This window comes from Astyanax mexicanus, chromosome 10, assembly GCF_023375975.1.
Source record: "Astyanax mexicanus isolate ESR-SI-001 chromosome 10, AstMex3_surface, whole genome shotgun sequence".
In the NCBI taxonomy this organism is placed as follows: domain Eukaryota; kingdom Metazoa; phylum Chordata; class Actinopteri; order Characiformes; family Acestrorhamphidae; genus Astyanax; species Astyanax mexicanus.
In genome coordinates this window covers 49,103,342-49,233,483 of record NC_064417.1, presented here as the reverse complement: position 1 = coordinate 49,233,483, position 130,142 = coordinate 49,103,342, and the positions used below count along the sequence as shown (strand labels likewise).

The following is a 130,142-nucleotide window of genomic DNA, read 5'->3' as shown; positions in this document are numbered from 1 at the left end:
GGCTCCCAACACAAAGCGCCCACTATACTCACCCACAATGCCCCTCTTTCTTACCTACGCAATTAGCGCTAATGTGTAAAAACAAATCGAACAGCTGGGTGATGGTGAGGCCCATGCCACCCCATACGCTTAAGTGCCTCAAAGACCCTCAAAGACCCTCAAAGACCCTCCTTTAAAACAACAGTTCAGCATGAAGTCTAATTTCCCCTTCAGCCCAGATGTAGCACTGTAGTTCATCATCCAAAACATGAATGAATGAAGTTAAACTAACAGAATATATAGTATATAATGCCTTTCTAGAAACCTTTAAAAGGATGCTTTACAATTTACACGTTTTACACATTTTACACATTTTACACACAACCATTCATACTTAGATTCTTAGATTCTGTACAGGAACTACCCAGCAGCCATTTAGCCAGAGGTGGAAAAAGTACTGAAAAATTGTAATTAAGTAAAAGTACCTTTACTTTGCTGAAATTCTACTCAAGTAAAAGTAAAAGTACCCATCTAAAAATCTACTCGAGTAAAAGAAAAAAAGTATTCAATTTAATATTTACTTTGAGTAAAAGTTACATAGTTACTTTAAATTATTTTATGTAAAAAAGTACAACAAATCATAAATTAAATCTTTTTAATGAACTATTATTCCAAATATTAATTTGGACCTTTCAGGCAGTATTTGTTCAGACCAGCCCATAAAACATTTTCAAAAACAAGTGGCATAGGTTTCTATGATCCATTTTATTTCTTTACTGTTAAATAGTTTTACAGTTATTGCTATGCTTTAACTGCCATTTACATGTTGTTTTTTACATTTAATCAGATTGTTTAATGTTTCCAATAAAAACTTAAGGAAATATCTTTAAAAACATAAAATCATACAAAAGAACTGTTTGTCGGCGCATGTGCAGTGCAGTAAAGAAGCACATATCGATGGGTAGCATAACTCGACAGAACACTGCTCGACAGAACATAATAAACACTGCTGGGAAAAGTTCAGCTGCGCTACCATGGAGAACAAAACTCTTTTTTTTTTATTTAGACAATTTGTTTTTTTTTCCCCAGCATTTAATTATTTACTCAGTAATGGGGAGTTTTCAAATGTAGTGAAGTAAATTACTTGTGTCAAAATGTACTTGAGTAAAAGTAAAATTACCTATTTTAAAAACTACTTAAAAAATTACAAATGACTCATAAAATCTACTCAATTACAGTAATTTGAGTAAATGTAATTCATTACTTTCCACCTCTGCATTCAGCAATACAATTACAACTAAATGAGATACCATAGCAACCATATATGTATACATATAGTTTCCAAGGCAACACTCCAGGGGAACTTCTGAATTTATTACGTAACCTTACTGGTGACCTAAAAATTCCTTATATATATATATATATAAATATATAAATAACTCAGGGATCTGCCCCTTTGTTTGAATGAACAGTCATCATCCCTGGAGACTGACTACACACTCATACACACCACTAACCCCCACCCCACCCTAACACACACACACACACTCGCTCACCACCCTGTTCATGACTCACGGCTGATATCACAGTCTGCTGCTCTACAAGTATTTCTCAGAGCTTTCTGCAAATCCAGGACAGAACTGAATTAGAATTCCAACAATCTTACTAAAATCCTGATAAACGCACATGGAGGACCTCTATATCTGTATTAAGAGAGTCAATAGACTTGGTTTTAACCTTTTCAGAGGAACGCCGGTGTAAAATGGACTTTTGTTGTAGTAAAACATGATAAAAAGTACTTACCTTTGATGAATAGCACACCTCAGCTCTCCCACAGCGTTCTGAGATCCAGAAATTTTAACAGTTTGTCCAAACACCCTTCAGACTGAGTTATCCGTTATCCAGCTCAAAGTAGCTCCACACCTCCTTGCTAGAATCCTGAGAGCCCTGATATTTAAAACGAGGCATTAATAACTTAAAAAGTGCAGAAGAAGCTTATTAAAAACCACTGTTTACATCCTATAACGCTAGCTTCAGCTCAGAGCGCCGCCATTACTGTACTGATAATGACATAAACACACATTTTTTATCATGCCCACTGCACTGGACAAAAAAAATAAATCATGTTGTGAGTTATTTTTTGATGTTTAGGGATGATTTGTGAAATAAACAAGTTAGGTAAAAGTTAAATAAAAAATAAATAACAAAGTTAAACAAATCTAATAATATATTGTCGCTATCCAGTGACATTTTTTTAGTTTACTACATAATTTGAACAAAAAAAAAAAAACTGTAATTTAAACTTCTAATTTCTTGATGAATGGACCAATAGAAACACTTCAAAATGACCTGAAATAAACTCTTTTTTCATTGACTTCCATTGAAAGTTTAGAAGGTTTTTTCTCTCTCTTTTAAAATTACTGTTTTGGAGATAGAAAACAGCATTCTTCTTATATGTTTCATAAATGGAACATAATATAGGTCTGAAAGGGTTAAGTATTTAATAATCCACAGTCACTTCATGAATGTGGTCACAGATTACACAATTGTCCCACAATGCAGTGTGAAAAAGACCAACAACAAGGGTGGAGCTACTCACATCTGGAATGTATAACAATCATGCATAACATTATGACCACCTCTTTGTTTCTACAGCTATATCTTCTTTTTTTCAGCGCTATTGAGAATATAGAACATTCTGTAGTTCTATTACAATTACAGACTGTAGTTCTGTATCAGTTTCTCTGTATTTTGCATGTAGGAGAGATAGGAGAGAAGGAGAGAAAAACATAGGAGAGAAAAACAGCACAGAGCAGCTATAATTATTATTAATATTATTATTATTATTATTATTATTATTATTATTATTATTTGGGTGGTGGGTCGTTTTTTTTTCTCAGCACTGCAGTGAGTAACTCTGAGTAGCATGGCGGTGGTTAATGAGGTGTTAAAACACCTCAGAGTCACTGCTGGACTGATGATGCTTCACTAATAACATCATGTTAGCAGCAGAATCCTGTGGTCACTGATGAAGGACTAGAGGATGAGCAACACCTGTGACCAAAAACTGTGCAGCAACAGATTCAGAGCTTCTGCCTCTGACTTTACTTTTTTTATCTACAAGGTGTTTCAGCTGTAGGTAGGAGTGTGTAATAGAGTGGAGGACAGTGAGTGATGTTTAACCCTTGTGTGGTGTTCGGGTCTGTGGGACCTATTTTAATTAGAAAAAAATATTTTTTCTAACTCAAACTCATTTTTTTTTTGTGAAAAACATATATCAAAACACATTTTTGATAAACACACACTGTACACCCCCCCCCCCCCCCCCTACACATTTATATTACATACAGTATGTTTGGCCAAGGGCTAATAAACATTGCTTCATTTGTAAATTTGAACTAAACAATTTTTCTACTCATATCTTGAGTTTAATTCATTTTCTTTTACATTTTATTAAAAAACTAATAAAAAGGAGTAGAACTTTTTTCAAAGAAATGTAACATAAGAAAGGTAAAGGACAAATATTAACCATCTAAGCTGTTTATATTGCTTGCAATTTAGGTGAAGCGAGCATGTGTAAAGCATTTTAATGTAAAATTGCTTAATTTTGCTGAATTAAATACAAGTAACAAAGTAAACGAGTAACAAACATATGAACACCACACAAGGGTTAAACACAGTGTTTAAAAACTCATGCAGCACTGCAGCACCTGATCCACTCACTGCACCACCAGCACAACACACACTAACACCTCATACACCACCACTGAGACTGAGCATAATAAGCTGAAAGGGGCGTGTCCCCTTCACATTTCATAATTATTTGATGGATAAGAGAATACACATATCACTGAAAATCCACTGCAGGTTTTCTAGGTTGCCACAACAACTTTAACAACCGCATGCAAGTGAAGTGAATGATCAGTGCAGTCAGTGTATAGACAGTAATGCTGCAGGCTGCTGGAAACTGGAGGAAGTCACGTCAGCCCCATTGCCATCTTACTGATTTTGTGTCCTACCCACTACTTGATGTCATGTAATGCCTGACCCTTGTGTGAAATTAATTTATATTACACAAACATTAATCTAATTATTTTAGGCATATTGGGTTTAAAAACAGGCTGATGAATATATAAACTAGTTGAATGAGGACTTGTGTGTTGAATTGTTGAATCTATCTCTAAAATAGTCCTTGAAATAAGTCACTTTTTTTAGGTAAAATTAGAGTCCCTATTTGAGCTCAAAACATGCAAAAGGCGTGTATGAATTATTTGAATTAATCATGAATGTGTTTTTGGCATGACATGAAATAAACCAATCAGTGTGCCAGTTGTCATTCCCTTTAACAAGCAGGTGAGCTCTGACTTTGGCGCATTCGTACCTTAACAGTGCAGCACTTTTTAGTGTCTCAGCATAGACAGATACTGACCTTCACTTTCACACAGTGAAGATACACCAGCAGCTCATTTAAGCAAACAGCAATGTTATTTTATTCTTTATTCTGTTTGTTGTTGATGTAAAAGTCAGGTTTGTGCTCTGCTGACTGTTGACTGTTGTCAGGGTTTTAATCAGTCAGTGGAGCACCCGTGTTTCCCACCACCAAGATAGAAACACGCCAGAAATTTACCTGAACACATCTTATTTTCAGACCACCATGCCCATCAGTGTAGATTTATTCCTAAACTCTATGCCATGGTGTTGCTCTGAGGCAACAAAACACTTTTTGGATTATTACACTTTCCCCTGTATTTTTTTATATGTAAAAAATATGTAAAGTATATTTGAAAGCCTTTAATTTTAAATGCCTGTTTTGGTCTATTTTGTTTTGTTTTAATTTATCTCCTAAAACAGGTATGTTTGATTTGTTGCCTCAGTGCAACATTATGCATATAGAAGGCAATCATGCTGAAGCAGTGGTTTTCATTTATTTGACAATAAGACCTGTTGTCAAATGGAATTGACATTTATTTGCCAATGAAACAGCAGCTTAGCCCGCCCACTGCATTGGACAAAATAAAAAAATAACTCATGTAGAGAGTTATTTTCTTAGTGTTTAGGGTGATTTGTGAAATAAACAAGTTATGTAAAAGTTATATAAAAAATAAATAACAATGTTAAACAAATCAATGCTGTCCAATGAAAAACAAGTATCACCATTTTTGTCTATTTTTAGTTTACGACATAATTTGAACACAAAAACTGTCCCTTAAACTAGGCCAAAATTTCTTGATGAACAGACCAATAGAAATACCTCAAAATGACTGTTTTGGAGATACTTGTTTTTCATTGGACATTCATTTAGGACTTATATAACTGGGACAAATACAAATATCATGCTATGGAGGATTTAAAATAACCCAAATATTAGTTATAATTTTTAATAATCTCCATTTAATTTCCCATCAGATACCAAACATGTTATAGTTGATCGACAGCAAATGGGATTTGTGATTAATTTTAAGATTTGATTTATTTATTTATTTATTTATTTATATATTACTCTCAGATCACAGATCAGAAGGACTGTACACTGTATTACTGCATGATTTTACATAGATGACTAAACCAGAAATGATGAAATCCTGCGCAGCCTGAGCAACAGACATAACTTTCATTTCTGCTTTAACAGAACAGGGGGATTTGCTGGGGATTTCAGAACTCAGAAACCAAACACAGCTCTGAATTCTCACTGCAGAACCAGCCTGTCCTCCGAGGGACGTACCGGCATGATAAATAAAACAGAAAGAGACAGATCTCCAGAACATCACAGCAGAAAACCCTCTCACTGTCCTCCCTGAGCTTCTCATGCTGGGGAATTTCCATCACCAGATGGAGGGTTGCAAAATAAAACCTCACGAATGGAAATGACTAACAAATCCTGGAAATGAAAAAAGGCTGCACTCGAGCCAGCACAGGAAACAGGCCAGGGCAGTGTTTTCTTCCAGCTTATACACACACTATACACGCTATACACACACACTACACACACTATACACACACACACTACACACACTATACACACACACACACTACACACACATGTTGACTGTGAAGTCCTGCTGTATACTCTGGTTTAAATCAGCCATAACAATAAACTCTTAGTCCTGTTTAATTTAGGTTTTTACACTTTAACCCTTTCCAGACTTATTTTAAGTTATTTTATACCAAAATGTAACTAAAAGTGTTTTTTTCCTCTGCAAATTTTGCTACTAAAGCAAAAAAAAAAGATGCAGACCAGAGTTTTCAGACCTTAAATAATGCAAAGAAAACAAGTTCATATTCATAAAGTTTTAAGAGTTCAGAAATCAATATTTGGTGGAATAACCCTGGTTTTTAATTACAGTTTTCATGCATCTTGGCATCATGTTCTCCTCCACCAGTCTTACACACTGCTTTTGGATAACTTTATGCTGCTTTACTCCTGGTGCAAAAATTCAAGCAGTTCAGTTTATAACAATAAACTCTTAGTCCTGTTTAAATTAGGTTTTTACATTTTAACCCTTTCCAGCAAGACTTAGTTTAAGTTATTTTAGACCAAAATGTGACTAAAAGTGTTTTTTCTGTGCAAATTTTGCTACTAAAGCAAAAACAAAAGTCCTGGGGGGGTTTGAATTAGGTGCCGTTATTTTTTTGTATACATGTGTATGTACCCTATTACACTAGTGCTAGGCAGCTGTACACACTGACAAATGCCAAGGACAAAAGTCATAGGACAACAGTAGGCTATATGTATGTAAGTTGACCATGAAGTTTAACACTACTCATATAAGTTGTGAGGTGCTATCTTGTAAGTTTGAATGAGGCCTGATAGTGTGTGCAGGTCGTTGAGACATTCCATTTGCACAGTGCAGCTACAGCTCTGGAAAAAAATAAGAGACCACTTAAAAATGAAGACTGACAAAAAAACTGAAAACCTCTGGAATATAATCAAGAGGAAGATGGATGATCACAAGCCATCAAACCACCAAACTGAACTGCTTGAAGTTTTGCGCCAGAAGTAAAGGCATGAAGTTATCCAAAAGCAGTGTGTAAGACTGGTGGAGGAGAACATGATGCCAAGATGCATGAAAACTGTGTTTAATAACCAGGGTTATTCCACCAAATATTACTAAAAAAATATATAATTTTATGAATATGAACTTGTTTTCTTTGCATTACTTGAGGTCTAAAAGCTCTGCATCTTTTTGTTATTTCAGCCATTTCTCATTTTCTGCAAATAAATGCTCTAAATGAGAATATTTTTATTTGGAATTTAGGAGAAATGTTGTCTGTAGTTTATAGAATAAAACAACAATGTTCATTTTACTCAAACATAAACCTATAAATAGCAAAATCTGATAAACTGATTTAGAAACGGAAGTTCTCTCTTCGTTTTTTTTTTTCAGAGCTGTATGTATTCATATAGTTCACTTCCTAGCATAATGGATGTTTTAAACCTTACTATAGGTATACAACAGCACATACAGTATCAGTAAAACTTTAAACACGTTAAAATTTTCAGTGTTTTTTAATATTACTATAAATGTTCTGCATTGTAGATTAATACTTAAGTCATCCAAACTATGAAGGAACACATATGGAATTATTTAGTAAACAAAAAGTGTTAAACAAACCAGAATATATTATATAAATATAATATATAATATAATTATATTTTAGGTTCTTCAAAGTAGCACCTCTTGCTTATATAGAGACAGTTTTGCACATCTCTGCTGGATTTTCTCAGTCAGCTTTATGAGGTAGAGTCACCTGGAATTCAGGCTTTCAGTTAACAGCTGTGCTGAACTCATCAAGAGTTAAATACTTGAATTTCTTGTCTCTTAATAAAGTGTTTGAGAGCATCAGTTAAAGTAAAGTAGTGAAGAGGTAGAGTTACAGGTATACAGTGAATAGTGAATATTTGAGTAATGTTCTAATCCAGATTATGAGAAGCAACAACTACTCAACTAAATAAAGACAAAACAATAATTTTAAGAACTTGAATGATGAATGATGAAACTGGCACTCATCAGGACTGCCCTCCAAGACAAAAAAGAGCAAGAGTTTCCACTGTTGAGTTAAGAGGACCTGAATGTTCCTTCATAGTCTGGATCACTTCTTGATTTAAGCTACAAAAATGTGTTCTGCAATCTCTTTGGAAAATTGGCTAAACTTTGAGATATTGCAGGGTGTGTGTGTGTGTGTGTGTGTGTGTAGGCCAGAGCGCAGGGCCTGAGAGAGTGTGAGTGTGTGTGTGTGTGTGTGTGTGTGTGAGGGTAGTTTAGGTTACTGAGTGGAGTAACAGAGCTTTATCAGCGCTCCCTCCGTAATCACACACTTCCTCCTCCGGACTGGCACGAAGGAAAAGCTGCTCCCACTCATACCAGTGAGTCCAGTGATCGGGAGGAATGCTGGGGGATTTAAACCGTACTGGCTTTCACTTAAAATCACCTCTGCTGTTTTCACTTAATTATCATCAGTGCTGACCTCACTGCAGCAGAGAGGATCCACCAGCGAGATCTTCCTCCTCATCCTCAGATCAGTATCTCGCTGACTCCTCCTCACATTCCACTTCACTTTACACGTCAACTTCATAGCAAAACTGACATATACATTAATAACGTTTGTGAACTGCTCATAATTTTTTTCAAAAGCAGCAAAGAACATCATACCTAAAACACTGGGGAATTTAGAAGTTCAGAATAATGCTTGTGTTTACAGTGCCTTGCAAAAGTATTCAGCCCCCTATTGTTTTTTTTTTTTTTTACTTTTTCAACTTGTCAGGCTTCAAACATAAAGTTTGCTAGTATTGACCCACGCCCTTGACTGGGCAGAGAAGAAGAAAGAGGGGGAGCAAACTCAAAGTATTTGGGATGGAGTTCGGGGCAGCTTCGCTGTAAAGCGTGAAGCCGAAACCCCCCCTCTCATGAAGAGAAACATGAGAAGAGAATAAAATTAAAGGAAAATAAAAAGGAGGAAGATGGGGAGGAGGTGGGTGCGAGGTTTGTTCAATGAGTAGGTAGAGAGGAAGTGACGGTTTAAATAGGGATGGAAGTGGGAGGAGTGAGGGCGTGGATCACTCCCAAAACTTAGTTATGACACATAACTCCACATATGAAGAGGAATGAAATTTACTTTTTTTAACTTTTAGAAACAAAATTTAGAAATTAAAAACTGAAAAGTGGGGCGTGCCATATTATTCGCCCCCCTTGCGTTAATACTTTGTAGCGCCACTTTTTCTGGGTCCCACTTTATAATAAGTGTCCCTAAGTACTATGTAGTGACATGGTAACAATCCATGTAACTACAGTGTAACTACTGATCAAGTACACATTGTTACAGATTAACTACAGAGGTACAGGTTATGTAATTACACATGTGTATTAAGGTTAATTTTGACTTGTGTAAGTACACATGTGTACTGGGGGAGTGTACTTACATATATGTAATGGTGTGTGTGATAAGTTGAGTATAAACTTTTCCAACAGCTATTGTCTAGTATGTAATTAGGGCTGATTGAGTACACACACGTTGTTACACATGTGTAAGTACACTTGCTCTATTACATGTGTAAGTACACTCCCCCTGGTACACGTGTACTTACACAAGTCAAAATTAACCTTAATACACATGGGTAATTACATAACCTGTACCTCTGTAGTTAATCTGTAACAATGTGTACTTCATCAGTAGTTACACTGTAGTTACATGGATTGTTACCATGTAACTACATAGTACTTAGGGACACTTATTATAAAGTGGGACCTCCCTCTGAGATTACAGCTGCAAGTCGCTCGGGGTACGTCTCTATCAGTTTTGCACATCGAGAGACTGATATTTTTGCCCATTCTTCCTTGAAAAACAGCTGGAGCTCAGTGAGGTAGGATGGAGGGCGTTTCTCAGAGCCTCTGCATTTATATAGAGACTTTATTACACACAGTTGTATTCTAGTTATCATCAAAAGTCATTTAGATCAACACTGGATCATTCAGAGATCCTCACTGAACTTCTGTAGTGAGTTTGCTGCACTGAAAGTAAAGGGGCTGAATAATAATTTTGCACACCCCACTTTTCAGCTTTTTATTTCTGATAATTTTTTTTTTTAAATATCCAATAAATTTCATTCCACTTCACGACTGTGTCCCACTTGTTGTTCATATCTTTATGTTTGAAGCCTGAAATGTAGCAAAAAGTAAAAAAAAGTTTAAGGGGGCCTAATACTTTTGCAAGGCACTGTTTTTGCTACTCAATTGGTTTCCCAGTGAGTGATTAAATCTAGTCCTGGCCTATACAGCTCTATGAATAGAGATTCTCCATTGAAAGAAACGGGTAATCTGTGCTTAATCTCTGTCTGAGAAACAGAGGTGTCAATTAAATAAATATTATATTAGAAATGTTGGTTTTCTATACTTTACTGGAGTAATTATTTTTACATTTTCACACAATAACTTTCACAGTGCATCAGAATGCATCATGAGTTTTTGCAATTTATTTTGTATCACTCTTCTAGACTTTAACCACCTTCAGACGGCTGCCACTGTTATAGTTGATTTTAGTTTTTTGCTCTGGACTCTGGAATCACACAAAAAAGACTCCAATTCCCAGCATGCACCCACACCTGACTTTCCTGACTCTAATAATCATGTGATGCTACGGCGTTCCCACTCCCCCAGCTTCTGATTGTCCACACCTGGTCTGCTTAGTATAAATACCTCTAAGTTTCCTTGGTTCATTGCAGAGTAATAAATCTAGTTTAGTAGCTCTTCTCTACAACACGTTTCCTTTGTTTTTGCCTTTGTTACTGACTCGTTTTTTTGTTTTGTGTTCTGTGTTCTGTATCGTTTGTATACCATTGACGACCCATTTTGTATTTTGAGTACTGCTTTGCCCTGACCTTTTTTGCTCCTGGATTACCTGTGCATGACCGCAGTTTGCCTGTAACACTCTGGTATGTTGTTAATTTTGCTGCCTTATTGTTACTGACCCTGCCTGTCCCTGATTACCCCTGTACGCCTAGCCCCTTGTTTATAAATTGTGTATATATATTTTTTTTCGTTATGGGCTTTTCTTATTATTTCAGCTGTAGTTGCATTTTTATCATTTATGATTCTTTCTAAATTATTTTTATCATATTATTTGTTTTCTCTCTCATTTTAAAAATCTTATTAAAATGCTGTTTTTTTTTATTTTTTCTTTGACAATCCCTTTTCTATATATTGGCTCAGCTTCATTGTAAAAAAAAAAAGATGTGATGTCTTTCTTAGCAACTAAACCATCAATAATTCACTGTAACTCATAGCTTATAGAGTTTTTGGGTCAATAAGAAAATCCAGCAGATCTGAAATGTTGCACAATTCAGTTCTGTTTTGAAACACTTTTCTGCAGGGAGGGTTTAAGTGATGTTTTAAGGGAATTTAAATGGTTGAGAGATTAAAGCTTGTGCCTTATCACTGACCCCCGTCTTCCATCACAACCAGAGGAAGCACTTATCTGTTCCCGCAGGCTGAGCTGAGACTGGGACTGGGAGAGTGAGACTGGGAACGGCTCGGAAAATCTTCTCTTTATCTCCGTAAACACGACCCCGCGCTGAGTCCATCTCCTTATCACACGCAGAGGAAAGAAAGTAACCCCAGTCTTTATTATTTCAGCTCTGTTTATCCCGCTGATTAGATCTGAGGGGCAGATTTCTGCAAGACTGTGTGAAAAGTTCACACTTTTTATCGGTTTGTTTTGTAACTTAATGATCTTTTAGAATAAAATGATCAATAATAGAAGCTGTACCTGTGCATTGTTTTAGTGTTTTTTTTTTGATTATTTGTATTATTTAAATTAATTAATAAATTATTTGTTCAAATGTTTGTAGACAACTTATTAATGGATGATTCCAACTATTTTAAGTTGCACCCATTACTGCAACTCAAGTTTACAAGTGTCATCTTTTCACTGGTATAGCTAATCATACAATGGGGTTCCAGGGGCAATGGCCATAGCTAAAATCTAATTGGCCCCCTGAAGTGACCATGTTTTGTCATAAATTTTGTCTATGTACAGTAAAATAACATGTAAAAGAATGGATTTCTTTTTGTGCCAAAGTTTTACACAAAAATATAAAATCTGCAATAAAAATGCCAGATTGTATACATATAGAAGAAATAAATAAATAGAATCATACGAAGATATTTCAGAAGTAAAAAAATTTAGCAGTAAAATCCACAAAAATCCACAGAAAAAATCCAAGAAATTAAAAATTATAAGCAAAGCATTTTTTTAAATAACTGCAAATAATAATATATATATTTGATTTATTCTATACATTTTTTTCTGTTTGGAATTTGCTACATATTTTGTTTTATTTTATTATTAAAATGTTGATTGTCAGATTTTTTGGTTGCACAAAATTAATTCCATAGATTTTATGAATTACATTCAAGTTTTTGAACATGGTGGGACTGTTAAAATAATATGGTGCCCATTTGATGCACCTTACTCTGAAAAATCCTAGATTATAAGGGTCCCATAACTTTTGTCCATATATTGTACCTCTTCTAAAGCATTATTCACTTTGGAAAAACCCAGCAGGACAATGTTTGTCCACATACTGTAAGACTGTAAAGAACTATGTGTTATCTAAGGGTACTCTTATCTGTGTTATCTCTTAGGTGCTGTTAATTTGTGGTGTCTGAGGCTGGTAACTCTGATTAACTTATCCACTTGCTTCTCCTCTCCGGGGATGGTCCTAATGAGTGCCAGTTTCATCATCATGACATTTTTGATGGTCTTTGCCGTGACTGCACTTAAGGATACTTTTTTTTAAGTTCTTAAAGTGTTTTGAATTGACTGACCTCTGTATTTTTTCTTAAAGTATTGCTTTTTCTTTGCTTATATGAGTAGTTCATGATTTTCGTAATATGAATTACATTACTCAAAAAATCACTATTCACTGTATACCTGTAACTCTACCTCTTCACTACTTTACAACTGATGCTCTCAAACCTTAACATTAAAAGGCAAGAAATTCAAGTAATTAACTCTTGATGTGTTCAGCACAGCTGTTAACTGACACCTGAATTCCAGGTGATTCTACCTCATAAAGCTGTGTCACGTCTGGTGCTGTAGGCGCTTCTGATTCTCCCACACACAGCTCTAACGGAGGTTCTCAGTTAGACAACTACACTACCCAGAACGCACCACCCGCTGACATCACACACACTCATTCACGTGACACCTCACCTGCTACCTTCAGGAAGCCCCGAATACTGATTACCTGCAGTATAAAAGGACACTGCACGCACACTCCTGTGCCGAGTATTGTTTGGTTTATCCACTTTTATAGGCGTTATTTTCTCTGTGATTGTTTTTCATGTATGACCTTGCTTTTTGTTTCTTCGATGCCGATTTCTGCCTGTACCTCTGATTGTGGATTTACTGTGTCTGACCTGGACTGTTTAACGTTTCCGATTTTTGGATTATCTCTGATGCTGGCTTTCTCTTGTATGAACTCTGGACTGTCTCCCGTTTGTGGTATGGTCTTGTCTTCGTGGCTGTTGTTTTCCGGTGCTCTACTGTTTCTGTTTACGACTACCCCTGTACCATCCAAGCCTGTAATAAACATCCGTTTTATCTGTATCTGCGAGTGTCTGTATTCCGTCCCCATTATGACATTATGATATCAGCTGACTGATAAATGTGAATGATTTCATATGTTTTTTTTTATAGTTAGTATTAATCTACAATGCAGAACATTTTAAAATAATGACATTTTGACCTCTCCTTTTTATATCAAGCTGTGTAAACCTCCTCGTTAACAAAATTGGCACACACTCTAAAGTGTGTCAGTCTGTGGACGGTCAGCTGTTTCAGTTTGTCTGAAAGAGAGTCTGTTCTTCTGTGGGTACAATAGCATCATTGACCGTTTATCTATTCTCCCTCAGTCAGTAGTGAGTAGAGGTCAGTGGACAGGCCAGATCACATTAACACCACAGCGTTATGAGTATCGCCCACTATGTCACCTCCATGCTGTTCTACCTGGACGTGGTTCTTCCTCTCCGTGCTGCTGGTGCTGCACCTGCAGCAGGCCTGCTGCGCTCCAGATTTCTCTGGTAAGTGTGTGTGTGTGTGTGTGTGTGTGTGTGAGTGTGTGTTTTGCGTGATTGTGCACTGGGTAAATAAGAGCAGCTCCTCCCGTACACTGTGAACCCATACATTGTTTAAACTCAAATGATTTAAGTCTGTTTTACATAAATTTGAATATTTCTAAACAATACTCAACTATTTTGAGTTAGTTGAACATTTGTGAGCACACATACTCAATATAAGATATTCAAACTGAGACCTTTGAGTTGAACCAACTTATAATAATTGAGTTTAGTCTGTTTTGCCATTAGCAGCTTCTTTTCCATTGGCTTCTGTCACAATCTATTTGCATACTGGGTGTGTCCAACAGTTTCTGACAAACACTCACCATCAGTGTGTAGTGATTCCCCCCTGGGTTGCCTTAACCCTTGTGTGGTGTTCGGGTCTGTAGGACCCGTTTTCATTTTTCATCAAATGATACTAAAAAAAAGATTTTTTCTAACTCAAACTCATTGGCATTGTCTCATTTTTTGTGAAAAACATATATCAAAACACATTTTCGATAAACACACACTGTACCCCCCCCCCCCCCCCCACAGACACACACATTTATATTACATACAGTATGTTTGGCCAAGGGCTAATAAACATTGCTTCATTTGTAAATTTGAAACTAAACAAATTTTCTACTCATATCTTGAGTTTAATTCATTTTCTTTTACATTTTATTAAAAAACTAATAAAAAAAAGAATAGCACTTTTTGAAAGAAATGTAACATAAGAAAGGTAAAGGGCAAATATTAACCATGTAAGCTGTTTATATTGCTTGCACTTTAGGTGAAGCGAGCATGTGTAAAGCATTTTAATGTAGAATTGCTTAATTTTGCTGAATTAAATACAAGTTACAAAGTAAACGAGTAACAAAAATATAAAAGGGTTAAAAAGAAATCAAATTCCCCTTTAGTTGTAATAACTTGATGTTTTAATTTATGCTTTAATTTAAGCTAAATTGTCATTCCTCATTGCTTAAAAAATTGAACAAACCGGCTGCTTTAAAAAAGTTAAGTAAACTAAACTTATCTTACAGTCTTACATTATAACAAAAATAAAAAAAGTTAAATCAGCTTCCCCTTTAGTTGGAATAACTTGATGTTCTAAGTTATGCTAACTCAAGTTTTCATTACCCATTACTTAACTTTTTAAGGCAAACGGTTTCCTCATTTTTTTTAAAGTAAATTCAACTTATCCAGGCTAACAGCGCAGGAGAGAGTGTTTTATGAGATTTATCTCTCCCGCATCCTGTAACAGCAGCTGGCCGGGGTCGGGGTTTTAAAGAGACGAGCGTCCGGGTCATCCCCCTCATTGTTTTTAGAACAAACCGTTTAGGAAGACACTGTTATCTATCTATGCTTCTCTAAACCCAAACCCTGCCAAGAGTTTTAATGCTGCGTCTCGTGATTAATGCCTGGCTGTGAACATGCTGAGAAAGAGCAGATTCTGTAATGATTCACTACATGTTTCAAGTGTTATATTAACACTAATAAACTAATAACAACATTGTAAGAATGTTGAAGCAATAATACACTCGAGGAGGTTCATGCTATAACGTGTAGTATTGGCACCCCTAGTGAAAATCAGTAGGTTAAAGGATACTAAGCATTATTATGTGTGTTTGTAGCCACATTATTAATCAGTATATTTAAAGAGTGCTAAAATGGAACAGCTTTTTTTTGTACTTATTATACTTTAATTGTAAAAAAATATATATATTCTTAAACAGTCTTACTTAAATTGTGCTAGGTGTACTTAACTGTACTAAAATTAATTATAAAACTATTTTAAATATACTTAAGTACTATTTAAACATATTACATACTTCATGTATGTACCCCCATATTTTAAATATAAATATGCTCACAGTGAAATGATTATACATGTAAAGAGTATATATATATATAAAACTGTATCACTATTTATTATACACCAGGTATATTAGAATTAGTACTAAGAAGTGATGTTAAATATATATGTGATCTATTTACATTAGAGTACAAATATATATAGAGTATACTTTGTTGAGTATAAAAATATATTTCAATATATAGTACTACAATTTTTAGTGTGTTACAAAATTACTTACTTACATTTTTGGACATTTTTATAAATGTGTTATTTAACACTATACCTTATAATTTACTTATATTTATATTTTCCGAATTATAATTACAGAGCATTGAAATATAAACACCTCACAACTAAAAATGTGGGCATTTCCAAGCTGTTGCCTGGGGTTACACTTTATATAATTATATTCAGCTATCCTATGACTTTTGGCATATCTAAATTATTTCAGGCATTTCACTTATTATATGCAACCAGTTGGGATGTATTTATGTATTTATTTTATTACAGATTTGTTGATAAACCTTTTTCCCAGTGTGGGTATATAGTATTGTTTGTGATCAGAGCTGTGTTGGCCTGAGTCATACACAATGAATTTCAGAGCAGTTATCAGCCAAGAATAGCACATTGTGTTTAGACTTTATTTACTGTGTGTGTGTGTGTGTGTGTGTGTGTGTGTGCCTGGCTCTCAGGCCTGTAAATCTGCCCTCTGATCTCATACAACATTGGCTCGGCCCAATCATGAGTATTAGTGCCATTAGTACTGTCCAACAAACAGAGTGAACACTAGTGTTAGAAATCTCACTCCAGTTAACATAAGCAGTGGTGTATTGCTATCTTGGCAGCAGACAACACAGGTACACCACTGACTGAATACAACCTAGACTAACTTCCACAGTCAGGTGTTCATTGCTATCTTGGCAGTAAATTCAACACAAGTCAACACAGACGCATGCCCAACACACATACACCCCCACTTATTACACACACATAGAGAGGCAGCAGTGCAAATAAAATGCCCTTTAAAAAGTATTCACTTTTCTAAATAATAAACATTTAGTTTGTCACCCGTGACATCATGTGACACTCACTCAGTTTTAAAGGGTAAGAAACATTTTTATTTCTTATTTTCTTACTTTTCACAATTTGGAAAGTAATTTTAAAATGATAAAAGATATGGTGGGATACAGTACAAAAGTACTAACGTCCAAACTTTTGACTTGTGCTGTACTTAATGTACGAACATTTTGGGAAACTAATTCAATCTTGTTTAGTTTACAGTTTAAACTGTACAATAAACAGGGAATTTTTCCTTTTTAGTTTTTAAAAAAATTAGCTTGTGACCAGTCTCCTTTTTCAGATTCCAGATCAAAATATATATTTTTGTGATATAAACACACTGTAACACAGCATATAGAGTGCAGGAAATTCATAACATAACACAATAAGATAATACAATACATTAATTAACAGACAAAATGCTTCAACTTTTTATTGACTTTTTTCAACAAAATTATTAATTAACACGGGTGAAAACATAACTAATCCATTTGTATAACATTTGTTGATAATGTTTTAATTCATTATTAGTTATAATTTTCTTAAGCACCAAAATTTTGTAAAGTTTATTAGTGTTTTAAACTAAGGTCAATTAATAATTACTTAACCATTACTTAATCACGCAACCACATTATTTATCCATTTAATTAAGTTTTTTGTCTATTGTAAATTCTGTTATTTGTGACCCTTATATTGTAAAGTGTTACCCGTAAACGCTCTACATTGTGTTTATATTGTGAGTTTTCTGCAGTTAGATAAGTGTGTATAGGTGTGCTCTGTTTAATAAATCACCTGCTGAACCACACCTGCACTGATTAGATAAGAGAGGGCGTCGGCCTCAGCACTGTCATATTACCGGCCATCAGCAACAATAGCTGCTCAGATTAAGCACACATTACTGCGGCTGCACAATGCGTCTGCGCTCGGCCTGCAGCTAATGCACTTTCAATGCCCTGCTTGTTTGCTGAGTGCTGACATCAGCCCGGCTCTGTGCATCATCTGCTCGGTTCTCTCTGTGTTCTAGATTTCCTCTACACCATCCTGAGGAACCACACGGCTCACGCCTGCGACGGGGAGGAGCTGAGCATCAGGTGCCCCTCCAAAACCTCACTGGCCATCCTGTCTGCCTTCTACGGGCGGCGGGTGCCCAGTCAGCACTTGTGCCCGACCACAAACCTGAACGCCACAGAGGAAAGCATAGACTGCATGTCCCCCATAGCTATTCAGGTACATCAGTGGACATCTGATTTTGCTATTTATAGGTTTATGTTTGAATAAAATGAACATTGTTGTTTTATTCTATAAACTACAGACAACATTTCTCCCAAATTCCAAATAAAAATATTGTCATTTAGAGCATTTATTTGCAGAAAATGTTGCAGAAATGGCTGAAATAAAAAAAAACTTCAGAGCTTTCAGAACTCAAATAATGCAAAGAAAACAAGTTCATATTCATAAAGTTTTAAGAGTTTAGAAATTATAATATTTGGTGGAATAACCCTGGTGGTTTTTAACCACAGTTTTCATGCATCTTGGCATCATGTTCTCCTCCACCAGTCTTACACACTGCTTTTGGATAACTTTATGCCAGTCTTGGTTTTCAATTTGGTAAAATGAAAGAAACTTTTCATTTTTAAGTGCTCTCTTTTTTTCCAGAGCTGTACATGTAGTGATTTATTACAGCTTCTCACAGAAAGTTTTAACAAATATTATTATGTTGTACAGCAGTAATTATTCTTTACAATAACCAGATATAATTTAAATGGTGTCTTGAGTTGCCAATAAAATACTGTAAAATTATGATTGAAATATACAGTAATGCATGCAATGTGTATTAATGTGTGGAACAATTGTGTCTCTTCACCCTAAGCTTTTACACAAACGCTAATAAAATATGTTCTTTAATATCATGGTGTGGTGCTCCAAAACCAAATGAAAACTTTTGATACACTTTCTAAAAATGAAAGTTGATTGGTAAGCGTCTCTGCTCTCCCATTTTGTGAGGAACCAAAAAGATCTGGGTGAAAATCTGCTCATTTGTTTGTTTCACATCCAGAGTGAAACACAAAATATATTGTTTATTTAATAAATATGTGATTTAGTTCCTTATAAGTGACCAAATACACTGACATGCCAAAATCCATAGCTCAGGAACTCGTATAATATATCCCGTGACCTTTGTCATGTCGCATGGAAGCTAACAAATGCTGCACTGACCTGTGGGATATGTGTGTGGGGTCTCCTGCATTAGACGTGAATGTGATTTATGGATTTCTCTTCACCACGGATACCATAGCAACACCTTACCAACCACCTGGCAACACCTTACCAACTACCTAGCTACACCTCAGCAACCACCTAGCAACCACTGCAGACACCATAGCAACCACCATGGACACCATAGCAACACCTTAGCAACCATCTATAAACACTTTCCAACCATATAGCAACCACTATAGAAACTACAAAGCAACCAACATTGATACCATAGCAACACTTTAGCAATATTGAAGACTATACAGTATTAAAGCTAAACAGGAACACATACAGAACTATTCTGTAAAAAAAAAAACATGTTAAACAAACCAGATATATATATGTGTATAAAATATATGTTTTATGCTTTAGATAATAATAATTAAAATAATTACAATTGACACTTTTTTGTATTTCTGTGTGAGCAGAAGGTGATGTCAGAGTGTCAGGACCGGAGGACGTGTCAGATTCCTGTGGTCAGCGCTGTATTTGGGCAGGACCCCTGCCCTGAAACCAGCAAGTACATCATCGTCTCTTACAAATGCCGGCCAGGTGAGAGCATACCTGTACAGCACACCTGTGCAGCACACCTGTACAGCACACCTGCACATCACAACTGTACAGCACACCTGTACAGCACACCTGTATAGCACACCCGTACAGCACACCTGCACAGCACACCTGTACAGCACACCTGTACAGCACACCTGCACAGCACACCTGTACAGCACAATTGTACAGCACAACTGTACCGCACACCTGCACAGCACACCTGTACAGCACACCTGTACAGCACAACTGTACAGCACAACTGTACTGCACACCTGTACAGCACACCTGTACAGCACAACTGTACTGCACACCTGTACAGCACACCTGTACAGCACACCTGCACAGCACACCTGTACAGCACACCTGCACAACACCTGTACTGCACAACTGTACAGCACACCTGTACAGCACAACTGTACTCCACACCTGTACAGCACACCTTGCACAGCACAACTGTACAGCAGAACTGTACAGCAGAACTGTACAGCAGAACTGTACAGCACACCTGTACTGCAAACCTGCACAGCACACCTGTACAGCACACCTGCACAGCACAACTGTACAGCACAACTGTACTGCACACCTGTACAGCACACCTGTACAGCACACCTGCACAGCACACCTGTACAGCACACCTGCACAGCACACCTGTACAGCACAACTGTACAGCACAACTGTACTCCACAACTGTACTGCACAACTGTACAGCACACCTGTACAGCACAACTGTACAGCACACCTGTACAACACAACTGTACAGCAGAACTGTACAGCAAACCTGTACTGCAAACCTGCACAGCACACCTGTACAGCACACCTGTACAGCACACCTGCACAGCACAACTGTACAGCACACCTGTACAACACAACTGTACAGCAGAACTGTACAGCAAACCTGTACTGCAAACCTGCACAGCACACCTGTACAGCACAGCTGTACAGCACACCTGTACAGCACAGCTTCACTGCTATACTGTGTCTATGTCTGTCTTGATGTGGTTGCTAAGATACCAGTCTGTGATGTGATCTCTGTGTGTGTTCCTCCTCTGTTTGAAGTGCATCATCGCTCGAGGACGGTGTGTGAGAACGAGAGGCTGAGACTGGCCTGTAAGAACGACACTGTTCTCGCCATCTACTCCGCCACGTTCGGACACCTGGAGCAGGACCACTACGAGTGTCCTCAGGGGGACAGCGCCAAGCCTGACATGGGTGTGGGTCTATTCTAAAACAACTCAGCTCTGCCATCTAGTGCACAGAGACTGCAGTAACAGCCTGTTTAGTCTGTAAAGTATTGTAAATATATCCTGAAGTCATCTAGACCAGTGTTTCTCAAACATTCTCAAAGCAATGTACCACCCATGACCATACCAAAACCTTAAAGTACTACCTGTTGGGGCTGCTTTATATGCCTTACCCACCTTGAAATCTGCAAATGCAGTATTCCTTGAAACATGTCGGAAATCTTGAGACAATCTTGAGGGAAATAACAAGAGTGTATGACAGTGTAGTGGACTACAGAGTCTATATGGCACCACCTTGAACTCTAAGCTTAAAACGATATTACTATTATTTCAGTACAGAAACTATTATGAATTGTGTGGAGTTCCACAGGGTTCAATTGTAGAGTCTATAAAAGTGTAAACAACATTTTACATTTCAGTCATTATTATTTTGTGCATGCATTCAATTTTCTGAGGTTGTCTGGTGTATCACCCTTAAATACTTTGTATACCACCAGTGGTACACCTACCACAGTTTTAGAACCAATAATCCAGACTATGAAGGAACACACAGTGAATCATGTAGTAACTTACAAGTGTTAAACAAACCTAAATACTCTGTGAAGAAGCATTTAGATACTCTTGCAGCGTCTAAGGCTGGTAACTCTGATGAACTTATTCTCTACAACAGAGGAAACTATTGCTCTTCCTTTCCTGGGGCAGTCCTGATGAGAGCCAGTTCCATCATAGCGTTTTTGATTGTCTTTGCGGTGACTGCAATTGAGGATACTTTCAAAGTTCTAATCATAAAACATATTCTGGTTTGTTTGAGACTGTTTGTGTACTGAATAATTCCATATGTGTTTCTTTATAGTTTGGATGACTTTAACATTTTAAAATAGTGAAAAAAACACTGAATTTAAGGTATCTAAACTTTTGACTGGTACTGTACATAAACACAACAGAATGTCCAAAATTCTATCCGAAAAATGGGACAGTATAAACAATTCTAATTATTTGTTTCCAGAATTGTCTTTGACTTTTTTGTTCAACTTATTTTTAATATGCATCCATTCCTGCATTGCATGCAATATATGTTGTCTTCAAGACCTCCATGCATCCATGCATCAACAAGACAATGCAAAACCACATGCTGGACACAGTAAATTTTTTATAATTAAATAAAAACATTTATTTTTCTATGCCTGCTTTTATCTATACGTGTTAATTTCATCACTATACAGGGTGTAAACAGTGGTGTAAACTTGTGAACCCGTCTGTAATGTAATGTAATCCTGATCTCTCTGTTTCAGAGTGTTTGTCTCCGTCAGCTCTGAGACGGGTGTCCCGGCGGTGTCACGGCCGGACAAACTGCTCAGTGCTGGCTGATATTCAGAACTTCGGTGACCCCTGCTTCCCCGGCACCAGGAAACATCTGCGGGTGTCGTTCACGTGTGGTGAGTGACGAGAGAGAGTTCAGCAAAACAAGAAATCCTTAACACGCAGTAGAGCAACATCCGCAAAACCAGCCATAATATAGTATTATACTATGTTTTGTGATAATAGTATTCATGGTGATATAAAAATTTTCTATAAATATTTTAATATTTTTTAAGATAATACACCTGCAACAATATAAATGCTATATGAAATATTAATATTGTTGCCAAAAATAATGTAATCTAATGTAATAAATAATGTAATGTAGCAAAAATACTAAAGCACAAAATATTACTAAAGTGCACGTACACTACAAAACCCCCATTTTTTTCTGTCTATTTTTGCTATTTAATCTCTTTAGGTCCAGTCAATAACCTGAAATGGTACAAAATCCAGTGAACTTAAATAATACAAAAGTTGAAAACAAGTTTTTTTTTAAAAGCAGACAGAAAGACAGAAAGACAGACAGACAGACAGATAGCACTTACACAAGAGAGCACAGTAATAAACGAATCAATGATGCATGGATGGATGTATGGATGGATGGATGGGTAGGTAGGTATAGGTAAGTATGCAGTAATAAAATTATTTATAAGATAAGAAAATAAAAAACAGAAAGACAGACAGATTGATCAATAGATTGATAAACGGATAGATTGATTGATAGGTTAATTGATTAATTGATAGTCGTTACACAATAAAGCACAGGTATGGATGGATGGATGGATGGATGGATGGATGGATGCGCTAGTAAGTACATAGATAGATTATAAGACAATAACTATAGATTATAATATATTCACTACAAATAGTACCAACCAAACACAGAAAAAATATTTCACTTAATACAAAGAATGCAACATATCTACAATGTACACATATCACTATAACCTATACATAAAAATGATGTAAAAATATGCATTAAACCCTGATATTACTGCATTACAATATATTGTGTACACCCATATTATGCAGTTCTGATACAGGATCCTGTTAAATCTCAGTTCATGCTTTTGCTTTGTGTTTTCTGAATCCAGTTCCCCGGTATCTGCTGGAAGACGTGGGACGAGGCGACACAGATCCTTTCCTGATCTCAGATTATACACACGGTAAGATATGCAGTAACTAAAGCCAGAGGACAGCCCTAACACTGGTGCATTTTACCATATATACCAAAGAGGAGAATACACTGACATGCCAAAAGTCATGGTACAGGAATGATCATCATTTCCTGTGACTTTTATCCCCATCCCGTGTCTCATGGAAGCTAAAAAGGAACGCTGCACTGAGCTGTGGCATATATGTGTGTGTAGGATCTTACATTGAATGTGGATGTAATTGATTTCTCACTGAATACAATGTAACAAGACAACACCTCACAACCTGTGTGGTGTTCCCAAGCCATCCCATGATATCCCATGACTTTTGGCACTGTGCTTGCACAGTAATTAACCTTGTGTGTAGCAGTTTATTAGTGTCTTTGAACCTGGCTGCCACAGAAAGCTTTATTATTTATTAATAAAGAGTCTATCATATTTATTTGCAACAGTTTTGTTTATTGGTTATTAATCATTATTCACTGAAATGAATACATAAATGATCTGCTAGATAGATAGATAGATAGATAGATAGATAGATAGATAGATAGATAGATAGATAGATAGATAGATAGATAGATAGATAGATAGATAGATAGATAGATAGATAGATAGATAACTTTAAATTATAATATATTCACAACAAATAATACCATTCAAGCATAGATACAAAAAATGCAATATATATATATATATATATATATATATATATATATATATATATATATATATATATATATATATATATATATATATATATATATATATATATATAGAAATAATGTATACAATAATGTTTTTTACCTTTAATCTTGAATTTCTTCAATTACTAAATGCACATTATTAATGTAAGTAGTTTTGGACAAAACGTCTGCTAAATGTAATGTAATGTAATATAATATAATAAAGATAACTTACGTACAATGATACATATATCACTATAGACAAAACATATGTAAAAAATGTGCATTTATTTGCTAATAAAGAGTTTATTTCCCCTGTCTATCATATTTTATTTGCATATTTATTAGTTTTGTTTATTGGTTATTATTTGTATTAAATAGTAATACATTTTTTTTCTCTAATAACAGCAAACTGATACATCATTATAGCACTGGAATAACTTTGTGTATCTTCTTTGAACAGTACTTAAACTTGTATGTTGCAGTTTATTAGTGTCTTTACACTAAGCTGTCGCATAAAGCTTTATTATTTATTAATAAAGAGTTTAATTTCTCTGTCTATCAAATTTAGTTATTTTATTTGGTTATTAATCATTGTAACACTGAAATAACTTGTGTATCTTTTGTATCTATAACTCAATATTTTGTATAACTCCTCCATAAATAATCTGCTCTTAGTTGGGCTCTTATATAATATATATTTGAATGGAAATCAGCTGAACTTTCTGCCTGAATCCAACACGTCTCAAACCAAGGAGACTAGACACCATTAAACATTCATAAAGGAAACTCTCCATCTTATTTTTTTATGGATAATTCATGGAAGCATTTTTCATATGGCAGCAGTGTGCAGTTCACTTCACGTTTTATACAGCAGGAATAAGAGTATGAATATATATCATCACTGCTAGAGATTTATGAGGAAGTGCTGATAAGCTGAGTGCTGAGGCTGCTCCGCTCTCCCCCCTGCAGGCGGCTGGTACACTGGGCCTGGAGTTTACAGGCCACAAAACATTTTCACCAACACTTTGGAAATCTTTTCCCAGGTGCAGGGTAGGTTAGCTAGTCTGGCATGTCTTTAATACAACATATAACTTTATTAGATTTTTGTGTTCCTTTATTTTTATGATTTACTGAGACCAGCAGACAGCAATGGACTTCCCTCTGTACTAATTGTGGTAACATTGACTTGTGTAATACTGAGAAGTAGTATTGGGACACTTTAGTTACTATTGGTTTCTTCTGCATTATATATTACTTTAAAAAGCCTAGTGTTGAGCTGAAATAATCAGTCCTAATATAAAATATATCTATACGATTCATTGTTTTAAATACCTATAAAAACATGAATCTGAGACAAAGATAATCCATGTGAACATTACACTCAGTAAAGGAACGATATTGAATGTAGTTGGTGTGGCAATATATATGGATCATACATTTTATTAATATTAATCTATATTTATATAGCATTAGAAAAAAATCAGAGCTTTTGAGAAAGCATTTGAAAAGGGCTTGAGTGCATTGTTCTGGTTAAAACAAATACAGGAGTGCAGTTCTCCTGATTCAATAAAATTGAATATATAGTTATATATTATATAGTTTAGTATATAGTTTATATATACAGCTACGGAGAACTACTTCAAAATTATCCGTTTCTATGATTTTACTATTTACAGGTTTATGTTTGAGTAAAATCAACAACTACAGACAACATTTCTCCCAAATTCCAAATAAAAATATTGCTATTTAGAGCATTTATTCGCAGAAAATCAGAAATAGTCCAAAAAGAAAAAAGATGCAGAGCTTGCAGACCTCAAATAATGCACAAAAAAAAAGTTCATATTTATAAAATTTTAAGAGTTCAGAAATCAATATTTGGTGGAATAACCCTGATTTTTAATCATGGCTTTCATGCATCTTGGCAACATGTTCTCCTCCACCAGTCTTACACACTGCTTTTGGGTAACTTTATGCCTTTACTCCTGGTGGTCGTCCACCTCCTTTTGATTATATTTAGAGGTTTTGAATGGGGTTCGGATCTGAAGATTGACCGTCAACTTATTTGAATCAGTCAGCAACAGCAGGATGACGTCAAGTGACCTACAAAAAGAATGGCAACAAAAATATTGTTGGTAGTATATAGAATTGAACAACTATATTCATTTTACTCAAACATACAGTATACCAATAAATAGACATTTAGAATAATTGATCATTTTATATAGTCTCTTTATGTTTTTTCTGGAGCTGTATATAAAGAGATTTATTTTAATGTTTTTTTATATTTTAGATTTTTGTTCCACACACACATTAACACATAAAGGCATAAACTAAACTGTATTCAGAAAGTGTCCCAAGACTACTTTTCAGCTCTGTGTGAAACAAATGAAAGCTCTGTGTACTGTGAAAGATAAATCATCATATAAGCTTAATTAAATTTATGTCACATTTCCAATTAGTCAAATGGAGCAGAGTCAAGATTTATAGACTTTTGCTATTAAAAGTGAATATAAATAAAAAAATTCTTCTTGTTTTTCTTGAGTGTGTCATCCTTCCACAATTCCACAAGTCTGATCATTCTTTATATGATGGATAGAGTGAATAAATCAGTCTGGAAATGTTCGATCTTTCTTCTTTCTTCTTCTTTTCTATTCTCTAAGGTCTCCCGGAGACGGTGGCTCTGTACTTCGTGTCGGGAATCTGCGCCGGCCTGGTGTTCCTGCTGTGTCTGTTCGGGCTGAAGTCCACTCTGGTGCGGGACGTGAAGGACCTGGTGTCTGAGCTGGAGGACGAGCTGAAGGCCGCCCGCAGGTCCCGCAGGGGACTGATCGAGGACTTTGATGACGATTATTCTTCTCTGGACTCCGGCTTTCGTCACCTCACTCGCTCCTACCGCGCCGCAGACATGCTCAGTCCAGAGATGGTCATGACTGTGGTGATGGAGGACAAAAGGACGGAGGAGGACAGGGACAGAGCAGAACTGCCGAACGGAGACCTCTGGCCGCACTGTAACTCCAGCCCTTACGCCTTCCACAAAACCACGGCTTCTTCTACCTGAGACTCAAATCTGAACAAAAAGCAACTTTACTAACAACAGACTAAATCTAATTATCTTATTCCTGCATTAATGAAGCAATGGAACAAACCTGAGTGAAGCCAAATGTCACAAACATTATGGTGCTCTGAAATGAATTAAAAAATGTAAAAAAAAGTGTAGGTCCATTCCACTGAACGGGTGCCATTTCTAGTTGTAACTCTTCCAAATTAAACTTTTTTTAAAAATATATATATATATATAATTTTCAACTCTAAATTGAATAATGCGTATTAAACTATTCAAAACATGTATTGGTCAAACTCAGGCAGCTTTACTTAAGTTTTACACGGTTTCTAATCTGAAGATAGTTACAAAACTCCTGTGACATATAAAAAGCTTGTTTACATTAGAAAAAAACACTTATTCCTTGAATTTTTCTTTAATGTCTTTATGTTAAAGAAATAGTTGCATGTTCAAATTATTGATATTTATGACAAAAGAATCATTCCTGGTAATGGCACTCATTTCTGTTACTGGCACTCACTTCTGTTACTGGCACTCACTCCTGTTACTGTCACTTAGTCCTGTTACTTTGTATGTTTTGAGTAACAGGAATGATTTTTTGGATAGAATTTGCAAAACCATGAAAAATATCTAAATGGGAATCTTTTCCCAGGTGCAGGGTAGGTTAGCTAGTCTGGCATTGTTAATACAACAAATAACGTTATTAGATGTTTGTGTTTCGTTTTTGTATGATTTACTGACACCAGAAGTTAGCAATGGACTTCCCTCTGTACTAATTATGGTAAGGTTGACTTGTATAATACTGAGAAGTAGTACTGGGATGCCCCAGTTATTATTGTTTTGTTAAATTATTTATTGAAGACTAGACTATTAGACTTTCACCACCATTCTGAATTCTATATTTCTTTAAGCCTAATGTTGAGCTGAAACAGAAATTAAAGTAACAGGAAATAGTTTATAGCATAGAATTTGCAAAAACATGAAAAATAGCTAAATAGTGGCTATGCTAATAGCACGAGGGAATTGAGCACATTCTAGTGATTTTCCAAAAATGTGTATTTTAAGAATAAACAAATAAAATCTAAAAATTAATTTAGGTAACAGGACTGAGTGTTGAGATTGAACTCTCAGTTATCGTTACAATAAGATCAAATATACAGAAAAACTAATGAGTGAAATTAATTTTGGTCTTCCTGTGATCTTCAGAAAAAACAGCTGATGTCACTTCCTGTTGTAGAATGTTCCAGACTCAGGACTGAGTGAAACCCAGAGACACAACTACTCTAAAATGTGTATTTTAACTTAAACATTATGAATTCATTATGAAAAAAAAAAAACATTTTAAAGCATAGGTGGGATTTGGATTCACACAACAATGCAAAAAAAAAAAACATCTCTGAGGGATTTTAATAATTATATTTCATGGTAAAGTTTATAGTTAGAGAGTGGGGACAGGTAACAAATGCTTTTTTTTCAGTGTTCTAAGTAGTTTTTATTAATGTTTTTAATTTCACATTTTACTTTTGCAATTAGGTCAATGTACAAGACGCTATTTTTAATAATAAAATGTATTTTAAAGCTATTTCGGGCGCACATTTATATATGTAATTTCCTAAGGACAGAAATGGCACCGATTCTGTGGAATGGCCCTGTAATTTAAACACAGTAAATAATAAGTAATGTATGCAAAATTATACTCTTAAATAAAAAAAAAATTGAATGTATATTTAATCATGTCTAATTAGTCAGATTTTTTTCAATGGAGCAGAGGAAAATGCCTTTATAACAAATATTATGGAGGTCAGTATATATATACTCATTAATATAAGGAGTTTCTCACATAAAGACAATTTGCTATGGTGTAATTGTATGCTATGGTTTTACTTTAACATTAATCTACAATACTCAACAAAAGCTACATGGTTATGCAATGTTCCATCAATTCAGCATCAATTCAAAAGTTTTTCTTATTATACAGGTTTTATTTCTAAGAGATGAAAGTCTAATGCGTTTCTTGTAATGTTTTTTTGTAAAATGTACAGACATAATAAATACATTTAAAACATGTAATATATGGCAGTATGTTTTTGTCAGAATATTTTGTGGTGTGTTTTGCAGACAGATTAATTTGCTTATTCTAAAATTGATCATATGATTTGTGTTTGGCCAGCAGAGGGAGGCTTCTCCATTTAACACAGACTGAACACTGTTCTATAGTAAACTGTACAGAACTGAAACTGAAACTTTTATTTGTCTATATATTTATAATCATAAAAAACATATAGGCGTGGTCTGAACTTGTTTGTACATCATTGAAAGTCATCATTAAATGGTTTCTATCTATCATTTATAAAGGCAGCATTTTAATCAGCTGACTAATATTTTAATTTTATTTATTGAATCATGGTCATTTGTTTTGTTACAGTGTGACAGTAATAACTGTCATTAATGATTCAAACTGTGAATCATTTCCATTTTTGCTGCAGTTTTTAGATGATCTTATCTTATATTTTTGCTACTGTTGTTTGAAAGAACCTGCTTACTAAGAATTTCTTACTGTCACAAGTTTATTACACCTTTGAATTACACTAAAATAATGGTAGTGGGGTGTGGGGGCTATTTTTAAGGTGAAAAGGAGATAATGAAGTTGTGGGGACGAATCCCCACCACTTAATTATCTGGTTCCCACACCTTAATAAGTCACCCCATGATTTAATTGTGGGGACAAGATAATTAAATTATGGCGACAACATATATGGTCAGGACTTAATGATCTCCTTCCCACGCCTTAATAAGTTCATCCATTTAATCAAGCCATTGAATGAGATAAATAATTTGGGACTTATTTAGATGGGTTAATAATTAATAATAATCTTGGGGATGACTTAAGGCATAAGGCATAGGAACGAGACAATTAAGTTTCCCCACACTTTAATAAGTCATCCCCACCACTTAATATTCTTGTTCCTACACCTTTATAAGTGACCACACGACTTAATTATGGGGGCAAGATCATTAAGTTGGGGGTTATTAAGGCAAAGTCGTGGGGATGACTCATTAAGGCGTGGGAACGAGATAATTAAGTTGCAGGATTATTTGGCCAGGATCTAATTATCTCATTCCCACACTTTTATAAGTTGTTCCCACACCTTAATAAATCATTCCCACCACTTAATTGAGGGAATGAGATAATAAGTCATGGGGCAACGTATTAAGTCAAGGGGATTACTTATTAGGTCGTTGGCCATATAAGTGGTCCCCACGACTAAATTATCCAGTTCCTATACGTTGATAAGCCATCCCCACAGCTTAATTATCTTGATGCCACACCTTAATAAGTTGTGGCCACGCATTATTAAGGCGTGGGAATTAGATAATTAAGTTCTGGCCATATAAGCCGTCCCCACAACTTAATGTCGTTTCCACGCCGTAATAATTCGTGGCCACGCATTGTTATTATTACTATTTTTATTTCTTTTTATTTTAATGTGACCTTAAGGGCTCAGTATGCGCACATTCTGCGCAGTGTGGTGTGTCCAGACGCTCCGCCCGCTTGGCCCTGCGGTTTTCTCACGCTGATGTGGAGCAGCGATGCTAAAGCTAAAGCTAATGCTAACGCTAACTAACATGCAGCGCTGAGGCTGCGGACAGCTGGCGGGGCGGCGGCGCGGACAGTCCGGCGCTGAGAGAGCCTGAGGACCGGGGCTACCGCTGTCCGGCTGGAGGGTTCTGGGGACGGTTCGGCTTGTTAAGCGGCGGTTTGAGAGTCGGGGTGAAGTCGTTAGTGTGTCTGTTTTTATACTAAAGCTGCGGGGAGTCGGTTCTCCGGTCTCTGAACTCGCGGGGGAACAGTTTTTTTATCGGGTTGACACGAAATTAGCTGAATTAACAACTAATCTTTGTGGTTTATTGAGGAGATTTGGGGAAGGAGAGGGTCGTGGCCCGGTGAGTTAGTTAGTTAGCATAGCTAGTTAGGCTAGCTAGCTCCGCGTACAGCGTCTAACAGCGTCTCGCTGAGCCGGTATCTCGGGCTGAAGGCCGGCCGACACGGGTGAACATTCTGGGGCGGGGACTGGAGGACTAACCGGAGGAATAACCGGAGGACTGGAGGAAAAACAGTGGGAGGAAAAGCTGCAGCTGCAGCAGCACAGCCTGCTAACCTGACCGGAGAAACAGGAGATTAATGGAGTAAAGCGAACTAAGTGACAACAGAGCTAAAGTATGGATTCTTCTCTGGATCTCTGCGAGGAGAAATGTCTGACTGTATCCTTTAAAATGGTTTAATTTCGGTTTAAAAAAAAGCTCTGACTCTGCTTACTGAGGCTAGTGTAGCTAACAAGCTGCATATAGATTTATAAACAATCCAACTAGCTAGCTAACAAGTTGGTTAAGTTAGTTAATTATGTAGGTTTAGGTTATTTTAACTGAATAGATCAATTTAGATCTGTTCAGTTATCTAGTTAGTTATCACGTCCTAGTTTTATCTATCTATCTATCTATCTATCTATCTATCTATCTATCTATCTATCTATCTATCTATCTATCTATCTATCTATCTATCTAGCCTATTATTGTTTAGCCATATGACAAAAACATTAAATAAAAATAATAACGTATATAAAGAATGCACTACTGCAACAAAATGAATATTTAAATGTATTATTGCATACAATATGATACAGCACACCCCTAACTGAGATATTTAAAAAAAAATACGAGTTTTATCAGATTTGCAACAGAAGTCAATGATCCAGAATGTCATGATACTAGTAATGCACTTCTCCAAATATCTCCATATATCCAGGATAAACACTACTGCACAGATATGATCTTTAGTACTCTCTAGTAGATATATAATGGGAAATGAGAACAGTGTGAATTTTATGTTTGCTAAGAACAGCAAACAAATAGTACCCTGATGTGATAAATAGGGGTGGGTGATATGGCACAGTATTTCAGGGTATAATATCGTTCACGATATTCAAAAATGTTGGTGATATTATTGCGTATGATGCGATATGGCACACCCTAAGTTTAGAGTACTAAGAAATACCAAGAGAGTGAAGTTAAAATGCTTTTATTATCATTACATCTGAAGACAGGTGCAAAATTATGTTCATCAGGAACCATGATGCAACATGGAACAACAATACAATAGACAACATCAGCTTCATCTCTCTGTGAGTTGAGGAGTCTGAATGCCTGGTGAAAGAAGCTGTTGCAACTCTGCTTGTTCACATTGCAGAGAACCTCACCTGGTCCCTCAACACCAGCTCCAAAACCAAGAAAGCCCAGTAGCGCCTCTACTTCCTATACTAAAGAGAGCATCTTGAGTGTCTGCGTTAATGTCTGGTTTGGGAACTGTAACATCTCGGATCACGAGACCCTACAGCGGATAGTGAAGACAGCTGAGAAGATCATTGGAGTCTCACTCCCCTCCATCACTGACATCTACACCACACGCTGCATCCGCAAAGCCTTCAGCATTGTGAATTTTCGCTCTGAAGATAACAGACCGTCCGAGCCTCCACCACTAGACTCTGGAACAGTTTCTTCCACCAGGCAGTCAGACTCTTCAACATACAGAGACACATACCAGCTCAGTCAATCCGAAACATTTCTTTTTTTTTTTGTGACCAATTTTTTTATTAGAATCCGAAACATTTTAAGATCTTTAAAAGTCTACTCGAGTGCAGTTATGATTGAACTGGCTCTCATCAGGGCCACCCCATGAAAGGAAGTGCAAGAATTAAGAGAGATAGTTCATCAGTGTTTCCAGCGCCAGAAATCGCAAGTTAACAGCACCCTGGATAAGAGCATCTAAAGTAGTTTAGTATTTATTTATTTATTTATTTATTTATTTTTTTAACACTTTTAAGTTACTACATGATTCCGTACGTGTTCCTTCATAGTCTGAATGACTTCAGTATCCAGTTGACACTGGCCCCACTACTTTAAAATACATTGATTTAATCCAATTTGTATGTATTTTTATTCATTTTAAAGTTAGAAAGTTTTACTGTGATGCCTAGTCTCTATGTAAGTTATAAATATGTAAAATTTTGGAAATGGGCCAAAAATATATTTTATATCAGTGGCCTAAAGTGTTTTTAAACTGTATAATAACATTGTTAATTACGTTAATTTCTACTGCAGAAATAAACAAACTAAGATGTATTATAAAAACAGACCTATTTCCAGTGTAATATTCCTTTAGGACCAGTCTAACCCTACTAGAGGAGCACTGATGATCAGTCAGGTGTTAAACATATCAGCTTTTCTGTAAATCTCCCCTCTACATTTTTCCTTTTATCTTCCACCGCATGCCTTTGACTCCTTAATTGCAATGCTTAGACGGTGAGGGGGCATGAGCTGAGGGCTGGCCAGCGAGAACCAAGACTCCTCTCGTTACTGGAGCGCTCGGGACAGTTTACGTGAGTATCTATCTGATTTAAATTGTCTTTCATTTTTCTTTCTCCTGATATTAAATGCAAAAAATCTCCAGCTCTGTGTAGAAACCTTTTATTGTGTATTATATGAGCAGCTATGAGTTTTTTTGTACATTTCTGTACAATTTGTATCTGTTTTGCTTGTGCGTGTTGTGTTGTGTTCTGTTCTGTATATTAATACTATTAAGCAGTCTGATAAGCATATTTTCTTTAGATTTGCTTTTAAAGTTCCCTATTTATGTATATAGCTATTTCTAAGTGGCTTATTACTTTCACACACTCTATTTTGGCCTTAAAACAAGTTTATCTCAAGCTGTGAAGGTTTTGCTTCAGTGTGGAAGTGTGGAACTAAGAAACTGATCACTATGGATGTGTTAAAACTCTTTGGACGATTGTGCACTGAGGCAGAGTGTGTTTACCAGTCATGTTTTCAGGGTTGTACAGGCTGTGTGTGAGAGAGTCTGAGAGAGGGAGAGTGGCGTTCCGGCCTGCCAGCATGCTGCCCATTATCCTGCATTCCACCCTGGTGTCCTAAAGCCTAATAAGCCTCACATGAGCACACAAACTCTCTAACTGCATTAAACGTGTCCACGCTGAGCCTGGCTCTGGGCTGAGGAACAGTGCCGTGAGGTGTAGAGGGCTGTGAATGCTGTGTGTGCTGTAGAATGAAGGCCTTGGGCAGTGAATGTGGTCACCAAACAATGGGCTCAGGGAACTGATACTAGTAAAGTGGCCTACTTACAAAAAAAAAACTCAACGGCATAAAAACCCAACGTTTTTGCCCATTTTGTTTAAGTAACACTGTTTGAAGATGGTTAAAGGCTTCCTTCACACGCAAGATTACAGTAGCTGGTTGTTTTACTGGAAAAACTGGAAGGCACAGTTCTAGATGATGGAAAATGTATGATGGAACTAAAATGAAGTTAAAAAAGTATAAGTTAAATAAAACAGGTAAAATGCCAAAAGTAAAACCAGTAATAAAACAAATAAAATGGTGAAATTAATAAAACAAATAAGCAAGGCTAAAAAGGAAAAACATTAAATTAGATAAATAAAAAGACTAAATAAATAAAATAAATAAAGTAAAAGAAAAAGTAAAAAAAAAACTCAACGTCTGTTCTATTAATTATATTTTTGTTTTATATAAAACCATGGCGTAAATCACAATATAGCAAAGTAACAAATCAAACTGTTTAAAAAAAAAAAAAGAAGCATAAGCAGATCTGGAGCTCATGCACTTTGCTCAGTGCTGTGTGTAGCTGTTCTTAATAAACATGTTTCTTAAATAATAGGTCTATGCTTCTTCAGTGTTGCAATGTTAATTAACATCATTTTCTTCAGACATCCTCAGTTTAAAACCAGCTCAGTTTTAACACTGTACTTACTTAAATAATGTGGGGTTAAATCAGGTGTGTTTGTGTGTGTTTGTGTGTGTTTGTGTTTGTGTGTGTTTGTGTGTGTTTGTGTGTGTGTGTGTGTTTGTGTGTGTGTGTGTGTGTGTGTGTGTGTGTGTGTGTGTGTGTGTGTGTGTGTGTGTGTGTGTGTGTGTGTGTGTGTGTGTGTGTGTGTTCCAAAATGAACATAAAATAGTGATCTTCTTATCACAGTACGCTACCACATGCTAAGTTAGTAACACTGCATATAAAGGATGTGGTTTGAGGTCAGGAGCTATCTACCTCACTGTGATAAATAAAATAGTGACCTCATAACTGCAGTAGTTGTGGCGGTACAGTCAGAAATTTACGTGATTTGTGAGGAGATCACTTAGAAAGCAGCACGCTGGCTAACTTTCCTACAGTAAACAGTATTACCACAAAGATGAAGCTAAAGTGTCCTGACTTTTATTTACAGCCAGTTGCTGTGGATTGGTCAGCATTGGTTGTGGGCACACGTTTTCAGAATTCATCTGAGTTTTAAATATCTCATTTTGTCAAATCATAAAAAGTCATTGAAATTAATGTAGTTCATAGTTCTAATATGAGTATGCCTTTAGTGCAGAGAGAGAATTAAAGAATTAAATTTAGTGCATTAAAGAATAAAAAAAACGAATTTAAACTGTATTTGGCACAGAAATGGGATTTTGAATACTGATTTTCATTGGGTCTTATGCAGCCTTCAAGTCCTTCACAGAAATACCTACTTCCAAAGTTGGAGGTCGTAATTACGACTTGACGTGTGTTCAAGTGGTTTTGGTCAGGTGGAAATGGACGCCATTAGGAAAATATTTTATTTATACTTTTGGTCTACTATCATAAAAAAAAACCGGTGGTTTATTATGCGAATAAGACACGCATTAGGTGAGTGATGTTTGTATCCCATAAAACCGTGAATTAATTTTACACTGCAGATGTTCTTTCAACAATATATATTGCGATATTAAACAATGCATGGTCTCGCGTCCAGCCTGATCAAGAGCTGAGTCAGCGCAGAGCTCTCAAAACCTGAGAAAAACTGCAAAACACCAGTAATCAGCCCTTTAATCAGGCATTTAAATGGGTTTTTAAAAGATAAATAAGAGCGTCTTTCTGGGATTATAAGCATGAATTTAACTGTAACTGGAAATACCGCCTCCCCCTGGCGCTTCTCAGGCAGCAGCAGCCTATCACTCACACAGACACAGAGACAGCACTGTGTATCTACTTCTTGTGTCAAGAATCAAAACATTGTAACATGACGTGTTTGATTTAATTGCCTTAAGTGACCTTGCACGTCCTGCGATGTGCACATCGAGATGACTATGCTTAAAAGATATATTGTGCACCCCTACTATATATTAGGGTTGTCACAATACCAAAATTTTGACTTCGATACCGATACCAACTGTAGTATCACGATTCTCGATACCAAAACGATACTTGGAAGAAAAAAAAAAAACAATAGAAATATCTGAACATAAAATGTTTATTTTTGACTGAACTGGATTGAACACTGAACAATAGGTGCAAACGTTTTTATTCTAAAATGAAACATTTGAACAAAAAACAAGTTTCGTTATTATAACCTTAACTATAACATAATTATCTACTTCCACTTCCTAAAAACTAAAACTAAAACCAGAGGTAATGGTAGCCTGACTATGTGAACCTGACGGGCGGGCAGAAGTTAAGTTCTGAATAAGGAAAATAAAGAGACAGAAGAACATTACAATGTTATGTTCATTTTAACACTCACTGCTCCGTTTTATTAATCAACCGTTTACCATTTTTAATAAGCCCATGTTCAGTGTAACGATCAAGCACGCTACGTGCCTGACCACAGATTTGCGATGGAAACGCGAAAACGTGAACATCTTGAGTTCATGTTTCACAGCCAATGGGATAATGGAGAAATAGAGAAAACCACGGGTCCAAAACAAAACTCCTGCACACTCCTCTCCGTGTTAATGTGATTTACTAGCAGTCGCTAGTAAATCTTAGTAAAGCTACAGACAGAGTGTATCTTGACTAACTCCACTAACCTGTCGACTTCTCAGCTCTTTGTAGAGATCAGGGTGCTTGTCTGCTAAATGAATGAGCGAAATATGATCAGAATTATGTTAAATAACACTGTAACATAGAAGCATAGAACTATTATTTAATTAAAATGATTTTTAAGAACAGCTAAACACAGTGCTGCAGGTCAAACGCGGAGGCGTTCACGTGCGAGAGAGACAGAGAGAGAGACAGAGAGAGACACAGAGAGAGAGAGAGAGAGAGAGAGACAGAGAAAGAGACACAGCGAGAGAGAGAGAGAGAGATTTGCGTGTTCTGATGTGAGCTACTCACAGGTAAAGGTTCTCTTTTATCTCCTCATGCTCATATTCTAGTCCCATACATAAGTCTGCAGCTCCCTCAGTGTTTTCTGTCGTATTTTGCAACTAACACCGCGGACCGCGAGGTGCCGCCGCGCTTGTGCCGAATCCGCTACTGAATCCGACTCCCGCTTCGCGGACAGAATCGGCACAACACCCCCCGCTGTACAACTGCGGGAGTGAAAACAGCGCTAATAAATAAAGTAGTTTAGTTTCACTTTCCGTTTTCGTTATTTTGTTTAAAAATAAAAATATCAATAAAAAACAGATGCCTACATCTCAGACTATTTTCCCACACTTCACTCCTCGCGCCCGTTTTGTCCACAAGTCGCGGACGAGAGACATCTGTTATTTTAGCCGTCGCCATTCTACACTCGCTGCTGCTCTGCTGGCTTGCGCGTGAATCGATTCATTTGTTCAGAACACTAAGTTTATCTGAATCCTGCCACACCGACTGCTGCGGTGTGAATCAGTTTTCTTATGAACTGAATCAAATCGCGCCTACTAATTTGACTCATTTGAAGCTAGTGACTGGGCTATATACAGTATCGAAAGCATCGAACGCTAAAGAACCGAATCGTTTGTGATGACGTAGTATCGAAAAAGAATCGAACCTTCGGTACACCGTGCAACTCTACTATATATTGTGAATCATATTAGACTTTTATATTTTATGTTTTTATGTTATAACACCCGGCAAGTGTTAAAGTGTAAGTGTAAGAAGTTAACAATATGAACTGTCTGCATCAGTTTATTGACCTCTTGTGAGGCCTGTCACGGTAGGAATGTTTTGTGGACGATATATTGTCCCATAAATTAATGCGATACACAATATTTTTGTAATTTTAAGACTATTAAATGCCACTGAACTAATGATTACAGAATAACATAAAAAAGCAATTATACACTTTTTAAAGACAGCAAAATTTTTATTAATCATTTATTATAATTAGTTTGGGAATTATATTCTTATTTCTTCACCTACTTTAGTCCACACTGTGTGTATGTTATGGAGCCATTGAACAGTTATTGACACATTACTGTCTAAAATACTGTTCACCGTTATATATGTGATCAATCATACAAATAAACTCAATAGACAATATCACGATTATCAAAATGATTGAGGTCCTGTTAATTTATTGTACTATAAATACATATTTCAGTTATTGTGACAGGCTTACCTCTTGTTACTGACACGCCCCTACTGGTAAATACGAATTTGTGATGGAGTTCATGTGCTCTTATCTCATAAATACGAGATTTCTGACACGACTTGAGGGCAGCATTATTCGTATTGCACTCAGTGGAACTGATTGACCTCCAGCTTGGGCAAATTAAAGCTACAGCAGAGAAGCATTTAGACAGAAATAGTCAGTGTGTACTAAAATGACTTTTCATTCCATCTAATTCCACATCCCACTGTGTGACGTCGGTAACTAACCATTTCATAATGAAAATCCCAGAACCATAATCACCCTGTAGTGTTTATTTTGATTGAGCTGGTGCTGTAGTTGTAGACAGTGTTTCTCGGAGGTCTGTATTTTGGGATGTTTTATTTGGGCAGTGGTTGGTGAGTTTGTAGTTTTGGCTCCAGTAGAAAAGGCTCAGTCAGGCAGATCTGATGAATTTTCTATAAACCCTCAGTAATCAGCTTTCCTGCTGAGAGAGAAGCAGAAATTTGTAAGTAAGTTTGTAAAAATAAGTTAAAGGCACAGTTACTTGTAAGAGACCAGTAATTAACCCAGCATGCATTCATTTATCCATCCAACTATAAGCATATATCTTCAGAATCGAGCTTCATGCTTTGGCAGTGTTCCTGCAAAGAGATTAGAAGCCTAGATGGAGAATTGGTGTATTGCAGGGGTCACTAATGGGTGGACCGCGGTCCGGGTCCGGACCCAAACGTTGTCCAATGCGGACCCAAACCTAATGAGAAGTATTTAATTGTATACGTGCTTTGCGGCGCAGTAAACTAACAGACCAATCACGTGTGGGGTAAGATCACCAAACACTCTCCTTTTTCAATCATATCTGTGCTGATGCGGTAAGAAAAAGACAGACAGACACTTTATTTATCCCTAAGGAAATTTAGGAATAAATAAATAAATAAATACACCACTCCTCACGCGGGGTCGAACCTGTGTTGTCAGGGTTGCGCTCCCGCTTCTCCAGCTATTGAATTAATGGACGCAGCCGAGAAAAAGGGCGGAAACTAAAGTCACGCCGAGCACGACACAGAGACAGGCGAGGAGTGTATACAAATATAGTTCAAACAACCTTACAGGATATAGCACTAAATCATAACACAAGTTAATTTCGGTCCGGACCTTGGCCTGTCGAAATTTTCTCTAACTGAACCATACTGAATTCTAATTAATTACCCCTGGTGTATTGCTTTAGAACAGCACAAAATGGACACATACTAGTAGAGGTGTGCCAAAAAATCGATTCACATAAGAATCTTGATTCTCATTTACTACGATTCAGAATCGATTTAAAATGTCCCAAAATCGATTCTGAGGGGCGGGTTTTAGACTGATTTTGGGCTGGGTATTTTTGTTGGACCTGGCAACCCTGGGGATAGCGCTTGTCCCTTTGGAGATCTTCCAGACACACACAGAGCGTAGGTGTTTGAGAATCACCGGTAAGATGGCAGAACAAGCACTATATTACCTTAGATTAACGTGTAGTTTCAATGTTTTATGGCAGAATGCTTCATAACAAGCATAAAAAAGATCGCTAGTAGTTAGTTTCAGTAACTGTTAGCTAGCTAACTAGCTAACTTTCCAGTTCCACCTTAAATAACGCTACAGGTGGCAGCGGGCTGCAGCATTTAAGGCGGAACGGAAAAATAACAATAAGCTAATCAGAGCTAATTTCAGCTCCTCATCACAGAGGAATTAAGGAATGGACAATATGAATTAATTTCTCCACCTCCTGCCCCCTTTCTGAAGAAATACAACCACCTTAAATTAACTAGTTAATCAGCAGCTGCTCCTGAACTTTAGCGCTCCACTGCTATCATCACATCAGCCCAGCAGCGTCACCTACACACCACCGCTAGTAGCCTGGTAATAAAGCAGTGTTATTTATTTATGTATTTATTGTTCATTAACGTCATTGTGATATCCCAGTGATTCCTCTGTCACTGAGGACCCACATTCCTGCACATTTTATTGTTTTTGTAACACATTACTTGCTCCAGGACCAGTGTATATTATGGAGGGTTTTTTTTCAATACGATTCATAAGCCAGAAGCAGAAATATTTATAATTCAAATCGTTTTGAATCAAAAATCGATTTTGAATCGAATCGTGGCCCCCAAAATCGGAATCGAATCGAATCGTGAGATAGTAATCGATTCCCACCCCTACATACTAGTGCATCTCAAAAATTAGAATATCATTGAAAAGTTACTTCATTTCAGTAATTCTGTTCAAAATGTGAAACTCATATTTTATATAGATGTATTAAACACACAGAGTGATCTATTTTAATAATTTATTTATTTTATTGTTGATGATTATGGTTTACAGCCAATGAAAACCCCCAAATCAGTGTCTCAGTGGTACTTTTTGTCGCAGTGTGGGCAGTGTGCCAAATCCTGCTGGAAAATGAAATCCACATCTCCATAAAAGTTGTCAGTAGCAGAGGGAAGCATGAAGTGCTGTTAGATTTTGCGGGAAAACTAAACTGCACTGACTTTAGACTTGATAATAAAACACAGTGGATCAACACCAGCAGATGACGTGTCTCTCCAAACCATCACTGATCACCAGTAAATTTTACATTTCATTTGGAAATCAAGGGAGCAGAGTCTGGAGGAAGAGTGGAGAGACACACAGTCCAAATTGCAAGGTATAAAAAGATTCAAATCTAGGCAGATTTTTATTTTATTGACCTGGGTTTGCCACTACACGTTAGTTCCTGTCCCATGGTATGTCGGTGTGTACATAAATGTCACATGAATGTGATCTAGAGGGAACAACTGCGAGATTACTCGTCTTACTCACAGTTCAGCCCCTGGAAATGTCTGTAAGTGACTGTTCAGAACACCAGTGCTGATGCAAAAAATAAAAATACAGCTAATTTGACATGTAGAAGAACGTGGATCAAAGATGTATTGTAAGTCTTATCTCTTGAAATGTCTGTCTAGATTAAATTTAAATAGTATAAATCTATAGTAAAGAATATGCATGTCACAATAAAATGAAGGTCAGTCAATCCAGATAGAAGAATATCAAAAAAAACTTTGAAAGTATCCTCAAGTTCAGTTCAGCTCACTGCAAAGACAATCAAAAACATTAGAATGATGAAACTGGCACTGATCAGGACTGCCTCAGGAAAGGAAGAGCAAGAGTTTCCTCTGTTGTACAGGATAAGTTCATCAGAGTTACCAGCCTCAGAAACCACAAATTAACAAACAACTCTCCAGATAAGAGCATCTAAATTCTTCACAGAGTATTTTGGATTGTTTGACACTATTATTATTAATCAGTATTAATTAATTTAATTGAATTTCAGGTGTGTCTAAACTTTTTATTGCATGTAATGTCATGTCAATAATTTTGATGATGTTAAAACCCTAATATAAATGTTAATTTTTTGATTTTGTAGGTTGGGTATTTTGGCCAATCCTGAGGCAGTGGTGTCCACCCCAGTCCCACAGCTGTCTATACCCATCAACAAGCACTTTCAGTTAGTACGAGGTGAGTACCATCTAGGGGTGTGACGAGATCTCGTGGCACAAGATCTCGCGAGAGTAAAACGGACGATATTACTCGTCAGGCTTAAACCTGTCTCGCGGGGCAAAAAAAACAGTTAAGTGTGGACTTTTTAAGAGGGATCTGGCAACCCAGTAGCGATAGCGATAGAGTATGATGGCTGAGCAGTGAGAGCAGCTCTCAGCAGAAGAGGAAAATTCAGGTATTTGCATAGAAGATACTTCTGCTACTTTTAAGTTGTATGTCTGGCTGCATTTTGGCTCCAGTGGAAACAATAAACAGTATCGGAGTGACCAACAAGATACGAACCATATATAAATACTGTAAGTAAATCCTACACGTGACTGTTTTATAGACAGCTGTACTAATCCCTTAGCTCTGTACTGTATTTAAAAACATGTTCTGTCTCTGTTTCACTTCAAGCATAGGCTTAATATGACTGGTTATGGTTCTCCATAGTTAAATTACAAGAGATTTAGGAGAAAAAACACAAACCATAGTCTTAATATGACTGGTTGTGGTTTGCACTTATTGTTTGCTCTATATAAGACCTAGAAAAGTTTTATTTTTATTTTTTAATTCTTATTCTTATTTCTATTTTTTTATAGAATCAATGTGTGAGAGAAACCAGTCTGTTAAGTTTGCGTTATATGGTTTTGTCAAATAAAACTATAGTTTTCAAGCCATTTTGCATTTTTGATGTTTTCTTTAAAATTTTATTTTAAAATCTCGTCTCGTCTCATTCTCGTGAACCCAATATCGTGTCTCGTCTCGTGATATTAGTGTCTCGTCACACCCCTAGTACCAGCTACACTGTCTTTACTGCAGTCTATACTGCAGGGCTTTTGTCTGCATGATCATTATAATTTTCATTTTAATAGATTTTTTTTTTTGGGATGTGTTGAGTGTAAATACCTGAGTCTGATCTCAAAAGCAGCAGCTTATCCACCTTAATCCTCTTATCCACTGACGCTGAAAGTGATCTCTTTGAATAAAGCAGTTTTTTTTAAGAGCCTGAAAGTCCCTGTTCCCTCCTCCTCGTAAATTTGAAGGTAAACATTTATTAGAGAGCCTGTAGGAGAGCTTTCAGCCGCAGTAGTCCGGCCCCTGGCAACCTTTGCTCAGTGGATTCAGAGCTGCTTTTAACGGCTGGTTGTGTTCCTTTCTTCAGAAGCTGAGGAGGCTCTTCTCATTGACATCTCAATAAGCAGTAAGTACAATCTTTTTGTCTTTTAACAGATTGTATAAATGCTGTGTTTGCATGGATTGAGAGCAGTGTTTGCTATTAAAACTGGAGTAGGTGGTTTTATTTTATTTTTTAAAAGCATTTAAAGCATTGTTGTGTTTCTTAAAATACTTCTGAAGTTGCAATAGCAATCAATTAATACAAATAAAAATAAAAAATCATAAATCATCAAAAGGGAGTGACTATTTGTACACAGAGAATGCAACACTAAATTCACCTCGTAATTTAAAGTTTTGCAGTAGAGTATACCAGTACCCTAACGGCTAAGAACATTTTATTTTATGGTATTTGCTGCTATAGTATTGACAATTGACAAGTTATAATAAGAATATTAATGATGCCTAATGATGATCACTGTACTGTGCATGAAAAGCATTTTGTTACTGTACTTTGTGTCATGAAAATCTCTTTTATATCATATAATATCATAATATACAGCTCTGGAAAAAATAAGAGAGCACTTAAAAATTATGAGTTTCTTTGATTTTACCAAATAAAAAAAATCACAAGCCATCAAACCAAACTGAACTGCTTGTATTTTTACAACAGCAGTGGCAAAAAATATCCAAAAGCAGTGTGTAAGACTGGTGGAGGAGAACCTTCCAAAATGCATAAAAACTGTGATTAAAAACCAGGGTTATTCCACCAAATATTGATTTCTGAATTCTTAAAACTTTATGAATATGAACTTGTTTTCTTTGCATTATTTGAGGTCTGAAAGCTCTGCATCTTTTTTTTTGTTTTTTTCAGCCATTTCTCATTTTCTACAAATAAATGCTCTAAATGACAATATTTTTATTTGGAATTTTGGAGAAATGTTGTCTGTAGTTTATAGAATAAAACAACAATGTTTATTTTACTCAAACATAAACCTATAAATAACAAAATCAGAGAAACTGAAGTGATCTTAATTTTTTCCAGAGCTGTGTATATTTTTACCATATCCCTCTACTCTGACAGTGAGACACTCACTCTGACAGCTTTTATACTGTTCATATCTATCACAATTAAGGAATATCTTGTAATGTACAGATATACAGTCTTTTAATGATATTTAAGATTGTAAATTTAATATTATAGGCTATATGAAAGCTATACAAGAACACACACACACACATATATATATTTATACTGTATTAAAAAAAACAGAATATGTTTTATACTTTAGATTTTTACATTTATCTATGAGGACAGATCTGCACTTCACTCTTGGTGAGATTTTAATCTCAGTATCTTCATGAGGGAGAGTCACCTGGAATAGTTTTCTCAGCGTCTTGAAGGAAGGAGTTCCTGGAGGTGCTGAACCAAAGTTGCTGCTTTTCCTTCACGCTGTGAAGCTCCAGCTCCTCCCAATTAAATCACCTCAAATCACCATCTCAGTTGATTCTTTACTGTTTACTATGTAATTTCATATGTCCCTTAATTGTTTTAGGTCTTTAATATTAATCTGCAATGTAGAAAATAAATTAAATTAAGAAACAACACAAAAAACACTAAACTTTTGGCTGTTACTGTATTTTTTTGGGCTCTTTTTTTTGTATCTTCCAGCCTTGTCTGTGTATACATGTACTGTACATGTGTATGTAGGTGCCGTTATTGATGTACTAGTCTGTGTTTGACAGGCTGATGGCCTCAATGATTGAGGGCATGTCCATATACTGTACAATAAGTCAATAATGTAATAATGGTTACAGCCCTTGTATATTTGATTTGTACTTGTTTAAAATACACTCACGCTTCCTCTTTTTCTTTTCTCTCTGCAGCGACGCTGAAGATTCGTATCCGAGGGGAGCGGCTTCCCGAGCTGTTGCTGGAGTTACAGGATGATGAGCGAACGCAGACATTTTTCCAGCAGGTGATGAAGGCTAAGCAGCAAGGTGAGAATAGTCTACTCTAACTCACTTGATTATTTAGCGACTCCCGCCTTCTCTCTCTCACTCAGGTCATTCACCTGAACAGAGGCATGAGCTTTCCAGTAAAGTCTGCTCGCTGGAGGAATTTGACCTCTATTTCATATGCTCTGGTTTTGAACATTACAGAGGCAGGTTGTTGTTGAGGTTTGCTTGTTTCAGGCTGGAGGAAAGAGCAGTGCTTTGGTGTTTTTGCAGTTATGCCCATATTAAGGTTGTAATTGTGGCTTTCTAAAATAGTGTTCTTATTTTATCCTGTTGTAATAGTAGTGTGGTAAGTGTGTGTTTCTTTAGAGCCTGAATGACTGAATGATTGACTGACCATCACTGACCTTCAGCTCATTAACCTTAAGCTAATTTTTCGACTTCTGTCCCACTATTCACCTTGGCCTCCTTTAGGCCCTTTCAAAAAGTTTTTGTTTTGAATTATATGTCCACTATTGCTAATGTTCATTACTATTTGTAAGTTGCTTCGGATAAAAGTGTCTGCTAAATGTAATATAATGTGCAAAAAAAAAAAATACATGTTCAGTGTTTGTTTTCGCCCTGCAACAGTGCTAGCCAACGTTTCTGAAGAAAATTGGATTGAAAGTACTGAGACTGACTTGAGTAAATTCCTCAGAGTTAGGAACACAAACTGCAACTAAGTGTATATATACATAATGGTTTGCTTATCGTAGTAAATATTTTCTATTCATCCAGTCACAGATTAACTGTGGTAACTGTGGTAGTTCTCTCACAGAACTCATACCGAGTTCACTTCGTATGACTTCTAGCCCTTCTTGAAATTCGAGTTAGACTCTCTGCTGTCCTGCCCCTTCCTCACAGTAAAGAATTTGATTGGTTCTGTCTCTAAGTTTGTTTTTTCCACAAAAAATGTATTGGTTCTGCTTCTGAATTTGCTTTGTCTCATTGATGTCTCACCTCTTTCTTCATAATTACGATTCGGATTGATTTCTGATTGATTCATTTTCAAGCCTTTCTGATGAAATGAAGCATCTGATTGGTTCTACTTCCTGTTCTGTCCCACCCCTCCCTTGCAATGATTATTCTGATTGGTTTTGACTGTGAATTTGTCATGCCTAAATCTGAAATAGCAATTTTGATTGGTTGTTATGCAAAAATTGCTCTTTCTCTCCCTGCTTGTTCCTATTAAAAATATATCTTCTTTAACAATCAGCACAAATTGCATTTGTATGGCGAGTTAAATCCATTAAGAGGTAAGCAGAGGTACACCATAAGTATTCTCTCACCCATCCAAATTATGCTTTAGCATAGCTAGAGATTTTGAACTCCCAGATTTTATGCTCCCAGCTTTGCAGGACAAAGCAAGAAGTAAGATCCATAAAGATATGGATAAGCAAGTTTGGTGTGGAAGATCTTGACTGGCCTGCACAGAGCCTTGACCTTAGCCTGATAGAACACTGATTGGATGAATGACTGAGAGCCAGCTCTTTTTCATCCAACGTCAGTGTTTGACCTCACAAATGCGCTTCTGGAAGAGTGGTCAAAAATTCCCATAAACACACTCCTAAACTTTGTGGAAAGCCTTTCCAAAAGAGTTGAAGCTGTTATAAATGCAAAGTGTGGAATGTCATCATATTTAACCCTATGGATTAAGAATGGGATGTCATTCAAGTTCATATGCATGTGAAGACAGAAGAATGAATACTTTTGGCAATATACAGCTCTGGAAAAAAAATAGACCATTTATAAATGATAAGTTTCTTGGATTTTACAGAATTGAAAAACTCTGGAATATAATAAAGAGGAAGATGGATGATCACAAACCATCAAACCAAACTGAACTGCTTGAAAGTTTGCACCAGGAGTAAAGCAGCATAAAGTTATCCAAAAGCAGTGTGTAAGACTGGTGGAGGAGAACATGATGCCAAGATGCATAAAAGCTGATTAAAAAACAGGATTATTTCCCCAAATATTGAATTCTGAACTGAATTCTTAAAACTTAATTATAAATATGAACTTGTTTTCTTTGCATTATTTGGGGTCTGAAAACTCAAACAGCCATTTCTCATTTTCTGCAAATAAATGCTCTAAATTATCATATTTTTTATTTTTTTGGAATTTGGGAGAAATGCTGTGGTGAAATAATTAGGAATTAATTTTCTAAATTTACAGAGCTGTATGGTACAGTTTGGTGATTTCCAGGTGTACCTACTAAACTGTTACCTGTATGCTCAGGTGAGTCAGTTGTGTTTGAACAGGAAAATGACCAAACGGTTGCTGCAGTAAAATTCTCCTGGACTGCAGAAGAACACACTTACACACGAACACAGATATTTGCACTTGTCATAACAGTGTATTATCTGTGTTCTGTATGTAAATATTGTTTTATGTTCATTTAACTTTTGAAAGCATTAGAAGATCCGGCAGCTTTTAAAGGCAGCTTTTAAAGGCTGTATAAAGTGCTAAACTGCAGGAACCGAAGCATGGTGGTCATTAATAGACACTAAAAGTGCTACTTTGTTGATGGTGTTAACAGCAGATGAGTCATTACACCACTGAGTGAGATTCAGCAATCGAAACTAGGAGCTTCGGCAGCACAGCTTTCTCAGAATAGACCCGTTCATCAGCGTGTGGTTAATAATCAGCGTGTCCTTAGTTCTTCAAGAAACCTGTCGGCCCCTCCGGTGTTTCAGTAACTTTTGAGGTCATTTTCAGCTAAATGTGAAAGATAATACCGTATGTAGGGATAAACTGAGACGAGGAAAGGTGGGATCCTTTTTTCTTTTGTTCCTTTTCTTTCTATATAAAGACTCTCACACACTCGTACGTGTTACAAAACCTGCTGTACTGGTTCCAGCATCCAGTAAATGCTTACTCGGTTGGTTAATCTGTTGGAAGCTCAGGCATTAATGAGGTCACCAGAAGCAGTGCAGAAGCAGTTCTTACGTCAGTGAGATATTCACCAGACTTCAGAGTGACTACAGCCTTTTGTACTATTATTTTTTAAACGGAATAATGGACAATGCACATCTTTACATATAAAATCTGCAGAGGGAATGTTAAAGTAATACATTACTTTAAAGGGTGTTTAAAAATGGCTGTTTGTTAATAATAAAAAAAGATCGGAATAAAGAATAGACCATTAGTTTCTCTGATTTTGCTATTTATAGGTTTATGTTTGAGTAAAATGAACATTGTTGTTTTATTCTATAAACTATAAAAAGTCATTTAGAGCATTTATTTGCAGGAAATGAGAAATGGCTGAAATAACCCAAAAAAAAGATGCAGAGCTTTCAGACCTCAAATAACGCAAAGAAAACAAGTTCATGTTCATAAAGTTTTAAGAGTTCAGAAATCAATATTTGATAGAAAAACCCTGTTTTTTAATCACAGTTTTCATGCATCTTGGCATCATGTTCTCCTCCACCAGTCTTACACACTGCTTTTGGATAACTTTATGCTGCTTTACTCCTGGTGCAAATATTCAAGCAGTTCAGCTTGGATTTATGGCTTGTGATTATCCAGGTTCCTCTTGATTAAATTCCACAGGTTTTCAATTTGGTAAAATCAAAGAAACTCATCACTTTTTTACAATATCGCCCAGCAGAATTATATTGTATTGGCTGAAATGAAGATATATATTGTGATATAATTTTTGTCTAAGAGTTCAAATTGTCACATTTCTTGAGCAGCTAAAACTTGCAAATTCATCAATAATACATAACATTTGTTATATAAAAATGAATAGAATTATTTTACACTGACATGCCAGATCTTCTGTCCCATGACTTATGCCACATCCCATTTAAAGCTAAAAAACACTAGGGGTGGGATAAAATAGTGATATTGCGTCAGATATGGATATTTCTATTGAAAATTAGGCAATGACCTGTGGGCTAAGTGGGTGGGGCTCCTGCATTGAAAGTGAATATAATTTCCTGGCCAGCGTTCAGCCTCACTCACCACACACCTAACCGCTTATTCAGGGGTAATTCTTCATGATTAATTTGCATACTGTGTTCTTATAACTTTTGGAATGTTGTGTATAATTATCATTCTTTAGGGTGTAATAGTCCTGTACTGTGGTTGCACGGAAAACAATCGTTAACGCTGTATTTTTTTTCTAGTCCAGTTTTTAGATGTTAAGTTATTTAGTGTGTCTATAAAATTTAAAGGGGAAATCTGGTGAGAAATGGACTTGGGTTGTGGTGAAACAATTTTAACAAATTATTGTTAAATAGCCCACCTCCAGCGTTCTGAAATAAAGCGCTTTTAGTTGATGCTCCCAACAGGCTTACAATGCAGCCGATTAGGGCTGCAGCTATCGATTATTTTAGTAATTGAGTAGTAATTGAGTCTGCTGAAAAAAAACAATTCAATTAATCAAGTAATCGGATAAAATGTATTTGTTTGCTTAAAGAGTAATAAAAAAAATAATTAAGTTAAATCATTTTTAAGAAGTATCAAAAATATAGGGAATTAATCAGTAAAAAAGGCATATGCATTTGCATGTTGTGCATCTTAGCTTCTGAACAGCAGAGATGTTGCCAGTTCATCTCACCAAGCCGGTGAAATGTATTTGTTTATAAATATATCTCCTCAGCGCTGTGTTCACTAACGTAAAGCCTTGTCTGTTTTTAACATAAAATTGTCTGTTTTTATAAACTAACCACACATTAGACAGTATTCCTAATAATCAGCACTCCACAGCGCTGTCGCTGTTATGTTATTAAGGTACATTAATGTTAATTTCATTGATTTATTATAAGTTAAATTAACCTTTTCTCGGCTCCTCCGCTAACGTCTCCTCGGCTGAGATGCTGCAGCATTAAAGACGTGCACCAAATACCCGCTGTCCAGCCTAACATGCTACTTTATTATTGCCCTTTTTCCTCTTAATTTGTTGTTCTTTTCCCTCACTGCTTCAAAATACCCTCTTCTCAACTAAAACCTCCGCTGCCTCCTCCTTCTTCCTGTACGCGGGTGACGTAATGCTAAGCATGTTGAGTTTTTTTAATGAAATAAACGATTACTTGAGTAATCTTTTCACCCCTACTGGTGATAAGTGCATAGCATTACCCATGTAAATAGTTTGCTATTTTTCCACCATTAACAAACCTAAAGTAGCTCTGCACTTCATTGGTAGAATTCTGAGAGCTCTAACATTATCAGTCAACTTATCTTGTGTTTATTATTTTTAATAAACTATCTCTGCTCTTTTAAAGTTCTAAGTCTCTCATTTTACATATTAATGCTCTCAGAAATCTACCAATGAAGTGTGGAGCTACTTTGAACTTGTTAATGGTGTAAAAATAGCAATTTCTTTGCATGAGCAACTCTATGCCCCTATTACTTGCATTGAAAGCATCAGTTGGAAGTGCTGTATTTGGGAATGCTGGGGGAGAACGGAGGTGGCATATTCACCAAAAGTTTGTACCTGTGATCATGTTTCACTACAACCCAAATCCATTTCTCACCAGACTTCTCCTTTAACTGATCATCTTTATCTTTTTCTCCCAGTTGAAGCTAAAAGTTCACTGCCCAGGAAGATGGAGCCGGTTGTTCCAGCACCAGTTAAAGCCCCTGTCCCAGTGCCCCCTCAGAGAGGAACCTCCAAACCAGCAAACGCCTCCAAGAACCTGGTGCAGGGCGGCACCACCAACAACAGCACCACAGGAAAGCATTTAGGTACCGGTAAGTGTCAAATGTGGGCAACACTTTACAATGAGGGTCACAAATAACAGGTCCTACATCATTATTAAACATTTTAACTGATTTTTACAGTATTTGACACTAGTTAAGGATCATTAAACATTACTACATTTTAATGATTACGTATGTTGTTAATAATAAAGTATTGGTTATTTACAACATAAAAAATATTGTAATGGGATTAAAAATGTCTTAACTAATGTTAATAATTTTTGAGGCTGTATTTAACCATGTAAAAATGTTTACTAATGTACCTTTGTTGTAAAGTGTTACCAAATTGTTTTTTAAAGAAGTAGGGGCGTGTCATATACTAAAAAAAATAAATATATATCCTTATTGTATGCAATAATATTGCCAAATACATTTTAATATTCATTAAAATATTATTTTAGGGCTGTGTCGCCCACCCCCTACTTAATATTATGAATCAGTTGAATTGATATTTTCTTTTTTTCTCTTATTATTAAGTGCATTTTTAATCTGTCATCTGCCAGTCTAGAAATTGCTGTACTTTTTCCCCCTCAGATTCTGCCAACCCCTCAGCCGGTGTCACACAGACAGATTTAAGTTTTGATCATATAAACCATGTTTCTAAAGTGGAGGAAAAGAAGAACCAGCAGAACCGTATCGTCGCCCAGAGGGAGCCTCCTCCCGTACCTCCTCTTCCTCCCAGGAAAGGCTCCTACACGCCCCCCTCTGCTCAAGTGGCCGGCCCACCACCCAAAGATAGACCACCTCCTGTGTCACAAGTCGCCACACCCATCAGACAAGAGTGAGTGTTAATAATCAGAGATAAACTGAAATTTAAATTTCATGCTAAACGTTTAGCTGAAGTCTGGATACCGCTGGAAGTCTGGATACTGAACATAGTATGTTTTTTACTCTTAAATAAATCAAAGCAATTACAGAACTAATAGACTGGCTAGAACTGGCGATTTTATAAAAAATATATATTCTCAATATTCTTCAAATATATGAGCAATGCTCGAATACGGTTAAATTTTTTGTAGTTCTAACTATTATTTCTTATTTGCTGATAGGAGCAAACATTTAGCCATTTAGAGCTATCAAAAGGATTTTATTTTCAATGGAGTAAAACATTAAACAATGAAATCAATATAAAAATTACAGTTTAATTGATCTTCTTTTTAAAGAACAGCAAGTGGCTCGCTTCAACCTTACAAGCAGCTGAACAAAGTGCAAATAATGCATACTGAACAAGATGCAGAAATATCCTCCTTACATCTGAAAAAAAATGTAAATCACTGCCACATAAAACCATTTTTTATAGGTTTCTGACAGAAGCAAATGTTTATATACTGAAATTCCCTCTGGCATCTTCTGTATGTAAATATCTTCTTGATTATCAATCTTGATGATCTCTTTTTGAATATTAATCAAATGAGCACTGCACTTGACATTTTTAATATGCCATAAGACAATATTTCAACAGTGCTATTCTAATCATGTTTTTGCTTCAGCAGTGCTCTTTTGGTCATACATTTACCTGAATTGTGAGTAATATTTAAGCAGAAAAAGACAGGCAGTTGGTTAACAAACGAAACGTTACTATCCTAGCCCTGTACAGCTTCTCATACATTTTTTGAATAGTTTGTGAAAAGATAGTAAGAAGTGATGCTAAACACTTTATTTCATTTAATTTATGCAAGTAGCGTGTAACAAATAACTTGAACCTTGCATTTGTCAGCTGCCTGTGTATTAAAAAATATGATTTAACATAGACATAAACATTTTTAGTGTAATTCTTTTTATTTTCTCACCATTTTTTAGACAAATAATTTTGGTTGCTTATTATTCGGAGCGTCCCTATTAGAAATATTCATCCATGTTTGAAGATGGGTCTTACTTTGTTAGTGGATTTATTATAATCAGTTCATTGTTCTGGTCCTACAGGTACAGTTCAGCTCCAGACCGCTCCAGCTCCTGGTCCGACAGCCCGACTACACAAAGCATGAGGCAGGCCATGTACAGCAGCCAGGCAGGCATGAGGGAGGGTCTGCTGAAATACCGCTTAGGAAAGAAGGAGAATGAGTACGTGGACATCCACAGCTTCAGGTTATTATTCATTTTCTGTATTCTTTTTAAAAATTACCATATGAAACTTAAGTATGTCATTTAGTTTACATTAACTTTGATTTTTTTTTTTTTTTATTTATTTATTTATTTTTAGATTCTTTGCAGGAACGTGGAATGTGAACGGTCAGTCTCCGGATAGCGTTTTAGATCCGTGGTTGTGTTCTGACCAGGAGCCTCCTGATATGTATGCACTGGGGTCAGTATTTAGAATCCTCACCCTTACTTTAATGATTTTGATAATCAATTAATCCGTTGATGATTTTTTTTTTAACAATTAATTGATTATTAGTCAGATAAATGGGAGATGCAAAATTGTATTATCAGCATTTTATGTTAATAAACCAAACTGTCTTTGTACTAATGTTGTAATTGTATAACAAACACACAACCTATCATTATTGCACATATTGCTGTTTCATGAAGAATTAACTCGAGATTTAAATCAGTTTTATTTTCATTATTATTTTATTGCAAAACAACAGTTTTATGGAATGTTAAAAAACAGCACTTCCATGCAACGTCAAAGTCAGAAAGATTTTGAAAAGTGCTTTAAATTTACAGTTAAAAAGGGGATTGATTTGGATGGATTTTTCTTTTAGTCTAAATGTAGCTGCCACCACATTTAAGGTGGAACTGAAAACTCACTAAACATGAGTGAGATATAAATATACAAAAAATGCGATGCATCTTGTTTAACTACTCTAGCAGCTCTATTTACATTACCGTTAGGTTAACTAAAACTATTGGTCGAGCTGCCACGTTTAAGATGGAAGTAAAATTTGGGGGAGGAGTAATGCTAATACTAACTTGTTTAATAAACAAGAGTGAGATATAAATTAAAGAAGAATGAGACAAATCTTGTTTAACTACTCTAGCAGGCTCTAGTAACTTTGATTAAGAGAAGAAACAGAATTAAGTTACTACTCTAAGTTACTGCTCCACATCAGGGCGTAGCAAATGTACTTATGCATATAATAAGGTAGACTCAACTAATCAATTATTAAATTAGTTGCCAACTATTTTAATAATCGATTGTAGTTGTTGCAGCCTTGCCTTTTACACAAAAGCTTGAGTAGCATTTGCTACATGTTGAATATGGTTGTATTTTAGGGTGTTTAGGGCGTTTTTACACCTGACACTTTTTAGACTAGTTAAAATCATCTAATTTCCGGGTTTGTTTTTTTATTCCTTGTGTTAGTGTGTGTGTGTGTGTCTGTTATTTTGTTTTTTGTTTTTAAATAGACTGGTATGAATACAATAATCACACCTACCAAGAGTGTGAGAGTAAGAACTAAAGCTGTGAAAATGCTCTTATTATTTGTATGTTTATTTATTTATCTCTTACTACACATTTTAAAATGAATTAAACTATATGTGGCTGCAATACTTTTGGTGTATTTTGGTGTAGTGTCTTTAAATGCTTTTGTAAGTGGATTATTGTAATTTTGGTAGATTTCAAGAACTGGATTTGAGCACTGAGGCCTTTTTCTACATGGACTCGTCCAAAGAGCAGCTGTGGGTGGATGCAGTGGAGCGATGCCTTCAAAACCACAAAGCCAAGTATAAACGGGTGAGGGATAGCAGTAGACATTACAGTTTTCTACCACATGTTTCGTTCTGACCAATATCATTTATTGTATTTTTGTCTTTTATTCAGTAGTAAAACCACAGCCAGTTTATGAAGAGTCTGCCCACTTCCCTAACTCACTAACTTGGTTTTGTGATAAAGTAAGAGCAAAATGCTAAAGTGAGCCAGTGGATCCTTAATACATAAATTCTCCTTGCAACCTTGCCATGCACACCATTTGCTGTTCATTGTTCTCTTAACCATGAACTGGTTGTTGTGGCTGTATGCCAATAAGGTACCACATCATGTGGGAGACTGGGGTTCAGTTCCTGATCTGGGTGACTATGCTGCTCTACACCAATAAGAGTCCTTGGGTAAGACTCGTAACACTACATTAACCCACCTCTGTAACAGGAATAACCTTCTAAGTCACTCTGGATAAGAGTCTCAGCTTAATGCTTTAAATGTAAATGTAATGTAAACTTTGATCATTAACATTATCCAATGTGACAGGGGCCTTCAGTTGCTTAGAAGTTACCCTGGGGTTCTTTGTGACCTGGGTAACAATGGAATTTCCTCCGTTTGTACATTGTAATCTGTCTGATTGTGGATTGGTGGAGTCCAAATGCTTTAGTGATGGTTTTTAACCTTTTTTTTTTACCATGATGAGCTTCAACATCTTTTTTTTATAGACTTTAATAATAGATTATTACTTTTATCAAGATCCACTTTTCACTGAAAATACCTGATTCTAATTTCACCTTCACCCAAACTGGCAAAAGTATGGGAACCTCTAGGTTTATCACTCTCATATAGATCCTTTTTCTCAATAAATCAATGCCCGAGTATAATATTTTTGTCTCATTTGTTTAACTGGGTTTTCCTTATCTGCTTTTAGGACTTGTGTGAAAATCTGATGATGTTTTAGCTCATGTTTATGCAGAAATATAGAAAATTCTAAAGGGTTCTCATACCTTCCAGCACCAGTGTATAAGATCTTTATCTTGTCCTCAGGTTCGCACTATTCGTCTGGTGGGGATGATGCTGGTGGTGTTTGTGAAAAAAGAGCACAAGAACCACATCAGGGATGTGGCTGCGGAGACTGTAGGAACCGGTCTGATGAATAAAATGGTAAGTGTGATGTTTGTACAGCAGGCTGTAGTTTATCGTGTCAGGAAGTCATGCTGTGTTTATATTTATTAGTGTTCTTTATTGTCATCATATAATTGAGTTAGAGAATGAAGCTGCTGATCTGTTTAGGGAAATAAAGGGGGCGTGGCAGTGCGGTTCGTGTTCCACAACACCAGCTTCTGCATCGTTAACTCTCACCTGGCGGCGCACGTGGAGGACTTCGAGCGGCGGAACCAGGACTACAAGGACATCTGCGCCCGAATGAGCTTCCACCTCATGGAGCACCCACCACTCAGTATCGTCAAACACGAGTGAGTCTCCTCCAGCCTCGTCTCTGTCTGTGTGTAAATGATGATACTTTTGATCAGGGTTATTTGGATGTTTTTGATTGTCTTTATGATTTAAAAAGAAAAAACAGTCGTTTGACAGTAAATGGCTTCACCCAACCGCTAACCATGAGTGGCGGGGGAGAAGTTTTTTTGTTATCATTCATGTTCTCTGAAAAAAGGCCAAGAAATCAAAAATTATACTTATACTTCACCCCAAATTGAAATAAGAGTCCGTGTCTCTTCTCTGCTCCAGTGTCTTTTAGAGTGCCTACACCCGCCATGCAAAACCTGATATCACGTGACAATGTGATTTCACGTGATCGAGAAAGCCAAAAAACTCACTGGTCCTCCTGTTTTTTCAATTATTATCACTGAGTAAAAGTGTGAAATATTTTTCACAGACGTCCCCTGAGAAGCTAATGCTGTCTGGATAGGGTTTAAAAAGAAATAAAGGTCAGTGAATCCGAAAAAATCCAAAAGTATCCTTAGTATACTGAAAGTATCCTCAAGTGCAGTCGCAAAGATCAATAAAAATGTGATGATGGAACTGGCTCTCACCTGGACCACTCCAAGAAAGGAAGACCAAGAGTACGCTCTGTTGCATAAGTTGGATAAGTTCATCAAGAGTACCACGTTACTATTATTTTGTAGTATTTTGGTTTGTTTTACACTTTTAAGTGACTACATAATTCCTTATGTGTTCCTTCATAGTCTGGATGATTTCAGTATTACCTGTTTAAAATATATAATCATTGAATGAGAAAGTGTTTCCAAATTTTGACTGGTACTTTAAATTCTCATAAATGACTTAACGTAGTAATAAGAAAGTGTGTGTGTGTTTCTCTGACATGTGCTCCGCTGTGTGTTCTCCTCAGTGTGGTGATTTGGCTGGGAGATCTGAACTACAGGCTGTTTGTTTATGATGCAGCTGAAGTGAAGAAACTGATAGCGGAGAACGAGCTGCGGAAGCTGCAGGAGTGTGATCAGGTGAGCGTGTTGTGTTTCAGTATAAATAGTTGTGTAAAAGAAGGGAAGTCTTTCTGAACGTAGTAAGAATAAAGCGTCTCAGTTCTGCATTCTGTCTGGGAACTCTTAGTTCAGTGGGCGAGTGGAATCCCTTCTTGTTGTTCCTGTTTCTTTTGATTATATTTGTACACCTCAGTCACTTCAGAGTCGTCTAAACTGAACAGAGATTTCCTATAAAGATAAAGTTCCACCTCAGTCATTTTTATTTTCAGCTTTATTTTCTCTTCTGTTTTTCTTTTAGCTGAACATCCAGAGACACACAAAGCGTGCCTTCACCGACTTCATGGAGGGGGAGATCCATTTCGTTCCTACTTATAAATATGATGCAAAATCAGACAGATGGGATTCAAGGTATTATTTTTATGTATATAAACGTATACTTTGAAATAAATCAAAACGAAGGATGCACTGACATGGCAAAAACTAAGCAAAATAAGTTATGTTGGCCAATTTTTCCCCATTTAATAAATTAAATATTTTAAAAAATATATTTAAAAAAATATATATTTTTTCCTAGTGTTGTAAAGAAAAAGTAATTACCATATTTTACGTACTTTAAGGTGCATCGAATTATAATGCACACTCAATCAATCAATGTCTATTCCTATACATAAATTGCATTGGATTAAAAGGCACACTGATGATTTTTGAGAAAATAAAGATTAGGATTTTAAGTGTGCCATATAGTGCAAAAAATGTGCTTCAAAAGTATTGGTTGAACTCTTCAGTTACATTTTCTCTACCCCAGCAGACATACCAACAAAGCACATTTCTGTATATTTACCTCAGCACTGCAGTTTTAATTATGGACTTACCTCAGTATTGCTGGTGTTTGCTGTGCAGTAAACATATATTTAACAACACAGTTCTTATCAGGTCACACGTGAGGGAAATTTTCACAGAGAAAGGAAGACAAACATATATATTAAAGCTAAGTTAGTTCAGGTAAAATTAGTATCCTAGTCCTGTACAGCCTGGAACCCACAAGATCAGTTTAATAAAGCCATTTCTGTAATTTTGGTTGAGAACCCCACACAGTACACAGCAGGATTAGCCAGCAGACTTCGTCTGAGGGAGGGATCTGTACCTACTGTTTGTGTCAACTGGAAAATAGCCAGTTTGTGAAGAGGTAGGAAACTGAAACAAAGCTAAAACCTGATGTTAAACACTTTATTTAACTTCATTTATGGCAGCAGTGTAGAAATGAACTTAAACCTGCAGTTGCTCTGTTTTGTCTGCTAAATTAAAATAGGCCTTTTTACCCGTTTTTGCCACTTTTTCGACGATTTATTTAAGTTGAAAGATATTCAGTGCAACCCTCTATTAAAAAAATAATTTCAGACCTGCTTCATTTAAAAGCCTAGTTTTCTGACCGTTTGATTTACTTTTTTGTTTTTTTTTTATTCTCTCTGTATTGTGGTGCAGTGGGAAGTGCCGGGTCCCTGCCTGGTGCGACCGTATTCTGTGGAGAGGAAATAACGTCAAGCAGTTGCACTACCGCAGTCATATGGAGCTGAAGACCAGCGATCACAAACCCGTCAGCGCTCTCTTCAGCATCGGGGTGAGGTTCAGTCTGCCAAGATTACGCTTTTTCCCCTTTAAATTCCTTTAATCTCTGTCAGTGATGTGCACGACACATTTTCAATCCAAGGGATTAACACTCAGCAGCAGTCTTGTAACATCTTCCTGGAACTCCTGTTTATATACAGTACCAGTCAAAAGTTATTAAACATCGTAAATGAATAGTAAAGTGATCCAGTCTATGAAAAATAACATAAGGAATCATATAGTAACTTAAAAAGTGTTAAACAAATCAAAATACTGATGCTCTTAAAATCATTAAGAAGCAAAAAATTCAAGTATCGTATTTTTCACACTGTAAGGTGCACTGGATTTTTTTTCAAACATAAGGAATCCTCACCGGATTAGAAGGCACATTATGCAACACCAGTAAGGAACAGGGGTGTCGCCATGTTTCCCTTCTAATTCAGCAGGTCTCGCCGCTGGATGGTGGTGGTGGGGAGGTAATTAACTAAGTTAAACTAAGCTTAGCTAAGCTAAGTAAACAAAACTGCAATTCTAAAAAAAATATATATTTTATTTTAAGGTCAAACAAGCACTGGATGTTAATCTTCACAGATTTCTCTCCTGAAAACCCTTTATTTTGGCGAGTAAAGAGTAAAGCGCTTCCGTTTATTTACAGTAAGCTTAGATTTCCAGATTTCTAATAAGGCTGAGTGCAGAAACATTAGCATTAGAGGCTAGTAAATGCCGCTGGACAGCGCTACTCTGATTAACCCTGAGTGTTCCGCTAAGCCAGGGTGCTATCAGCTAGCGGTTCGTCCTATGTAGCTAGTATTAACACGCTAAACACAACGCAAACTACAGTCTAATATACTCACCTCGGAACAGCGAAAGAGCTAGCGCTTAGCGTGGTTGGCGGCTAATGCTAATACTGCTGCACCCAGCCTTAGTGCTGGAGAAACTTCACTGTAAACTCACCTTTATACCACTGTACTCCAGCGGAGTGGCTTTACTGCTCCTTAATACCTGACTGGTAGAATTCATACATAAGGAGCACTGGATTATAAAAGATTTATTAAAGGGTTTTAAGTGCACCTTATAGTCCAAAAATATACGGTAATTAACTCTTGATGAGTTCAGCACAGCTGTTAACTGAAAGCCTGAATTCCAGGTGACTCTACCTCATAAATCTAACTGAGAAAATCCAGCAGAGATGTGCAAAACTGTCTCTATCTAAGCAAGAGGTGCTACTTTGAAGATAATAAAATATTAAACATATTCTGGTTTGTTTAACACTTTTTTTGGTTTTCTGAATAATTCCATATATTCATAGTTTGGATGACTTCAGTATTAATCTACAAAGCAGAACATTTAGAAATAATGAAAAAACACTGAATGTATGTATATGTGTGTATGTATATATGTGTTCATACGGTCATGAAGAACCTGGAAAAGTCATGGCATTTGAAAATAGCAATTTCCAGGCATGGATAAGTTTTGGAAAAATAAAAATACAGAGAAAATTTTGAAAAAGTCATGGAAATTCGAAAATGAAAAAAAAAAAAGCTATATATAGTATATAAATACATCAGCTCAGAGTTTATGCAGTAATATAACACAATGGAGCTCGCAGGATCTGATACACATTATATTATTAAAGATTGTGTGTCAAAATGTTTATCAGATTCATTTTAGATTTTTGATACATTTTTATCAATTTTAATTATAGTTTTAGTTGATTTTTGATTTTATTGTCCATGTCTGCACTGATGTTTTAAAAATCGTATGGACATGAAAGTTTGCCTTGAAGGCATAAAAAAGTCATGAAAAAATCACGTAAATGTATTGGTTGAAAAGTATATGAACCCGGTGTGTGTTGCAGGTGAAAATGGTGAACGAACTGCGCTATAAGAAGGTGTTTGAGGAGATCGTTCGTGATATGGACAGGATGGAGAATGATTTCCTGCCCTCTCTGTTATTGACTCGAAGAGAGGTGAGTGATGAGATCAGCAGACAGGAGCACACATCCTCATACACACATCTCACACTTCATCCATCCAGCGTACGTGATACCTCTGTATATCAGTATTAGATCAATAAGAGTCTCATCCTGCAAGATTCTGTCTGTACTGAAACCCTTCATCTTCTCACTCTTCATCTTCATCATTAGTATCGTATCATAGAGAAGCTAGGAGATGCATTTAAGTGAAAGTGAAGTTCAGTTTCAGAGTTAAGATGTATTCTTCTGTATATAAATAAATATATTTATTTATAGTGTATTTTACATTTCATTATGTAACCTTGAGCATAATATACACAGTAATAGTACATAACTCATCTCCAGATGATCCAGAATGCAGCAGCACGTCTGGTCTTCAACCAGCCAAAACGGGCACATGTCACTCCGCTGCTCATTGAGCTCCACTGGCTACCAGTTGATGCTCGCATCAAATTCAAAACTCTTACAATCGCCTACAAGGTGATGACAGAACAGGCTCCTTCCTACCTGCACTCGCTCCTGAAGGCTTACGCTACCTCCCGGCCGCTGCGCTCCTCCAATGAACGTCGCCTCGCTTTGCCAAACACTCACACAAAGCAATCCAGACTGTTCTCATACAGAGTTCCCCAATGGTGGAACAAACTACCCTCCACTACCAGATCAGGAGAATCTCTCACTATCTTTATTAAACTCCTGAAGACAGAGCTCTTCAAAGAGCACTTACTCTCCTAACACCTCTAACACACTAACTACTTCTAACCTCATTTCCTTCTTCCTCTCCTTCACTCCTCTATCCTATTATTCCCCTTTGTCCTCCTTTTATCCCTATCCAAAGATGTTTTTCCTTTAAACTTATTTTACATTGTACTTGACTATTGTAAGTCGCTTTGGACAAAAGCGTCTGCCAAATGTAATGTAATGTAATGTAATGTAATGTAATGTAATGTAACTATGTTAATATAAAAAGATTTTTTTGTACAGGGCTGTGCCATATCATATATGTAATAATGTAATAATATATATTGTTTTACACAATAGACATCTCCATACTGTGACAGTATGATTTTAATGTTTTGTTTTTTACTGCATTTGCTTTTAATTGTTTGTTTGCAGTTTATATGCATACACTAAATATTCTGCATTGGATTTTTGGTGTTACACTATTATTATTATTTCATACAATATCTTAGATGAAGTCTTGGAAAGTTTATGAAATACAAAAAACATATGAACTAATGAAACTAATGTAGGAAACTCTTATATGTATATGACTTAAAACTCTAATATGTATTTTGTTGCAGTAGTTTATTCTTAAAATTAATTTAAAATGAAAAAAATAAAAATAAAAAAAGGTTTTGTCATATCATCAGGAATATTGTTGTTAAAAAAAATACCCAAAATATTCTTTTATCATTTATCAGCAGTTGTGTATCTGTATCTGTTTGGAACTGAAAATATGTAAATCAGCATTGAATTTAGACAGTGTGCATTTATTAAGTGCATTTATACAAATGTATTATTAACAGTTTAGATTAAAACAGGGAAAAAATATATCAGATTGGGATCTGTATCGATAACAGACAAAAAAAGATGTATCGTGACCCCCAATGGTAAGAACCTGTCTTGTGTTTGATTGATTTTTCTTTCGTCTGACCCGTGTTCTGGCTCCTCCTCTCTCCTGTGCAGTTCACCTTTGAGAATGTGAAGTTTCGTCAGCTGCAGAGACAGAGTTTCCTCATCACTAATGATGGACAGGTTCCCTGTACTTTCGCCTTCATCCCCAAACTCACCGACTCTCAGTACTGCAAACCCTGGCTGAGAGCTGAACCCAGTGACGGTCTCCTCGACCCTAGTGAGTAATGATCTCACCAATTACAGATCTGAACTGCTTGAATTTTTGTGTCAGGAGTGGCAAAAGTTCACTCAAAAGCAGTGTGTAAGACTGGTGGGGGAGAGCATGATGCCAAGATTCATGAAAACTGTGATTAAAAAGTCAGGGTTATTTAAACAAATATTCATTTCTGAACTCTTCCTGAGTTAAAACATTTAGTATTTCTGTTTCTAAATGAATATTATCTTGTTTTCTTTGCATTATTTGAGGTCTGGAGCACTGCACTTTTTTATTATTTTGACCTTATTCTCATTTTCTGTAAATAAGTGCTCTAAATGACAATTTTTATTTGCAATTTGGAAGAAATTATGTCATTAAATCAATGTATCAATCAACTTTTATTTTAACTTTGAGTACATTGAGGGTGGCCCTCATGTACAGGGTAGGCAAGTCAATACATAGGGAAAAGACCAAGAAAAATAATACATAAATAAAAAATCCAGCTTTTTAATAGAATATGTAAGATATTGTAAAATAAGACATAAAACAAATATGAATTTGAGAAAAGCAAAGATAGTAAAAATAAGAGTACAGATGAATAAGAATACAGATGAACTAAGCACATAAAGGTGTAAAAAAAAAAAAAACAATGTTATATAAATTGATCTCTTGGTCTCTTATTTAATTTATGGAGTTGTATATTGGGATAGAAATTGTTTTGAAATTTGTGAACACATTTCCAGTATTTTAGTATACGTACTTTGGTACCACTTTAAAATATGACTACCTTTATAAAGGGTTTATAAATGGTTTAAAATAGTTTATTAATGGTTACTAATTAGGTTGTAAATGCCTTAAAATTCATTAATAATCAGTTATAACACATAATTAGAAAGGACAACAATGACCTGTTGTTTGCCAAATAGTGAACCCACAGCCATCTATATTGTTGCCTGTTCTATGTATGTGTTATAACTGATTATTAATGATTTTTAAGGCATTTACAACCTAATTAGTAACCATTAATTAACTAATTGTAAACCCTTTATAAAGGTAGTCTTATTTTAAAGTGGTACCCATACTTTTATAGCAGCTGTCACTGATTGATCATTACATAATGGGCAAAATAGTTTCTCAAGTTTATAGTTTCAGAAATTATTTGCATATTTTCAGTTGTTTGTATCAATATTGCAATTATATTATATTGACCAAAATAAAAAAATATTGTATATTTTTATGTTTTGATGTGATTTAGTCCAACCCTTACTTTTTCCAATAGCAAGTTTAAGAACAATCTTAAAGGGAATTTATTGGAAAATTGTAAAAAAAAATGCTGTAAAATATCTGCTGTTGTTCAGTATGTTTAACTGTTTCTGTCTTTTGCAGACGAGACCATGGAGATCATGCTGGAGGTTTATGTGAGTAAAGACTCAGTAACTTTACTGAACTCTGGAGAGGATAAAATCGAGGACATCCTGGTGCTGCACCTGGACCGAGGGAAGGACTACTTTATCACTGTGTCCGGAAACTACCTGCCCTGCTGTTTCGGAACTTCATTAGAGACTCTGTGCCGAATGAAGAAACCCATCAGGGAAATCCCAATTACCAAACTCATCGACTTGGTGAGAGACAGATCACAGCTACGTACTTTAATACTGCATTTATAGGACTCACAAATCAGTGCGTTTCAGGATAAGATTACTATCCATCTATTCCTGTCTAATGCCCTGCAATTTCAGTCATAGCGAGAAAACGAACAGAGTTGTGGTACTGAGGCATAAATGGAATTCAGAAACAGTATAAGCCAAATTTTTGGGGAAAAAAAGTGTTAAACAAACTAGAATATGTTTTATATTATACATTCTTCGAAGTAGACAGTTTTGCGCATCTCTATTGGATTTTCTCAGTCAGTTTTATGAGGTAGAGTCACACGGAATTCATGCTTTCAGTTAACAGCTGTGCTGAACTCATCAAGAGTTAATTACTTAAATTTCTTGTCTTTTAATGTTAAAGTGTTTGAGAGCATCAGTTGTAAAGTAGTGAAGAGGTAGAGTTACAGGTATACAGTAAATAGTGAATATTTGAGTAATGTTCTAATCCATTTTATAAAAAGCAAGAACTATTCAACTAAGTAAAGAATAAAATGACTTTAAGATGAAATGAAGTTAGTCAATCCAAAAAGAAGAATTTCAGTAACTTCCAGTAATGTCCAGTCACCTCAAAGATCATCAAAAACGTTACAGTGATGGAACTGGCACTCACCAGGATCACCCCAAGAGCAAGAGTCAGTATGGTGGCACTAGTCAAAATATTGGAAAAGTAAGCTTACTGTAAATAAACAGAAGCGCTTTACTCACCCAAATAAACAGGTTTTTGGAGATAAATGTGTGTAAATTAACACCCAGGACTCGTTTTACTCTAAAAGAAAAAGTTTTTTAAGCACTGATTTACAACATTGGTAATGATTTAAATACTTAAATACTTGTTTTATGATGTGATTTTAGAACTGGCCGATTTTAAAAGATAGCACTTCCTCTGTTGTACAGGATAAGTACAACAGAGTTTTTCAGAGTTTCCAGCCTCAGAAACCACAAGCTAACAGCTCCTCAGATAAGAGCACCTAAATGCTAAAACCTTACAGAGTATTTTGGTTTGTTTAACACTTTTAAGTTACTACATGATTCCTTACGTGCTCATGTTTAGCAGAGGATAACGTGTGATCCGATCAATCCACCTTAAAAAAAGCTTAAATACATAAATAAATAAACCTAAACAGCAATACAAAAATGAGAACAAATATAAAACATATTCATAAGGTCCTCTTTCTTTATAATGGATTGTAGGGGTGGGTGATATGGTATTTTTGCGAAAGCGGTACTCTTGGCGATATGACAAAACATTTAAAAAAAAAATATATTTCAAAAATACCCTATACACTGCAAGAAAACAAAAAAATATATATTTTTTACTACATACAATATAATACTGATACAAGAATTGTATCAGATTTGTAACAGAAGTCAATGATCCATAATGTCATGATAATAATAATAATGTGCTTCAAATATCTTCATATATCCAGGGTTAAAGTAAAGTAAATGATACTGAACTGATAAAAACTGTCTCTAGTAGATATACAATGGGAATGGGATGGGTGATATGCAGTGATGGTATAGTTACTTTGAAAAAGTAATCTGATTACTGATTACTCCTTTAAAAAGTAACTTAGTTACTTTATGGATTACTTGATTTTAAAAGTAACTAAGTTACTGTACAAGTTACTGTATTAGTTACTTTCAGCAGCTGCAGACACCACCTCCCGCCGCCTTAACATAAACATTATAACCAGTTTTGCCAATACTCCCTTTATTGGAAAATGCATTTTTAACAGCAACAATTTATCTCTAGACATTTAAAGTTTAACTATTTCCTGAAAAAAAACGTTTTTTAAAATAAAAATAAAAGACAATTTCTCTTGAATTAACTTAACATAAATTATTTTTACTTTCTTGATCTCACTTAACATAATTACTTGTTTTTATAAAAAAGAAAAATAAAGAAAGTCTTTCTTGACCTGAAATATTTAACACTGTAAATCTTAACATTGAACCTGTTGTTCTCTGCAGGGCAGCAAGGAGTGGTTTTATAAAACAGAACCGTGTATATGGTCTAGACCAGGGATCACATATATGCGGACTGCGGTCCGGACCCAGACGTTGTCCAGTGCGGACCCAAATCAGTAAACTATTGAAAAGTATTTAATTTTGACAGCGTTCATTTAAAGAGTCAGAACTTTTCTTGTCTTTAGGGTATGTGCGCTCTGCGGCACAAAATCTTCAAACGCTCTTCTCTGCCAATCAGATCTGTGCAGACCGCTGCCCTGGCTAGTGAATTGGGACGCGGCCGGGAAAAAACGCCTTTATAAAGAGATAGGGAGCCCGAGAACTGGCGGAAAAATGAGAACAGGCGGAAACTAAAGACACGCCGAGCGCGAGAGAGAGACAGGGGAGGATTGTAAAGGTGACGGGAAAGGGAGCGGTGTGTGTGTGTGTGTGTGTGTGTGTGTGTGAGGTGGAGAGAGAGAGAGAGTAACGCACAGTGACTTGGATAAGTAACTTTAATCTGATTACTGGATTGGAAATAGTAACGCGTTAGATTACTCGTTACTGAAAAAAAGGGTCAGATTAGAGTAACGCGTTACTAAGTAACGTGATATGGCACGATATTTTAGGGTATAATATCGTACACAATATTAAAAAAAATTGACAATATTATTGTGTACGATACAATATGGCACACCCCTAATGGATTGTAATAGTTTTGTTTTAAAGCTGCAGGAATCCACAGCGCAGGCTGTAGTCAGCTTTATAGATTTCTGCTTTATACATAAAAAAAAATGCTTGGATGATCAATTTTAAATATAGGTTTCCCACAATTGTAGAAATGAATGTGCTTGTTTCAGGATTTGGTCGTGAGTAGTACAGCCCTGCAGCCATGGAGAAAATGAGGAAGCAGCATATTTTTTATTTTTTTTCTCCAAAACGCTTTGTCCTTTACTTTCTCATCATCATTCAGCACATTCTCTCTGATCTATACATCACTGTCTGCATTTATTATCATGCCGTTTTTCTCTGCACATCAAGGTCTGCCTCAGGTTGCTGTAAATCATCTTATAGAACTAGTTTCTTTGGTTTCTGCTGATCTGCTTCTCTGACTTCTCTCTGATGGTGAGGGGAAAGTGCTTACCGTATCTTATGCAACACTTCTGACTGGTTATGCAATTTCTCTCTTCTCTTTCCTTCCTTTCCTCTTCTCCTCCTCCTCCTCCTCTCTCTGCACTGACCACCCCTTTCCATTCACTGACTCTTGGGACTGCTTGGTACTCAGGGGGAGGATAGCTACATGGAAAAGGTAAAGATCTGTAAGCACTGCTGGTGTGTTTTATCCCCTGCAGCCCCCGTACAGGAGTCTGCACTGTTGTCTGGTGTCCGTATGTGGCTACATGTGACTGCTTTGTGTTTTGCATGCATTTATGTTGTGTTTTTTTTTTTAGCAGTGGTGTCAATGCCTTTTTAAAAAATGTTAATCCTATTAATTTCAACACTATCCTGTGATTAACTGCCATTAATCGCGCTTGTTCTTCTTAAGAAGCTTAAGATGTTTTTATAGTGGATATTTTATAGTGGAATGAGTGTAAAAAAAAAAAAAAAAAAAAAATGTAAAATGCAATTATACTTATATCATTGGTGTTAATTAAAATACTAGTATATACTCTGTTGTAGGGGTGGCCGATATGGCCCTAAAATAATATCACGATATTTCATGGTAATATCGCGATAACGATACTCTTGACGATATGACGAAATACTGAATTAAAAAAAAATATTTCAAGAATACACTACTGCGACAAAATAAATATTACATTTTCTTATTGCATATGATATGATATATGGCACACCCCTAAATGAGATATTACAAAATACAAGAATTTTATCAGATTTGTAACAGAAGTCAATGATCCAGAATGTCATGATACTAATAATAATGCACTCCAAATATCTCCATATATCCAGAATTAAAGTACAATAAATTATACTGGACAGATATAATCTGACTCTAGTAGATATATAATGGGAAATGAGAACAGTGTGATTTTTTTCTTTTGATAAAAACAGCAAAAAAGTAGCACCCTGATGTGATAATTATGGGTGGGTGATATGGCACCATATTTCAGGGTATAATATCGTTCACGATATAATTTTTTTTTTTGCCGATATTATCGTGTACGATATGATATGGCACACCCCTACTCTGTTGTATGTTTAAGGGGAGATAAAGCCAACGTGTGGCGCTCGAATAAAGAATGCATGATCAGATAAATAGAGGAAACTTTTTTACTTTATTTTAAACATCTCAGCTTGATTGTAAGTATTTCTGAATTAGAGCTTAATTTGCTGAATATAAAAGAGTGTTTTAATACAGAATGCTGAAAATTTGCTGCTGCGCTTTTAAACACAGTGTTTTTTTTTTTATGGGAGGAGCAGCGCAAATGTGAGCAGTGAACACCGCACAAACTGCGCTCTTAGTGTGTAAACAGCATGGAGCAGCAGAGACAAATGAACTGCTCCAGAAAACAAATCTGCACATTGAGCGGGGCAGATTACTACAGTAGTATCTGTGCGTGTTATTGCTTTAATGTTGATAGATTTTAGTTTTTAGGCTTTGATACTGGCCTACATCCAGTATCTCAGCTTTTAGCTAACACATTGCAGTTATAACAGGTCAATACAGTCTTTAATCAGTATCCTGATTTTATCAGTGTGTAAATGATAAAATAAAATGTATGTAGCTTATTCTCTTTTCTAGAGTACAAAAAAGCTTGAGTTTTATTATGTATCAAAACAAAGATTTAAGAACTACGGGTTAACCTTTGATGTAAAATACTAGTCAAAAGTTTGCGCACACCTTAAATTCAGTGTTTTTTTCATTATTTAAAAGTGTTTTAAAAACGTGTTCTGCTTTGTAGTTTAATACTACTCAAAAACCTAAACTTAAAACTAAACAAAAAAAGGGTTAAACAAACCAGTATATGTTTTATATTTTAGATTATTCAAAGTAGCACCTCTTTCTTAGATAGAGACAGTTTTGCAAATCTCTGCTGGATTTTCTCAGTCAGCTTTATGATGTAGAATCACCTGGAATTCAGGCTTTCAGTTAACAGCTGTGCTGAACTCATCAAGAGTTAATTACTTAAATTTCTTGTCTCTTAATAAAGAGTTACAGGTATACAGTGAATAGTGAATATTTGAGGAATGTTCTAATCCAGATTATGAGAAGCAACAACTACTCAACTAAATAAAGGAAAACATTTTTGGTCCGTAAACCAAGAATTTTGAAAAGGAAGAGCAGGAGTTTCCTCTGTTGTACAGGATAAGTTTATCTGAGTTACCAGCCTCAGAAACCACAAGTTAAGAGCTCCCCAGATAAGAGATACTCAATAACAAATATATATAAACATTGAATAAGAATGTGTGTCCAAATGTTTGGCTGGTACTTTATAAAATCCCCCTTTGAATCATGTCTTAACTCTAAAGTTAACTCTAAAGTAATTATTACATCATGAGTTTTTTTTTTTTTTTTTTTTTTTTTTTTTTTATACGTGTTTTTTTTTTTTCCAGGAAAAGACCAGGATGAACTTCCTGTTGGAGAGCACCAACACAGAAGACAAACCCTTAAAAATCCCCAAGGAGATCTGGCTGCTGGTTAACCATCTCTTCACCAAGGCGTGTCAACAGGTGAATATTTTACCAGCGATTGATGAATAAATGAATCCTTTTGAGTTATTTTCTTTTGAAACATCGGATTAATTGATATTTGTTTGTAGGAGGAGCTTTTCCAGACCCCTGGGCTGCAGGACGAGCTGCAGAATATCATCGACTGCTTGGACACGAGCATTCCCGACTCTATCCGTATCCTTTTCCCATATAAATCAATACTATACTACACTATAGTGTTACCAAGCTGCTGTGAGCCTGATATTAATATGAGGAGGATGTTTAGTGCTATTATTGAGTGTGTAGTGTAATGTGTAGTAAGGGGAGGAACGTTTTCCTGTAGATCATGTGATCTTGGACTGTACGTTAAGCTGCAGGCAACAGCATTAGTTGTGATTGAAGTTGTGATTGATTTGCATTGCCTCATCCTCTGAGAACAGGGACTGTGTAACAAACAGCACATCACACTAAACAAATAGTGCTTTAAAAATATTGCATTTTCATTAGAAGTACACTTATTAATGTAGTAAGTAGGTAGTGATGGCCTGACACTAAATACTAAATGGGTTTTTGTTGTTGTTGCAGATTTTCATTTATTTTCACAATTTTCTTTTTTAATTGCAAAAATTAAATGGCTTACATGTTCTTTTGCCTTGCTTTAAAATTAAATGACAAAACTATGGTTTAGGAATATTTTTTGAACACTGAATATTTTTAACATCCAAGAAGATGTAATATACCAATAAAAACAATATTCCTAGTAGGGGTGGGCGATATGGCTCTAAAATAATATCGCAATATTTCATATTATTTCTGTGTTAATGATGCTCTGGGCGATATGACAAAAAATGAATAAAACAAAAATATATGCAATAATACACTACTGCAACAAAATGAAAATGTAATTTTATTACTGCATACAATATGATATTGTACACCCCTAACTGAGATATTAAAATATACAAGAATTTTATCAGATTTGTATTAGAGGTCAATAATCCAGAATGTCATGATACTAAAAAATTAATAATGCACTCCAAATAACTCCATATATCCACGATTAAAGTAAAATAAATGATACTGGGCAGATATAATCTGTCTCTGGTAAATATATAATAAGAAATGAGAACAGTGTGAATTTTTCTTTTTCTAAAAACAGCAAAAAAAAAAAAAAAAAAGTAGTACCCTGATGTGATAATTAGGGAGGGTTGATATGGTACGATATTTCAGGGTATAATTTTGTTCACAATATTCAAAAATGTTGGTAATATTATTGTGTGTGATATGATATGGCACACCCCTAGGTTTCATTAATTCTCACCATTTTTTCCACCATTACTTAATTTAAATTAAATGGAGGCCCCCAATCTTTCCCTTCCAAAGCGTGACCCGAGATGCGAGTTACCAAACGCAAGAAGAACCATTTGTGTGAAGCTGTCCATTGACTTTCAATTCGTTTAGAAGTTTCGGGGTCATTTCTGGTTTATTGGAACCAGTAAAAAAAAGTGTTTTACAGATGTTTTCAGTAATGACATGGCCCGTGATTACTTCTACAGTAAGAGCTCTTTCCGTCTTTTCATCCACAAGTTTAAAAATCTCTTTTTAGCTTAGAAATGAACGATTATGCACCACTAAAAATGATGTGATAAACCTGCTGAACAAAACACTGAGCTGTAATGTTTAAAGAAGAAACTCCTTATAATCCAAAATCAAAGAGCTGATTTAGCCAGTGCTGCTCAGAACCGTCTGACAGATTAGTGCCAATAAAGCGATTTTTTTATTTGTGGTAAAAATGACTAATAATTTATTTTGGAAAAACAATTAATCATATGTTTTTTTTTATGTATAAGAAAAATAATTAATTATGAGCATTCCGCAAAAAAAAAAAAAAAAAAAAGACCTTTAGAAAATAAGGATTATTATTAATATTATTATCAATGGACTGGGATTTAAATAAGAGTTAATATCTGGTTCAAAAAAACCTATTAAATGTAGTGAGAATGAAGAATTCATATTTTTATTATTGTTGTGAAATTATGTTTATTGATAAGAAGGTTACGCATTAAATTGCCTATGGAATAACTGGTTAATTAGACATTAGACTAAAATAATCCTGAGAATAACCTAGAAACAATACTCATTAGGTGCAGCGTGTAGAAATACGATGCCGGTCTCTGCCAGCGTTACTGAATGGGAATGAGTTTGTTCATTCTAAGTGCTCTCTGTCTGAGACGCTCTCTCCCACGTAATTCAGCTCAGCGCTCTGTAACCTGGCTCCTCTCAGACTGAGGTGAATTTGGCAGGAAGCCTCACAGCTCTCTGAGTTTTACTGTAAGAGGGCTCGAACCCGTCCCCTCGCTCCCCGTCTCTAAACATTAGCTTGGGTGTCCTCTCCGTCCAATTTGTCCTGCATTCCTGGTTTGTGTAAAGTGTCTCCATGGTGGGTCGTTAGCTGTCAGGCTGCAGTGTATAAATGCTCCTTAACTGTGTGTGTGTATCAGCTGGCTGTAATCACTCAGTGGCTGAGGCGCTGCTGATCTTCCTGGAGGCTCTGCCTGAGCCGGTGGTGTGTTACGAGCTCTATCAGAAGTGTCTCGAATGCTCGCATGACAGCCGCCTCTGTAAACAGGTATTTATATATATATATATATATATATATATACAGCTTTAGAAATTAAAAATGATGAGTTTCTTTGATTTTACCAAACTGAAAACCTCTGAATTATAATCAAGAGGAAGATGGATGATCACAAGCCATCAAACCAAGCTGAACTGCTTGAATTTGTGCACCAGGAGTAAAGCAGCATAAAGTTATCCAAAAGCAGTGTGTAAGACTGGTGGAGGAGAACATGATGCCAAGATGCATGAAAACTGTGATGGAAAAAACAGAGTTATTCCACCCAATATTGATTTTTGAACTCCTAAAAATCTATGAATATAAACTTGTTTTCTTTGCATTATTTAAGGTCTGAAATAAGCCATTTCTCATTTTCTGCAAATAAATGCTCTAACTTACAAAATTTTTATTTGGAATTTAGGAAAAATGGTGTCCGTACTTTATAGAATAAAACAATGTCTAAAGTCAGTGCAGTTTTGTTTTCCCACAAAATCTTACAGCACTTCATGCTTCCCTTTGCTGAAAACTTTTATGGAGATGCAAATTTCATTTTCCAGCAGGACTTGGCACACTGCCCACACTGCCAAAAAGTACCAATTGTATTTGTATTTTATTTAATATTTTAATTTTCTGAGACACTGATTTTTGGGTTTTCATTGGCTGTAAGCTTCATAATCATCAACAATAAAAGAAATAAAGGCTTAAAATAGATCACTCTGTGTGTAATACATCTATATAATATATGAATTTCACATTTTCAGCTGAATTACTGAAATAAAATGAAATATAAATAGAGGAATTAATGTGTAGCTAAAGTGGAACTCAACGCTGCCAGGAAGTTGGTAAGCTGTTGCAGCTATGTTGTGGCTATGATGTTCTTAACCACACCCAATCATATATAGTAAAGTGTGGCTATTACGTAAAAGTATGTGAAATGTTTCTGTTTGTTTGTTTTTTTTAACAGTTAATATCTCAGCTCCCTCGAGCTCATCGCAACGTGTTCCGCTACCTGATGGCTTTCCTGAGAGAACTGCTGAAGCACTCTATCGACAACAATCTTACTGCCAACCTGCTAGGTCAGTCTCTCTCACTATCTGGCCTACCTACACTGCTATCTGCTCATTACATTACATTACATTACATTTGGCAGATGCTTTTGTCCAAAGCGACTTACAATATAGATGTGTACATATAGTAATAGGAGTTTAAGGTAAAAAACATTTTTAGACAGGGCCTAAAGGAGTTCAAAGGGAAATAATGGGATCGATTGATAAATTGGGTCAGAAGTAGTTAGTTAGAGGTGTTGGGAGAGTAAGTGCTCTTTGAAGAGCTCTGTCTTCAGGAGTTTATTAAAGATAGTGAGGGATTCTCCTGATCTGGTAGTAGAAGGTAGTTAGTTAGAGGTGTTAGGAGAGTACGAGCTCTTTGAAGAGCTCTGTCTTCAGGAGTTTATTAAAGATAGTGAGGGATTCTCCTGATCTGGTAGTAGAAGGTAGTTAGTTAGAGGTGTTAGGAGAGTAAGTGCTCTTTGAAGAGCTCTGTCTTCAGGAGTTTATTAAAGATAGTGAGAGATTCTCCTGATCTGGTAGTAGAAGGTAGTTAGTTAGAGGTGTTAGGAGAGTAAGAGCTCTTTGAAGAGCTCTGTCTTCAGGAGTTTATTAAAGATAGTGAGAGATTCTCCTGATCTGGTAGTGGAAGTTAGTTTGTTCCACCATTGGGGAACTCCTGTATGAGAACAGTCTGGATTGCTTTGTGTGAATGTTTGTTTGGTAAAGTGAGGCGACATTCATTGGAGGAGCGCAGCGGCCGGGAGGTAGCGTAAGCCTTCAGGAGTGATCAGTGCAGGTAGGAAGGAGCTGTTCTGTCATCACCTTGTAGGCGATTGTAAGAGCTTTGAATTTCATGCGAGCATCAACTGGTAGCCAATGGAGCTCAATGAGCAGTCGGGTGACATGTATTCATTGGTTTTGGCTGGTTGAAGACCAGACTTGTTGCTGAATTCTGGATCATTTAAGTGGTTAGTAGGGCATTGCAGTAGTCGAGGCGTGAGAAGACGGCTGCTTGTACCAGGAGTTGGGTGGCCTGTTGCATCAGAACGGTAGAATTTTTCTGATGTTATAAAGGGCAAAGCGGCAGGATTGAGCAACTGAGGCCACATGGTGCATGAAGGAGAGCTGGTCATCAACCAGAACACCCAGGTTCCTAGCCACCTTTGTCGGGGAGAGAGAGAAAGAGAGAGAGTCTATGGTTATGGCACTGCTGTTATACAGGTGTTGGACAATGAAACTGGAACACCTGTCATTTTAATGTGGGAAGTTTCGTTGCACCAGTAAGAGCAGAGTGTGAAGGTTCAGTTAGCAGGGTAAGAGCACAGTTTTGCTCAAAATATTGCAATGCACACAACATTATGGGGGACATACCAGAGTTTGGAAGAGGACACATTGTTGGTGCACGTCTTGCTGGAGCATCTGTGACCAAGACAGCAAGTCTTTGTGATGCATCAAGAGCCACGGTATCCAGGGTAATGTCAGCATACCACCAAGAAGGACCAACCACATCCAACAGGATTAACTGTGGATGCTGTAAGAGGAGGCTGTCTGAAAGAGATGTTCGGGTGCTAACCCGGATTGTATCCAAAAAAACATGAAACCACGGCTGATCAAATCACAACAGAATTCAATGTGCACCTCAACTCTCCTGTTTCCACCAGAACTGTCCGTCACCACAATACATTATTGTGGTCTAAAACCAGGTGTTTCAGTTTCATTGTCCAACCCCTGTAGTTTGTTTTGTAATATTTATATTTTTCTTTTTGTTCAGCTACCCTCTTCGCAAGCCTTCTGATCCGGCCACCACCGAACCTCACCGGCAGACAGACCCCCAACGACCGGCAGAGAGCCAACGACTTCATCCTGGGCTTTCTGATGGGCAGTGATGAGGACTGAGGAGCCACTCGGAGATGATGGGTCATACATCCCTTAATTAATCCATCCGATGGTGACCTGGTGTGTGTGTGTAAGTGTGTGTATGTGTATGTGTGTTTGTGTGTGTGAGTGAGCGGCATAACCTACTAGACATCATTGGACCGACCCCACACTATGATGGCTGATGGAATGGCCTGATGAACAGCATGGAATTAAGACTGATGCTCCTTTCAAGCCTCTTTTTGAGCCCCTACAGACTCTACTCATTGGCTCTGGTGTGCTGTTCCTCTGTTTTGGAGCTGTTTCTGATTGGACGCGTGGACCGGTGTGGCTCTGGGAGCTTTAAAGGCTCGGTCCTTGCTTTGGCCTTGAGGCATTTAATGTTTTCCTGCACTTTTTGACCTCTGGTGGGATGTTCTGATGCCAAAACCAAAAACTCTTCACCTGGTTTGTGCGTGCGTGTGTCTTGTGTGTGAGCTTGTGAGTGTGTGTGTGTGTGTGTGTAAATATATATTTGCGTGTGTGTTTACATATATGTTGTGTACATATATGTATACACACTCCTATAAATATAAAAAAATATATATATATGTGTGTGTGTGTGTGTGTGTGTTTGTGTGTCTTCACATCTGTACACAGAGAATGACCTGTACACTAAATAATAAGGGAGCGGTAAAAACTGGTTGGAGCGCTCAGCATTCCTTTTGAATGCGTTCTCCAGCTGAACAGTCGTGGCTCGAGGCACCTTTCATTCATTCTCTACGTCTAGCAGCGTGAGGGATGATCCTGTAACTGCAGAGAGACTGTCCTGGTTAAGCTCTATTCGGATAGGATTAGGTTTTATATGCGAAGATTGGGGGTAAAGTAGATATTACTGGAGTTTTTCAGTGTTTTTATTTGTGTGAGAATGCACAGTCATGTCAATTTTTCCTGGTCTGTGCACTGCTTTTTACTCCAGGTTAATTCTGAGCTTTTCTCAAGGATGGCGGCTCCTACTAGACTAACCTCATTTTGTCTTTTTTTGGCTCAAAATGCATCAAGATCTTTGTTTGTTTGGCGCAGACAAAAACATAATGTAACTAAAAACATAGTATGCCTTACTTTCGCCTATAAAAACAAAACAAAAACTTGTGAACATATAATTTTGTGGCTTTTCTTAAGTATTGGAGGCTCTTGAGTATGGAGGCTCCTACTGGACTAACTTAATTTTTCCGGACTAACTTAATGTCTCCAAATTCTTGCCCAAATCCATCTCATAAATTGCTCAAAAATTCACCCAAATCTTTATTTGTTTGGCTCAGACAAATTAATGTGATTTAAAACATGGTATGTCTTACTTTAGTCTATAAAAAAAAAAAAAAAAAAAAAAAAAAAAAAAATACTTGTAAAAGTTTAATTTTGTGTCTCTTTTCGAGTATGGAGACTCTCGAGTATAGAGGCTCCTACTGGACTAACCTCATCTCATCTTATCTCTATAAATTTATTTCCAAATCCATCTTACAAATGGCTCAAAATTGCGTCAGATCTTCATTTGTTTGGTGCAGACAAATAAATGTGGTTTAAAACATGGTATGCCCTACTTTAGTGTATTAAAACCAACTAAAAACTTGTTAAAATATAATTTTATAGCTTTTCTCGAGTATAGATCCTCTTCAGTATGGAGGCTACTACAGAACTAACCTCATATAATCTTATCTCTCTAAATTCATGCCCAAATCCATCTCATAAATGGCTCAAAATTGCATCCAGATCTTCATTCGTTTGTCGCAGACAAAATCACGTGATTTAAAACATGGTACGCCCTACTTTCGTCTATAAAAACAAACTAAAAACTTGTTTTTATAGTTAACAAAACAAAAACTTGTGAACATATAATTTTGTGGCTTTTCGAGAGTGAGGAGGCTCCCGCTGGACTAACCTTATCTTATCTTATATTATTTCTATACATTTATGCCCAAATACATCTCATAAATTGCTCAAAAATTCGTCCAGAGCTTCATTTGTTTGGCACAGACAAAAAATGTGATTTAAAACATGGTATGCCCTACTTTAGTCTATAAAAACAAACCAAATACTTGTAAAAATATAATTTTGTTTCTTTTCTCGAGTATAGAGACTCTTGAGTATGGAGGCTTCCACTAGACTAACCTCATCTCATCTTATCTCTATAAATTTCTGCCCAAATCCATCTTATAAATGGCTCAAAATTGCGTCCAGGTCTAGTCTGTAAAACAAACCAAAAATCTAACCTCATCTCATCTTATCTCTGTAAATACATAGTGTAGACGAAAATATAATGTGATTTAAAACATGGTACGTCCTACTTTAATCTATAGAAACAAAACAAAAACTTGTAAACTTATGAACAAATTTTTCTTGAGTATGGAGGATCCTACTGGACTAACCTTATCTTATCTTATATTATTTCTGTAAGTTCATGCCCAAATCCATCTTATAAATGGCTCAAAATTGCATCCAGATCTTCATTCGTTTGTCACAGACATGGTATGTCTTACTTTTGTCTATAAAAACAAACAAAAACTTGTAATCGTAATTTTGTGGCTTTTCTCGAGTATAGAGGCTCTTAAATATGGAAGCTCCTACTGGATTAACCTCATATTATCTTATCTCTCTAAATTCATGCCCAAATCCGTCTCTTAAATGGCTCAAAAATGTGCCTTGATTGTTATACCTTTTGCGCAGACAAATTTATGTGATTTATTACATGATGTCCTACTATAGTCTATAAAAACAAAACAAAAACATGTAAATATCATTCTCTCAAATGTGGAGGCTCCTTATGGAGGCTCTTGCATATAAAGGCTCTTTTTATATTAAGCTTTTTAGTTCTGTGTCAAAACTCCAAATCCAAAACATGAGTCAAAGGACTCCGTAGAGGTGCCACACTCCTCCCAGTCTCATCAGTTATTGTGTAGTGTAGCCTATAGCCAACATATACTGTACATGTTTTGAACATGAATCTTCTAATTGTTGAAATTTCTAAAAAACGTAATTTAATTATTGCTATAATGAATCTGTGAAGTCCATGGTATTGTTTTATTGCACTGCAGTGCGTAAATCAAGTAGTTACTCCCATCCCAGTCGTTTATGCTGATATTTCTTTTGATATTTTTCCCGATTTAAAACTGATCCCGTCCGAATAGGGTGGAACCTAAGTGGAGCCCCAGTGGTTGAGGTGCTGTTTTGATTCTTGAAAGGTGACCTAGACAATCGCTTATCTTTCGGAGGCTTGCTTTCTGTGACTGTGTACCTGAATGATGGTAGTGTCTATTGTGGTGTAAAAAAAACTGTTATTTATATATTTTTTGTTCTCTTTCATCTGTCATTTTTCTGTTTTTGTGCTGGGCTCTCCTCAGAGCTCAGAAAGATCTTTTTTTTTCTCCTCTATAGAATGCATTGAATTGAATTTGCTTTCAGATGCCAGCTATTAAGGTGACTCTATTAAGGTGGACGTTTGTCTTGATTTAGTTTTTTTTTAAGTTTAGTTCAAGCTGTAGCTGTTCTATAATACACACTGCGGCATGCCAAAAGTCATGGGACAGGTACTTGTCTGGTACATTTTTTTTCCAGTATCGTGCAGCCCTAGTCAAACCTAGACCCATTCCTTGAGCTAACGCTTCACAATCAGTTTACATACTGCTATCCCGCTATCCCATGACTTTTGGCATGTCTTTGTACTTCAAGCATTATCACAGTGAGCCTTTACAGAATCTTTACAGTTCAAATCACTGTGGGCGTGTCCTTCACAGTGATCTAAGCTCATCATGTTTCCAGTGGTTTACTTCCAGTGACCTCCTTTAACCTGTCTGGTTTCAGGAAGGGTCGTACCTCACTCCTCTCTTTCCTGATGTAAATGTGTCGTCCTGTACCTGTCTTGTGTAATAATGTTGACGCTGAACGTGTCCTCTGTCCTCTGTTGTGAGCACTGCGAGCTCTGGTGTGCAGTTGTGTAACTGGGGAATTCCAGATTATTTTGGCTCTTTTGTGGCCTAAAGAAAAAGTTCAAAGGCTGAAAATCAGATTAGTGTGATTTATCTCTTATCTCTTATCTCTGATCTTGTATCCTGGATCCCGTTGATCAGTATAGTATTTGTATCTTTAGTTCTGAACAGGAGGCTTATTTTCACTAACAATTACAGGACTTACAGTACAAGTCTGCTGGCATTTAAAAGAAGAACTCTGGTGTAAAATTGATTTTTGGTGTAGTAAAACATGATAAAGCGTGCTAACCTTTGATTAATAGCCCACCTCTGCTCTCCTACAGCTTTCTGAGATCCAGAAATTTTATTCAGTTTGTCCAAACACCCTTTAGACTGGATGATATGGGGCATATTATAGCTCCTGCAGATAAATTGCTGTCTTTTTTACACTGTAATCCAGCTCAAAGTAGCTCCACACCTCCTTGCGAGAATCCGGAGAGCCCTGAAATTTAAAACAAAGCATTAAAAACTTAAAAATTGCATAAGAAATTTATTAAAAATCTCTGGACGCTGCCATCTTAAAGTAAAGTCATCAATCATCAGTACAGTGATGGCGGCAACTAGAGATTAGGTTACACTACTGGTTGTAAGCAGTGCTTTTTAACAAGCTTCTTGTGCACTTTTAAAGTTCGTAATGCCTTGTTTTAAATGTCAGAGCTCTCTACCAATGAGGCGTGAGCCTGGATAACGGTGTAAAAAAGCGATTTATCTGCAGGGACAAAATATGTCCCGTATCATCCATTCTGAAGGTTTTTTCCCCCAATAATTAATTCGCTGTGGTCCAGTTTAAAGCTTAATAATACGATATAGCATTATTTAATGCAATTGTAGTAATAAGTATGAATATATAATTTTAATTTCAAGTTAACCACAGTGCCTTTGCTAAACATTTTTATTTCTTAAAGGAGAAATCCAATGTGAAATGGACTTGTGCTCTAGGGTTGCCAGTGCAAAGAAATTGCTACTAATGAAGTGTGGAGCTACTCTGATCTTGTTAATTGTGTAAAAGTAGTGATTTTTTTTTTGCATGGGTAACACTATGCATCAGCTAAAAGTGCTGTATTTGAGAATGCTGGGGGAGATAGGAGGTGGGCTTTTTGACAAAAGTTCATACTTGTTATGATGTTTCACTACAACTCAAATCAATTTCACACCAGATTTCTCCTTTAAGTAATTAAAATCCAAATACCAGAAACGTTTTCTTTTTATCCAATTGGAAAAATGGGATCTAAAGAGTAAAACTCTGATATCTAGTGTGCAGAGTTTAAGTACAACACTAAAGGAACCACTTCTGACACCAATTTAAACTCATAATTAAAAATCTATACTGTTTAAAATTATTATATTGTTACACCCCATTTTACGCAAACATTTGGACTTTGCAGTGTAGAGTGAACAATAATCAATCATTAATAGTAGAATCAAATAGTCTAATCTAATAAGATCTACATACTGAGTACAAATTATAGCTGTTAGGATCCTGAATGGAGCTGGAAAGTTGGAATTCCTCTTTATACATGATTGTCCAGCTTTTATGGGTCACTGCTTCAGTCAGTACTTACTATAAATTCTTAATTTTATTAGTTTTTTTGTTGATTTTCTTTCTTTCCTCTTCCTCGCTATATGGTGTCATGTATTATGGGATGTCACAGAGCTTCTGTGCTCTGATAACCATCGAATGTCGACGTGTAGTAAAACCAGTTCCAGGTTTAATCGGATTGCGTCCGTCAGTAATAGTGGCGTAAGTTGGGAGTATTTGGACAGGGTACAGATGAGCTCTGGAAAAGTGCTGCTGATGTTTTCAGAACAAGCTGCTGAACTCTGCCGCTGACAGGCTGCCACAAATTCTTAAAACAACACGTTAGTTTTGGCAGACGAGCTGAAAATAGTCTGGAAAAAGATGAGTAAAGGAAATCCTCAGCACATCCTCTTCCCCAGTTCAGGATCAGGATGTGTTGCTTCTCGCTCTGAGACTCGGCCTGTCTCCATAACTATATTTATTTCGGTGATTTACTGTCCCAAACATTATTGTGACAAACGATATTATTGATGTTTTAATTATTGACCAAATTATGCCAGTGATCTAATGAGGATAAAATAATAGCATAATAATGCAATTACACAGTTTTTTAAGCAATAAGCTGTTAATTGTTTAAAAAATTCCATTTGAAAAAATAACTGATTATTAATTTTATATTATATCGTAATGTTATAAAATATCCAAAATTCATAAAACAAAATTAAATGTAAAAAGTACTGCGTATTAGTAAGAACTTGCCAATTCGATATGCATCACAATTAAAGGGGTTCCAATTCAACATCAATTACAATTATTAGAAAGTAAGGAATAGTGTATTTTTTTTTTTTTACACGATCAGTTTTTTCCTAAATAGTATCACATTTATATGTTTTTTTTCCAAATTGAACCATTGGATCTAATTATCTAATGGGTTTTTAAAACACAGCGTACATTACTTTATTAATTGACACTAATTAAGACATTTTTAATACTGTGTTTTTGAGAATCAACACAGTATTACAAAACAAACTTTAGTTATACTTCAATAAACAGCTCTGGAAAAAAGTAAGAGACCACTTCAAGAATTATGAGTTTCTTTTACCAATTTTTCCAAATTGAAAACCTCTGGAATATAATCAAGAGAAATATGTAAGATCAAAAGCCATCAAACCAGGCTGAACTGCCTGAATTTTTGCACCAGGAGTAAAGCAGCATAAAGTTATCCAAAAGCAGTGTGTAAGACTGGTGGAGGAGGAGAACATGATGCCAAGATGCATGAAAAAAACTGTGAATAAAAAGCAGGGTTATTCCACCAAATATTGATTTCTGAACTCTTAAAACTTTATGATCATTTTTTTGCAAATAAATGCTCTAAATATTTTTATTTGGATTTGGGAGAAATGTTGTCCGTAGTTTATAGAATAAAACAACAATGTTCATTTTAATCATCAAAGAAAATAATTCAGAAACTGATGTGGTCTCTTTTTCAGAGCTGTATATAGGTTTTCTATGAATATCTGAGATCACAATTATTTAGGTACGGGTCTACTGAAGACTCAGCATGACGTGCTGTTAGTGGAGAACCACATCCCGCTCTCTAAACCCACTTTAAAACTGCCTCCAGATCAGTCTGCTGATTTCTGCTCTGCCTGTTCACTGATCCACGTCTGGCGTTTTTTCCAGGCCCGTGTCTGTGGCCGGGTTTAGTCACTCGCCTGCTGGTTTTGTAACTTCCTCCCAGGCCGAGGCTGTTAGTAGATGAATTCCTGAGAAGGGCCTGGCAGTACTCCTCTCCTCTGAGCTGAAATCCTGCGCTCAGCATTGCCTGTACATGACGTCTCTGCCAGGAATGAGCGTCATTCTTCTTCATTCTTCTTCATTCTTCTTAATTGTTCTTTATTGTTCTTCATTGTTCTTCATTGTTCGAGAATCAGTGGAGCTGAGATTCCAGATGAATTTCTTATTCTTGTTCTGCGAGGATACCGTTCCCTCTCAGTCCCACTCGGTCTCTGGGAGATTTGAACTGAAGCATTACTCTCACCTGTACCTTATTTTTCTGTGTTTTTCTATGTTTTTGGTGTTTTTATATTTTAATGTTCTGGTCTGGTTCTTGCAGTCTTGCAGTAATGGTACAATATGCAACTGAATTCTTGCACATCTGTCATTTTTCTCTCGTTTTTGGTACTTTTAACTTATTTAATGGAAATAAAACTTTAAAGTCCTTTTCTTTGGGTTTGGGAATTTATTTGCGTCACTCTAATAAAGATGCTGGTTTAGCCATTTTTCTATAAAAACTCATCAACAAGTCTATTTTATCACCCCAGGTTTGTCTTTTTTGGGTGTGTAACTATATTTATTTGGATGATTTTGTCCGAGACATTATTGCAGCAAAAAATATTATTCATATTTTAAGATCAAAACTATGCCAGTGATCTAATAAGGATAAAATAATAGCATAATAATGCAATTACACAGTTTTAATAAAAAAATAAGAAATAAAAAATGTAAAAAAATATATGTATATATTTATATATTTATTTCTATATATATATATTAAACAATATTATAAAATATCCTAAATCTTTAAAACATAATTACATTTAAAAATAACTTCGTATTAGTAAGAACTTGCCAATACGATATGCATCACAATTACAGAGGTTGCACATGGGCGTGGCCAGGTAGCACAGAGGCTAATCTAGCAGGCTACCTACTGAGCCATTAGCTGCGTTCATTCATGCTTTGTTTTTCTTCAAACTACCCCAGTAAACATACATCATACTATTGCATCTCAAAAAAATTTGAATATAATTGAAAAGTGATTTAATTTCAGTAATTCAGTTCAAAATGCGAAATGAATACATTATATAGATGTATTAAACACAGAGTGATCTATTTTAAGCGTTTATTTATTTTATTTTTGATAATTATGTCTTACAGCTAATTAAAACCCAAAAAATCAGTATCTCAGCAAATTAGAATCAGAATATTATATAAGACCAATTGGTACTTTTGAATTGGTAGTGTGGGCAGTGTCCTGCTGGAAAATGAAATCCACATTTCCGTAAAAAACAAAACTGCACTGACTTGGTATAACACTCGCGACTTTTCATGGTAGACTATATTTTTAAAACCAGACATGTTGCAGCACTGTTCACAGTACAACACTTAATTTCTGTGCGTAGCTCATACAATGTCATATATATCATATAATGTCATATAATATGAACAACTATAGCTTATAATCAGTCGTGGCCTGTATGTGTAAAAATTATTTTTTCCTTTTTGAAATTAGTAAATGTGGCTTACATTCAGGTGCGCTCAATAGCCCGGAAATTACAGTATATGAGGGCTGCTACTAATTATTTTGGTAGTCGACTAATATGATGATTTTTTTTTTTTGATTAGTCAATGATTATTTCTGCCATCTCTAAAAAGGATAGAAACAGTTAAAGATGAGATTTAAAAAGGCATTTAAATATTTAGATGTTGTTTAAATGTGGAAAGTACCAGTGTTGGGCATGTTACTTTGAAAAAGTAATTAGTTATAGTTACTTTTACTGGTAACTGAGTTTCTAACTGAGTTACTCCACTATAAAAGTAACTAGTTACCGGTAAAAGTAACTATTGCATTACTTTTACATTACTTTTGCATTACTCGCTCCCGTTACAAACAACCCCCCACCCCCCACCTTCTCAGAGCTTGTTTCAAAAGCCAGATGAGTAGAGTGCACCAGAGCAAAACAAGCACCTGCATAGAGGTTTGTCCATGACCAATTTTTCATTCTGGGACTGTGAACTTTGACCTCAGTGAGTTTGAAATAGTGTCGATATTTCCATCTGGAAAAGACTGTTTTACACTGGAGTCCTCCTCACTCTCCATCTCTCACTATGCGCTGTAAAACCCACCCACCTCTTTTCTCTGATTGGCTGAAGATGTAATCTTACTATACCTTAGCCAATCATTGCTTAGGCAGTTATCTCATCCTCCCCTCCCTTGTGACACACACACACTCTTGTGCCTTTGTCTGTAGGCGCGAAGTAAAAAGTAAAATTTAATTAAGCGGCTAAACTAACGTGCAGTAACGGGGTGTTGGAAATGGTAACGGTGTTATAGTTACAGTCAGAGTAATTAGTTAGATTACTCCTTACTGAAAAAAGTAACAGCGTTATTCTCATCACTGGAAAGTACTGATATTCAGTGAGTTAATACGTAACCTGTTGGAGACACAATATAAGTTGAGAGTAATCTGTGTGAGTGAGACATGAACCCATCTCCCATTGCTCTTCTGTCCCCAGCACTTTGTGTAATTCGGTACTGTTATACATTTTACGATTAGTCGACAATGAAATTTGTAATAATACACATATTCGGTTATATCGACTAATCAATGCAGCCCTTGAGGTGCAGTGGAAGGTCCTCCCATAGCCCTAACACTCCAGTACACTGTGTGCATGATTAGAACAGTAGATTTACACATACCTGTCAAGTCTCCCGTTTTGGCCGGGAAACTACCGTATTTTACTCCTCTTTCCCGCCGTCCTCCCGTATTAGTATTTTCCCGTAAATTTCCCGTATTATATTAAAATTAAAAATATATATTATTGAGGAGACAGGGCACTGACCGCTCTGTGTCTCTTAACCAATCGTGGAGGCGGTTCAAGGAGAAAGTCCCGCCTTTCAGGAGAAACAGCCAATCAGCTTGAAAAGGGGGGTCAGTGTGGGGAAGCCCCCTGTCGCTGTGAGTTCAGGCAGCTAGTTGGAGCAGCTGATGTTAAAACATATCTGGATATACAGAGATTTTTTCTAAAAGAAAGGGAACGGTAGGCTAATCATGTAAACTGTGATGAGATTTTTCTTATAGCGGCTTAAAAATACTCGTCTCCGAATAAAAACACACAGATTAAACCTTTTAAAATAAAAAAAATACAGCTTGTGACTCAGTTTAACTAGAAATGTGGAGAGGACCGACATTAACTGAACTGATCAGGGGAGGAGTGATCAAAAGAAAGAAGTATTAATTAAAAATTATTAATTGTGTAGACCCCTTAGGACTAATTTTTACTGATGTAATATATGTGGTCCATGTCCTTTTAGTAAAAGCTCATAATACTATTTTTAGGATTTTTAATTTGGCTGTAAAGAATGACATATGTAGGAATGTCCACAAAATTTCAGATCCTGATAATCTAATTGTAGTGTGTAAGTGGTTCACATGTGGTTATTTTAGATTTTTTTAAACCTGTCTTAAAATGTAAGGGATACTGAACCTTCGTTGGGCTGGTGGGACGACTTTAAGCGGACTGAGGAAAATATCCCTTATTTTTAAATCTAAAACTTGACAGGTATGGATTTACACTGTGTACATTATTAGCCCATCTCTTTTCAGTATTGTAATTGCAGTATTTGGTTTGAGCGTGTTGTTTCTGATGTGTGTGAAACGTTCCAGTGCTGACACCGGTCCTATAGTTAGTGTATCCAGGGCTCAGTGAGAGATCCTGCGAGTGTGTGTGAAATTCTCAGTCCTGCAGGGTATAAAGGTCCCGGGCTGATGCTGCAGGCACTCTTTTGGCTGCTGTGTGAGGGTTCTGGAGCAGACATGGCGATGCTGAGGGTATCATCGTACCGCAGGCTGTTTGAGGAGCAGCAGTGGGGCCAGGCTGCAGGAGGCAGTCAGCGCTGTGGTGCTCATCTTCTAAAATCTTCTGCCAGGTCAGTGTCTATGGGATGCTGTGTGATGTGTTTCAATGTTACATTCACTATAATAGTGAGACACAAGGAAATTGATGTTCAGTCATCAAAGCAAATGGTTTTCAAATGATGTCAATTTAATCATTTTCTAATCACTATTTGTGCAAATTGATATTTGCACAAATTCAAAATGCTCCTTAAAGGAGAACTCTGGTGTAAAATGAAATTTTGGTGTAGTTAAACATGATAAAAAGTTCTTAGCTTTGATGAATGGCACACCTTTGTTCTCCCACAGTGTTCTGAGATACAGAAATGTTAACAGTTTTTTTCAAAAACACCCTTCAGACTGGGTGAAACAGGGCATAATTTGCCCCGATAAATCACTTTTTACACCGTTATCCAGCTCAACTTAGCTCCACACCTCCTTACTAGAATCCGGAGAGCCCTGACATTTAAAACGAGGCATTAATAACTTAAAAAGTGCACAAGAAGCTTATTAAAAAAACACTGTTTACATCCTATAATGCTACTAGCTTCAACTCAGAGCACCGCCATTACTGTACTGATAATAACATAGACATATATACACAGACAGTTTCTCTGATTTTGCTATTTATAGGTTTACGTTTGAGTAAAATGAACATTGTTGTTTTATTCTATAAACTACAGACAACATTTCTCCCAAATTCCAAATAAAAATATTGTCATTTAGAGCATTTATTTGTGGAAAATGAGAAATGGCTGAAATAACAAAAAAAAAAAGATGCAGAGCTTTCAGATCTCAAATAATGCAAAGAAAACAAGTTCATATTCATAAAGTTTTAAGAGTTCAGAAATCAATATTTGGTGGAATAAACCTTTTTTTTTTATCACAGTTTTTATCATGCATCTTGGCATCATGTTCTCCTCCACCAGTCTTACACACTGCTTTTGGATAACTTTATGCTGCCTTACTCCTGGTGCAAAAAGTCAATCAGTTCAGTTTGGTTTGATGGCTTGTGATCATCCATCTTCCTCTTGATTATATTCTTGAGGTTTTAAATTTGGTAAAATCAAAGAAACTCATCATTTTTAAGTGGTCTCTTATTTTTCTAATTCTAATTCTAAAGCTATTATATAAGCCAATATACTTTATTAATAAGAAGTAAACTTAAAATCTCATCACTGATCACCGATTGTGGATGAGCTCTGAATGGTGGAGATTAGTTCAGTAAATGTAGTCTACTTTTAGAAAGCTACTGAAATATTATAAAAATCACATTTTATGTTGATTAGGAATAATAAAGTAGCTTAAGTCACACTCTTGACGTGGGCTATTATCCTAAAAGGGTAAAATAATCAATTAATCTGATCAGCTTCAATAGTAGGATCTCATTGGTGTCTCTTATTTACCTGGTAAATAAATGTATTTGTCAGTAAGTGTGTTAGATGGTCAGATTAGCTGCATGGTTGGACTCCTTCACTGTGCAGGTGCTTTCATGCTCACTCTAAAGCTTTATTTGCCTGTGGTTTTGGAAGTAAACAGTTCAGGGCTTTTATAACCTGCTGTCTGTGTGTTCAGCAGGGGTGGGGTGTCGATGGCGGACTGTCCTGACCCGGACTTCCCTGCAGCTCATGCCCTGAACCGGGCGGGCGTGGTGAGATTCACCCAGGAACGCTCCATAATGGCCGCCCTCAACGACCGCCTGGCCGTCCTTATCGATGTGGTGAGAGTGGGAGCGGCTGGCGTTTGAGGCTGGGTGCAGAATAGCTTACTCACGTATGAAATGCTGCTGCTTCACACTTAACACAGCCATGTGAGCTTACTGTGCAGATATGAACATGGAGACTTATTAGGGTCATCATAGCAGACATCCCAAGTTGCAAAAGTTAATTTCAGGGAGGTTAACCATCCCCCCCCCCCCCCCCCCCTCTTGCACACACACCAATGGATAACAAAACTTTACTTTTATATTAATTAATTTTACTTTAATTTTTAATTAATGCGTTTTATCGTTTTTCTTTTTGGAAGGCCCTGCCTCTGCTTTCCTTTTTTTTTTTTTTTTTTTTTTTGGGAAAAAATGCCTTTATTTGAGAAAAATTGACAGTTACAATATCACAAAAAAATGCACAACATCAAAAACATTTCATATCATATTCCAATAATTATTAATATAGCCTCCGCCATGATCTGCTTTCTCTCACTCACTGAACAAATCCCGTCCGGGAAGGGGGGAAAAACACTGCCCACCCACACTAAAAATGATTGGCTGTCTCACAGACTCTTTGCAGAGAACAGACCAATCAGAACCCTCTCTGTTTTCTCTCTCTCCGCCTGTGTGCAGTGCGTTTGGGGCACTCGTTCTGAATTCCGGGAGATTATATGTGACTTGCGGGCATCAGGGAGCCACTACCGAAATGCGGGAGACTCCCACAACTTCAGGGAGACTTGGTTTGTCTGTCATAGGAGTAGTACTAGTGCATCTCAAAATGTGAAACGTACGTATTATATAGATGTATTAAACACAGAGTGATCTATTTTAAGCGTTTATTTATTTTATTGTTGATGATTATGAAGCTTACAGACAATTAAAACTCAACAGTCAGTGTCTCAGAAAAATCTAAATATTATATAAGCTAATTGGTACTTTTGGCAGTGTGGGCAGTGTGCCAAATCCTGCTGGAAAATGAAATCTGCATCTCCATAAAAGTTGTCAGTAGAGGGAAGCTGTAAGATATGAAGTGCTGTAAGATTTTGTGGGAAAACAAAACTGCACTGACTTTAGACTTGATAATAAAACACAGTGGATCAACACCAGCAGATGACATGTCTCTCCAAACCATCACTGATCATCAGTAAATTTTACATTTCATTTGGAAATGAAGGGAGCAGAGTCTGGAGGAAAAGTGGAGACTTCTTACATTTAAAAAAGGTAGTGCACTACCTAAAATACTTTAACTTCTACATAAGTATTTTCACACCTTTCACACATTTTTAGCAATACATTGTGATCCTGCAATAAATAATATATTAGCATAGTAAAAAAAAAGATGTGCATTAAGTGTAAGAAAAGAAAAGCTTTATTTTGCATTCAGTGAGAACAGTGGGATGGACAGTACTGAAAACAGTACAACACTGCTCTCTAGTGGCCAGGCTGACATCTGACACTATCTGACACCTTTTTATGTAAACATTTCAATAAAAGTATTTTAAAACTGTGTTTGAGAATTAATACAGTATGTTAAAACATAATATTGTATTGTAAAAAAAATAAAATGATGATTTCATGATTCTGTGAGGACTGTAGAATGTAATCACTCATTAAGATTCAATCTGATTTTGCTATTTATACGTTTATGTTTAAGTAAAATTAACATTGTTGTTTTATTCTATAAACTACAGACAACATTCCTCCAAAATTCCAAATAAACATATTGTCATTTAGAGCATTTATTTGCATTTAAATGAGAAATGGCTGAAATAACGAAAAAGATGCAGAGCTTTCAGATCTCAAATCATGCAAAGAAAACAAATTTATATTCATAAAGTTTTAAGAGTTCAGAAATCAGAACCCTGGTTTTTAATCACAGTTTTCATGCATCTTGGCATCATGTTCTCCTCCACCAGTCTTACACACTGCTTTTGGATAACTTTATGCTGCTTTACTCCTAACTCATCATTTTTAAGTGCTCTCTTGTTTTTTTTTTTTTCCCCGATCTGTATATGATTTAATGCTGGATAACTCTCAGAAGATCATTCTGCCTCCTGTACTGATACAGCTCCTCTGTGTGTGTGTGTGTGTGTGTGTCAGGCTCGCTGTCTGGAGGAAGAGAACGAGTCTCTGGAGCTTCAGATTATTGAACTGGAGGAGAGGCTGGGAGTGAAGCCGAGCTCCTCCACCTCCCTCAGCATCGCGAGTCCCTCAGACTACAGTTTGGAGGCCGTCATAGAGAGACTGCGCAGAGAGAAGGTACAGCAATCACACTGCAGACTATTATTATTATGAGCAGGATAATAAACAGGACCAATCAAAAGTTTGGAAAGACCTTAAATTTTGTTTGTTTCATTATTTTATGTTCTTAGTAAGAGTGTGTTCTTAGCAGTAGTGAAGAGGTAGAGTTACAATTTGAGTAATATTCTAATTAGGGGTGTGCCATATCGTTTCGGACGCAATAATATCGTGAACGATATTATACCCTGAAATATGGTGCCAAATCACCCACCCCCAATTATCACATCAGGGTACTACTTTTTTACTGTTTGAAGCAAAAAAGAAAATTCTCACAGTTCTCATTATATGTCCCATTATATATCTACTAGAGACAGATTATATCTGCTGTCCAGTATCATTTATTTTACTTTAAAAATACTGCATATATGGAGATATTTGGAGTGCATTATTATTAATATCATGACATTCTGGATCATTGACTTCTGTTACAAATCTGATAAAATGTCTTGTATTTTTTAATATCTCAGGTAGGGGTGTGCCATATCAAATCACATGCAATAATAAAATGTAATTTTCACTTTGTTGCAGTAGTGTATTCTTGAAAAAAATATACAAAAAATTATTTTGTCATATTGCCAAGAGTATCGTTATTGCAGGAATACGATGAAATATCGTACACATATTTATATTACATACAGTATGTTTGGCCAAGTGCTAATAAACATTGCTTCTTTTGTAAATTTGAAACTAAACAATTTTTCTACTCATATCTTGAGTTTAATTCATTTTCTTTTACATTTTATAAAAAAAAAGAAAAAAAAGAAAGTAGCACTTTTTCAAAGAAATGTAACATAAGAAAGGTAAAGGGCAAATATTAACCATGTAAGCTGTTTATATTGCTTGCACTTTAGGTGAAGCAAGCATGTGTAAAGCATTTTAATGTAAAATTGCTTAATTTTGCTGAATTAAATACAAGTAACAAAGTAAACGAGTAACAAAAATATGAACATCACACAAGGTTTAAGAAATGAAGGGCAGTCAATCTGAAATATTTAAAAAAATTTGAAAGTATCCTCAAGTACAGGTCTCCGCAATGAGCATCGAGATGTTTTGATGAAACTGGCACTCATCAGGACCGTTCCAAGAAGAGTTAATAAAAAAAAGATAAATAAAATAAAATCCACATTGAGTGCAGAAACCACAAACTTATATTCCACAGCTCAGTGCAGCAGTCTTTAGCTTCCATGGGACATGCCAAAAGTCATGGGATACGATACCAATTTTTGTCCCATGATAACATGCGACATGGCAGTGTAAACAGTATGCCTCAGTATATAGTAAATTAATGCAAAAATTAAATGGTTGTGTAAAAATGAGCAACTTTTAACCATTTTTGGACATAAAGCTGTTCAGTGGTTGTAAAATACAAGAGAAATATTGGATATTTCCCTTTTAATCTGTGTTCAGCTAATATATACAAGTCATATACACATTCTGCATCATTGAAATGTCTTTTTGCCTTCTCAGATCCATTAACTCTAACTGTCCCACAATGCCACTGTGCACAAAGTGGACATTAATGTCAGCTACACCTCTGATAAAAAGCCATCAGTGTTTTTCTCCCATGAGCTTTCTCCCATGCAGAGCCGCAGATGGTACTGTATGTATATATGAACGTGTCTCCAGTGCTGTACTGCAGAAATTGATGCCTCCAGGCACACTGTTCTCAGGGCAGCACACTGAGCTTGAGAAGATGCCTGGCTGGATTTTATCTGATGTACTTTTTCTCCATTATTTCCTTTAGGAGGATATTTTATGTGAGACAGAAGCGCTGAAGACGGAGCTGCAGTCTCTGCAGATGAAGTATGATGAGGTGGTGGAGCAGCGGACCCTGGTTCAGCTGGAGCGTGAGGACGTTGCTGTGGTAATGCTTTAAAGGCTCAGGCCTCCTTCTCTACATCTACTAAGTGTTAATATGGGTCTTTCAGAATTCAGAGAGCAGGCAAATATTAATACTCAGGGTTCATACGGTCATGAAAAACCTGAAAAATCATGGAATTTGAAAATAGCAATTTCCAGGCCTGGATAAGTTTTGGAAAAATAAAAATACTCAGAAAGATTTGGAAAAGTCATTAAAATTTGGTCTACAAATATTTGTTGCCTTGTCTAGTCTATGTTTTGTAATTAGTCTTAGCATTGCTTTTGCTTGGCATTGTGTCAATGCTTTACGGTAAAAGTCACGGGTGGGCCAGTCTACTTTGCTCCATAAACCTAGCATATTTAGCTGGAAATGTATTAAACTCTCATTATTCAGTTATGATGAGTTTTAAATAGGGTGCTTAAGCAATAGAACACGAGAGGGAGTGTGTTATCACGAATAACATCACGGCTGTGATCCGGTCACAGATCATCACAGCCGTGATGTTAATCGTAATAACACACTCCCTCTCGTGTTCTATTGCTTTTATACAACAGTTTCTTTTTACAAAATGAATAAAGAAAATAAATCAAAGAACTTTAAGATTGAATATGCTTTAATATGGACTGTGCCTTCCGCCAAAAAGTAGTTCCACCACAACTGTAACAGAACTGAAACTTAACTTCGAAACAGTGTATGGTTCATACAGAATAACACCCCACGAAAGTTAGCTTGAAAGTAAAATTGGGAATAAGTGAAGATGTTAACATTAGGAGCGTGAAATAACGCTAATACTCTCCTCTCCTGCTCCGTGGAGTCGTCTCTTCAGGTGAACGCTGCTCATTTTTGAGCATTTCTGCTTGTTTTGCTGGGTGGTGTTGGTTTTAGCTAGCCGGCTGGACTGTGGTTAGGTTAGCGTAGCTTGCTTTTTAGCTTAGCATTAACTTAGCTTAGCCTAGCCTTGCTGGTTAGCGTTCTGGTTGCAGACGGCAGTAACTGAGCGATTTTCTTACCCTTTTTTCCACGAAAGACGAGTCAGCGCTGCGGGCTGAGCTCTAGCCTGTGCTAAGCTAACGCTGCTGCGGGTGTCCTGTGTATATACGCCGTTACTCTGCAACGCATCGGCGGAGTGATACAGGTTTAGTGTGAGAAGGCCCTGATGTTATCACGAATATCATCACGGCTAGATCACTTCTCAACCAATCAGATTGTGAGGTCGGAACTAACTGTTGTATAAAACTAAAGTAATTCTTGAGGCAAAACTCACCTTTATATAATTTCCCATGTTTTAATTTGTTTAGTTTGGGTATGAGGCTAATTTAACTAAAGCAATTTAATAAACTCTTATGGTGATCAGTTTAAATTAATGAATTAAGGTATTATTATTATTATTGTTATTGTTATTATTATTATTTTAAAACGATCTTAATAATGAATTAATACCTACATATCACTGCTGGTATATCACATTAAAAACAATTCACTGCGTGTCATAAGCAATTTTCTAATAATTCTAATTCGATGTCCAATATAATGGATAAGCATCCATTAAATTTCTACTTTGTCACATTTGCATCATACCAAAACAAATTAAAACATGGGGAAATTATATGAAGGTGAATTTTGCCTGAAGAATCACTTAAATAGTACCTCATTTAAATTTTTGCATTACTGAATAATGAGAGTTTAATACATTTCGAGCTAAATCTGCTAGGCTTATGGAAAAATGGCCTCCCGTGTTTTTTTTGTTTTTTTTTTTCCGAAAAGCCTGACAATGAGACAATGCTAAGACTAATTACAAAACATAGACTAGACTACGCTAGATGCGAAGTGGTCCCTGTGAGCTGTTGCAGTGCCGAAAAATAACCTATTATAAAAGCAGTACACCCACCCCCCTCGTAATCCTGCTATAGAAGCAAAAAGCAGTGCTTTTTTTTCTTAGGCTAGTAAACGTGCATTTTTATTTTTTTAATCAACCCAACCAAGCCTCTTCATCACACCGAGTGAATAGCATTTCACTTAACTATTGTTAGCATTATCTCAGGTTAGCATTGTTATGGATGTCTCTTAACGACACATAATAATAACATACGTAATAATAATGATAATATAATAATACTTTTTATTTGGGTGATCCATTATAGATGCCTCATAGAGGCTCAACTAACATTCAGCTAACATTTAACTTATTGTCTATTAAATGTTACTCAACTCTTAGTGGAATGTAAATGATTCTCTATACGACCTAACCCTACACCCAACCTTAAGCTTAACCTTAATCTAAGCCTTAAATGTAACACAAAAGCTAGTCCTAAAATGTTAAGATTAGCGTTTGGGTTACATTTAACAGAGAATCGCTTACTTTTATGCTACAGTTCAGTTGCATTTAATGGACATAAAGTTGAATGTAAGTTAAGCGTCTATAAAGCACCTATAATGGACCATCCAAATAAAGTGATACTGGTTTATGGTGTGGAAAATATTGTGTAAATTGGATATTTAGACAAGACCACTTTGCCATGCCCAGCCAGTGCACTCCACCTATCAGTAGATGGCAGTGTTAGCCTGTGCACTGGGCTCAGAGTGTGTGTGTGTGTGTGAGCACTGACACTGCCTCGCCTGTGGCCTCCAGTAGAGAAGACTGCCTGCCTGCTCCAGGAGTGGCTCAGCACAGCTGCTGTTTCCAGATCTGTTCTGGAAGATGTTGATTAGCAGCCCCACGCTGACTCTGGGCCAGCGGCCACGCTGAAACACGAGCCGCCGCCCGCATAAAGCAGCCTGTCACTCCACACATGTCGGCGCACATCTCCCTCAGTAAAAGAGCAGATGTGGGAAAGCTGTTACTATGACTCGTAATTCACTCATTCAGCCTCTCGTATCTCACTGCCAGATGCGGCGCGGTGCCGGGCCCAGCTCTGAATGGAGCTGAGCTGGAGAGAGAGAGAGAGAGAGAGAGAGAGAGAGAGAGAGAGAGAGAGAGGCTGCTATAAAATATAAAGAGAAAATGAAAGACATGAGGGAGAATCTGAGCTGCGGAGAACATGCTGTGTGTTTATACACCACTTATACACCTTTTATATACTAGTTAAACTGAGCACACACTTATATTACATATAATGTATTAAATATACACTTGTTGGGAATTGTTGTGTGACTATAACTCTGAAAAAAATTAAGAGAGCACTTCAGTTTCTGAATCAGTTTCTCTGATTTTGCTATTTATAGGTTTATGTTTGAGTAAAATGAACATTGTTGTTTTATTCTATAAACTACGAACAACGTTTCCCCCAAATTCCAAATTAATTATTGCCATTAAGAGCATTTATTTGCATAAAATAAGAAATGGCTAAAAAAAAAACACCTCAAATAATCCCAAAAAAAGTTCATATTTATAAAATTTTAAGAGTTTAGAAATCAATATTTGGTGGAATAACCCTGGTTTTTAATCACATGCAGTTTTAAACATGCATCTTGGCATCATTTTCTCCTCCACCAGTCTTACACACTGCTTTTGGATAACTTTACTGCTTTACTCCTGGTGCAAAAATTCAAGCAGTTCAGTTTGGTGGTTTGATGGTTTGTGATCATCCATCTTCCTCTTGATTATATTCCAGAGGTTTTCAATTTGGTCAAATCAAAGAAACTCATCGTTTTTAAGTGGTTTCTTATTTTTTCCAGAGCTACACATGTTTATTGAGCTCCACATGCAGTAGTTGTAATTAATGCATGTTTAAAAATGCAACATGCAAGATGATAATCAAATAATCCAATGGATGGTTGCAGGAGATGCCAATTATTGTGGAGACAACAGTGGCAAGGAAAAAGTCCCTTAGATTAAGAGGTAGAAATAAGAATCGGTCCCTCTCAGTACAAACAAATAATGAACAAATAACAGAACAAAACAACATTACAGCTATAACATTACATTAGCTATAGCTAATGTAACAGGTGCTAATTTATGAATGTAAAAAAATCTAAAATATAGAGATTGGTGGAGAATCAGGGCTGTGGAAAACAGGCTGCAATTAGTATGCAGTTTGTCTTTGCAAGTTGAATAACATTTTTAATCCTGTATTTCTTAATTTCACAAATTTCTTCGCAGCCAAAAACATGGCCGCAGGCGCCCGCCTGCAACGCGTTCTGGTCGCTCACACAAGAGCAGCGGCGAATCGTAGACCCTCAGCAGCGGCGAACAGACAGACCAATCATACGGCCCTCAGTCCCAGTGCTGGAACCGCGTGTCTAGACTCTCCCCAGTACCAGGCTTGTGTTGGGATTGAGATAACGGTGAAGAAGCGCCCCCTGTGCCAGCTCTGGGCTTTGGGATGGGAGGGGGTGGCGCGCTGCCTCCACACTGGCACATTCACATGCAAATGCTGTTCACTCGGAGTAATTGAATTCATTGCCAATTAATCAGGCACTTAAGAAGCCCAGATGAGCTAAATAAAAACGCTGCTGTCTCAAATAGGAGGAGGACTGTGTGTGTGTGTGTGTTTTTGTGTGTGTGTGTGTCTGTGTGTGTGTGTGTGTGTGTGTGTGTGTGTGTGTGTGTGTGTGTGGATCCTGGCCATGCGTCCGCAGCTCCTCCTGCTCGAGCTGCCTGCATTGCAGTGTGTAACAGCAGGTGGTGGAGAGGTGGCAGCTCAGCACTACAGACAGAGTGCTGGTGAATCTGCCGAGTGTATGTGTCTGTGTGTGTGTGTGTGTGTTTGTTTGTGTGTGTGTGTGTGTGTGTGTGTGTGTGTGTGTGTGTGTGTGTGTGTGTGTGTGTGTGTGTGTGTGTGTGTTTGAAGCCACTCGTCTGCTAATCTCTGCTGCCCCCTGCAGGAGGTGGATGCCGACACTGCCGACTGCCTGGCACTCAGAGATCAAGTGGGCATCTATGAAGAGCAGCTGGCTGAAATGGAGCGGCAGCATGAGCTGGTAAACTGTGGCACTGAACACTTAGGGGTGGCCACGATACGGCCTTAAAATAATATCGCAATATTTCAGGGCAATATTTTTGAGATAACTATATTCTTAACATTTTTATATTACCACAAAAAAGGTCACATACTCTAATATCTTTGATTGCTGCACACACTCACTGTGGCATTATTTCAATAATCTTCTGCAATGTCACAAGATTTATTTCAATCCAGTGTTGCTGGATTAATTTTTCACCAAGATCTTGCAGCAGCATTGATGATGGTAGAGTCTGAACACTGCACAAAGCAGCTCTTCTCCATCCAGCACATCCCAAAGATTCTCAATGAGGTTAAGATCTGGACTCTGTGGTGAACTCTCTCTCAATCCATGTGTGAAAATGATGATCTCCTGCTCCCTGAACCCTGAACTCTTTCACAATTCCAGCACCATAAATCCTGACATTATCATCTAGGAATATGAAGAAAAAATCCATTGATGGAATAACCTGGTCTATAATAAGTATATTCAGGTAGTCAGTTGCTGAGACTTTTTTTTTTTTGGCCAGGCAGTGTTTTTTACTATAGCTTACTATAAATATAACACTTTTTCTATGTTCAGTACTTAACAAAACCCTGATTTTGTCTTAAAATAATAATGTAACAAAAATATAGTAAAACGATACAAAACTAAAGTAATGAATATTTAGTGCTACATATAAATTGCAAACAATTAAAAGTATATATATATATACTGTATAATTCAGGCCTTCCACACTTGATGCATGCTTAAATATATGAAGGTGCCATAAAAGAAACATTATTGAAAACTTTGACATTCTATCACAAGTCATTATCCCCCTACTATGTCCACATAATGTGAGTCTTGGAAGGAGCATGTAGTTGCAAAATTAATGCTTCAGAATGGCTTGGAATAAAATCGTTTTGCATTGGCTTCCATTGAAAATCATAGCTATTCCCCACTTCTTGAAAAGTTGTGGTTATGCCACCACAAAATCACCCACTGACTACATCTGGGAATGCAAACACACCAGACAGTTATGGGAGTATATTTCAAAGCCTTATAGTGTATAGTGTAGCAGAAACACCAAAAGTAGACTGACCCGAAGATTTTTTCATTTGCTTATATTTTATTTATAAAAGTAAATGTTGAATGGACTAATAGAAATATTCCTTAATGACAAACAAAATGGCAATAAAGCCTTTATACATTGACTTCCACTGGTAATTAAGAAGTGTTTTGCTCCTATAAAGATGACCTATAAAAGTTTTTGCATGACAGTAACGACATCCAGGAGAACCAATTACAGCACAGGTCCTGAAGGTAATGTCCAGATAAAGGCTGCTGGGGTCAGCGGCTGCTCTCCCCTCAGCTCTGAGCAGCTCCATTACAGCGTGAGATGAGAAGAAGGGAGGGAACGAGGGAGCAGATAGCAGCTGAGGTGATAGAGCTTCAGCCCACATCAGAGAATACAGCCTCCGAAAGAATAACTCCTCTCTCTATCTGTCTCTCTCTCTCTCTCTCTTTCCTTATCTCTGCCCTGCTTTTATACCTTTCCCCCACTGCACCCTCACTGTTCTATCTTTCTGTTTCTGTCTCTCTGAGGTTTTCTCTCTCGCCCTCTCGCTCATCATCCTTATCTCTACCCTGCTTTCTGCACCTCTATTTTTCTTTTTTGCATCCATTTTCTTTTTCTCCCACTCTCTCTCTCTCTATCTCTCTCGCTCGCTCCCTTACTCTCTCTCTCTAAACCTCTTTACCTCTATACCCCTCTCTATCTGTCTGACAGTCCACCTCTCCCTCTCTGTCTACCTATTTCTACCCCTTTCTCTATCTTTCTTTCTCTCCCTCTACTTATCTCTCTCTACCACTCTACCCCACACTCTACCTCTTTATCTCTCTCATTCTCTGTCTGTATATCTCTTTTTTTGTCTCTATACCTCTCTATATCTCTCTTTTTGTGTCTTTATACCTCTCTACCTCTCTCTATATCTTTCTTTCTGTCTCTATATCTCTCTACCTCTCTCCATATCTCTTTTTCTGTCTCTATCTCTCTTCCTCTCTATATCTCTCGTTTTCTGTCTCTCTACCTCTCTCTATATATCTCTTTCTGTCTCTATACCTTTCTACCTTTCTCTATATCTTTCTTTCTGTCTCTATATCGATCTATCGCTCTCTATATCTCTCTCTCTGTCTCTATACCCCTCTACCTCTCTCTATATCTCTTTTTCTGTTTCTATATCTCTCTAACACTTTCTTTATCTCCCCTTTTCTGTATCTATATTGCTCTACCTTTCTCTATATCTCCTTTTCTGTCTCTATATCTCTATCTCTCTTTTTCTGTCTGTATATCTCTCTACTTCTCTCTATATCTTTTTCAGTCTCTATATCTCTTTTTCTGTCTCTATACCTCTCTACATGTCTACATCTCTTTTTCTTTCTCTCTATACCTCTCTGTCTCTCTCTATATCTCTCGTTCTTTTTACCTCTCTACCCCACTCACTACCTCTCTCTCTCTCTCTCTCTCTCTGTCTCTCGATGTCTCTCACTATGTCTTTCTAAACTCCCTCTACCCCTCTCCCTACCTCTCTTTCTCTCTGTCTCTACCTCTGTCTATCTCTTTGCTCATTGTCTCTATACCTCTTAACCTCTCTGTCTACCTCTCTATCTATCTCTCTCTACCCCTTTCTCTCTTGCTCCATCTTTCTCTACCTCTCTCTACCTCTCTCTTTCTTTCTCTCTACCTCTCGTTCACTCTGTATCTTTTTACCCCTCTCTCTACCTCTTTTCCTCTCACAACACTGCCTCAGATTGTCGTGGCATCCCTCAGTCCCACATTATACATTATACTCCCTCAGCGTCACACTCTATAACTCTGCACTCAGAACCCAGAACTGCTCTGAAACATGAAATTAAAACAGATGCTCGCTTTTGAAAAAATAAGATTTATTTATTTATTTATTCATCTTATTGACAGATACCATTACACACATATTCCCAAACACCTCATTCATCCCCGGTGCCTCTTCCGTATGCCTGTTTTGTAATGTTTAGGGGTCCATGCTGACTGTGGGTTTGCATGTTCAGGCTGGATTAATCAACAGTAATGAACGTTTCATGCGTTTTTGAGGACCGTGTGAAGACAGCCATGTGACGTCTTAATGTTCTGTGGTTCCACAGAGGGTTGAGTCTCTAACTGAACCTGAGACTGGAGATGAAGGAGCAGCTCCTCCTGTGGCTTTGCAGTTCCCGCAAATCGACATCACTCCAGCCATCATGGATATTAAGGAGTATTACTGCCAGCTGGCTGAGAGCCTTCAGGTACAGTATGGAAGCGTTTACAGTCTGTTCTAATCTGATATTAAGCCTTCAACACCTTCTTTATAGGTGTTTTGTGCTTTGGTATAACTGCTAACAGTGCAGGGGTGCAATCATATTGGATCTCATAGTGAATAGAACCCCTCCTAACAGATATATTGCTTCACGGGCTGTGTGTGGGTGAGCATTATCCTGCTGAAAAATGCAATTTGGAAGCACTGCCAAGAAAGGCAACACATGTGGCTCCCAGATGAACTGCATATACAGTATCTGTGAGCTGTCAGTGTCCCTCGTTTCACTACTAGGGTGGTCGCCTATTGTGTATGAGTGTATGGACCCCCAGCCCTGCTTCTAGACTGCTTCTCTTGGGGGTAAAACATAATGGGGTGTGCATGTTGATAATCATACTTTTAAAGCCAGAGCTAATGCAGAAAACAGAAAACAATGCATTATAGGATTTCCTATAGTGTTTACTGTATTTATTGAATGAAACAATATTTATAAAATACATGCAGCGGATTATTAAGTTAAATCCATGTTAGGAGAGATTAGCTGCGACCAACCAAGTTAATTAAAGAGAATTAAAGTAATTAAAAAAATTGTTGTTGCTCGCATAAACGGGGGGGGGGGGGGGGGGTGGGGGCTGGGGGTGGGGGGGGCTGGGGGGGGGGGGGGGGGGCTGGGGGGGTTGGGGGCTGGGCAACCGGCCTAATAATATGATTAGACCCCTTATACGAACATCTAAACAGCATTAAACATATGAGGTTTGGATAGCTACTATATAATATTGTAAGTTATCATTTATAACAATATATAACCAAATAGAGTACCAGTCAGATGTCTGCACATACATTACATTCAGTGTTTTTTAATTGATATTATTTAAAATGATCTGCATTGTATATTTATACAATATATATTTATTGTAAAATGCATCCAATCTATGAAGAAAAACATATGTAATTAATAAGTAAACCAAAAAGTGTTAAAAAAAAAAAACCTGAATATTTATGAGAGTCTCTATGGTAGAGTCACCTCAGGCTTTCAGTTAACAGCTGCACTCTAAAAAACAGAGGTACGATATGAGTACTTTTTTGTACTCGAAGGTACATTCTTTATAATTGTACCCTCGAAGGTACAATATTGGTCTTTACAGGGTCAGATTTGTTCCCTCTGAAGTACAAAGTCATTTCTAACAGCAATAAGTACAGATTTGTACCATTTAACCAGCCAAAAGGTACATTCAGTATTCTGTACCACTGTACTAATGAACAGTATATATTTAAATTGCAAATTTTTTATTTGAAAGCCAGACAATTTTGTATCATCAAGTTTTTGAGCCATTTTTAGTTGATGACAATGTTTATAATCTTTATAATCTATACTGGCACAAAAACCATGGGTACAAAAAAGTACTTTCACTGAAAGGTACTTTTTTGTGCCTCAATATAAGGTACAGCCCCAGCGACAAGCTTTGTACTCTTTTAAGTACAAATCTGTACTTATATTTCTTAGAGTGTGTGCTGAACTCATCAAGAGTTAATTACTTGAATTTCTTGTCTCTTAATAAAGTGTTTGAGAGCATCAGTTGTAAAGTAGTGAAGAGGTAGAGTTACAGGTATACAGTGAATAGTGAATATTTGAGTAATGTTCTAATCCAGATGATAAGAAGCAACAACTACTCAACTAAGTAAAGACCAAAAAAAAGAATTTGTAAGTAATTACAGTCGCAAAGACCATTAAAAACCTTATGATGAAACTGGCACTCATCAGAACCACCCCAGGAAAGTAAGAGCAAGAGTTTCCTCTGTTGTACAGGATAAGTTCATCAGAGTCATCAGCCTCAGAAGCTGCAAGTTAACAGCTCCCAAGATAAGAGCACCTAAATGCTTCTTCATAGAGTATTCTGGTTTGTTTAACACTTTTAAGTTACTACATGATTCCTTATGTGTTCCTTTTTGGGGGATGAGTATAGGGAGTGGAGGGGGGGTGCAGGCATTTTGTTTTACAAGCTTAGAGCTTTTGCTTTCACACACTGCAAACACACACACACACACACACACACACACTTTCCCTAAACTCACTCTAGAGACGCTCTATCCGCTGCTCATTTCCAGCGCAGTCATTGTGTGCTCAGTGGCTTATGAGTAGAGAGGGCTCCTCAGGGGTCATCCTCTAGCACCGTGACCTCTGACCCTGCCTGCCCTGTGAATGGCAGCAGTCCACCAGGGTCACAGCCAGTAATCAAGGGCTCTGGCCTCCTTCCCAGACGCCTCAGCGGCACTGGCCTGGAGACAGGGGGAGATGCTGCTTAGAGCTTTTAGAGTGTGCTTGTGTATTGGCCATGTATTTACCCAGATGTTCTCAGGGTGATAATGAAACATACATGGAATACACTTGAATGTCTTGTGTAAATGTGTGTGTCTTTATACATATATGTATGTTCATTTGACTATTACTGTTAAGAGGGAACATATCATACCTCTTTCTTTTTACGCGTTATTCATATTAATGACATGGAATATTAAAGACAAGCTCAATTCTTACCGGTTTTAGTCCCATTCAGAATGAGCTATTTAAGGGCTCTGTCACTTTTATGCAAATAAGCTGTTGCTGGCCACACCCCATGATTTTGCTGAGCGTTTACCACAAATTAGTGTTAGCTTGGGCTAAATAGCAAAACACAAACAAGCTAGTTCATGCTTAACTGCGACAGAAGCACAAAACTCAATATTTGAAAATTCTTATATCTCCTTCATCTGCTGATTTGCTTCAGACAGTAGGTATAGATCCCTCCCTCAGACGATGTCTGCAGGCTAATCATGCTGTGTACTGTCTAAGGTTCTCAACCAAAATTGTGACGTCAGAGTAAGGGACCGTCCAAACGACTCATAGAAGCAAATGATTTCTGACACCAAAGGCTTTTAGCTAATTCACAGAAAACAGAGATTATAGAGGCAGTCGAGACGCAAGTGGAGTTTTCCATAATGTGTACCCTTTAATGTTTTCATATTTTGCGAGCCCTGTATTATTTGTATTTGCCAATAAATGCCCGGGCTTGCTATTGGAACCTGAGGAAGCCTAGAGTGTTAAGTTAGTCTCGATGCCAGGCTCAGCAGAGACTGACTCGTGATGCTAACTTACAGCAGCTGGCATTAGCAGAGTGTTAGAGAGTTAATCCCAATGCTAAATGTTTTCTGAGCTGGATTACTTGCTGGTAGTTTATGACAGGTCACTGGCATAACTACTGGCATGTAGTTACATGGCACAGCTTGTTTATATAAATGATGCATTATTCTATATTTATTATTCATTTTGTTTGTTCTTATTTGTCCGAACGCTGACATTGAGGAAATTAGTTATTTATTTATTAATTGTTCCTACTATAAAGCTTTTTATTGTATATGTGGGTAATTACTGTTTACTGTTGTCTGAAACAGTTGTCCCATGAGGAAAACTATGATTTACTCTTATCTGTATTTAAACTGGCATTTATTGTTTTATTTATTATTTATTATTTGTATTTATTTAAGTTGGCAAAAGATTAGCATACATTTTTTAGTGGTTTCAAAGAAAATTAGATTGTTAAGTTAGGGGTAGCTCATACATTGGCAATTTTACATGGAGGAATCTTGTGCACATGTGTGTACGTGTGTGTGTGAGCATGTGTGTGCCTGTATCTGAGAGAGACATTAACAATAATGTAAATGAATTTCCCTGCTGAACAGTAACCGTGTACTGTTTCCAAATTCCTCTTTCTCTTGTTTTTTGTTCTCCTCTTTCTCTTTGTGGAGTGCCAGCTGGATCCCGAGCCTGAGTCTGGATCTGGGCCTCATTATCATCACACAAGGTGCAGTTGTCTCAGTCACACAAGTGATAGTGATTGAGTCTTGGACTGATGATAATTACAGGCTGATTTGGGCTCATCACACCGGCTTACCTGATGGGCCTTCATTTGCTTTCCTTTCACTGCTATTTATGTTTGTGCTAATTGGGAAAGAGAGTGAGCTAACGTTAGAGCAGATGAATGATCCCGTTAGATCTGTTCCTGCAGAGTTCTCCGTCTGCGTCCCGGTCACTCTGTGTAGATGTGGGTCTGAGCGATGGGTGCTGATTCAGTACTCTTGTTTTAACAGTTCGAGTCCAGAGCCCGGGCTGTCGGCGCCATCACTGCCGGAGGAGATGAGCAGCAGAATCGCCTGGAAAAGCTGACCGGAGGGAAAGTGAAGGATCCCTCTGAAGTCACAGACGTGAACGTGCTGAAGGACTTGGTAAGTGATCCCTCCAATCCTGAGCCAGCGGATCTGCTGAGCTGATCGTTTTCACATTCAGATTGAATCCAAGTGCAAATTTGAAGATTTTATGACTTGAAAAGGCTTTACAACCCAATTTTTGACATAATTTAATATTTCCAATATTAAATAACTAACATTTTACTGTAAAGTCAGCCACACAATGGATAGGCCATCGTGCAACACCGCCCCTCACATTTAAGCTAAATTAAAAGTCCTATAATGGATAATTTATTTATATTAAAAACATTAAGGTGAAACAGGCTGACTACTTTTTATGAGAATATTCATTTTATAGAATATTATCTAATAAGTGGTTAATCACAGATTTTCTCATCCGTTCCTCAAATAGGAGGTTTATGTCAAAAAGGTGACATTTGTTGATTGAATATGAATTTAATTTTAAAACTTGGGATCTGAGTGTCAAAATTGGGGAGCTTAAATGTTGAGATTCTGAACCTGAGTGACAAGACTTGGAACTAAAGTCTTGATACTCAATTCCTTAGTTGAGACTTGACAAGAGAATTGAGTGTCAAGGCTCTGGACTTGAGTTTCAAGACTTAGGACTTGACTAAGCACTTAGGTGTCAAGACTTGGAACTTGAGTGGGGACTTTAGTGTCAAGACTGAGGACTTGACAAATTAATTGAGTGTCAAATCTTGGGACTTAAGTAGGGACTTAAGTGTCAAGATTTGGGACTTGAGTGTGAAGACTTGGAGCTTGACTAAGTATTTGAATGTCAAGACTTGGGACTTGAGTGTCATGATGGGACTTGAGTATCAAGACTTGGGCCTTGACTAAGTACTTAAGTATCAAGACTTGGGACTTGACTGGGGTCTTGAGTGTCAAGACTTGGGACTTGACTAAATTCTTGTGTCAATATTTGGGATTTGACTAAGGACCTGAGTGACAAGAATTAAGACTTAAGTATCAAGATTTGGGACTTGACTAAGGACTTGAGTCTCAAGAATTGGGACTCGAGTGACAAGAATTGGGACTTGACCATGTACTTAAGTGACTAGACTTTGGTCTTAACTAAGGACTTAAGTATCAAGACTTGGGACTTGATGAATGAAGTGAGTGTCAGTACTTGGGACTTGAGTGTCAAGACTCGGGACTTTAGTGTCAAGACTGGGGACTTGATGAATTAATTGAGTGTCAGATCTTTGAACTTGAGTAGGGACTTAAGTGTCAAGACTTGGGATTTTACTAAATTCTTGAGTGTCAATACTTGGGACTTGACTAAGGACTTGAGTGATAAGAATTGGGACTTGAGTAAGAACTTAAGTATCAAAACCTGGGACTTGACGGAAGAATTGAGTGTCAAGGCTCAGGACTTAAGTGATAAGACTCAGGACTTGAGAGTTGGAACTTGAGTGGGGACTTGAGTGTCAAGACTGGTGACTTAACTAAGGAACTCTGTATCAAGACTTGAGGTTTGATGGGGAATCGAGTCTCAAGACTCTGGACTTGAGTTTTAAGACTTGATACTTGACTAAGCACTTAGAAGTGACAAGTGACAAGACTTGGGATTTACTTCTTACTTGCAAAGTAGTGAATCGCTCCCACCTCTGCATATCATTCCCCTGATCCGGAGCCCACCTCGGCTTGTGCCGGTGCAGCACCGGATATCCGTCTCCGTCTCGGGTGGTTAGGAGGCGTGATGGTAGAGGAGGGGTTACTGTGGCTGAGCCGTCAGTGAGAGTGACAGACGGGGAATAAGGCGGGAGGGATCCTGCTGACTGAAGTGTTTACACTGAGAGATAGCAGTGGGAGATGTGAAGACTGCAGTGTTTATATCTCTCACTTTCCTCCATTATGAACAATACATTTCATAGTCTGCCAGCACGCCCTTCCTCCCCCCCAGTAAACTTCATAAACTTCACACATTCCAGGAGGGTCTCAGGAGAGGAGCGGTAATAAAACCTCACCTGTCAACCGCACTTTTTCACTGAGACGGGTGCGTTTTTTTGTTTTTTGTTTTTTTGTTTTAAGGGAAAGAGGAAAAAGTGCTTCACTCTGTAAGAGCTTGTTTAAGGTGCCGTTCAGAGGGATTGCACACTATTACTCACAGTAATGTGGTGTAAATGCTGCGTTTCTTGGAAAATATGTTGTAACAAAAATGACATTATTTAGAATTATGCTATTACTAACCATCCAAGTAGAGATAAGCAATATAAGGATATTGTATCATATTGGGATTTTCCTATTGTATCGCAAATGTACTTTTTTGAGCATTTTGAGAATACCATCACTTTCCTAAAGAACACTGAACAACTGCACATTCCATTACACAGAGTGTGATATACATATATATTCAGTGATCACCTACAGAATAAGACATGAAACATGTATTCAAACCTCCCTGGCTCCATGTGAAAATGCATTTGCCCCCTAAACCTATACCTCCTGGATGAGTTGTCCATGCCCTTTTGAAGTAATTTAGGTAGGCCGGTCACTCCTGGGAAGGTTCACCACTGTTCCATTTTTTCTACATTTGTGAATAATTCCTTTTTTTTTTTTTACATAGGGCCAGGTTGGTTTGGATTGCCTATTTTACCTTAATAAATGAAATCATCACTTAAAAACAGCTTTTTATTGATTTATTTAGGTTGTCTTTGTCTTTTATTAGAGTTTGTTTGAAAATCTAAAAAAATTAAGTATGGCTAAACAAAAGAAAACAAGAAATCTTAAAGGGGCAAATACTTTTTTACTTTTTATTATTTTTCTTCTTTTTTTTTTAATCTATTTTAGCTTGTGAAACTAACCTTAATAATTATGAAACTATAGTTATAAAAGTGAAAATAAACAGTGAAAGTCTAACCCATACACGATTAAATAATTTTTAATTGATTTCAATCAATTTCTTAATATTTATATGAATATTAGTGCATTCAGCAAATTCACTGAGGTCATCTGGTGTTCCTCCATGAGGTTCTTCACATACCAGCAGTTGTGCACGTCCCACAGTTTGAGCACTACTGTTGGCTTTAGATAGTGACATCATCTGGTTGCACTGGAATCGACCCTTTACTGTAAATGATTACGAAAGTCTTGGTTAGTCAATCACTTCTGCTGCTTCTAAGCTAAACCAGAAGAGAGTATGAGCCACGTACTGAACGTAGAGGAGGGCTTTTCTCAGATAAATCTCACCAGAGACACGTTGTGAAGAGCTGCACTGTAGAGACACTGACACTGACTAAATCATCTTCAGCCATGTGGTTCTGTTTCCTGTAAGCCAGCAGTAGACTGTTGTAGGCTTGTACACGGGCATGCCACATGTCATGGGACAGGAACTAGCATTGTATTCCATGACTTTTGGCATGTCCCATGGAAGCTAAAGAACTCTGCAGTTATGTGTGGAGTAGGATGTGTGTGTGTGTGTGTGGGGGGGGGGGGGTCTTCTGCACTGAATATGGATTATCTGTTCATGTGGACAGATATAGCCAGACACTGCCGGTCACTGGCCAGTGTTCAACATCACTCACAAGATAACACCTTACAACTTGCAGGTGCATCTCAAAAAAAATTATAACATTGAAAAGTTACATTATTTCAGTAATTCAGTTCAGAATGTGAAACTCATATATTATTATATAGATGTATTACACAAAGAGTGATCTATTTTTTAAGAGTTTATTTCTTTTATTGTTGATTGGTTGATGATTTTGGCTTACAGCTAATGAAAACACATAAAAATCAAGTTTCTCAGAAAGTTAGAATATTATATAAATAAGACCGGTGCTTTTGGCAGTGTGGGCAGTGTGCCATGTCCTGCTAGAAAATGAAAGCCGCATCTCCATAAAAGTTATCAGCAGAGGGAAGCATGAAGTGCTGTAAGATTTTATGGGAAAACAAAACTGCACTGACTTTAGACTTGATAATAAAACACAGTGGATCAACACCAGCAGATGACATGTCTCTCCAAACCATCACTGATCATCAGTACATTTTACGTTTCATTTGTAAATCAAGGGAGCAGAGTCTGGAGGAAGAGTGGAGAGACACACAGTCCAAACTGCTCGAGGTCTAGTGTGAAGTTTCCACCAATCAGTGATGGTGACAACGTTTATGGAGATGCGGATTTCATTGTCCAGCAGGACTTGGCACACTGCCCACACTGCCAAAAATATCAGTTGGTCTTATATAATATTCACATTTTCTGAGACACTGATTTTTGGGTTTTCATTGGCTGTAATCCACTCAGTGTTTAATACATCTATATAATATATGAGTTTCACATTTGAACTGAATTACTGAAATAAAGTAACTGTTTTAAGTGTCTTTATGCCAGCTGGATGGGACATTTCAAGTTGTGCAGGCATTTAACATTCCATGGTCACACTTCATGTGTACCACAAATGTAGCACAGGTCATTCTCACTAATATTTCTTCTTTATTTATATTATTAACTACATTGTAGATTCATATAAAATATTTAAAAACTACGAAAAGCACATATGCATTTTGGTAGTAGACACACAAAAAAAAAATGTCCTTCAGAAACACCTGATATAAAAAAAAAACTCAGCCCAGGTGGTTTGGGGCGAGTTGGAGCGCAGTTAACATTTGTTGTATGAAACATCATTTGAATGCAGTTATTTCTATATATATATATATAATCAGTTCATTTATAGCCATTTATGAAACATTGGTTGATATTAGAAGCAGCAAAGTTTGAGAGACAGGAGCAGAATATTATAGCTGGATTAGTCGCTTAATCAAATAATAGCTCATAGTTTAACTGATTATATAAATAATCATTATAAGAGTTTGTGGCTCTACAGAGAAGAGCTCTCTGAGAGTGATCTTACCGTGACATGATTAGGATCCATTCATCCTCCACAGTTTACGTTCTAGAGGGCAGGAAAATCATCAGTTGGTCACAGCTGACACCTTTTCATTTACAACAATAAACACGGCGGTTTGGATGTGATTATGGCGGCTGTGGTGGAACTCCACTCTGAAAATAAACGCTTCCTCAAAACCTGCCCTGCCTGCGCTCATAATACACTGTGTTCTTCACTAATCTGCAACATGTGAAGCGGCCTGATGGACAGCCTGCTCTGCTCTGCTTCCTCCAGTCCCTCACTTTCTTACTTTCTAGAGAAGAATGAAAATATCAAAAAATGGGCAAAATGAAAAAATGTGGCTAATGAACATAGTTTTTGTAAGATTTTCACTTTTTTCACTGAATAAATTATATTTCTTTACTGTGTTTTAGTCTTGGTTTTTAAAACAAAAGCTATTACAAAACTACAAACTCAAAATATTTGTTAAACATTGTATATATTTAATATCCCAGCAGACGTACTGAGGAAGCACAATACATTTACCTCAGCAGTGCTATTCTTTAACAGCGATGCTATGATATTTTTATATATTTCAGCAGAACTTTTAAAGAAGAATATACATTTCAGCATCGCTGTTAGCCATACCTTTAGTTATCTAGCTATCTACATCAGCAGTGCTGTTCTGATCATACATTTACTTCAGCCTAGTGGTGTCCTAGTCACACATTAGCTAGCTACATAACTAACTAACTACCCCAGCAAGGCTATTTTAATCATAAATATATCTCAGTCATTCAATTCTAGTCAAACATCTGGCTAAGTAATTTTATTCATAATATTAGTTCAGCAGTGCTGTTTTAATCAGTCAAAAACATCATCTCAACTGTGCTGTTTGAGTCACATGTTAAGCTAGAGACCTCAGCAGTGTTATTTTCATAATATATTTACCACAGCAGTGCTGCTCAAGTCATATAGGCAGATAGCTTATTTGGAATTTACTCAGAGAAAGACAGTCAGTCTTTTGATAAACAGTTAGCTAGCAAGCTAGCTAGCTGACGTAGCTATGTTCCGTTATTTTAGTAACACAGCTAGTTTGTGAAGAGGTAGTAAACCTGTGATACAGAGAGTGTGATGCCAATTACTTTAGATCATTTAGTTTGTAAAAGTAGAGCTTAAACTGCAAAAATGAACTTAAACCTGCTGTTTTCCGGCTCCGTCTGCTGGCTCTCTTCCTCAGTCCCTGCTCTGTAAAAGTCTTGTATAGATTATTTGGTCAGACGAAAACCTTTTTTTTTTTTTTTTTTTTTAACTATTTCTGGTTGCCAAATATTTATTTTTGATGCATCCCAACTACTTTCTCTTTTTCTCTCTCTACCTGTCATGCATCTTTCTTATCTCTACCACACTTTCAGGATTTCTCCACCTCTTTGCCCTCTCTCTCTCTCTCTCTCTCTCTCTGATGTGCTGTGGTCAGTGATGGATGTCTGCAGGCTGGCTAAACAAACAGCTGATGGTGAAATCAGGCTCTGCTCTGCTCTGCTTGATCTGCTCCTGCTGCACATGTTATAAAAGAGGAATCCTCGGGTTTCTCCTGCCCGTTCAGACAGCGGGCAGAGAGCCAGCCCTCGCCAATCACACCGAACCCCCGAGCAGAGCGCCAGCCACCTCCGCCGGGCGGCTCACCAGCCCGGTAATAAGGCAGCTCTGAGGCTCCTGTGATCTACCTGAAAGAGAAACAGGGCCCACGCTCACCATCCATCTCTGCCAGCTGACTGTTTAGTTTACCTGATTACAGTAATTACTCACAGCGAGGGATTTTGCCCGAGGAGGGGCAGACGGCTCTCTGCGTTCTGTTTGTTGTAAAGGAGGACAGGCAACCTAAAAATTCCAGCAAGCTTTATGTGTACATGCATACTTTCTGTAATGATGGAATGGGCATCAATCAGTGACAGACAAGCAGAAATGTCAGCATGATATTCTTACCACCCCATGTGGCAACTCCTAATGACATGCGTGACTAGGGTGAGGAAATACGGAAAAAATGTCTTTATAGACTATTGCCCATATCAATATACTGCTTTGAAAAAAAAAGCACTTCAGTTTCTGAATTAGTTTCACTGATTTTGCTATTTATAGGTTTATGTTTGAGTGAAAGGAACATTTGTGTTTTATTCTATAAACTACAGACAACATTTTTCCCAAAGTCCAGATAAAAAGTTTAAAGTCTAGAGTTCAGAAATCAATATTTGGTGGAATAACCCTGGTTTTTAATCACAGTTTTTGTTCATGCATCTTGGCATCATGTTCTCCTCCACCAGTCTTACACACTGCTTTTGGATAATATGCCACTTCTGGTGCAAAGATTCAAGCAGTTCAGTTTGGTTTGATGATTTGTGATCATCCATCTTCCTCTTGAGTATATTCCAGAGGTTTTCAATTTGGTAAAATCAAAGTATCTCTTATTTTTTTCCAGAGCAGTATATTAATATTAATCTGTTGCTCTTATTATTACAGCTTCTCTCATTATTTTTTAACTATAAGGTGCACCAGATTATAAGGTGCACTATCAATAAACATCTGTTTCAAGAGCTTCTATTTATTTACAGGAAGCTTAGATTTCCAATATTTTGTCTAAGGTTGAGTTTAATAAAGTTTCTCCAGCACTAAGGCTGGGTGCAGCAGCATTAGCATTGGTTGCTAACTGCAGCGCTAGCGGGACGTAAATGCCACCCGACAGTGCAACACTGTGAAACCCTGAGTGTTCGAGTAACCCAGGGCGCTATCAGCTACCAGTTAATCCCACGTATCTTGTTTTAACTCAGTAAACACGCAGACTGCAGCCCAATATACTCACCTCTGAGTAGCAAAAGAGCCAGCGCTAAGTTTAGCGACTAATGCTAATGCTGCTGCACCCAGCCTTAGTTCTGGAGAAACTACACTGAAAACTCACCCTCCTTAATACTAAAAAAATACTGTTCCTTAAAACGTGACTGGATGAATTCATACGTAAGGTGCACCGGATTATAAGACACTAACGATTTATGGAAAAAGGATTTTAAGTTCACCTTATAGTCTGAAAAATACTAAATGAAAAAATGTGTACCCAGCTAACAATGGGCCTCATTTGTCAAGCAACTTGGAGGAAAAGTACTAATCTAAGATCAGCTCTCATCATCTGAGCTTGAACTGATCCTGGATCAGGACTCTTTATTTTGAGATGTTGGATAAATATGGGCCAATGTTTGTTCAGTAGGACCTTTTCTGAATGTTTAATCTGTCAAGTTTTCTGGATGTTCTTAGAACGTTTTTATTTCTTCTTACTATTAACTATTAACTATTGGTTGCTTGGTCGATTGTATGATTATTGCTTTGTTGGTTGGTTGGTTAATTGGTTGTTTGGTTGATTGGTTGTTTGGTTGATTGGTTGTTTGGTTGATTGGTTGCTTGGTTGGTTACTTTGTTGCTTGATAGGTTGGATGCTTGCTTAATTGGTTAGTTGGTTAATTAGTTGGTTGGTTGCTTGATTAACTGGTTAATTGTTTGGTTACTGGTTGATTGAATGGTTGGTTTGTTTATTTACTTGCTTAATAAGTTTGTTAATTAGTTGCTTGGTTAGTTGATTGGTTGGTTGGTTGCAATGTTAATTGGTTGTTTGATTGATTAGTTGGTTTCTTGGTTGCTTGATTGTATGATTATTGCTTTGTTGGTTGGCTAATTGGTTGCTTGGTTGCTTACTTAGTCACTTGGTTGCTTGGTATGGGTAAAACAGTATTAAAAGGATTATGAGAAGTGTCTGCAGACTAAATCAAGTCTGATTGTGCCTTTTTTTTTTTTTAGACATTTTAGTACTTGGTAGTAAAGAGACATTTCTTTCGGTGACTTTTTAGTATTGAATTTTGATACCCAGCCCTACTCAACAGGACAATTGACCTGATCTCCATGTTTTTTGGACTATGGGAGGAAACCCATGCAGACACAAGGAGAACATGATAACTCCACCCAGATAGGGACTTGAACCCAAGACCCCAGTGCTGGGAGGTAGACTTGCTAACCACTAAGCCACCATGCCAACAAAATGAGTTTACAGGAACCTAGATGGACTACAAAACAAATATCCTCAACTGTATACACATTAAAATGTTTGATTTAAACATTATTGTTATGCTTTTAGTTCTTCATCCGATTCATATCCATTTGTGTTGCATGTTCATCCAGGTTGCAGAGCTGCAGAAGGAAGTAGCTGAGCTGGAGAAGTACGGCGAGGATCTGGAGGCTGAGATTGAAGCTAAAAGAGAGGCTCATCTGCTAAAGATAGAGGAGCTGGAAGTAAGAACTCTGATCATTACACTGATATCTTCCATACCGGTCTCTCTAACAGGATCCAGCTGCTCACGCTCTGCTCACTCTGTCTGTTTAGACCCACATCAGCCAGCTGGAGGAAGACGAGGCTGACCTGCAGGAGCAGATAAAGGAGCAGACAGGCGACTACGAGGAGCTGCTCAGCCAGAAGATGACTCTGGATATAGAAATCGCTGCTTACAGGTAAGGTTCAGTATGATCAGAGCCGGTGTGAGCGATATAAAAAGTGATTTAGCAATCCGTAAGGCTTGTAAATGATCGATGAGAAGTGTATTTATTTGCAAGTTCATAATCAGGCCCAGTACACACAAATTTGGATATTTTTTCTCAGTTTTTAAAAAATATCTTCGTCTACACAGAAACGCCATACCACTCAAAAACGCTGAAATGAACAGGGATTCTCTAGGCATTCTGATGTTTTCTTGCAACTCCTCAGCAACAATTAATCATTTTCAAAATCTTCCATCCAGGCCTGGTCCAGAATCTCCGTTTGCGATAAGGTTCGTAGGTTACCTGCATGCAGTGCATTTTGGTGCCTCCGCTGTGTTAGGTAATGTGATATTAAATTAAGCTTAAATTAAGCTGTAAACATTTTAATAATACGCTAATAACAAAGAGAACATTACCGATCGAGGTGCTGATGAACGAGGTGTTCATGTTTCTGGATCATTCTAAACAGGTTAAGCTAAGTTTTCAGAAAGCTCTGTTTGGTTTTTAAAAATCTCCACAAGGCATTTTCAGTGACAAAAAATGCCATTTTCATGTGGACAGGAGGCCAAAACGGAGGAGACAAAAACTCCAGATTCGTGTGGACGGCGCCTCAGATTATTGCTGATATCTTATTATTCAGGTACCTTATTTTTCGGAATATATGAAGCCCTGTCCAGACAGGATTAGTTTCTCAGAGGGGCATCTGTGAAAAATATCCCACATTTTTACTCAGTGATAAAACCCTTGCATCTGGACTGCAATTGAAAAAACAGGAGGACCAGTACGTTTTTAGGCTCTCTCGGTCACGTGACATCGCAGCGTTCAGTAGCTCCTCCATTTCCACTCGCTGGTGTTTTTACATGGATCTCCATGAACACATGCGCCCAAAGTGTAATTATGGTGCGCGGCAGTGGACAAAAAGCTATTTTATTAAACGCGAGGAGACGAAACTCAGAGATGTGCATCCGGACGGGACTAAAATTACCGGAGGACCATGGAGTTTAGAGAAAAACAGTAGATAATTTAGCTTGTAATTTTCTCAGAGGACGTTCCGGGAATAAAATCACAGAGGACCCCCATAAAAGAGAAAATTACCCCAGGAACCCTGAGATACTAATCCCGTCCGGATAGGGTTTAAAATCTGGTGCACTTTATATATTAATTCTGGCTGTGCTTACTGTCCTCAAACCAATTTTATGTGGCACACGGCGTAGAGTAATACATAGTGTTGTAGACCCCAAACATCGGCCATATCAGTCAAAACATTTAAATAAACTGAAATGATTTACTCACCCAAATAATTGATTTTCATGAGAGAAATGTGTGTAGATTAACATCCAGGGCTCGTTTGACCTTGAAATAAAGTTTCAGTATAAAGTTTCTTATAAAGTTATATAGGACATGGTAAAAGTAAAGGGACATTCCACCTAACATTTTTTTGGTTAGTAGAATGTTTTCTAAACATTATAGTTAACATTCTTAGAACGTCACATTTCTGGATGTTCTTAGATTGTTTTTTTATTTGACGTTTTAGTTGTTCTGATGTTCTGATAACATCATTGCAACATCAATATTTAATTTTTTACTTTTGTTAATGTAATTTTTAACATTTCCAGAATTTTTTTATTCGTCTAACTGGGAAGGTTATGTGAGAAATTTTCTAATTCTAACATTGTGATGCAAACCATTTTTATTTCAAATGTTTTCAGAACGTTCCTGGAACATATTTCTGTAACTTTACAGGCTAATCTTCCAGGCTAAACATTCTAATGACATTGTCTATTAGCTGGGATTATTATTAGTTCCCGTTTTATGATATGTGGCATGTGTCATTATGTTGCTTTTATGTACAGCCCCCCCCAAAAGAAGCTCTACAGTATGTATTCTTAACACGTCTTTTTTTTCCATCAGATATGAGGAAGCGCTCAGTTCCTGCTGGGTTAAAATGAGATTCCCAGTAGAGAGAGTGAGAATAGGACAGATGAGGTCATTGTGAAGGACAGCACCTGAATAAACCGCTGTTTAGATGAAGGCATTCCTTACAATAACAAGCTCACTTCCTCAGCCAGACCCGACCGCAGGAAACAGCAGCCGTCTGCAGTCGGAGAAAAAGTGATGCCATTTCCTGTATCCCTGAAGACGCGTGCTCCTGCACCACCTTCGCATTGTGAGCGCTCACCTGCTGGTATGCAGCGTGACGCATGCAGGCCGCTGTGACCTGCTGCAATGGAAGTTCGATGCAGCAGCCCTCAGTAGATAGTAGCAGGAGCTCGCCGGAGGATCTTCCTCACAGGAAGTGGCCGCCTTGTACACAATGGCTCATTAAGAGTGGTGGGGGGTGTGTTGGGGGGGTGCTTGGCCTGTTAGGGTTGTTAACGTTATAGATCCATAAATAGCATTTCTAAAAAATTACAGAATATAATTTACCCCAGGAAAAAAAAAAACATTATTTAAAGTAATATAACATTTTTCTTTCCGGGGCTTATAAGTGGCCCAGCTGTCTAACTGCAAACCAAGGTAGATTATGTACAGTTAATTTGGTTTGTAGAATATAAATAAGGGTTAATCTATAGTCACAGTATATACAGCTACAACAGCCGCCCCTTTTTCTTCTTCTGTTTTTAATGTGTGACTGTAGCCTGCCTCAAATTTCTGTAATTGGTCCAAAAGTCTCCAAAAAAGTTTCTTCCCACTGCACTGTAAAAAAAGTTCACTTAAAGCTCCACTAGGTAGGATTGAGATTTTGTGCTCGTGGGCTCCCTCTACAGTTGCAGAGTGTAATAAATGTTTCAGGCGGATTAGTTTCTCTTTCTCGTTTTCTGGCTTTCACAGATATATTCGGTCTCTTTCCAGCTTCTGCCAGAGTGTCTGTATGTTAGTTTGTAGAGAATGAACCAGTAGTCCTTGTAGAACTGTTAGAACTAAAGGTCGGAAAGCAGGTCGCAGTTCTCGCGAGCGTTGGTCGCGGCCGCCTCGGAAAACTTACAGAGTCTGGTTTGAGCTCAGAGGAGCTCCGGCACAGAGACGAGAGCACCGCTATTCCTCCTATTACACCTCAATGCAGCGCTGCAGTGAGTTTCAAGCTGTAATTTCACTTCTTTAAAAAGATCAAAAATCAAGAAAATCCAACCTAGTGCTGCTTTAACTCAAAACTGATTACCTAAAACTTATAACTTATAAAATGTAATATTCATTTTATGTGCAGTGACCTTAACAAAATATACATATAGATTTTAAATTAGGTTTTTCAGAACTTATTTATTATATATATATATATATATATATATATATATATATATATATATATATATATATATATATATATATATATATATATACACTGCTCAAAAAAATAAAGGGAACACTCAAATAACACATCCTAGATCTGAATGAATGAAATATTCTCATTGAATACTTTGTTCTGTACAAAGTTGAATGTGCTGACAACAAAATCACACAAAAATCATCAATGGAAATCAAATTTATTAACCAATGGAGGCCTGGATTTGGAGCCACACACAAAATTTAAGTGAAAAAACACACTACAGGCTGATCCAACTTTAATGTAATGTCCTTAAAACAAGTCAAAATGAGGCTCAGTATTGTGTGTGGCCTACACGTGCCTGTATGACCTCCCTACAACGCCTGGGCATGCTCCTGATGAGGTGGCGGATGGTCTCCTGAGGGATCTCCTCCCAGACCTGGACTAAAGCATCCGCCAACTCCTGGGCAGTCTGTGGTGCAACGTGACGTTGGTGGATGGAGCGAGACATGATGTCCCAGATGTGCTCAATCGGATTCAGGTCTGGGGAACGGGCGGGCCAGTCCATAGCTTCAATGCCTTCATCTTGCAGGAACTGCTGACACACTCCAGCCACATGAGGTCTAGCATTGTCCTGCATTAGGAGGAACCCAGGGCCAACCGCACCAGCATATGGTCTCACAAGGGGTCTGAGGATCTCATCTCGGTACCTAATGGCAGTCAGGCTACCTCTGGTGAGCACATGGAGGGCTGTGCGGCCCTCCAAAGAAATGCCACCCCACACCATTACTGACCCACTGCCAAACCGGTCATGCTGAAGGATGTTGCAGGCAGCAGACCGCTCTCCACGGCGTCTCCAGACTCTGTCACGTCTGTCATGTGCTCAGTGTGAACCTGCTTTCATCTGTGAAGAGCACAAGGCGCCAGTGGCGAATTTGCCAATCCTGGTGTTCTCTGGCAAATGCCAAGCGTCCTGCACGGTGTTGGGCTGTGAGCACAACCCCCATCTGTGGACGTCGGGCCCTCATACCATCCTCATGGAGTCGGTTTCTAACCGTTTGTGCAGACACATGCACATTTGTGGCCTGCTGGAGGTCATTTTGCAGGGCTCTGGCAGTGCTCCTCCTGTTCCTTCTTGCACAAAGGCGGAGGTAGCGATCCTGCTGCTGGGTTGTTGCCCTCCTACGGCCTCCTCCACGTCTCCTGGTGTACTGGCCTGTCCCCTGGTAGCGCCTCCAGCCTCTGGACACTACGCTGACAGACACAGCAAACCTTCTTGCCACAGCTCGCATTGATGTGCCATCCTGGATGAGCTGCACTACCTGAGCCACTTGTGTGGGTTGTAGAGTCCGTCTCATGCTACCACGAGTGTGAAAGCACCACCAACATTCAAAACTGACCAAAACATCAGCCAGACAGCATAGGTTCTGAGAAGTGGTCTGTGGTCCCCACCTGCAGAACCACTCCTTTATTGAGTGTGTCTTGCTAATTGCCAATAATTTCCACCTGTTGTCTATTCCATTTGCACAACAGCAGGTGAAATTGATTGTCAATCAGTGTTGCTTCCTAAATGGACAGTTTAATTTCACAGAAGTTTGATTTACTTGGAGTTATATTGTGTTATTTGAGTGTTCCCTTTATTTTTTTGAGCAGTGTATATATATATATATATATATATATATATATATATATATATATATATATATATATATATATATATATATATATAATATAGTTATGTAAAATATAGTATATAATATATATAATAGTATATATTATATATAATGTAGTATATAATATTTTTAAATATGAATTGCTTGGTGCCAGAAGCCAGTGGGAAAGAAGCTGCCAATGGCAACAGACTAAACTTAAGTTGATTTAACTCAAAGATCTCTGTTTGAAAGTACAGCATGTTGCCACAAATGTTCACTTAACTCAACTTAAATAGTTGAGTAATGTTTAGAAATATCAAATTTTTACTTTTCTTCAATGTGATGAACTTTTATGTTGCTGCTACTTCCCTACTCCTTTTTATATTAGAGGTTTTTATCTTGTTATCTATTTCATTCATATTATATTTTATTCTTATATTACTGTTATTTTCTGTCATTTTATGTACATAATTACAGTTTCGTTCTACCTCATGTAACACACGCAATGTGAATGACAAAGTCTCCTTAAATCCCTGAATCTTGAACCCATGTGTTAGTGTTAGATATCACAGAACAGGTGTTTAGTGTTCTCCTCCAAGCGTGTTGATCCGTCCAAACACAATACATTAATCCAAATTTGAGAACATGTGATGTGGTTGGCTGGCTTTACTCTAGCATCTTATGGAAAGCATGTGTTTCACATGTGTTGGCCCTTTATCGTGAGATTTGGAAGAAATATTGAGACAAATCTATGAGATTAAAAGTGATATGTAGCTCTACCACAGTTTAACAATCTGCTTCAAATTAACATCGGGCAACATTTTTAATTTTTAATTCTCTTCCAGAAAACTGACTAAATAACAGATGAATAATTTCTGCCTATGATTTAGAAAGCATTTGGCTCTGAAGGCCCCGGTGACTGAAATCTGCTAATACTAGTGAAATTTCCTGAAAGCTGTTTCACTACAGGCACGTCAGCATGGCTCTCCGCCCTGGAACAGTTTTCACTGTTGAATCAGCAGCATTTCCAGTGTTGCTCAACACAGACATACTGTACACCACTTTGCTTTTCTGATGTGAACAGTGGTCTCTGAAGACCACCCATAGCCTCAAATATCACCCTTAAAATGTAGTGGTGCATAGTGATCATAGTTCTGAGACGTATTTTTCCTCACAGATTAGCAGAGCAAATTAAAAACCTCTGTTTACTCAGACTCCGCCTCTTTTCCAAATGACGGAAAGCGTCGTATCCCCAGCTCTAATACAGATCAGCTAACAGACACCTGTGCTGGCCAGCATTATGATGGGATTAATAAAGGAAGAGAGCGCCATCTACTGTCCACATCTAAAAAGAGCATGACCAATTGTGCCCGCTCGGACTCTGGCTGCTGATGGCGAAGCAGCATGATCCGGGATTGGAACTCTCAATCCCCAGGCCATCCCATACTTTTGTCATTGTGGTTTGCAATTTACTTATTTTTTGAGCATGGTGTTGATTTCACCAGGGCTTAACATGCTTATTTTAATACATGGTGTGTACTGTAATTAGCCCTGTGTACTGCATACTGTATGGAAAAGCATTATAGAGCAAATAGAGTTTTAAATTAAGAATCTGCCTTTACTGTTAGATTTTGTCTGCATGTCAAAATATAAGATCATGTCTTTAAATATTGTGCTACAGGTGCATCTCCACAAAAAAAAAGTTTCAGTATTTCAGTTCAAAAAGTGAAACTCATATATTATATAGATGTATTAAACACAGAGTGATCCATTTTAAGCTTTACAGCCAATGAAAACCCAAAAATCAGTGGGCAGTGTGCCAAGTCCTGCTGGAAAATGAAATCCACATCTCCAATAAAGTTGTCAGTAGCAGAGGGAAGCTGTAAGGTATGAAGTGCTGTAAGATTTTGTGGGAAAACAAAACTGCACTGACTTTAGACTTGATAATAAAACACAGTGGATCAACACCAGCAGATGACATGTCTCTCCAAACCATCACTGATTGGTGGAAACTTCACACTAGACCTCGAGCAGTTTGGACTGTGTGTCTCTCCACTCTTCCTCCAGACTCTGCTCCCTTGATTTACAAATTAAATGTACAATTTACTGATGAACATTTTAGTTTTGTTTTCCCACAAAATCTTACAGAACTTCATGTTTTCCTCTGCTACTGACAACTTTTATGGAGATGTGGATTTCATTTTCCAGCAGGACTTGGCACACTGCCCACACTGCCAAAAGTACCAATTGGTCTTATATAATATTCTAATTTTCTGAGACACTGATTTTTGGGTTTTTATTGGCTGTAATGTGCGTAGTACATCTATATAATACATGAGTTAAGTAACTTTACAATGATATTACATTTTTTTAAGATGCACCTGTACCTTTTAGTATTAGTACGCTCTACACAACTGGGACACAATCTCCTCAAATGTTTTATTTGAGTGAACTTTCGCCGCCCTACGCCGGTTCTGAGAAGGTCAAACATAGCTTGTGACTGAAGTCAATGTTCTGGAATGAAGTCTGAAGCATTGCTCAGCCATGAGTGCCCCTTCGCCCTGGGCTAGAATAGGGAAAAAATGCTGCAATGTGACTTGAGTTGTTTCTCTTCTTTTTCCTTCTCCCAGGGGCTTGGTGGAGGAGGAAGAGGAGAGACTCTGCTACCTGTGAGTGGAGGAGAGAGAAGAGAGAGAGCAAAAGAGAGAGAGAGAGAGGCCAGGCCCAGACCCAGACGCTCTCTTGTGGATTGGTGCAGAAAAAGTGAAAAGCTAATATAGACTTACTTCAGCTGTAAAAGTGAGTCAGACAAGCTAAAAAAAGCTTCACACGCAGCCGTCTGAGCAAACGCAGACCTCCAGCCGCAGATAAATGGCATCTGGGCTGTCTTTCCAGACCATTGATAATGCTTGCTGCAGTCGGTGGCGTGTAATCTCGGGTCCTGAAAGACAGTGCTGGCTGTGATGTGTGTGTCGGAGGGGGGTGGAGATGGGAGGTTTTGTGTCTGATGCTGCGTTTCATTTAAACTCAGATTTTTCCAGAATTTAACAGAATTATTTAAAAAAAAAAAGAGCAGAATTTAATTATACAGTACTGTGTAAATGTTTTAGGCACCTGTGGGAATTTCAGTAAAGAAAAGCTTCTTATCTGTGAAGTAAATGTTTATTAGCACCAGCATTACAGGAAAAAATAAAAACAGCAATTTTACAAAAATCAGAGCTTTTACAGCCCGGTTTTCCTTAAAACAACATCTCCTAATCTCTCCTCCTCATCTGAGTTTAATGGAGTTTAATTTCTAGTTCTCATCATATCAAGTTTGGACACTTAAATTATTTTTTTTTTTCCTCATTATTTTAAAATGTTCTACATTGCAGGCTAACATTAAAGTCATCCAAACCATGAAAAAAAACATATGAATGAACATATTATTTGCAAAACAGAATATGTTCAAAGTAGCACATCTTGCTTATATAGAGACAGGTTTGCACGTTTCTGCTGGATTTTCTCAGTCAGTTTTATGATGTAGAGTCACCTGGAATTCAGGCTTTCAGTTAACAGCTGTGCTGAACTCATCAAGAGTTAATTACTTGCCTCTTAATTAAGCTCAATCAATCTGAAACATTTCAAGAACTTTGAAAGTGCAGTTGGAAAGCCAATCAAAAACGTTGGTGATGATGGAATGATGGAACTGGCACTCATCAGGACCACTACAGGAAAGGAAGACCAAGAGTTACTTCTGTTGTTTCTAGTTCTCATCATATTAATCAACAGCTGGTTTGGTAAATAATTGGTAAATGTGGTAAATCAGGTGAGCTGCTGACGGAACTGAACATCATATATATATATATATATATATACACACATGCTGACTGAGGAGCATCCAGGAGAAATCTGGAACTATTACACTTTGTTCTTCAGCTTCAGGCTCACAGGATATAAAAAACATACTTATAGATAAAAATTAATCAGAATGGTCCCACTTTATAATAAGTGTCCCTAAATACTATGTAGTTATACAGTAACAATCCATGTAACTACAGTGTAACTACTAATGAAGTACACATTGTTACAGATTAACTACAGAGGAACAGGGTATGTAATTACACATGTGTATTAATGTTAATTTTGACTTGTGTAAGTACACATGCACCAGGGGGAGTGTACTTACACAAGTAATAGATCAAGTGTACTTACACATGTGTAACAACGTGTGTGTACTCAATAAGCCCTAATTACATACTAGATAATAGCTGTTGGATAAGTTTATACTCAACTTATTACACACATTGTTACACATGTGTAATTACATAACCTGTTCCTCTGTAGTTAATCTGTAACCATGTGTACTTCTTCAGTAGTTACACTGTAGTTACATGTGTTGTTACTATGTAACTACATAGTACTTAGCGACACTTATTATAAAGTGGGACCAAAAGAATCCCTTGTTACGTTTTACTGTGTGTATGTTTATTTGCATCTGTTTAAATCATATGTGGTGTTTTTTTTTTTTTTGGTAAAAAACACTCATATTGCTAAAGATAAATACATTTGTGTAATATATGCTTTAGTGCCTAAAACTTTTGCACAGTACTGTATATATTCATATATTGCCTTTTACAGCAAATACGTTGTACAAAAGGATATTGAAAGTACTTATAGTCTCACTACATCAGTTGCAGTTTCTAATTTGACTATATAATGTACCAGTCAAAAGTTTGGACACTTAAATTCTTTTTTTTTCCTCATTATTTTAAAATGTTCTACATTGCAGGTTAACATTAAAGTCATCCAAACTGTGGATGAACATATTATTTGCAAAACAGAATATGTTTCATATTTTAGATTCTTCAAAGTAGCACCTCTTGCTTATATAGAGATAGTTTTGCACGTTTCTGCTGGATTTTCTCAGTCAGATTTATGAGGTAGAGTCAGTTAACAGCTGTGCTGAACTCCTCAAGAGTTAATTATTTGAATTTCTTGCCTCTTAATTAAGCTCAATCAATCTGAAACATTTCAAGAACTTTGAAAGTGCAGTTGCAAAGCCAATCAAAAACGTCAAAAACCCATCAGGACTGCTTCCTGAAAGAAAGACCAAGAGTTACTTCTGTTGTTGCACAGGATAAATTCATCAGTTGCAGTACCACAAATAAATGCATCTAAATGTTTCTTCACAGAATATTTAGGTTTGTTTAACACTTTTAGGTTACTAAATAATTCCTTATGTGTTCCTTTAAAGTCTGGATCGCTTCACTATTCATTTACAATCTAAGAAATAAAAAAAAACTTTTAACTGGTACAGTATATGTATATGTATATGTGTCCCCTTATATCTTGTTTCTCTTGTTAGTCTTGGGAATTTTTAATCACCATTTAAGTGTCTAACATAACCAGCTTGTTAAACTCATGATTAAATCCTTTGCTCAGTCTAATTTATTCTTATTCTCTATGTTTTTTCTCCTTTTCTCCTGACCTGAGGTAAAGTCTATAGCTAGTCTGTACTATGAATGATTTCTCTCTCTCTACCTAACGTCTCCTCTGAGGACTCTCATAAACGTCCTTCCTTTAACTGTGCTTGAGTTATAGCCTCTCTTATACATCTCTCTCATTCATCTTCATACTTAGCTTCACATGTTAGCGCTCTGTGCTACCAGATCCCCTTATCGCAGGGGTCTATAACTTTTTTTTGCTGGGGGCCAGACGGAGAAGTGTATGTACAGCCATGGGCCAGAGACGCTAATAAAACACTGCAATAAAACAAATATTGAAATATACTACTTACGATTTTCTTGATTACTATCATTTACACACCATTTTACTTGATTTACTTATCTTTATTTATCTTTGACAGTGTAGTGTGAACTAAGATTTTTCAAATTGATGTTTTATTTCACATTGTCTCTCACTATTATACTCCATTATGGCAACACTCTCGCCGCTTTTAGACTCTTTGGCCCGTTTTCTGCACTACAACTGCGTATTCTCACCGCTTTTAGACTCTTTGGCTTGTTTTCTGCACTACAACTGAACGCTCTTGTCGCTTTTAGACTCTTTAGCCTGTTTTCTGCACTACAACTGAGCACTCTCTCCGCTTTTAGACTCTTTGGCACATTTTCTGCACTACAACTGTGTACTCTCGCCGCTTTTAGACTCTTTGGCCCGTTTTCTGCACTACAACTGAGCACTCTCTCCGCTTTTAGACTCTTTGGCCCGTTTTCTGCACTACAACTGAGCACTCTCTCCGCTTTTAGACTCTTTGGCACATTTTCTGAGCTACAACTGCGCACTCTCGCCGCTTTTAGACTCTTTGGCTCGTTTTCTGTGCTACAACTGTGTACTCTCGCCGCTTTTAGATTCTTTGGCCCGTTTTCTGCGCTACAACTGTGTACTCTCGCCGCTTTTAGATTATTTGGCTCGTTTTCTGTGCTACAACTGTGTACTCTCGCCGCTTTTAGATTCTTTGGCCCGTTTTCTGCACTGCAACTGTGTACTCTCACCACTTTTAGACTCTTTGGCTCGTTTTCTGTTCTACAACTGTGTACTCTCACCGCTTTTAGACTCTTTGGCCCGTTTTCTGCGCTACAACTGATCACTCTCGCCGCTTTTAGACTCTTTGGCCCGTTTTCTGCACTACAACTGCGTACTCTCACCGCTTTTAGAATTTTTGGCCCGTTTTCTGCACTACAACTGTGTACTCTTGCCGCTTTTAGACTCTTTGGCTTGTTTTATGTGCTACAACTGTGTACTCTCACCGCTTTTAGACTCATTGGCTTGTTTTCTGTGCTACAACTGCGCACTCTCTCCGCTTTTAGACTCTTTGGCTCGTTTTCTGTGCTACAACTGCGCACTCTTGCCGCATTTAGACTCTTTGGCCCGTTTTCTGAGCTACAACTGATCACTCTCACAGCTTTTAGACTCATTGGCTCATTTCCTGTGCTACAACTGAGCACTCTCTCCGCTTTTAGACGCTTTGGCTCGTTTTCTGTGCTACAACTGTGCACTCTCTCCGCTTTTAGACTCTTTGGCTCGTTTTCTGTGCAACAACTGCGCACTCTTGCCGCATTTAGACTCTTTGGCCCGTTTTCTGCACTACAACTGTACATTCTTGCCGCTTTTAGACTCTGTGCCTCTGTGCTACAACTGCGTACTCTCTCCGCTTTTAGACTCTTTGGCCCGTTTTCTGACACCTAGCGTTCAAACTTTGAATCTCACATTATAAAAACCTGCTTAACAGCGGGCCAACTTTCATTTTATTTCTAAAATACCTCGCAGGCCGCTCCAAAAAAAGGAAAAGGGCCACAAATGGACCACAGGCCGTAGTTTGGACACCCCTTCCTTATTGCTTACAGCTTATAGCTATAGTGTTAGCTCTGTAGCTAAGGCTAAAAGATAAAATGTGGCTAATAATGCATCAGAAATGACTAGTGAACTGGCTGGATGTAAGCTAGCCGAGCTGACACCTCTAATTGTGTGGATATGAAACATGGCAGACGGGGAGGAAGCCACTCTGTCTTTAGGGGCCCTTGTTTTTGCTAGTCAGGCTCTTCATCATTCAAACTGCTTCAGGGCACCAGATCTTTGAGTTACACCCCCAACCACACACACACACAAACATGCACACACAGAGTCCAGGCCTTCTGGGACCTTCTGGTGAAGTATGGCACATTTAGCCAGGCCTCCTGGACATGCCTGCAGAGCTCCAGACGTTCCATGTTCCTGATGTTCCAGAGGTTTCTAGAGGTGGTTCTAGTGGCGGGATCCCTGTCCTGTCAATGATTTTGTTAAAAATGCATGTAAAGATTAGTAAGGTGGATTTCTATGCAAGAAATTAACACAAAAATATCCAATCTGCAATCAAAATGGCAGATTATGTGCACATACAAGAAAAAAAATGATCAGAAGTAAATAAAAGACTCCAGAGGCAGCAAAATCCACAGAAAATCCATAAAAATGAAAGCAAATCCTGGCAAATCCATACACAAATAATTTTCTTATATCTCTGGAAAAAAGAGACCCATTCAGACCTCCAATAATACAAAGAAAACAATTTTATATTCATAAAGTTCAAAAATTAATATTTGGTGGAATAACCCCATTTTTTAATCACAGTTTTCATGCATCTTGGCACATTCTCCTCCACCAGTCTTACACACTGCTTTTGGATACCTTTATGCCTTCACTCCTGGTGCAAAAAATTAAGCAGTTCAGTTTGGTTTGATGGCTTGTGATCATCCATCTTCCTCTTGATTACATTCAAAGTTTTCAATTTGGTCAAATGAAAGAGTCTTATTTCTTTTCAGAGCTGTATATTTGATATAGTTTTTCTTTATTGAATTTGCAACGAATGCACTTTTTTAAGTCGTCAAGTAGTTTTATTGTCAGTACTGCATGTGTACAGGACATACAGAGAATTGAAATCATTTTACTTTCCTTGCCAAAGTTACAGCAAGTACAGCAAGATAAGATTATTAATATAAAAGAATGATAGACCCTAAATGTACAATACAACAAAAACACAGACAGACATACATAAGTGTTTGAACATGGTGTGTCTGGGGTAATAATACTTGGCCCCTCAATGATTATTGTGGCCCCTTACTAGGAAAAATCTTAGATCCGACACTGGCCCCTGTGCTGTTTTGCGGAAATCCAAAAAAGTCAAACCAAAAGATCTGCTTATGTTTGGTAATTAATCATGAATATCAATTATGAATCAAGCCTTTACTTCTGGTTAAGACTGAAATTTGAATCATGATTTTAAAAGTTTAAATGCTGGTGCTTCTCTAATTGTTTGCTATACTTCAACTTCTACAGAAGTATCTTAAACTCTAGTAACTATACTTCTACCTACAGAGTGATGAATGGAGATACTTTTAACACCTTTGTTGTCGTTGTGATATTAACCAATACTATCACTGGCCTCTTTAAAAAAATTGAATTATGGGAGGAAGTTGGGGCCAAACTTTATTAAAAATAAAATGATAATTTTGCATTAAAATATACATTACATATGTTGATGCGTTAACATAGACAACACTAGTTGCTTTCTGTTTCTCCCTGCCTTTTTTTTTTTTCTCTCTCTCTCTCTCTCTCTCTCGTTTCTTTCTCTCTTTCTCTCTCTCTCTCTCTCTCTCTGTCTTTATCAGACACTAACAAACACCCTATTATAATTCCTAATTTGTTTGCCGCTCGCCAAAATCCCTGCAAATTAGATTTGATAAATTAAAAGCGTTTGTACACATCAATAATGTATTTTCCTATGCAAATACGCTGCATCGTATTAATTCCTAAACAGTTTAATCACTCTGTCCATTTTCATAATTCAACTTCTGCAGCTCTGTGAAAAACAAGTGCGTATCTGGGCCGCGATGGCCTCATTAAAATGGAAATGATTGCTCTTTGGCTGGGCTCTCTGAAACAGTGATTTAATGGGCCGATTGTTGATTAAAGAGCTGCTGCTGGTGCTGCTGGTGCTGCTGGTGTTTGTGGAAGCGAATCTCCAGGCCCGGCACTTACCCTCCGCCCGCCGGACCCTGATAGCCGTTAACCCTCGCGGCTCAACGCTGACTTTCAGGTCAGAGGTCGCTCCTCCCCTCGGACCCCGGACCTCGGCTCTTCGGGCACGGGGTCGGTCATCAAAGCCGGGTCTGGGGTCGGCGGTCAGCGAGCGGACCGGGCCAGGCCTCCTAATCCCCGCGGCCTTGATGAGGACGGAGCGCAGAGAAAAGACAACAAACAAAGACGTGACTTTTAGAATATCTGATTATTAAAGCCTGTTTCTAGTAATTCCTAGATTTCACAGAGGATCAAGACGCAGTATTGGTAGCTCTGTTCACACAGACGGAATTTATAACAGGATTTCCTGCTGGTTTCTGATTGGATGTTGGTAAACCAGAATTAAATTATAAAGGAATGTGTCAACATACTATATGGATTGGCTCTAAAACAAATTTGGTTAGCTAACAAACACTTGCTAACAATTTCAACAGAAATTTATAAATGTTTATTTTAAGCATTTTTAACAGGCATTAATGTTTTTTAATGGAATTTCCAACCCATGTGGGTTTTTGTTTTTACAGTGATTTTCCTAAAAAATTATGTACACTCTTTATTTTAATAATTATCAGTAATTATCATTAATTTTACGTAAAAAAATATATATATACTTTTTTTTTACTAATTGTAAAGTTACAGTGATTTTTGTTAAAATGTATGTATATTCTGTTTTTATTTATTTATTTATTTTACAGAATTTCCAACTTATGTGGCTTTCTTTTTTTTTAGGCAGTAACTATCATTAAATTTACTGAAAATATATAGATTTTTTTAAACAGACTAATTGTAAAACAACATATATTGTCCGGGTAATAAACCGTTTTTTAAAGTGTTCTTAATCACAGATAAATAATTACTAAAAAATAATCAAAAATTACTTTTATTTATGTCACCATAAAATTGTTGTTAGGGCTAGAGTAGTGCAACAGGTTGCAAAATCAGTTCTGTGGAAATGCATGAATTCCAGCAGTTGCTGAAAATATCTATATAATATTCATGCATTTTAGTTTTGCAGTCTGTTCCCCTATCACTAGCATTGTAAGCCTGTTGGAAGCATCGGCTAAAAGCGCTGTATTTGGGAACGCTGGGGGAGAGTGGAGTTGTGCTATTCGACAAAATTTCACACTCGCTATCATGATTCACTACAGTAAAATTCAATTTCACACTGGATTTCTACTTTAAACTTGTGGAGTTGCAGCATGTTGGAAAGCCCTCATTACAGAACTGGCCTGAGCCTCCCTCCCCACACTGCTTTAACTGTGTTGTGTCTCAGTTTAATGGTGTTAGAGTCT

The 130,142-nt window shown here is 37.1% G+C and overlaps 3 protein-coding genes across 5 annotated transcripts; all 3 read left to right on the top strand.

Annotated features, from left to right (window-relative positions):
- Positions 1-13,884: 13,884 nt before the first annotated feature.
- si:ch73-335m24.2 (protein eva-1 homolog C) lies at positions 13,885-27,515 on the top strand. 2 transcript variants are annotated; one of them, XM_007254441.4, is made up of 8 exons: positions 13,885-14,057; positions 18,017-18,219; positions 19,677-19,800; positions 20,857-21,009; positions 22,334-22,477; positions 23,498-23,569; positions 25,213-25,293; positions 26,904-27,515. In XM_007254441.4, exons 1-8 carry the CDS (start codon positions 13,961-13,963, stop codon positions 27,299-27,301), a joined length of 1,272 nt encoding a protein of 423 aa, XP_007254503.3. In that variant the 5' UTR covers positions 13,885-13,960; the 3' UTR covers positions 27,302-27,515. The 2 variants fall into 2 exon arrangements, with proteins under 2 accessions (XP_007254503.3, XP_007254504.3); XM_007254442.4 differs by lacking the exon at positions 25,213-25,293 and having other exon boundaries at positions 13,886-14,057.
- Positions 27,516-30,886: 3,371 nt separating this feature from the next.
- ocrl (OCRL inositol polyphosphate-5-phosphatase) lies at positions 30,887-83,170 on the top strand. 2 transcript variants are annotated; one of them, XM_022684306.2, is made up of 24 exons: positions 30,887-31,567; positions 33,659-33,738; positions 42,164-42,255; positions 43,442-43,480; positions 45,280-45,393; positions 50,914-51,087; positions 51,631-51,877; positions 53,020-53,181; positions 53,297-53,398; positions 54,655-54,772; positions 55,784-55,900; positions 56,030-56,211; positions 57,105-57,216; positions 57,497-57,606; positions 58,681-58,816; positions 60,662-60,772; positions 62,465-62,630; positions 63,996-64,231; positions 67,497-67,520; positions 69,788-69,904; positions 69,994-70,078; positions 72,385-72,512; positions 73,465-73,576; positions 75,321-83,170. In XM_022684306.2, exons 1-24 carry the CDS (start codon positions 31,526-31,528, stop codon positions 75,443-75,445), a joined length of 2,931 nt encoding a protein of 976 aa, XP_022540027.2. In that variant the 5' UTR covers positions 30,887-31,525; the 3' UTR covers positions 75,446-83,170. The 2 variants fall into 2 exon arrangements, with proteins under 2 accessions (XP_022540027.2, XP_022540028.2); XM_022684307.2 differs by lacking the exon at positions 67,497-67,520 and having other exon boundaries at positions 30,889-31,567.
- Positions 83,171-86,506: 3,336 nt separating this feature from the next.
- Positions 86,507-123,309, top strand: vimr2 (vimentin-related 2). The gene is made up of 10 exons (XM_022684305.2): positions 86,507-86,657; positions 88,201-88,342; positions 90,428-90,586; positions 92,373-92,492; positions 97,314-97,409; positions 100,593-100,733; positions 104,867-105,001; positions 114,031-114,141; positions 114,233-114,357; positions 121,929-123,309. The coding sequence occupies exons 1-10, from the start codon at positions 86,545-86,547 to the stop codon at positions 121,969-121,971; spliced, it is 1,185 nt and encodes a 394-aa protein (XP_022540026.2). The 5' UTR covers positions 86,507-86,544; the 3' UTR covers positions 121,972-123,309.
- Positions 123,310-130,142: the final 6,833 nt, after the last annotated feature.

Bases quoted from the DNA above. Each gene is read 5' to 3' on its own strand.
- ocrl (XM_022684306.2), top strand. From the start codon at position 31,526: ATGGATTCTTCTCTGGATCTCTGCGAGGAGAAATGTCTGACT. The intron at 51,878-53,019 runs GTGAGTGTTAAT...CTGGTCCTACAG, and splicing joins GCCACACCCATCAGACAAGA to GTACAGTTCAGCTCCAGACC. The intron at 57,217-57,496 runs GTGAGCGTGTTG...TTTTTCTTTTAG, and splicing joins AGCTGCAGGAGTGTGATCAG to CTGAACATCCAGAGACACAC.
- vimr2 (XM_022684305.2), top strand. From the start codon at position 86,545: ATGGCGATGCTGAGGGTATCATCGTACCGCAGGCTGTTTGAGGAGCAG. The intron at 86,658-88,200 runs GTCAGTGTCTAT...TGTGTTCAGCAG, and splicing joins CTTCTAAAATCTTCTGCCAG to GGGTGGGGTGTCGATGGCGG. The intron at 105,002-114,030 runs GTAAGTGATCCC...ATGTTCATCCAG, and splicing joins TGAACGTGCTGAAGGACTTG to GTTGCAGAGCTGCAGAAGGA.
- si:ch73-335m24.2 (XM_007254441.4), top strand. From the start codon at position 13,961: ATGTCACCTCCATGCTGTTCTACCTGGACGTGGTTCTTCCTCTCCGTG. The intron at 18,220-19,676 runs GTACATCAGTGG...CTGTGTGAGCAG, and splicing joins TGTCCCCCATAGCTATTCAG to AAGGTGATGTCAGAGTGTCA. The intron at 25,294-26,903 runs GTAGGTTAGCTA...CTATTCTCTAAG, and splicing joins AATCTTTTCCCAGGTGCAGG to GTCTCCCGGAGACGGTGGCT.